The 144,179-nt window shown below is 32.8% G+C and overlaps 1 protein-coding gene across 1 annotated transcript; it reads right to left on the bottom strand.

Moving 5' to 3' along the window:
- Positions 1 to 60,197: 60,197 nt before the first annotated feature.
- LOC149539819 (ATP-dependent DNA helicase PIF1-like) lies at positions 60,198 to 63,029 on the bottom strand. The gene is made up of 2 exons (XM_089802618.1): positions 61,794 to 63,029; positions 60,198 to 60,230 (listed from the first exon to the last, which is right to left on the bottom strand). The coding sequence occupies exons 1-2, from the start codon at positions 63,027 to 63,029 to the stop codon at positions 60,198 to 60,200; spliced, it is 1,269 nt and encodes a 422-aa protein (XP_089658744.1).
- Positions 63,030 to 144,179: the final 81,150 nt, after the last annotated feature.

The following is a 144,179-nucleotide window of genomic DNA, read 5'->3' on the forward strand; positions in this document are numbered from 1 at the left end:
TGGGATTAGAATCTTCACTACTGCTGCTTTTTCGACCAGCTCGGTCTACACTATTACTTGGCACTGACACTCGATCATGCCTAGAGGAGCTTGGCAATGACAAAGGTTGCTTTCCTTTTCTTCTATCTACTTCTTCTTCTTGCTATTCATCAACATCTTCTTCACTCAAAATTGGAACTTTACTTGAAGTTCTTGGTGACTCATCAGTTGGACCATACCAAGACTGATTTTCAAGAAATTACACATCTCTTGAAAGATTCATCTTGTTGTTCAATGGGTCATACAATCTATATGCCTTTGATTCTGAGTTGTACCCTATGAAGATACACTTCACACCTTTTTTATCCAATTTTTGCCTTTGCTCTTTAGGCACATGTGTGTATGCAACACATCCAAACACTCTTAGGTTTTCAACTATCCATCTTCCTCATGACCATGCTTCCATTGGAATTCTATCAAGGACTGCCTTTGTAGGACACCTATTAATTAGGTAAACTACTGTTGCCACAGCCTCTCCCCAAAATTCAGTTGGGAGAGCTTTCTCTTTCATCATGCTCCTTGCTATTTCTACAATGGTCCTGTTCTTTCTTTCAGTCACTCCATTCTTCTGTGGTATATAGTTGGTTGTGAGCTCTTTCTTTATGCCATGTTTCCTGCAAAAATTTACAAAATAATTGGAGGTATACTCCCCTCCTCTATCCGATCTTAAGACTTTGATATAGTGTCCACATTCTCTTTCAGCCTAGGCTTTAAATTCTCAAAAAAATTCAAATGCTTCAAATTTATTCTTTAAAAAATACACCCATGTCCTACGATTGAAATCACCAATAAATGTCATAAAATAAGTACTCCTTCCAATGGAAGTAACTTGCATAGGACAGACTAGGTCAGTATGCACTAACTGTAATGGATATCTAGCCCTCCTAGAATTTCCAGAATTAAAGGGAAGCCTATGTTGCTTACCCAAAATACAAGCCTCACACTTGTCACATGAATTTCCTAAATGTGGCAAACCTTCTACCATTCTTTTATTTGACAACAAATTTAAATTGGCATAGCCAAGATGACCATACCTGAGGTGCCATAGCCGTGAGAGGTCTTTAATCACGCTCCTAAGAGCTGATTGTGTGGGAGGTGCAGCACCAACTTGAGATGAGAAAAATGTCTTTATCTTCAAGGGAAACATTCTATTCTTTGTCATTTGAACTGCTACAAGTAAGTTCTTGCTTCCATCCTTTTCATGAATGACACACGTGTCATTCTCCATCAGCACTTTGTATCCATTTTGAATGAGCTTACCAATGCTCATAAAATTGTGCTTCATACCAGGGACAAAATATACATTTTGTATTTCCTTCTTCTCACCTTTCTTGGTGCGAACCATAATAGATCCTTTGCCCACTACTAGTAGGGTTCCATTGTTACCCATTTTAATCTCAGATTTGAAACTCTTGTCAATGAATGAAAACAAGGTTTCATTACCACTCATGTGGTTTCTATATCCACTGTCAAAGTACCAAATCTCAAGGCTTCCTTCTTCACCAACATTACACATGATGAAGGCAGTGGCATTGTTTCCACTACCCATGTTCACATCAGCCACATTTTCTTGTCGTGACTGATCATTTTGCTTCTTCTAGCATTCACTTGCATAATGCCCATATTTATGATAGTAGTAGCATTCTACATTACTCTTATTTGAGTTGTAGTTTTTCTTACCTCCTCTTGAAGTAATTTGTGAGCTACTTGCTCCATCTGCTCTTCCTGAGCTTTCTACTGCAGCATTTCTTTGTCCTCCATTACCTCAACCTCTACCTCTGGAGTTTCTGCCTGAGCCATTTTTTCATCTCCCCCTTCCTCTTGGATTTGACTGAGCCTTGAATTCTTTCTCTTGGGAAGAAGAAGATGTAGATCTGTTGCTCCTATGCTCATGGGTTTGAAGAGTACCCATCAACTCATCCATTGTCAAAATAGTGAGGTCTTTTGCCTCTTCTATGGTCATGACCAAATTGTCATATTTATGAGGTAAACTCCTATATATCTTCTCCACTATCCTCTGCTCTTGATAGTCTTCTCCATTTGACTTCAGTTGGTTAATCACATTTCAGGTCCTTGAACTGAAATCTGCAATTGATTCATTTTCCTTCATCTGAAGGTTCTCAAACTCCCTCCTTATATTTTGTAGCTTTACTATACAGACTTTATCAGTCCCCTTGAAGTTTGTCTCAAGGATATCCCATGCTTCCTTTGCATAATTTTCTATTGCAATCTTTGGAAAAATTGTCTCTGTCATTGCTACTTCAATCAAACTTAATGTCTTAGCATCCTTCCTCCTTGACTCTTTCAAATGAGTTTTTTGTGCATTTGTGAGGGCAACATACTGAGTTGGGTTTGTCACATCATTGAACCCATTAACTAAAAACTCTCACAAATCATTTGCAACCATAATGGTTTTCATCTTCTTTGCCCATGTATCATAATTTTTTCCATTAAAGGGTGGTGGTTGCTGCCATATCTTTCCTGCATCTCCTGCCATGTCAAATATCCCGAGAAAACAAATGCCCTAACTCACTGTGGATGTGGGGCCTCAAAGCTCTGATACCATGTGAGAAATTAATCACAACTTTAAATAATCAACCCTAAACCTAAAAAAATTTCTCGGTACTCACTATTGTCAAGTGCTAGATTTACTCAGTAGCTTAAGGAACCGAGTGGCAGGAGAGTGCTGAGTGAGCTTGGAAAAGGAAGGGTAAGAGGGTGGAGCTCAGTAAAAGAAAGCACCGCATAAGCTCAGTAGCCACTGTAGGGTGGAGCTCAGAAGAAGAAAATGCTGAGTGAACTCGACAATGACTATAAAGTTAAAAACTCAAATAAAGAGCAAACTGAGTGACAAACTTTCAATGTGAGTATTACCACCATTAAAACCAGAGAACCCAAGGCTTAAAATATTCAACAATAAACTTCACAAATGCAATGAAAAAGAAGTAATGGATTCACGTATGCCTTCTTGCTTGCTATTTAACTTTGATTGAAACTATTACAAAATCTAGGAGCATATGGCTTCTACCAGTAAACCCTAAAATAACCCTAAAACTAGTAAAACTTCAAACTTCATAAACTTTAAACTTGTAGCTCTAATGGCTGCATACAATGGTACCTAGAGCAAACACTGCTTCATAGGACACACTCAACAAAATAATAAACTTACAGAATGACAAGTAGAAACATGTGCAACTACAGGCATGACAATGATTCCTTCTATCTCTGCAACGACTGATCTGCTAATCACTTCCTTTCCTATTCTTGTGCTCTGCAACTCTCTAATTTTCTCTTCTTCACCTTCACTCTGTCTACTAGTTGAATGGAAAAAGAACATTAATTTTTGTCTTCTGCCAAAAATGTTTTCCCCCTCATTTGCAAATTTGAAAACTCAGCTACCTATAATAAAAGTTTATGACTATTGTGTAGGTCGTCAGGGATGGTAGGTGGGTGTTTGGCTCCAAGGACAAACGTTAACTACATTTAATATTCCAACAATATAGTATTTAACTAGAATGGAGTGGAACTAGAAGATAGAAGGTTTTTTTGAAGGGAAAGGAAGTTATTTTTAGCTCCTGCTTTTCCATAGCAAAGTTTGTTTCACAATTATCATGACAGATGTTTTCAAAATTATATGCTGCCATTTTAAAATTGTCTTAGGGTTTTTGTCATTGGCCTCTAATAGTTTTTCTAGGACATGTATGGAAAGTTTCATTTTAACTCTAATTATGAAAATGGATCCCACAGATTGTAGATCGAGTAATTTACTAAACATGTGATTTGGAATTTAATTCTATTATCCAAATTATATTTTAATATTTATATGAACCACCCAACCCCCAATTTGAAAAATTCTTTCCTCATCTTTTTAGCTCTAAATTATTCTTCGACGTAGCAAGCTTTTAAATATATTACTAGTTACTTATATTTGGTTTTGGTATGTAAAAAACCTTTGTCCCTTCTCATCTCCATTTTCCAGTTCTATGCATTTAGTTTGTTCTTATTTTAGTTGTTCAATTGTGTATTTATCGAAAGAACAGGGTATATCAATTTATAGGTTGTGAAAGAATAAAAGGGCATGGGGTAGGACTCAAAAAGTTAGGCAAATTGAAGTAGACCTATAAGTGTTTTTTTAGCTATTAAAAGAGCATGGCATCCAAGTGAATTCTTCCTCAAACGTGTGCTTGTACAAATCACCCTTGTCTATCAGTATTTGTTCCTTGGTCAAATTATGTTGCATAAATCCTTTCAAACATAAGATATCCCTACTAATTTAATGGTTTTTCTTTAGTTATGGCACTAATGTCCTAGTGTCATATAGTATTTAACCATAATGGAGTGGAACTATAAGATAGAAGGTTTTTTTTTAAGGGAAACGAAGTTATTTTTAGCTCCTATTTTTCCATAGCAAAGTCTGTGTCACAATTATCATGATAGATGTGTTCAAAAATATATGCTACCATTTTAAAGTTGGCTTAGAGTTTCTGTCATTGGCCTCTAATAGTTTTTCTCAGACATGTATGAAAGTTTCATTTTCACTCTAACTATGAAAATGGATCCTATAGATTGCAGATCGAGTCATTTACTAAACATGTGATTAGGAATTTAATTATGTTATCCAAATTATATTTTCATATTTATATGAACCACCCAACCCCCAATTGGGCAAATTCTTTCCTAATCTTTTAGCTCTAAATTATTCTTTGACATATCAAGTTTTTAAATATATTGTTGGTTACTTATATTTGGTTCTGGTATGTAAATAACCTATGTCCCTTCTATCTTCAGACTAACAAGTTACCTATATTTGGGTTCAATACCAAAATTGAACCATTTAAATAAGCCAGTTTGAGAACTAAGTTGAAGATGAATTAACATCAACAACCTCAAATTAACCTCCTTTCCATACATTCTCCTAAATAGAGTAAGAAACAGAAGGGAGTTTTAACCCTATCCTAATATTTGATTTGTGGATTGAGCTTACAAATAATGCCATTTAAGTAAGAAAGATATCATGGGTCATTAAAATTTCCTTTCTTAAACTGAAATAGACTCGCATAAAATCTATTTTCAAAATAGTGACTAAAGATGTAAAGATCATAATTTACTTTCCTTACATTAGAATGTGGATATTGTTTTAATATTATTGTATGAATGTTGATATATCTGGACATAGAGAGGTTAATAACTTTAATAGTGTCAAATAGTTTTATCCCTTCAATGTTTACCATATGCTCCCTTTTATTCTAACTATTGAGATTTAGATATATGTTAGTGCGGGTAAAAAATTTAGAGTGTAAATGTTTCATACTAATATTAATTATAGTCTTCATTCTAGTTAACAAGCATTAATCTATAGCCATTGTTGAGAAACTAAAATTAACATTATAGTATTTAAAAGTAACTAAAATTGTGGCTTGTTCCATCCTTCCATATAAGAATAATCCATATATAAGATAAATATCATACAACTTATAGAATTCAGTCAACTTAGTTTTTGTATATACATGGATTTCAAATAATTCCCTATTCTCGAGTTTCTTTTTTTCATGGGTGAGTGAGGATCATCGTACCTTGGTTTGAATGGATCAAGATCTTGTCATAGCATGACTTTGTATAAGCCTAGGTCATTTCTAGTCCCTTCGATTATAGGCTCTAATATGTTTGATCAAAGGGAAAGGGGTTGCTAAAAGAAGAGCTATAGAGAAAGCCAAGGAAAGGGAATCAAATTATAATTTAAAGACATATAATGTAACCTACTTGAAGAGAATTAGGGCCATCATCATAATTCAATATGGATTTGAACTCTTAGTTAGATCTCGGGTACTTGATGTTTAATGTCCTTTCCATCCACTCCCTTATTTCCTAGATGATATGTTTTTGTATTCCCTTCTTCATAAATATGTAGGAACATAATTTCCTTCAACTTATCTATGAGGATTAGGATGGTCTCATCCTTTGAATTATTGATCCAATTTGGGATCTTCTATTTTCTTAACACATTCAAAATAAGCTCAATATCCCCTTCGATAACTACTTTATTTATGACCAATTTTAGACTTCCACTAAGCCCTTTCCTTAGACATTCTAATTCATCTCTATTGTTTTTTGTAATAACTAATGGCTTTGCTCTCTATACCATCTAATCTCTACTCTATGAGAAAATGATGCATCATATATTAGTTTTTGCTTCTTTCTCTTCCCTCTACATTTAATCATAATTACATCATAAAGCTAGACTTGGGTAACTAGTCCATCACAAAATTAAAAAGGCCTTTCTTGTTTCTATATTTATTCATAACCCTTGAGTTGGTTCCTATAACTTGAATCAAAATATTGAAATTTGTATGCTTCTAACTCCATATGTTTTCCTCTCTAAGTCAAGGATAAAGGGTATGTGGTACACTATGTTTGCCAAATAAGAGTCCAAATTTCTGGTCAAGAAGGTTCACCACAAAGATGTTCTATTTAAAAATCACCTCCCTTAGCTTGGTTTGTTTGTCAATGGTTCTTCTCCCATTCCCCCATCAAATATGAAGACTCAGTTTTGAGCCATACACACCATGTCAATTTGTACATGTACAATGTACATAGAGTTGAACAATTTATATACATTCTTTCTATTGCATTTCAAATCTTGGTCAAAAATTAATATTTGTATAGTTTTCAAAGTTGGCCCTTCTCATTCTACTATCTTAGAAGTTGGAGTTAGACATGTCACCACTCATCTTTTCCTTCTAAGGTTGTATAAATATTTTATTCCCTCTCAAATCTTCTTCTGTTGGTTGGACATAGGCTGGCAAGAATCATAGCTCGTACAAAGGCTTTGCAACTATCCCTGTATGGATAATGTTTCTTCATCTAAAGCTTGCATGCTATGTAAACTTGTAGATGAACAATATAGATATAGTCGACAGATTTATATACATGGTATCAAACACCTCTGCCCTTTTCTTCAACCTTTTCCATATGCAAATGATCTGCATACCATTTTTGATATATTTTGTTTCCATACTTCATCTAGAATCACACTAAGTTTTCTTTTCCTACTTTATATAACCAGGCATATACATGGGACCAAACACCTCTGCTCATTTTCTTCAACCTCTTCCATATGCAATTGGTATGCATACCATTTTTTCACATACTTCCTTTCCATACTATATCTAGAACTGTAGTCAATTTTCTTTCTTTACTTTATATGACCAGGCATATATCTATTTTTCCCCTTCATATAGTTGGATTATCAAACTTGAATTCGTCTTTCCTTACTAGTCAATGAAAAAATTTGTAAGAAATAAATATACACATAAGATAATCTTCTATAGCCTTCTATATTTCTATGCCTTCTCATTTGCTAGACTCAAAAAACTTGAACACACAATTACTGCTCTCAATGTTAGAGGTAAAGTCTTCTCTTCCCAAGTTTCAATATTAGACCTTTAAATTCCAAGTGGTTTACAATAGGTATCAATTTTCATCCCATGTTTGTATGTCTCAGATTGGCAATGGTAGATTTATATCAATTTTATATGCTGACTAAATTTACTTATTTATTTTTATTTCATAGCTATGTATGTTGGCATCAATAATTAGTTCTTAGATCAATACCTCCAATAGACACAAAAGAAGCGATAGATTATAGCTGCTATCAAAGAAGATGAAATGAATTCATGTCTCAATCATTCTGAAGATGATTTTTGTATTAAACATAGCTTGTTTCTTTAACTTCAGCCTAGTTATGACAGCCAAACAATAGTATCTATAATTTTTAAATAGCTATTGAATGTTTTTCTTTCTACTAAATTTCAATTCTTGGTCAAAAATAAATGTTTGTGCAGATTTCATAATAGGCCCTCCTCATTCTACTCTCTTAGAAGTTGTAGTTAGACATGCCAGCACTCATCTTTTCCTTTCTAAAGTTGTATAAATGTTTGATTCCTTCTAAAATCTTCTTTAATTGTTTGCCCATGGGCTAACAAGAATCATAGTTTGTAGAAAGCCTCTACAACTACCCGTGTGTGCATAAGCCTCTTTCATCTCAAGTTTGCAGAATATGTCAACTTGAACATGTACATATAGATATACTTGAACAATTTATATACATGGCACCATACACCTTGGATTCTTTTCTTCGACCTCCTTCATATGCAAGTGGTATGTATACCACTTTTTGACATATTTTCTTTCAATTCTATATCTAGAATCATACTTTGTTTTGTTTTCTTACTGTATATGACTAGGTATATATCTATTTTTCCCCTTCATATGCTTGGATTATTAAACTTGACTTGATCCTTGCTAACTTGTTGATAAGACAATTTGTAAGTAATACATATAGACATAAAATTATATTCTATGGGCTTATATATTTCTCTAACTCATCATTTGATAGAATCAACAAACTTCAACATAGAATTAGTCCTCTCAATATTAGAGGTAACATCTTTTCTTGCCAGGCTCCAACATTGGACCTCTAAATGGCATAGTGTTTTGCAAGAGGTATCAATTTTTGTCCAATGTTCATATGTCTGGCATTGGCAATGCTCACTTGATACCAATTTTATACAATCACTTAATTTAGTTATTTCTATTCCTTAAATAGCTATGTATGCTAACATTGGTTATTAGTTCTCTAATTGATAACCGTAGTACACATAAAAGAAGCCACAAATTTTAACATAGGATTTGTCCTATTATAAAAAAAAATGGGCACACCTAGGCTCTTATCACTGGTCGACTATATTTCATATTCCTTGCAACAAACATGTTGTCATCATTAAAATTTTCCAATATTACCAATTTAAGACACATTTTAATTGTTCATCTATCCCTACATTTTGCTAGAGAATAGTGTCAATGTGACAGGCCCCCATCTCGATGCTTGCTCCAGTTGTTCCTTCCTTGTAGATTCCTGTTACAAAATATTGACAGTCAAATAGGCAAGGATTCCAAAATCATTAACTAGTCAACAAAATTATGTTCAAAAATGATGTCAATGCATTGACAAAGGATTTCTAGAAGATTAGTCTTTGCTATAGAAATCATTTCATAATCTCTTATTTCTTTAATACTGAACAAAAGTATATTACATATATGACAAAGCCAATTGAGATACTTTTCTCTCCAATTGTTATTTGGTTTTCTAGTTTTTTCAATTAACTAGTCATTATTCTGCCACCCATAAAAGTATTGATTAATGAATCTAGAATTATGTAAAATATGAAGTCATTAGCAAGTCCAATAATACTAGACACATACAAATCAAGTAACATATTTCAAAATAGATCAATTGACGACACTCTTGACACCATCCATTGCTTTTGAATCAGCTCATTTAACTTCAACATTGGTGAGTGTTTATTTGATACAATATGACTGTTGCTTCATTCTCAATATACATGTTAAACTTCATTATGGACTTTTTGATCATTTCTTGCACTAGCTCCACCATGGTTCTAATATAGCTTCAACCTCTTTTTTGCATGAGCTCCACCCATCATTGCTTTATGATTTGCATAAAGTGACTGGAAAGGCCACATACTTGTGGAGAATGTGCCTCTCAGCCACTAAAACCAATTCGCTAGGTGAATCAAGCCTTGGGGTGACACATTTTGTATCCATTAGTTGTCTCTTTGGATGGGCATACCCATATTCATTTAGTCATTGACATGCAAAAAACCTACCTCCATTTCAAAAAAGATGCACCTCATCCTACAATATCAATTCTTTTCCATGATATCAATCCATTGGTCAGGCACTATGAACCTATCTTCTCAAGAATAAGTAAATACAACAAAATACAAACTTTGGAACAACAAATGTCACTTTTATTGTCCCCCATACTAAATATTCTAGACATAATTGGAGAAGAATTAGTTTGCATTGGTTTGAAACAATCTACTACATTTACTTCTCCATATGGTGAAAGCATGTTTGTAGCTATAGCCTTTTTGGTTGATAGCCAATTTGATGCAGTTGCCTTGTGATTGTTCATGGCCCAGTCATTGGCCAATGCATTCAAAGTAAATAGAAAATTCACATTGTGTTGCTTTCATATGGACAGTCAGTTTCCCATGTTAGATAATAAATTCCTCTTGCAAGCACACACACTAGTTGGGAAGGTTGGAATACAATTTTCCAAGAGCAACTTGGAAGGTTGTGCATCATGTTTGCTATGGTTGTCATACATCTTCAATATTGCCATAAACATATGGAAACCAAATCCGTTATCTAAAGTCCACATCTACTACAATTGGATTCAACCAAGAACATCCATTGACTTGATCTGTTTCAAGAATACCATAGGTCATTTCCATTATGAACCACTCCAACCAAAGGAAGAAATATTGAATCAAACAAAAACAACTAAACACACTCTCTCGCAAGATAAAGAAATTACAACAAAAATGAGAAAAAGAACATCGTCTCCTATTAACAGCTTAAGCACTCCAATTATTGCATCTATACCTGGAAAAATCATCAAGATTCATTGTTCACTTATATTTGAAGGCAACAATCCGCAATAGACAACAACCATCAAAAAACATGAGCAGCAATCAATCAACTAACACTAACAATCTGACAAAAGAAGAAGGGACAACTACAATTGTTAAGGGAAAATATGTGTTTCGCAAGCCATGCACAAGACACCAAGTTACAAGCTATCCATATTAAACTACACTAAACAAAACACAAGAGAAATCAATGATACCCCAACTTAAGCATGCACAATTTGCAAAATGTTGTGCTTCAACAAACTCATCCACAAAGTCACTAGTGCATTTTTCAATGTTTTTTGTTTTCTCTCTCTTCAACCAGCCACAAAGATAATTGCAACAAGCGATCTGATTTGCAAAGATTGTGTAGATGCCATTGTAGATAGTAGTATCCCTAATCATGCTGCACCCTAGAACATAAGTTAGAATAAATGAAACCCTGTAATACAAACTTTGACTAGCCTAGAAGAAAGGCTTGGCTCCTTGTGTATTGCTTTTGCACAAATAAGGCAATTGGATACAAAAGAGCACAATACAACTTGAATGGTACAATAATCAATGTTACTATTAATTTTGATAAAGTGCAACATGCATTGCCTAGAGACATTGATGAGACAAATACTATTGTAGTTAGACTAAAACACAAGTTACAATACAAAAATGCATATGCACAAGGAAATGTGAGACCTGCTCATGTCATGAATGCTTTAACAATCTTGTCGAAGACACCATTGTATAGAAAGAAAAAAAATCTCGATCAATAAAGACTGGTAACTTCTATTGGAAAATAAGAAGATGCAACAACAATCAAATAATGACATAGATGGCAAAATAGATGGACATGATACAGTACTTGAAGATGAAGAAGAAATCGAACTTGAATCACTTATACATTGGTTTAATGAATCACATTCAATCAATGATCTTGGTTCAACTATTATTGAAATTGCACCAACAGAAGGCTTCAAACCTCTAGGCATTTTCCAAGATACTTACTCAAAAGAAATGAACTTCCCAACATTGTTTTTTAGGATTTTCATAAGCAGAAGAAATCACCAAAAAGTTCACCTACCGAAAGATTGCTAAGTGGGAGCTTATGCATAAAGAAAATCACTTTTCAACACATATAACAAACATTTTTTTTTAAGGTTATTAGAATAATAATTCAACAGATATTGTCGATAGCATGGGTTTATATAAGGAAAGTTGAATTAAAAGGTAACAAACTATATGTAAGGGATGTGTAAAACCCTACAAACCTAGAAAACATTTTGAGATCTCCAATAGGTTTTAGATCGCTCAAAAGTATTCATATATCTCCTAAATATTTACACAATATGAGAAAAAATATTTTTGCGATAATCTGACAACTTGGCCCTCCAACCTTTTTCGTTACACTCACAAGTGTTAAACACTTTTGGCAGCCACTATGCAATGCATTGTAGCATATTTCTAACACCCAACAATGAAGCCAAAATGAATCTTTAGAGGATAAAGACTTGGACTTCAAAATAAGGAAAAACCTAGTTCTTTGCAGTTGTTATTTCAATCACAGGGTCAATGCATTTAGGAAAATGATTGTCAAAAATGATACCTTATTCGAAAAAGTGTCTGATTATTTTCTTGTAATTGAATTCCAAAACTGAGGTAATGAACATGTCCACTTCATGTTATGGATCAAAGATGTACCTGTCTTCAGACATTGCAAAAAAAATAGCATAGAGGACTTCATTGACAAGTACATTTCATGTAACTCTACACTATTAGATCCAAATCTTGTCATAATGCAAACTCACCACCACACAAAAATATGCAAAAAGTATAGAGCATCTAGCTATAGGTTTAGCTTTCCCTTTACTCCAATGAGACAAACAACAATATTGGAGTCGTTTTTAAACATTGATCCTACAATTAAAGATAGAGAAAAAGTTTTCTTCAAACAATTAGCAACCAAACATTACATAATGGAAGTTACATTTGATAATTTTCTCAATGAATTTCAATTTGAAGAAGTTGGTTACATTTCCATCTTGCAAGCATCATTGTCCCAAAATATTGTCTTCCTAACAAGGCAACCAGCTAATATATGGATAAATTTATTTGCTAGAAAAGTACATGCACTATGGTATGCAAATACAAACACACAATTTATCTTGGATGCATCTGTTGTTACATCATATTTTAGTTCATACATAATAAAATAAGATAAACTATTATTGCAAGCATTCAACCAAATATGAAAACAATGCACCTATGCTTACAATGAGAAGGCGCACTTCATATGCAAACTAGGAAATTCATTGCTAAATTACCAACAAATGTCTAGCCGTCAAACAGTTCATATTGCCTTGTCTTTACCATTACAAAGAAGCTTGAGAAGTATTGTATTCATCAATATCACTCCACTAGAAACCAAAATTGTTATGATTAAAAGTCCCAAGCAATTAGCAAAAGAGAAAGATGAATCTGAAAATATAATGTATGCATTTGTAATAGACAAGTATATACAATGGCCAGAACTCTTTGACCAAATGTCACTTGTAGAATATAAAAATTTTTACCCAAACAACCCACCAAAGCCCAAAAAAATAACAAGCCCACACATCATACATTATGTAAGATATAATCCACATACTGATCATAAAAAAAATTTATAGAGAAAAACTCATGCTTTATGTCCCTTTCAAAAATAGTGAAAACTCACTATTGACCGGGCACAAATCATGGAGTTTAGCATTTGAAACACACAAAGTGCAAATCACTAGGAATAGTAAAATGTTCACTTCACCAATAGACAACAAATGGGGTGACATCGGTGAAGCTGCAACAGAAGCTAGTGACAACAATCACCTGACAGGAGACCTTGACATTGACCATGCACAAAAAAAAGGCCAAAATGAAATTGAGAAATACAACATTATGTCTACATGAAACATATAAAAGTCTCACAAAACATGCATCCTAGTAGATACTCACTATTCTCAAAAATTCCCCACCCATTCATTCTTCCAAATGAAGAATAATTTAGCTTGCAAAGGCAGCTAAATGAAGAGAAATAATCAATAGTGGAAGATTTTCTCATGACAAGAAGACTAGCATTTGACAAACCACAATACTTGTTCTTGACAAGAGATGCTAGTAGTGGCAAAACACTTACAGCAAAAGTCCTCTTTCATGCAGTGATCCAAATCTATGATAAGCAAATAGAAAGTGACATGTACAAGCCCAAAGGCATTATTGTTGCTTCCACAAAAAAAGTTGCATTCAATCCAAGTGGCATAACTGCACATTCTATTTTCTAGCCGTCATATAAATCTTCAAAGATGTTTCCATTGGACTCAAACACTCTTGATAGCTGAAGCAAAAAATTTGATCAACTACACATCTTGCTCATTGATGAGGTGTCATTAATTGGCTCAAGAATGCTATATTATATTGATAGAAAACTTTCTCAAATCAAACATACACCAACAAAACCATTTGGCAATGTTAACATCATATTTTGTGGTGACTTATATCAAGCACAACCCATATGTGATAATTAGATATTTGAACTACCAATAATAAACAATAAAAAAATCCCATACACATTTTGGCTAAAAAATGTCTTATGCTTTGAATTAAACATTGTCGTGAGATAAACAAACAAACACCTCATATTCGTTCTTAATTGTGTAAGAACTAGTCAACAAAATGATGAAGACCTTAGCTACTTGAATATAACATGTTACAAGACACCTCCTAACGACCCTAAATTCTCATACTTGTTCCACAGAAAATCCACTATTTCTAAATATAATAGATGAATGTTGGACTTCTTGCCTAGTACACTTTATGTATTCGAAGCTCTTGATGAAATAGAATCACACATTGCCAATTTCCACTACCAAGTTTAGAAATCATCATTGCCTGCTATAATTTATCTAAAGTCAGGAATTCAGTTGAGCACCTAGATAGTAACCTTAACACACAAGATGGACTAGTCAATGGTGCTAATAGAGTCTTCCAACTATATACAAAAAATCATGAAGACATTCTATGGATTCAATTCAATGACACTACAATTGGCATATCACGAGGTAGGAAAATGCAAAGCTTATACCCCAATTCTATTTCACCTTCTTGGACCCCAATAATGAAAATAACCAAAAAAATGAAAATTGCTACTAAATTTATCACACAAAAATAGTTCCCTCTTCAACTAGCATCTGCAAGAACTATCTATAGGGCATAGGGTCTAACAATGGATGGGCTCACTTTTGATCATCAAAAAGTATACCAACATGGTCTAACCTAGACAGCCCTATCTTGTGTAAAAACAATTGAGACATTATATTTGATACATAAACTACAATAGAAAATTTTCAAAATTTCGCAAAAAGTTGACAAGAAAATGGAACAACTTCAAAATCAAGCAGAACAGAAACTTCAATATAGTCTCCCTCTCCTATCAATGCTATATATTATCATATGCTCACTAAATACTCGCAGCCTTCCATTACATATAGAGGAAATTGTTTGTGACCATGATTTGGTCAAAGCACATGTACTATACCTCCAAGAAACAAGATATAAGACCAATGCACACCTCCCATTACTACATGAACTATACAATTTCTATTCTTCATTTTCTATTCATGGTATATTGTCTTGTTGTACGAAAACAACTACAATACTCAATATAAATTATTTTGCAATAGACTATCTAGAATCAATCACCATTGATATATTACATATCGGTCATACCATATGAATTACTAATGTTTATATTAGACTGGGTGCACCTATCACTGACATTTTGAACCTAATACTAAGTACCTTTACCTTGTTGCCAACAAATTCAAAAGTAATCATTACAAGAGACTTTAACATTGACATGCTATATCCTAGTAAAAAATTAAAAATGCTTACAGAACTCATGCAAAAATACAACTTCTCTTTAATAGTTGACAAAGCAACAATATTTGTAGGTACTTTATTAGACCACTTTTGGATACGTAATATTAATCAAGAATCTAAAAAATTCATTCTCTTAGATACATATTGGTTAGATCATTTTGTAGTATTTCTACAACTCCATTTGTAAATTAAAAAGCCTTCATCTTAGAAAATTACCTTGACACAGCTAGCAACTTAGATTCTTTACTTATGCATTAAAAAACTAGTATCTAACATAGCTTTCTAATTTCCTTTACAAGCCTCCCTCATACCATATCTTTACACAAGTACATATAAGTTTTATACTCTCTTTTTGCATGAGAATATTGACCCATTTTATTCATATGACCTTTGTCAAATTCATTTTTGTATTGCTCTTACATCTGAACAATGTCATAGTTTAATTCATGAATAAATATTCGATGGAGCCATCCAAAATCAACAAACATTAATCTAACAGCAACCTTGATACAAACGAGCTATAAAAGTAGATTTTAACTCTCGCAAAAAGGTATTGCAATAATATACACAACATTCCATACCTTTACATATATCCATTTAATTTATATACATATTTAGTTATTCTACTAACTTTTTTTAATACATTTTTTAGAACTTTGTTCATATCCTCACATGGACAACAAAACATTGCAGAAGATAACAATAGAACTCATGATAGACATCTGACGAAAAGATATAAATGATTGTGTAGTTTCCAAACTATTTAGTTCATTTCCATATCATTAGAGACCCTAGAGTAATAATATCTTTACTTCACAAACTCAACACAAAAGAAGACAATGTATCCACCATTGCAGATATTTGTAAGACACAATCAGGTACTATTTTTGAAGGTGATGTCCTTATCACTTATGGTCTATCTTATGCCAAAATCTAACAAGCCCAACAAAGGCTCCTATAGTGCATGCTAATATTGTCACTAGTGATGGTCACATGACCATAATATTAAACATAACCAACCAATTAATCAACAGATTTATGACAAAGCTTTTGCCCAGCACAAGTGTCCACATAAAAGATTTCTCTCTCAAGAAAAAAAAATATAATATGAAAGAGGTGATGCAAACTATTGCATCTAGCTCACTACACAAACATCTATTGAAACAATTGACCAAGTCTGTAACCACCAAAAAATGATGCCTGACACAAGAATATGTTAACTTATTTAGTCAACTAACAACTATTCAATTGGCATGTTAGGTGTTACAGTGGAAACTCATAAACAAACACCAAAGGAGTACAAGCTCCACGTCAAAGATGGAGAATCTATATCAGACACATCCATTTTAATCTTCTTATTCCATTTCTACATCTACACTTCTTCTTTTTTCCCTCAATATACAGTTGTTTTCTCTTCTGACTAACACATTCATTTTATTACAAGTAACCATTCTTGAATTCCATGCTCAAGCTTACACAACACTCCAACAAATCTTGCATTCTACTACAACACTACTCCTCCTCCTCAAGAATGTTGTTCGTAGTGGGCCTAGAGGAACAAATAGCATTAAAACAACACCATCAACATATGTTGATAGACTCAATGATGAAAGTACAATCAAGGCTTTACAAAACATACTCTCCTATAGTATCCAGGTAACCAACAAAACCATACCACCTCTCCAATAATACTGGAATCATATTCTAGATAAAAGACATTTCGAACTGATATCAAAATCTTCTTTTATTTCCTAGGTCACTGGAACCCTTTGGCTAAAGAATGTTTATCTGCAACCATACTAGCTACTGTGTACAAAATGCAACCAGCCAACTTTGTTGGTGCCATCCTCAACCACCACAAATGTCCAATGTCTTGCATGTGGCCGAATCACAAACTTTGCTTATGGACCTTTCTTGCAATGCACCATAGAAACTAAGAATAAAATTGTTGAATGTATCGTGACTGGAAAAATGTTTCAAGAATGCTTTTCGTAGCTTGCAAACATACCTTTTGACACCTACAAAAAAAATATCTTAACAGTCATATACTTGCTACGAATATTTGAAATACAAGGGACTTTTTCTATTGCAATGAATTATAATATCATCTACATTATAGGAGAAACCACCAACATAAGATAGAACTAATTTGTCTTTTTTTTCCTTTTTCTTTGTCAAATATTTATTTCCCTTCCACGCCTTTGCACTTAACGAAGCCATTTTGGGATGTATTGTAGGTCAATTAAGGCTCATAGCCTACAGTCCATGTTTTTGGTCATTGGAAAGCTTCAATCTACACTGTCACATTGAATCTAGTGAAAATCTTGCAAATATGCTACGAACAATATTTTCAATAGAAATCACTTCTATGATAAAATTTTGGTCTATATAGAAAGGCTTTGATGAACAATACCTATGACTATATGAAGTATAATATTTTTGCTATCCACAAGTTCCAATACACAGATCTTGCAGATACTTTAAGAAAAATTATGTGGTATGACTAGAAATTTGTATCCTATGTTTAGGCATAGACAAATAACATTCAGTCCAAAGCATGCAGTCTAATATTTTGCTATCTATAGAAAAAAGTTGTTTTGACTCGAATTTTCTTTGCTTGTATACTGCCTTGTTTAATTTCATTTTCCTTGTATATATTTGCAGCACCTATAATCTATTACAATAGAAATTAACACTTGTTACAAACAAATTTGTGTTATTAGTTTGGTTTGATCATATATGTTGATGAATTCTCTTTTTGTTTGGATGTTGAAACTTTTCATCCTCTCTTAAATACTATCAACATTTTGTATTTTAAGTGGGTGTTTTTGCACTATTTGTCTTGGGCTTTCCAGTTTATTTTTTGTTGATAATTTTCTTATTTTTCAGATTATAGGTTTTTGTCTATATTGAAAATTTCTGCAATCATGCCAGGTTTGAAGAGTAGAATGTTATTCTACTTAAATGGAGTTCCTGCACACTCGAGTTTCCTCATATGTTTATTTGATTTCAAATTTTGTCCACACATACAGAAGATCTTTGTTATGAGAAACAATTTGGAAAGCTCGAATAGATTTTTGTTCTACTGTGCAGTTTCAAAAGGGAAAAAGGTTTGTAGAATTTAGGGAAACTCAGATTTTTGAATTGTGAAACAGAGGCAGAACATAGGTAAAATAAGAATAAAAGATAGAGAACAACCCACCTATGTCTTTGCTCTTTTCTTGGCACTATCAACGGTTTAAAATAGGCTCATTTTTAATAATTGGTTTCCGTCTTCAGCATCATGTAGACTTCAATTCTCTTTGCCCAATGCACAGGTTGAAGCACACAATTTTAGCATTTCATCATCTAGATTTTGGTTCAATATTTTGTAGGTTGCAGACAAAGTTTTTCAATGCCCGCTGGTTTACCTATGCCATCCTGCTCTTTTGGACTAGACTGTAATAGACTAAACTCTGTCTCTTCTTCATAATTCAATTTAAAGAATTTTTTCTTTTCATAGTTAGATCTTGTTATTAATTATATTGTGCACTCCATAACATAGAGAATTAAATTGCAGCAGTAATATAACTGAATAGGTATCTTTCTAGATGTCAATCATACTCTTCCACAAAAATTTTAACATTCCTAAATTCTCTGTTCCTATAATGTCTTTGTCTTTATCCTTCGTCTCCTATCATTCCCACATGCTTAACATTAACACAGAATCATATTCACCTCAGCAGCAACGACATTCAATCCATGATATCTGTCATAGACACAGAACATAATCTGAATATGAATGATGAAGATGTTGTCCATCACCGTCTTTGCCGGATAGTTCTTCCAGCCACTTAAACCGTAACATTCCCAGACTCTATGTTCGTATTCCGTCTTTGCCTTAATCCTCCATGCCTTCTCATTGTTCAGCACCAACATAGTTTACCTTACACACAATGACAATTATCTCCGCACAGGCAAGACTAAATCCATGATATCTGTCACAAACACACACCAGAATCTGAATATGAATGATGAAAATGTTGTCAAGATAATTGAATCGGCCGATGCTTCTGCTTAGCCAAGCACCTGCCACAATAATTTTATGCCTCTCATTGTGACAATGATGAAACGCAGGTTTTAGATATGGATTTAAAACGATTCTCTTTCTATACTTAAATCTAGCCATTAATTACATTCTACACTCCATAACATACAGAAGTTTAGATATGGATTTAAAACGATTCTCTTTCTATACTTAAATCTAACCATTAATTACATTCTACACTCCATAATATACAGAAGAAAACTGGATCAGTAATATAGATTAATAGGTGTATCTGTAAATGTCAATCATCCTCTTTTACAAGTAATTGTTACAGACACTAAAACTGTAACATGCCTAAACTCTCTGTTCGTATACCGTCTTTGCCTTTATACTTTGTTCCCTGTCGTTCTTCAACAGCAACATCGTTCACCTGAAGACACAATCACATCTATCTCGGCACACAGGAGATTAAGTCCATGGCAAATGTCGCAGACATAGACAATAATCTGTTTATGAATGATGAAGATGCTGTGGAGATCATTGAATCAGCCGGTGCTTCTGCTCGATCAGTCATCTGTTACAATTATTCTATAGCTCTCATAATGACAATGATGAATGGCTCCCACCAAATGACCTAAACTCTGCTTTTATCTTCGAACTATATGTCCTCTAGATCAATATAGCCAACATTGTTAAATATCAAACACAAGTTTTTGAAATGGGTTTTACACAAATTTGTTTCTTTCTATAGTTCGTGTTATTCCACCCATTTTATTTAACAGCCTTTTACCTATTGAGTCGCTCTACATAATAATTGGAAATAGAACAGTTTTGATTGCAGGACTTGTAGCCTGCAAAGACGAGTCAAAATGGCACAAATGATGGGTGTCAGATGCAAGTGTCTGCAGGAAACAGACTTGCAAGAATCGCCAGGAGAGCAATTGCAACGGACACTGACGATGTCATCAGCCTTTTCATCACATATAAAACCCTGTACTATATTGCATATGTCTTGAAAATGAAAGACAGATTGCTATAACTTGAATTGTTAATACATTACATCTGTCATCTTTTTTAATGAATAGTTCTTTTCTATTAATAAAAATATACTAAGAATAGAATTCATAAAAAGGCGTCGGAGAATACAATTTATTCTTTGAAAAAAATAGTAGACTTCGTATAAGACAACATACCATAAAATAATAAGATAATAATAATAGTATGATAATCGCCTGCAACTGAAAACAGTACTTCTCATCTTCTCTATTTCTCATTAGATTAAAATTAAATTCATATATTTACATAGAATTAAATAATCTGAAAGTAATTATACTCTTCTAATACATTGTTAGATTATTATTTTCTTATTATTATTTCAATCAAACACATGACAATAATATTAAAAAATAAGATACTAATATTATAAAAAAAACACTTATGGACACAAATTTAGCTTAGGCTAATCACAGATTAAAGAAATTTTCATCTTAATCCAAAGAAAAAATTAGCTTTAACAATTATTTTGAAAATTAACTTTAGTTACTTCTACTTTACATTTTTATCTTCTTTAGTTAATTTCAAATTTGCACAAATTATTACTAAATGTTAAACGTACAATATATTTCAGATCAGTTCTATTTATATTTAATTATATATGGACTAAAATAATTTATAGACCTTATTAAAATTCTACACCTTAATTAATAATATGTTATAAACTTAAAATAAGTACTCTTCCTTACAATAGACAGGGACTAATGCTCAAACAGAACTATTTGTTTAACTTGTTTTAAATTACTTTATAAACATCAGAAGACCAAATATAATGACATATTTTTTTACCTAACTTATAATTAAGATAAACGTATGAAAGAATTAAAGAGACATCAGCACACAAACAGGTTGGACAGATTTACTTAATGTCTATGATTCTTAAGAAAAATGACACCCCATTATTTTGTCACTCTTCTTCTTCTTTTCAGTACTTATATTTCTTCTTATAAATCTCATCCATTTGTTGTTATTGAACTCGGTGCATGTAAAACTCTTTATATTAACCTTTGAGCCACAGGCATATGCAATCATCCTAAAAATAAAACAGAGAAGATGAACACTAAGATTTACGAATTAGACAAAAGAATAACGGTAGAAAAATAGCAGCCAATACATATTATTAGCTCGCCAAGGGCCACAGTCATCAGTGACTGCAATGACTTGGTCAGTCTTTCTGCCCCGACTGCTGCTACCACGCGAGCATGATAAAAGCGTAACTAATGATGACTGACATTTAAATCCTAATGTCGTGGTTTCCAATACTCGATATATCAGTTGGTCTTGTTGTAGATGAAATTCCATGACAAAAATTATGCCCAGACTATCCAGCACACCATCCCGGAAAATTTAATTTCCAATATCCTCTCTTTTTATCAGCGTTCGACAATTCCGGATTGTCACAACAATCTGATGGAAAGTCTCATAGAAATAAGCCTATCGGCTTAATAAGATGATTAATTGAAGCAATAGTAAATTCTTGTAGGGAGCTTGCACTTCACAAATCTAGAAACAAATTAAATATGCGAATAGTGAATCATTTACTCTCAGCTTTTCGTATTTTGGTCATTTATTCAAATATGAGTTGACAATATACTTAACAAACACAATCTCTAATAATAGAGGACTACTTGTTTGGTAAACATAGCCATTAACACATTGATTGTTTTCGTGATATATTTTGATTCTTTGTTTAAAGAAATAAACTAGATAGTAGCAAAGCTTGAACTATCATTTATAAACCTTAGATTAGACCTATTGATGGGATATATTTACAGAAGTTGGACAATCCATTATATAAGATATATGATACAAATTGACAATCTCACTAAATATGTCCTATGTCCATATGAAGTTTCTATTAGGTTTACATTCTGAGATTTGGCTCATGCTATTACACCATAATCACTGCCAACCTCTCCAGCCTGTGTAGAATTAATAAAAATGTGGTGAAGTATCAAAGTTACACAAGGAAGGAGAATGGCGAATTTGAAAGCAATCTGTGGTTTGGAGCTCAGCTTTAATTATTTTGGCTACATCAAGTTCAGTCATCTATTAATTTGGAAGGCAGAGATTGTAGCTCTTTCAGAGCTCTTGTTTGTTTAGGTCTTATGTATTACAAAATGATATTTAAATTTAAATTAAATGAATACATGTTTAAAGATACATTAATATAATTGAATATATCTATGTTTTCATCTGTAAATCATATTCCAATATTGGACCACTTATGTGTAAGGATGGTATTATTTTGATAATTCTATTAATCTCCTAGTTACATATTTCAATATTGGACCACTTATGTGTAAGGATAGTATTATTTTGGTTACTCTATTAATCTCCTACTTTTGACAGTGTTATGTTCGGTTCATTATTATAGTTATTGGTTTTAGAGTTCTAGATAAGTATTTCTATTGAGTTATATGACGTCTTCTCTGGAATTGGCAAGTCGATCCGTGATATTATTACTTTCTATGTATTTATGTTTGAATTCCACATATGAGAAAGATTGTAGAAGATCAAAGCTACGTTCTAAAATGAAGTTAATTTTTGCTATCTCTTAAAGCATTTATGATAATCTGTGAATTTCCTTTTATTTCTAAAAACTTAATGTCTAAGTCTTTACAAATCTTCAATCCTTGGGATAAAGTGATAATTTCCACTCCATTGTTAGTTGGTTCATCCAAGAATTTAGCAAATTTTGTTATGGTTTTACCTTTCCAATCATGAATTACTCATCCAATTTTGAAAACACTAGGGTTCCTTCGAGAGGTCCCATCAAAGTTAAGTTTGTGCCAACCCTTCATAGGGGGTCACCATTTACAATTTAGTCTTGCGTACTTTCTTCTTATTTCTTTCCATAATGTATTGAGGAGGAATGATTAATTCAAACTAATTCTTCCTTCTTATGGATTGACCATTTACAATTTAGTCTTGCTTCTTAAGGGTTTACACAATACTTACCTTGATCTTGTTTCCTAATAATTGAGGTGTCATTTCTTTATTTTGGAATAATCATCTATTTAATTCTTTCCATAGCTCCCATACTACTATAGAGGGTGTTAGGATCTACAATTTGTGGTATAGACCTTTATAGATTTTTGTTGTCCACTGTTACAGGAAGTCTAAAAAGTTACAATGATGTGTTGAATACCAATTAAGCCTTTTACACATTACATCCCAACATTTTTTGGTAAATGGAAAATTAAAAAGAATATGATTATTGGTTTCCTCTACATTTTTACATAAAACACATCAAGAAATCCCTTCAAATCATAAATTCTTAAACCATTAAATAGTGAGGACCTTATTTTCCGTTGCAGCCCATAGAAATGCACCCACTTTAGGCTAGCAACCAATTTTTAGACTTAGTTAATTGGAGATATACTTCCTTTGAATTTTTATTTACCATCATTAGATCCAACCCCTACTATCTTATCTTGCATGTTTTTTATTTTTATTTTTTTAAGTATATGTTAGCTAGTGACTTAGAAAATTATTGCTTTTGATTATCTTGAAGAGGTGTATCATCTAAAGGTTTCTATTTACATCTTGATGAGGGGATCAAGTTGCCTTTGATAATGAGGTTAATTATCTTTTTTCCCCAGACCTGGATAAGGGTATTTTTAATATTGAGATCTAAGCCTAATAATTCAAGGGTTTAGTATCGAGCCCATAAATCTTCCCAAAAAAGTGCTTCTTTGACATTGTTTATATCCCATGTTATTTTTTCATTGATTAAAGAAATACATGATTTCATAAAATTTCTAATTTAAGAACCATTACAGCAGTTCCTTTCTCTAAAGATATTAATATATTAAAAATTTAGAATGTATTTGTTAAGGAAAATAAATGCCCATTTTCTCTCAGGGTCTTGAAGCATTTTCCAAACAAGTTTAGCCCCCAAGGCTAGGTTTTTCCATAAGAAATGTTTTATCCCTAGACCTTATTCTTCTTAAGATTTGCAAGTATACTCCCATTCAATTAATCATATCATTTTCTTGTTGTCTGAAGCTCCTTTCCAAATGAAGTTTCTAAGTTTTGAATCTAACTTATTTTTAACACTAAGTGTTAGTGAAAAAATATACATTTGGTATGTGCAAATTTCCTAGAGAATTGATTTAATTAGTTACTCGCTTAGAATTGGAAAGCTATTTCCCCTTCCAACCATCACTTTTCTTATGAATTTTAGACACTATTTGATCCCATTATTTTTTATTCCTAGAATCTTTTTCTAACAGAACACCTAAATATTTGCAGGGGAAGCTTCCTAACTTAAAGCCTAATATCCTACATTTTTCAGCTTCTATTTCAGGTTTTTAATTAAAGAAGAAGATTTCCTATTTAGTTTTTGACCTGAGATATCCATACATTTATTCAAAATAGTTTTGAATTGATATGCTTCTTCATTGGTACTCTATCATCAAAGAATTGTTGATGGGTGATGTTAAGAGAGTTATTTGCAATTTTAACACCTTCAATTTTCCTATCCTGATGGACTTTCTAAAAGGTTCTATAAAGAGCTTCAATCATGATTGCAAACAAGAATGGGGAATTATCATCTCCCTATCTAATTCCTTGTGAGATGTTAAAAAAGCCTTTCAGGTTCCTATTTACTAGGATTGAATTAGTTCATATTTTATTAGATCTTGCATGTTTATTAAGCACAATGAAATATTTTTCCTATGAAAATTTGCATGGAGAGTTATACTCCTTTCTTTTCTTTTCTTATTTCTATTGTGCTTAAGAAAGATAGTTTATGGAGGATAGGCTCTTGTAACACAACCTCTAGGAATTTTTCATTTCTTTATCAGTTGTCATTCATTTTTTAAAGGTATTGCATGCATATGTTTTCTTGATTATCATTTTATACTACCTAGTTTTTCTAGATTATCCTTTTATACCATCTACATTGGTCATTGAAGATGAATGATAATTTTAGATGTTTACTTCGTCAATCTCTTAGCATTAGGCAATTGAGAAGGTGGCCATAATTCAATATCAAATATCAATGATGGTCTTGCTCAAGTGATTTTTCTTCCTCTATCACATACACACACATGGTACTTTTGAGGAAACAATTCAGGGATAGTTGAAACCTCAATCCATAAGCATGGAGGATAGGAAGATCTTAGAAACATAATTTTCAACACATGATTTCATGTCTGTTATAGATTTCTATAGGTTTTTTAAGCTATAGAATGTGGTGGACATATAAAATTCAAGTTATATAGCTAAGGTAATTCCCTCAACAAGAAAGAAATTCAAAATATCTATGTGATACTTTGAGGAACTAACACAAAGGAGATCAAATGACACCTCTAGACTAGGCTATATTGAGAACCTATCATCTAAAAATGAAGGAGAATCATCAAAGGGTGGAGAACATAGGAATATAGCCAGAACAAGGATGTCACTAGGATTCACCCGCCCATCTAGAGCTAATAGTGTTGATGATTTGATGCCAAGATCAATAGTTTCAAAGTTACACTGTGATGCACCTATTAACTGAGGCACACTACAAGTTTTGGCATCGAGTGAGATCACTGTGCTAAATCCAAATGGAATGTGATCTCTCAAAAATGAGATTGGTTGTTTTAGGCCTCACATGACTATCTTGTAGCATTTGACATTTCATTGATATCCCTCATGAGCTTCGAGTTACGACCCTCAGAAGATCGACCTTGATACACACTTAGAGCACCTTGGAGACTCTTCAGTATGGGGTGGCCACGGATGATGGAGGTTCTCTACGGCCAAAACAAGGGATTTAATAGGGTGAACCCACCCATATGGAGCTAATGGCACTGACAATTCAATGTCAAGATCAACGGTTTCAAAATTACGTTGTGATGCACCTATGACCTGAGGCACACTATGAGTTTTAGCATCGAGCAAGATCATTGTGTTGAATCCAAATAGAACATGATATCTCAAAAATGAGATAGATTATTTTATGCCTTAGCATGACTGTCATATAGCATTTGACATTTCATTGATAGCCCTTACGAGCTCTGAGTTACTACCATCAGAAGATTGACCTCGATACACACTTAGAGAACCTTGGAGACTCTTCAGTACGGGGTGGCCGCAGATGATGGAGGCTCTCCATGTCTAGAACAAGGGTGTCACTAGGGTTCACCTACCCATTCAGAGATAATGGCACTGATTATTTGATGCTAAGATCAGTGATTTCAAAGTTACATTGTGATGCACCTATGAACTGAGGCACACTGCAAGTTTTGGCATCAAGTGAGATCGTTGTGCCAAATCCAAAAAAAATGTGATCTCTCAAAAATGAGATAGGTTATTTTAGGCCTCGGCATGACTATCATGTAACATTCAATGTTTCATCGATAGCCCTCATGAGCTCTGAGTTACGACCCTCGAAAGATTAACCTTGATACACACTTTAAGCACCTTGGAGACTCTTTAGTACAGGGTGGCCACAGACGAAAAAGGATCTCCATAGCCAAAAAAATGGTGTTACTAGGGTTTACCTACTCATCTAGAGCTAATAGAATTGATGATTTGATGCCAAGATCAGTGATTTCAAAGTTACACTGTGATGCACCTATGAACTGAGGCACACTGCAAGTTTTGGCATCAAGTGAGATCATTGTGCCAAATCTAAAAGGAATGTGATCTCTCAAAAATGAGATAGGTTATGTTGGGCCTCACCATGACCATCCTGTAGCATTTGATGTTTTATCAATAGCCCCCACTAGCACCGAGTTAAGACCCTTAGAAGATTGACCTTGATACGCACTTAGAGCACCTTGGAGACTCCTTGATACGGGGTCGTTGTGGATGATGGAGGCTCTCCATGGTGGAACAAGGATCTCACTAGGGTTAGTGTTAAGAAAAAATAATATGTTTTACCTCTCTCAAGTTTTTGGCATTGGGCAAAGTGCAAGTTTGGTGTTAGTATGTATTAAAATCATCATTTTTTAGGTCCCTCCACATAAATTGCATTAAGTAAAATCATCTTTGTTTCTTACATTAAATCAACAAGTTTACATTTACAAAATCTCAAGTGTTTTCATCATTATTACATCAATACACAACTACCAAAAGTCATAGTGTCAAAATAGTAGTGTTAAAAATCGTAGTGTCAATAAAAGTATTGTCAAAAATTGTACTGTCAAAAATAGAATAGATTTTTCTTCATTCTACTCCTTATTTAGCTTTTTATCTTCATGCATGGCTACTCTTCATGATGTACCTACATTCCAATATCATAAAAAATATTAGTAACTTATTCTATTAAAAAAGATAATCATAGGTTCATCGAATTATTATGAACAAAAATAATATAAGAAGTAAATATACCTAGTCGAGTGTTCCAGTAGGGTACTCTCTCTATTTTAGGGTCTCCAATAGGGCTTCATGATCAGCATTAGTAATAGTAAAAAGTTCTTTTACTTTTGTTCTTCCTTGATGCTTCAACAACTTTACATTTGTTGCTATAATAAGATGTGAATATACGAGAATTATTTTGTGCTTCTGATAATCTTCGAATATAGGAATTCCATTCCTTCTATGTATGTCCACATCCATGTTTCAGTGACAACCACTAAACTAGTAGGATATGTGAATCCATCATCATCTGTGATCAGTTGTGCAAGTTTTTGGTTACCTCTTACACAACGTGCAAATGGATAATCTAATTTCTCATCATTCCCCTATGGTGCAATAAATGCAAAGACATTTCCTAGCTGAAGAAAATCTGATAGATGGTTATGCTCAAGTGAACTTTCCACTTCATCATTTCTAATAGAGGGTATGTTAGAAAATGGAGTAGGATAATGTGGAGCCCATGTGTCCACCCACTCACTCGACTCATAGTGATCCCAATCACACTCAAAACATGGAAGTCTCCCACCAAAAGCCCATGTTTCATTTTGAAGAGGATCATCAATTATCTCTCGTCTACTAAGTGCTCTTCTCAAAGTAGTATGATTTAAGTTCAAGTCAATACAAGCTTGTCTCATATATCTACCCTTTCTCAAATGATGAGTTACCAAAGAGGTTGTAATAACCCTTCAAGCATCTCTCTTATCATTCTCCTTGCTATTTTTCCTAATGCTATTGAGAGCACTCAAAAGATTCTTCATAATAATGGAATTTCTTTCCAATTTTTTATTGACACAAATCTTCAATTTGGAAAGCATAGGTCTAATATTTTGCCACCATGGTCTTGCTATCAAAAAACATCTTATATAGTCTTGAAGCCCATAACCGAATGGTTCTTTCTAATTTTTTTCCTTCCAAATTGGTAATAATTGTTTCATCAATTTCAATTATCCATTTTGGTGTTCTAGAACCTTCATCTCAATTATAATTAGGAGATATGTAAGGTTCTTGTGTATTTTCATTTTCAACATGGTCAATCATGCAATATACATTATGACCTGGTAGCATTTCATTCTCCAAATTTTTATCCTCCAAATTTTAAATCCTAACATTATTGTTATCAATTGGTACATTTTCATTCTCCAATTGGACATATTCATTTTTTGACTCTATGATTTCACCTTCGACGAATACATCATCAACTTGAGTCACATTTAACATACCTTGTCTCTTCCTTCAGTGATTTAGCTTGTCTCTTTCCCTATATGCCACAATGTCTTCATTTGATACCTTCTTTTGCATTTAGCCTTTTGATGACTATTGCTCCCCATTCAGAAAACAATATTGGACACCTAATCATATATTATCGAACCTTTTTCAATCATATGAGCCCCAAAAAGTCAATTTCCTCCAAATCCATGAAAATGGCCCGCAAAAAGCATGATTTTCTGGTCTACAGTGACAAGGAATATGTTGGGAAAATCATTCCATTAATATTGGCTACCCAATCTCATATCGGGTATCTGATATCAAATCGAATACCCGATATGAGATCGAGTACCCAAAATGATTCCCAAATTTTGGAGGGAAGTGAACAAATTTTATGGGCAATGTAAACAACTTTGATTATTATATATGATTAATATATATATATATATATATATATATATATATATATGATTATTATATTATATTATCATGATTATTATATTATATTATTATTATTTTTTACTATTATTATTAAATATAATAACACAATATATGTTATTATTGTTATTATTATTATGACCTATAAATATAATATATTAGTATATAATATATATATATATATATACATAATTATATTATTAGATTTTTACTATAATTATCAAATATAGTATATATATATACATACATACATATATATATATATATATGTATGTATATATGTATATATATGTATGTATATATGTATATATATATATATATATATATATATATATATATATATATATATATATATATATATATGTATATATGTATATATATATATATGTCTATATATATATATATATATATATATATATATGTATATATATATGTATAGACATATATATATGTATTATTGTTATGACCTATGATCCATTTGGTTTTTTTGAATGTGTCAAAACCTATGACCCCTCTCGACACATTCGAACAAATCAAATACGTCCATAGGGGTCTCAGGGCCCCTAAGGACATACATTGTCATGAAATGCATCGAGAGGGACATACGTTGTCATGAAATGAGTTTGTTGATTCATTAGAGTACTACTTAAAAATATGATGGCTAGAAGGACTTTAGAGAAAATCTTACAACCACTCAACTATTTCTTGCAAAACCATACTAGGGAAATCTAATAAAAAATCAATTTATAGAGTGAGGACTACCACTAGAACTATAAACCCCATGTATTGTATCTAATTTAATCTGCACAAAACCCTAACAGAATTTTTTAATTAATTTTTACATAAAATATAAAAATAACATATAAATCAAATTCATCCTTGCATAAAAACTGTACTTTTGGGATTTTCTTATTGTTTCTTCTTTTTCTAAAGTTTTTAAAAGAAATATTTTTAAATGATTCGAAATAAAAATAAAAGAACCTTCAAATATTAGTAATGTGGAAACTACTTTAGAAACAAAATGTTGTTATTTTCAAACCAAAAAATATTGTATGAACTAATAATAAATATATAATAGAAAATTTCTTAATTAGCCTTTCACAAATTTTCCTTTCCTTATAATAGATGGTTTGAATTGTACAAGAATAAAAGATAATATTAATAATAACAATAAAACATATAACTTAATTAATCCAATAATCATTTACACCAATTATTTTTAAAATTTTAAATTAACATCATGAATTTTGTGGTAAATAACTATAAGAATGTCATAAAATATACATCATTTCAATAATAATTTCTCAGGCACAATTCTCATAGAAGACTTTATTACATTAATAGATTAGCTTAGAGAGAAGAAAGCCTAAAAATTACAATTCATTCTAAATGGGATAGGGGCACTTCATGTAACAAAACTTATTGCTCAAATGGTGAAAAGCTTCATGTCTTGTGGCAGTATTTTAGGAAGGACTTCTACAATGAAATTAACACAATATCATGCAAGTTGTGTTGTGATGCTTCAAATTAATCAAATGCCAGAGGGTAAGAGCATTCCTGATGATAAGATTGTATTGAAAAAAATTTTGTGTATGCTAGATATTGGGATTAAATGTTAGAGATTAATTATTAGTCATTTTTTAACATGTTCTTCAATACTATTTGAGAAAGACCACTTCATGGATATGCGAATATTATTGTCTAAACTAATTGTTTGAGGTAGTTTGCTATTTAAGGTTGGAGAAAGAAACAATGGCAATGTATAGTATGCATCAAAGTAGCCAAAATAGATTTGTAGAAATGGTAGAAAATGAAATTTGTGGCTACCAAGAGAGTCAGCATTTGGATTGCCTTCAATTATTGGGAGATGAGAAGATGGATGATCTTTCATAAGTGTTTAAGTTGTATGCTAGAATAAATAAATGTATTCAACTCATGACAAAGATATTCAAAAAGCATGTTACCCATATGGAGGCTATAAAGGAAAATATAATTAGAAACAAGTAAATAACACTGAAAACCATCAGTTTGTGAAGAGTGTTTCCAAATAGCATCAAAAATACTTTCAATTTGTTAAGGAGAAATAAAATAACTCTTCAATCTTTCTGCAATGAACAAGTTGTAGGATATTGTGTTTGGGAATAGCTTGTCACATCTTGTGACAATATTTTTGACAAATAGGAAGATGATATATGTAGATGTTGAAGATGCCCTTGATAAGGTTGCAAAATTATCTCCCTATGCCTATAAGGAACATGGCATTGATAACATTGCAGAGTTTTATTGGAAATAACTTGGAGATCCACCTTTGTGTCATAAAAATTCAATTGTTGATAATTAAAGAAACATGTTAGATAAATTAATGTGTAACCATGGAACACAATACACATTTAAAATGAAAAGCGTGATTAACTATTGGACATTTGTTACCTATTTTTGTTCAAATATTCCATTGGTAATGCATGTTCAGAGATTATGTTTCCAAGTTACCCATTTGGCTAGCTTGCAAACATAATCTTTGAATACAGATTATTGATGGACTATTCTAATGAGAGTGGGGAACTCTATAATTGGTAAGAATGTCCTCCATTTTATATGTAAATTATCTTCCATATTTATGCTTTAGCTTACCAAAGAGGCCTTTTTCATTATCAATATTTGAATTGTATAGCACATAGGCTTGTCTCCAAGCCTTCACCTATAAAACTCTACAATATTATAAATCAAATTTTCCTCATAGAAATGGGAAAATGATTTTGCAAACTTGTGAAGTGCATCCTCAATATCTACATATGGCATGTTCTTGTTTGTCAAAATCTAGTCACAAAATGTGACAAGCAATTGCCCCATGCTTGTCAAAATCTTGTCACAAAATTTTGGTCAAACTCATGGAATAACCTCCCTCCAGTCTTCCAGTCAGATCAATATGAAGATATCATTTCCATTACGACCAGTTGTTGGGGCTCTAGGTTGCTAGACTATGTACTAGTTGTGGAAATATTCTCCAAAAAACTATTTTGGAAGGACCCATCTACACTACCTCTCAATGATCTTTTGTCCTCCTTCCTCATAAATATTTTTCAACAATGGTCTATATTATTTTTGAACCTTGAGGAAAAGCTGATTTGGGTTCCATCTAAGGATGAAAAGTACTCAATTAAGGAAGGTTATAGGGCTCTTCAACAGATTGAAAACAATAACATTAAGAGCAGAGCATATTTTTTCTATTGGGACCTCATTGCCCTTCCTAAAGTAGGTTGCTTCTCTTGGTTAGCACTCAAGAAGAAGATTCTAAAAAGTCATAGACTTTCAAAGTTTGGCATTACAAATCCATTTTATTGTGTATTATGTAGGGAAGAGTTAGAATCAGTAGACCATCTATTTATCAACTCCATATTTGCTTACTCTTGTTGGCTATTTATTCTCAAAAAACTTACTGTGTACATGCCCCTACCAAACAAGATTTTGGATTTGTTTGAATCCTGTGCCCTAGTGTTCTCCGCCTCTACTTTCTCTTGCCTTTGGAAATGTATAACTTCTTCAAGAAAGATATCTCTTCTATTGATCAGGTTTGTGATAATTTGGAAGTCCCTATTTCAGAGATAGCTAACTCTAATTTATCCAATGTCAAATGCAATCATTATTTTTCTCGCTGGGACAATATGACTTTAAAAGGATGGAAATACATTCACCTACAAATTGGAACAGTTCCAAATTGGAAATCCATTCATGCCAAAGACAAGTTCATTATAAAATGACATCCCCCTTTCTGAGATGTTGTCAAAATCAATTTTGATGGAGCTTCAAGAGGTGATCCCAGTATCTCTAGGATTGGTGTTTGTATAAGAGAATGGTTAGGCAAGCCATTGGTAGTTAATGGTGCTCCCATCAATCCTAGCATAGACAACATGACAAAAGCACATGCACTTCTTCACAGTCTAGTTTTGGCAAACAAGATTGGTTTTTCTAAAGTCTAGATTATATTGGATTCTCTTGTTGTAATTAATGGATGCACGACCAAGAATATTCACAACTGGCAGATTTGATATATTATGAAGCAGATTTGGTAATTACTTCATTCATTTTAGTATATTTTCATATCACACATTTAGAGAAGGTCACAAGGTGGCTGAGTGCTTATCATATTTTGGTTGTGATGGAAAGTTTATTGAATCTTTTTCAGTAGACCAGATCTCAAATTTGATTGCAAAATTGGGGAATTTATTATCTTCTAAACTTGTTTATTCAAACTGTTAGTGTTGACCTCCTCTTTTAGCTCCTCTTCCTAACTCATTGATGGGTGTTCAGCTTCTTCATTTTTCTTTTCTTTCTCTTCATCTTGTATTTTGGCAAGAATAATGATTTTTCTTCTTGTTTCTTTCCCAAATGAGCCTTTGAATCGGCCTATTTCTCATTTATCTATATATTTTAGTGGGTCACCTACTTTTGTCTAAAATAAAACAAAATATTGTATAGAAGAGTTGAGTTATTGTTAGAAGAGATAAGCGAGACAGATTTCAAAAAATAATAAATAAGATAACAAAGTCATTGCCAATTACAACTGTGCTTAATAGCATGGTTGTACTTGTTAATTATTTATATGAAAAACTAACTTATGATATTCATCTCTATCATATTAGAGAAACTCTGCAAGAACTTCTAAGCATTCATTTAGACAGTAAATTTTCATTTCACATACCCTTCCAAGTGCGGTCATCCTAGACACAAGACTCCATGGTAAATTATATTTTATAATTAGTATACATAGTCAATTTGTTAATATAATAATTTTGTTTGGGCCAGTATTTTGCATATAGAAATATCACATTGATTGTACTCAACTACATCCTACTGATAGAAGACAAAACAAATCTAATTGTTTCTGTATTGGTCTGATAGAAGACAAATTAATGGAAGACAAATGTAGACCATGAAGATACAAATTGAATTGGGGCTACTCTAGATGGTTAGAGACTTGATTTTAATACATTGAATGTCCATTGAGTCATTAGAGTAATACTAGATAAATATGATGGCTGAAAGGACTTCGAAGAAAATATTACCACCACTGGAACTATTTCCTGCAAAACCATATTAGGGAAATCTAATAAAAAATCAATTTATAGAGTGATGAAAATATTACTGCCATTGGAACTATAAAAGCCATGTATTGTATCTGATTCAATCTGCACAAAACCATAACATATTTTTTTAATTGATTTTTACATAAAATATAAAAATAACATATAAATCAAATTTATCCTTGCATAGAAACTTTATTTTTGGGATTTTCTCATTCTTCCTTTTTCTCCTCTAAAGTTTGTAAAAGAATTTTTTTTAAATGATTCAAAATAAAAATAAAAGAACCTTCAAATATTAGTTATGTGGAAACTATTTTAGAAACAAAATTTTGTTATTTTCAACCAAAAAAACATAGTATGAACTAATAATAAATATATAATAGAAAATATCTTAATTAGCCTTTCACAAATTTTCCCTTCCTTATAATAAATGGTTTAGATTGTACAAGAATAAAAGACAATATTAATAATAATAATAGTACATATAACTTAACCAATCTAATAATCATTCATGCCAATTATTTTTTAAATTTTAAATTAAAGTGATGAATTTTGTGATAAATAACTACAAGAATATCATAAAATATACAACAATTGAATAAGAATTTCTCGAGCACAATTCTCAAAGAAGACTTTATTACATTAATAGAGTAGCTTAGAGAGAAGAAAGTCTAAAAATCACAATTCATTCTAAATGGAATAAAGGCCCTTCATGTAACAAAACTTATTGTTCAAATGGTGAAAAGCTTCATGTCTTGTGATAGGATTTCAGGAAGGACTTCTACAATGAAATTAACACAATATCGTGCAAGTTGTGTTGTGATGCTTCAAAATTAATAAAAATCCTGAGGGTAAGAGCGTACCCAACAATAAGATTGTATTGAACAAATTTATGTGTATGCTAGATTTGGGGATGTTAGAGATTAATCATTGGTCTTTTTTAAAATTTCCTTTCACAAATTTTCCTTTCCTTATAATAGATGGTTTGGATTGTACAAGAATAAAAGACAATATTAATAATAACAATAATACATATAACTTAATCAATCCAATAATCATTTATACCAATTATTTTTAAAAATTTAAATTAACATGATGAATTTTGTGATAAATAACTATAAGAATGTCATAAAATATACATCATATGAATAATAATTTCTCAGGCATCTCATAGAAGATTTTATTAGATTAATAGATTAGCATAGAGAGAAGAAAGTCTAAAAATTTCAATTCATTCTAAATGGGATAAAGGCGCTTCATGCAACAAAACTTATTGTTCAAATGGTGAAAAGCTTCATGTCTTGTGGTAAGATTTTAGGAAGGACTTCTACAATGAAATTAACACAATGTCATGCAAGTTGTGTTGTGATGCTTCAAATTAATAAAATATCAAAGGGTTAGAGCATTCTTGATGATAAGATTGTATTGAACAAATTTATGGGTATGCTAGATTTGGGGATTAAATGTTAGAGATTAATTACTAGTCATTTTTTTAAATGTCCTTGAATACTATTTGAGAAAGACCACTTCATGGATATGTGAATATTCTTGTCTAAACTACTTGTTGGATGCAGTTTGGTATTTAAGGTTGGAGAAAGAAATAATGGCAATGTATTGTATGCATTGAAGTAGCCAAAATAGGTTTATAGAAATGGTAGAAAATGAAATTTTTGGCTAACAGGAAAGTTAGCTTTTCGATTGCCTTCAATTATTGGGAGATGAGAAAATGGATGATCTTTCAGAAGTGTTTAAGTTGTATCCTAGAATAGATAAACATATTCATCTCATGACAACTATATTCAAAAAGCGTGTTACTCATATGGAGGCTATAAAGGAAAATATAATTAGAAAAATGTAACTAACACTGAAAACCATCAGTTTTTGAAGATTGTTTCCAAATAGCATCAAAAATACTTTCAATTTGTTAAGGAGAAATAATATTTAAAAAATTGCACTACAACAACTCTTTAATGTTTCTGCAATGAACAAGTTACAGGATAGAGTATTTGTGAATAGCTTGTCATGTCTTGTGACAACATTTTCACAAATAGGATAATGAAATATATAGATGTTGAAAATTCCCTTGATGAGGTTGCAAAATTATCTCCCTATGCCTATCAAGTACATGTCGTCAATAAGATTGTAGAGTTTTATTGCAAATAACTTGGAGATCCACTTTTGAACAAGAGTAGGGAACTCTATAATTGGTAAGAATGCCCTCCATTTTATATGTAAATTATCCTCCATGTTTATGCTTTATCTTACCAAAGAGGCTTTTTTTCATAATCAATATTTGAACTTTATAGCAAATAGGCTTGTCTCCAAGCCTTCACATATAAAACTCTACAATCTTATAAATGGAATTTTCCTCATAAACATGGAAAATAATTTTGCAACCTTTTGTAGTGCATCCTCAACATCTACATATGTCATGTTCCTATTTTTCAAAATCTTGTCACAAAATCTGACAAGCTATTGCCCCATGCTTGTTAAAATCTTGTCACAAAATTATGGTCTAGGTCATGGAATAGCTTCCGTCCAATCTTCCAATTGGATCAATATGAAGATATCATTTCCATTACGACTAGATACTGGGGCTCTAAGTTGCTAGACTATGTACTGGCTATGGAAATATTCTCCAGAAAACTATTTTGAAAGGACCCATCTACACTACCTCTCAATGATCTGCAATCCTCCTTTCTCATAAATATTTTTCAACAATGGCTTATATTCTTATTGAACCTTGAGGACAAGCTTATTTGGGTTCCATCTAAGGATGATAAGTACTCAATTAAGGAAGGTTATCCAGCTCTTCAACAAATTGAAAACAATAATAGTAAGAGTAGAGCATTTTTTTTTGTTGGAACCCCACTATCCTCCCTAAACAAGGTTGCTTCTCTTTGTTAGCACTCAAGAAGAAGATTCTAAAAAGTGATAGGCTTCCAAAGTTTGGCATTACAAATCCCTTTTATTGTGTCTTATGAAGGGAAGCATTAGAATCAATGGACCATCTATTTATTAATTGCAGATTTGCTTACTCCTGTTGGTTGTTTATTCTCAAGAAACTTAATGTGTCCATGCCCCTACCAAACAAGATATGGGATTTGTCTGAATCCTAGCCCCTGGTGTTCTCTTTCTCTACTTTCTCTTACCTTTGGAAATGTATACCTTCTTCAAGAAAGATGTCTCTTCTATTGACTAGGTATGTGATAAGCTAGAAGTCTCTATTTCGAAGATAGCTAACTCTAAGTTATCCAATGTCAAATGCAATCATTATTCTTCTCACTAGGACAATATGGCTTTAAAAGGATGGAAATACATTCTCCTACGAGTTGTTTTAGTTCCAAATTGGAAATACATTCATTCCAAAGACAATTCCATTATTAAATGACATCCCCCTTTTAGAGATTTTGTCAAAATCAATTTTGACAAAGCTTCAAGAGGTAATCCCAGTATCAACAAAGAAGTAGTTCTCAAGAGAAAAGTATAAATATTCAATACTTTCCCTTTGGAGGGGTTCAAGAGGGATATAAGAAGGTTATTTCTTGAAGAGGAGAAGTTTCTATGAGTTGAATAAGGTGTTCAAATGTTGAGGACAGTAGGAAGTGCTCAAAACCCCCAAAACCCTCATTTTATTGCATTATTGTTGTACGAATTTTTGGTGGCCTAAAAGCTCAAAAATATTTGAGTATGGATTGTGTGAAACAAATGTTCTTAAGGCTAGGTCTAATGAATCCCTAAGGGTAATAAGTTATTAGCCTTTTAAATCTAGGTGGAGGCCTAATTAGGTGCTCTTCTAGTAGCCTTTTTGTGAAGAAATACTTAGAATAATAACAAAGTTTATATCAAGTTCATAGAGGCCACTAAAAATATTTTTAAAAACCTAGAACAAGGGATGAACTCCTTGAGCTTCCTTTTAATTGCATCATATGTTAAGCATCACTATCACCTAATCCTTAGTGGCAAATTTGTAGAGCTCCTTGTATTTACCTTTGTCATTATTCTTCTTTTCAAGTGTGTTTTTCTTCAACTGGCATAAAGATTTGGTCAGGATGTGCATGAATTCCAATGCAAAATTGGAGTTATTCTACATCTTCTTGTCCAAGACAAAGTAATGCAGCAGTACCCAGTAGAAGTCTTCAAACAACAAGGAATGGTGGAAATGCTCAAATTCCCTCAACACCCAAGGTGAAGGGTCCTAGTGCCAAATACCTATCATAGGTATGGATGTGGTATTAATCGAAGGTTATCACAACCCCACAAGACAAGGTAACCTAATCACTAGGCCTACCCAAGTACCAAGCACCAAAAACTCAATATGCACTAGTAGATTCCCTCAGCCAAAAGAGGGATCAAACCCCAAAAACTAAATAAAAAGACTAGGGGTGTCCTACAATAACTATTATGGCTTATTTAGGTCCTAAAAAACATGAATCCATGATTCATTTCATCAAAGACGACTTATAGTATGAAGTTGCTTTGAAAAACCACTAAATTGGCTTATAGCCCTCCTAGAATGAGGAACATGTGTAAATTTGGAATCTTCCAAAGGAAATGGTGACTTGACTAGTGATTTGGATACCCTTTTTGATCTTATGAAAAATTCCAAAGCTCCCAAGCAATGATATGAATGGAGGTTGTTGTTGTTGCAACATTAGACCAGATTTGAAGGCCTAATTAGGACTCTGTTTGCACTGTAGGTACACTTTCTACAGATAGAAAATACAATCCAAAAATTAGTACATGTGTGGGCATGTAAATGAGACAAATTTCTATGACCTTAGCCTTTGGTGAACCCAAGAACTCAATCTAGAAGAATTGTTGTAAATGTTGATTTGGTGTACTCTTCATGAAGCACACCTAGGGATACGGTGGCAAACTCACCTCCTTGCATCTTCTAGAAAAAAAAATTGTAGAATATGAAAGTAAATTATTATACCTTGTATTCCACCAAATTTAATCAATTTCCCATGGTGGAATATGACAAAATAACCCAGCCCTAGCAAGTTGTTGATTTGTAGGCTGATTTCTGGGTTGTCGGCAATAAAAATTGAATAACTTTCAAACTATGAAGAGTTAAAACATGATACTTTTTGGAAAATGAAATAGATAAAATTTTCCAACTTTTAAATCCACTGAGACATCTCCAATAATCCGTACACATCGGTAACAAGGTTCGTAACATGTGTTTATGAAAGGAAAAAAACTGATTTTATTGCTTTCAATGCAAAAATTCCATATCTGTCCTATCACCTTCCTATAAGGGCTTATATAGGATGATTACAATGGTTATATGAGTGGTTTTAACCTAATATATTTTTGGGAGAGTATTTTACAAGTTTTAGCAACTTTTTAAGAAGTTGCTCAAAGTTGCTTTGACAACTTTTAGAGCAATTTTTGTATATTTTGCAATTTTGCATATCTAGTGACCAAAATTGGTCCTAACCTTATTTTTATGATCTTTAAAGTATTTTAACATGAAAAAAATATAAATACATATGCCTCATATCATTAATGACCAATAGTTAGACAATGGCTTATAAAATACCAATCTTGTAGGTATGGCCTTAAAATGAGATCCAATGTTAAATCTATTATTCCTAATGATGCAGAGCCCTCTATATTTACCTTCAAGGAATCCTAGTTCAACTCAAAGGCTTCACAATAGGCTGTAACACCCTCAAAGAACTAATTACATCTCAAAGACTTCAATAGAGAACCCTTACATTTAGGCGAGTAAGTCAATATCCCCATCCACACAGTCTAATTTCTATATCCAAATAAATTACTCATAAATTTCAAATATGAGATTTTCTTTCAAAACCCTTTGGAGGAATTTTCTAAAATTACTATTTCTCAAACATATTCCAAGATGAGTCAAATCCAATAAACAAATTAGAAGTTATGGTCTCTCTACCAAGACCCATATTTTTCGTCAAAAACTAGAAGTAAAACTAGTAACCCTACCTAGGGCATCAAATAACTTTTTCAAGAGAAGTCCAAATCATACCAAACCAGTTTTCACTCAATATTATATGAGTCTAGTTTTTGAAAATATAAGCCATCAATTTTTCCAATCCATAAATCATTCTATAATAATATATCTTTGACTGTAACTCCAATAAAGATCTATAAAAACTAGTCTTCACTCAAATACACATAACTTTTACAAGTATGAATCAAAAGGACCCAAAAAATTTTAAATGAAACATAATTCATATATCTTTCCAATGCATATAGATTTAGTTCCTGATTCATCATAATCTTCATGTACCAAACATTTCAATCTGACTATAGTCGGGCATCCTTAAATCTAAAAATAACAACTTTTGTCAAAACTTTCAAAACTTACTGAAATTAATTTATACCAAAAGCATGAGAAAGAGGATTCGTTACTATATATATCCATTACTAATTTATATAGTTTCTAGGCTGTGCATGGCTGTACAAGGCCTGGAAACAGAAACTAAATGCAAGAAACCAATCAAAATAACAAGTTTTGAATACTCAAATTTTCCAAATTGATATCCTCCTTCTCTCTCTCTCTCTCTCTCTCTCTCTCTCTCTCTCTCTCTCTCTCTCTCTCTCTCTCTCTCTCTTTCTTCTCTCTCTCTCTCTCTCTCTCTCTCTCTTTCTTCTCTCTCTCTCTCTCTGGAACGACCATTACAATTTTTTTATAGTAGTTTTGGTAGTTCACAACTTCCCAACCACTTTTTAAACCAACTTATTACATTCTTTTAGCCCTTTACAACATTATGCATTTGTTTTCACAACCTTTTGTGCACTTTATGCATTTTTCTATTACAATTTGTGTATAAGCCCAAACTAGATCACACCTATGACTCAAATGACTTTATATGGATACATATAGTTTCATTCACATATTAAATGACCATTTTGACATTATTGATCATATTAAGACCTGAGATTTGCTATCTGGATTTGATTGTGTGACCAATTTTTTACATCAACATTTCGGATCACACTCCATGATCCATCATCAGGATGCATACAAAAGAAGAGAAGGATCACAGAGTGTGATCCGAAATGTTGATGTAAAAAATTGGTCACACAATCAAATCCAGATAGCAAATCTCAGCATTGATGGATTGTGGAAATCTGATAGCTCTCATATTAAGACCTCCTTAGACAACTTTGACACCTTATTACAAATGGCTTTTCTAGCCTTTACATCTTGACTCAAAGGACTCAAATGAATTCAAATATCTCACATTAGAAATATTAGCCTCCTCATTTCTTGTATATTAGGTGCTTCTACACCACCTAAGCATGACTAAAGGCCATAAGGACCTTAGTTTGAAATATTTATGGTGTTGGTTGAAGGTAGAGTGGGTGCTCCTACACCACAAAGGAGCTATTGGCCCTAGAAATCTGGGTGGAGGCCTAATTAGGGGCTCTCCTTGTAGCTCTTTTTTGAAGAAATCTTGAAATCAGGTACAAATCCATTGTTGTTATCTATTCAAGCATAGTACAAGTGTTCCAATAACACCTTAGGATGTCATGAAAACCTTGGTTGGATTGGCGAGTGCTATGGTACCCTAGTAGACCTATAAAACCTTTGGAGGGATACTGTTCCTAGAAGAGTAATGGAGTGATGCTGCAAGTTTGGATTAGTTAACCTAGTGAGGAGGTTGGGCAAGGTCAAGGGATGTTCTAGGTAGCAAAAGATCCTATAGACCACATAGGTGTACAGAAAACACCAAATCCACATATAATATACAAGGTTGCATGGGGACGGGGGTACTTGGGGTACTTAGGGTACGGGTATGGGTACAACTATTTTTTATAATAGGGGACAAGGGTACTTGGGTATGTCAAACTTTATTTTTAATTATACTTTTATATTTATAGAAAACCTGAATTTATGAGTCATGACAATAATTTTTCAAATCAAGAACAGTGATAAAGTTTGCAAATATAATGTATTGATTTCAGTTTTAGATTTATTATATATTTGTAATAATAATTTATGATAAATGTTTACATGCATAAGATAGAAGGAAGGTTTAAATATGAACAAGAAGATCATAAATCATATCACAATGACATATTGCAAATGATAAATTTCTAGCTTTAACACTAATAAAGTTTATTGTTGATCAATATTGTATCAAAGTTTCAAATTGGTTAGGTATTGAATTAAGCTTGATAAACAAACAATAGAGAAGGAAAACTTTAAACATGAACAAGATCATAAATCATATGATGATGACATATTGGAAATGATAAACTTATGCTTAAGTAGTGACAAAGTTTATTGTTAATCAATATTCTATCAAAGTTTCGAATTGATTAGGTATTGAATTAAGCTTGATAAACAACGAGTTGATACACAAACAAAAAACCAAAAAAAAAAATCCAAAATCTCAATCAAGGTCCTTAGCTATGATGCTCTCCATCGAGTACCCGTTGCTTGGGATATATGTACCTGGTACTTGGGTACATGGGTACGAGTACTAGATGTGTCATACATAAAGGAACATATAATATATTATGATAACCAATAATGTCATACATGAACAAACATATAATATAAAATGATAACCAATAATTTCATACATTAACAAACACATAATATATTATGATAACCAATAATGTTGTACATGAACAAACATATCATATATTAACCAATAATGTCATAAGTCTAGTAATGTCATGCATCAAATAAATGTCATACATCAAATATAAAATGTCATATATAAATCAAATGTATATCAAATATGTCCACTGACATAAAATCCAACATATATGTATGTTGACGCCTATACATGTATGTTTATCAACTATATCTTGTCCTTCCCACAAGGGGAAGGAAATAAATCTCTAGAGGTCTTTGGTCATCGTGTGGAGGGAGATGATGGTGATGATGGAGTCTTCCTCACATGCTTGCTCGTCCTCTTGTTGAGGCTCTTCTCTAACTCAAGCTGATACAAAAAAAGTAGATATGAATCAATAATTATTATACATTGAAATCAAAAATATGTACACACAAAATTAATTATTTTCTTACCGCCATCATATAGTCACTCTACAAGTCCACCTCGAACGCTCATGGACAATCGAGTGTGACAAGACCCTACAACAATTCAATCAATATAATCACTTATAAATAACATTAGAAATTTTGATACTAACTATTATAAACAACAAGTAAAACTAAGAAAATTCTTTCATACCTCAATCAATGGCTGTGAACTAGCCATAGTTGCAGCCACTCCATGATCGACGGACTGTCGAAGATGAGGAGTCTCAGATGTCAAGAGTTGCATGTCATACAATACATGTTACATGTAACATGAAGCATGAAAAAAATATAATCAAATGAATTAATTTAAAATTAAACAAATGTACCTCTATGAAGCTCGTATCATGTCTAGGCTCGAAGTCTATAGTGAATGTTGATGGTTTTGTAGAGAATTGATGCACATGCATAAATTTTTTTGTCAATAATTTATATGATTACTTAATAAACATATGTATTAATTTAAATGATTAAATCAATACATACCTTTGGACTCGTTAACAGGACAAAAAAAGGGGCTGGGGGATCGCTACTAGGGCCACCAACACTCTAACCCTAAATTTTGAACAATGTCAATACATGCTACTTAATTAGTCATTCACTATACATATGAAATGTGACCAAATTAGTTTATTATAATTGTAATTTACCTGTGTGTCAATGCCAAATGTCTCATTCAGGAACTGATCAGTCACTAGCCCATCATCTGCACCATCTCCAGTATGACTGCCAAATGTGCATAAGGATCCACATGATGTGCACATGTGACCATGACGTGCAGAAGGCTCCTCCTCAACTAATGGACTCGTGCAATGAATGAGGGTCTGTGTCAAAGCACTAATAGTCCCTAGAGTGTTGGCCTCTACATGTTCCTTCACAATTGAAGGAATAGTCACATGCTCACCCTGTGGCTTGATCACAGGTGCCCTAATTACATTAGGGTCACGACATGCCCCCAACCTCTCAAATGATGACCCCCCACCTCTACTCTAAGATTCTAATATATCAAAATAATTGAGGATCTCACCAAGGACAAACTCACAATACAATTTCCTTAAGAAATACATTAGGACCTCATGATTATTGCAAGGAGGGGCATTAAAAACCATCCACCATCTATCCCAAATATTATTTCTAATACCATCATGTATGTACTAGTGGATGGGAAACTATTTAGTTACCTCTCTAACAGTATCTTATTCACCAAGCTTTCTAAATAATGCACAAATCCTCCCTTTTGGTATATCTTTTTTTTAACATCTTGATATGATAATTTATTTGCATAATATCTTTTTTGTTCATCCCTCTTAACCCACCAAATATCTAACTGACCACTAACAGAAGCTATGTGGGTCTTAATGGACTCGAGGGAGGATGCCAATGTCCACAAGCTTTCAACCTACCAATGAGTTCTTCTAATTCAGTTTTGCCTCTTTCTATTTCATTTATTATGTTTTCTTGTGTGCCAACAAGAGGTCTTTCAATTGGTGTAGGTTGCAGGATTTGTTGTTCTTGTTGTGGATGGTTTTGGTTTGGATCTTGTTGAGGGTTTTGGTTTTGATCTTCTTGGGGATTTTCTGGTTCATTATTCACATTTCCTAATAAGAAATCAATTGAGATCTAAATAAATAAATAAATTTTTTTTAAAAAATTTAAAAAATCTATAAAACAATACAAAAAACATATAAAACAATGCAAAAACAAGGTTAGACAACATACGACATGCTCATGATCTCAAACTTTGACGATGAGGAGGCATATTGACAAGGCGGGTATTGAAAACCTTAAATTTGTTGAAACGCATATGTGTTGTGAGGAGTAGTTGGAAAACAAAGTTAAAATGAATAGGTTGTAGGTTTGCAACCCATTTATAACAAATTGGGATTTTTAAAAGCATGTACGCGTTATGGCTTGGAATACCCAAGCCATAGCATGTGTGCGCTATTGAAAATTAGAAAAAAAAAAAAAAAAAAAGTGATGTCACCTTTCTAGTGCCACAACTTGGTGCACTTACCCCCCTCTTCAAGAAGATTTTTTTCCTTTACCAACTGGTCTTTTTTAGTTTCTTTTCTTTTCCACCTTATTACTTTTTGATACCAATTTTATCTTAAAATCATTACTAAGAGGTAAATCAAACTTTAAACTTAAATTGATTAGCCTATTCAGATTCCCATAATCCCAAAAAACATATTGATTTATATTGAAATCTACATCCTCTTGTAGTCTTGGGAGTAAATACGAAATTCGATGAAGTGATTAAAAGGTACAATAAAAAATTTCAAATGATAATTGATTCCATTCTCAATTTCAAATCATACTTTTCTTTGGAAAAATCTGCTCTATAATTCTAACTTTTTTAATCTAAATTATTTTCCAACCAATAAGAATAGCAACCAAATTACATTTCAATAATCAAAGTGAAAATTCTATCGAAATTGCATTTCAAAATAAATGAACAAGGCCACGACTATTAGATAGTCAGAGGATCACCAAATCTGATTTTATGATTTTTAAATGAATGTCATTTGCTGTCACATATTAAATCTGAAAATAGTTCTCCTACTCTTAAAATAGATCCATCAATTTGAACTCTTAAATCTGAAATTATTCCAAAAAAATCTGATTTTTCTCCCCCAAATCTGCTCTATTCTTTTTCTCACACAAACCAATGCCATGAAATATTAAACCATGGTAAATTTAATATCTACAATAATATTGGATATTGATCAACTAAAAATCTGCACTTAAATTAGATTTTTCGAAAAGGTTGTTCTAATGTTTGCAATCTAAATTGATATCTCACTTGCATAACCAGAATCTTTTATTGAATCCCAAGTTTAAAATAATTCTACAAACTATGGAAATCAAAGAGATTCACCACCAACTCTTCATACATAAGAAACATTAAAAATAATGGCTCATCCTGAATACCTGTAATGATCAAATGACCAATAACATATGAAATTACTTCGTAAATAGTACCTTTGAATGCCAAATCGATTCCAAAATCACAATATTTTTTGTTTATCTAACAAACTGTCGATAGGAGGAAAATTAACATTTTCATTTCTTGCACTTTCTTCTACCATCCAATTTCTTCTCTCAAAACCATCCTTCTACTACATCAGTTTTACCTGCTCTAATACCACTGTTAGGCACAAAAATCTGATATAATAAAAAATAATGGAAATCATTGTATTCTATTCAGCGAGATTCATTACATAAATAAAATAGCATAACTGCTATTTAATAACAATCAAAATAGAAATTTATAACCTAATTCTATAATCCTAATGATTAATACATTAACAAATGGTCCATAAGTTTTACCTTCACAAAGTGAAAGTATTTGTGATACAATTAGGCAACAATCTTAGCAAATTTATATTTTCACTTGTAATTACTTCTTTCTAATTAGTTGACTTTATAGCCACCATCTAAAGAATGTGTTTTTTCAATATCTTGACCATAAAATTAATACCTTTATCTATTCCAAAATATAACTTAGACACCTCTAAATGATCATCAATCTTTTCATCTCCCAACAATGAAAGGCTATTCAAAAGTGGAGTTTCAACCTTTCTAATAATTTCATTTTCTACTGCAACCTTAAATACCTTACTACCTTGAACAAGCAGTATTGATAAGAATACTCAAATATTGATTAGAGAATCCTGCACCATACACACAAAATTCCTTCATACAAAAACCTCTCAAATATTGATTAGAGAATCCTGCACCATACACACAAAATTCCTTCATACAAAAACCTCTCACCCTCTCGCATCTTATTAATTTGAATCATCATTATTGCCTAAAGATTCATTTGAAAAGATTGCCTATGATAGCATCAAAAAGAATCTAGATTTATCAACACTATCATGTTTGGAAAGGATTTCCAACAATTGAATTCAGGGAAATATATCGAAAGCTTTTCTTGTCTTGTAAAGACAAGAAAAGACGGAAGTATAAATTAAAATAAAATAAAATAATGATTTATTTACAAATCATAGACTTTTAATGCATTTTAGTCATATTAGCTAAAATGATGAAATTTCGCCATAGTAAGCAAAACATATATATTACTAAATAAATTTATACTACCAATATTGAAAATGGATATATATATATATATATATATATATATATGTATGTATGTATGTATGTATGTATGTATGTATGTATGTATGTATGTATGTATGTATGTATGTATGTATAATTTAAATAATTTTATATTTATTGCTAAAATATTCTTTTTATCATTTATATATGTATAAATATTGTGTATTAAATTAAGAAAGTTCTTTATTATAGGTAAAATAGGGTTTTGAGTTCCCACATTGTTTAGACATAGTGTCTAAGAAAATGAACAAACACGAATAAAAATAATTTTTAATACATTAGAATAAATATTTACATTTTCACATCTCTTTAAAATGTTTTGAAAAATAATAATAAGTATTTAATTTTGAGAAATCATTAAATATTTATTATTAATAAATTTTCTTATAAATCTCATATATCCAAATCCACTCCTATAAGACTCAAATTATATGGACCAATCAAGTGGAAGAGAATTAATTTTAGCAAAAAAAAATTTTAAATTACTCACATATAAACATTGCAAATTTTAAAACTTTAATAATAAAATAAAAATTAATTTTAGCAAAAAAAAATTTTTAATTACTCATATAAACATTGCAAATTTTAAAACTTTAATAATAAAATAAAAAAACTTGTATCTAATTGGTAGAAATTGAAATGATTAATCACTATTTAAACTTTTAGTATTTTACCCTACTGAAAATACAATAAAAGTACTTGTAAGCTTTATAAAGATTCATAAATATTGAAGAAAAAAATTACACTACAATTTATCTCAAAATTTAACTACAAATAAGCTACCTCACTATAAAAAATCTAAAATTTCTAATCAACAATAAATATCTTATTATTAGTTTTAATTTAAAAAAATCATAGTATTAGTTTTAATTTTAAAAAATCATAAGAAATAAACATTTAATAATAATAATCGCTTATTACCATACATAATTATTACGCTATAAGCGTTCCCTATTTGAATAGGAGCTCAATTTGACATCCAACGGTTCACAACCATGGAGAGCAAATAACTACCATTGGAACGCTTTGAACCGTAGATCTTTTTAATTTTTCACTGTTCACCAAAAAGAATACTTTTACAAAAGAATACTTTTACAAAAGAATGCTTGAGTAATAATAACTCATTCTTCTCGAAAACATAATCATGTCACTTTCTATAGAGCTGTGCCCCGGCCCACATAACAGGCCATTTCCGTTCAGAGTGTTTAGTTTTCGTCCCCAACATTTATTCACTGTTTGATTTGGTAAGCGAAGCATTGGAGTAATTGAGCATGTCTTTTCAAGCATTTAAGCGGTGATGAATATCGATTCAGGGTAAGAAGCCAAAAAAAATGAAAATGAAAACAAAGTCAATATTTCCCCCCAATTTTCTTATCATTATGACGGTGTTTCAACAATGAACAATAACAGCATTGATGGTAATCTCTACACTTATATATACACATTTTGGAATAGGGTATTGACATCCATCAAGGAATGGCAAAAGGCAACTACTATCAGATTTTATAATTGGCAATATTTTGATAAACATATATGCAAAATATGGAAACATAAACGCCGTACATGAACTGCATGACCAGACGCCTTAAAGAAATGTGGTTATTATATTGGAACGCTTTGAGTACAGGATACGCATAAGATGCATTTGTTAAAAGGGATTAAAAAAAAATTCAACCAACGTCCCAGCCCATATGAAAATGGGAGCTTTAGAGAACGCTATGGACATCCATCACATTAACTTCGTCCTATGTTGCATTTGAAACTGCCCTAGTAGACATGAATGCAAAATATGTTATCTTTGACAGGGCATGTAAAGTATTTGGGGGAATGTAAAGACAATTTTTTTGGCGCTGGAGTCAATATACGCGGCAGGACACAGCTCATACGAAGAGGTCATACCTCTTGTCAAGTCAGCTAGTGCCAACATTAATTTCAGCTCTACTTTTTAAAATGGATGAGAACTTTTCGCAGATTTCACCATTAGCCTACCATTTATTCCGAACGCTGCGCCTACTATTTCGGAAGCTTTTGGCTGCCTCAAAGTGAATGCTAGGTTTCTACGGCTCTAGGTACATCTACATTTTCTTATTCTAGTCAATGCACACAGCCGTATCACTAAGCCGGGTCACTCTAAATACTTTCCATAGCAGTGACACAATGTGGCTATGCTAATTGTCGCCACTAGAACATTCCTGTGGACTTGTGGCAAACCGATCGCCCATATCCTGATCGAAGTTATTGCTTCACCAATTTACAGTTATTGCAGTCTGACTGAGAGATATTACTGTATACCTGCAACGTCTTCCAGACCGCCTTTAAATAGAGCCGAGCACCCATACATTATTGCAGGACTATGCATTGGAAATACACACTACGCAGAGAACAAAGTCTACCACAACAGTAGGAGCGTTCTTCCAGGTTAGTGTCATTGTTCTCCATAGGCCCTTCAGGACCATTGATGCTTTCCAGTTAATTTAGATTAATCTAGTGGTTCTGTCAACCATCAGAGGATTTTGTTTACTTTTTTGAATAGAATTTTCCAAAGGGTGTTTTTGGTTTTCATCGTTTTGTTTAATTGAAGCAAATCAACCATTTGCTTGGCATAAGAAATCTTGTTGAAATTGTCCAGTCAATGTTGTGTTGGCGGATTTTCCAGCCATTCCCTTTTAATAGCATTTGAGCCGCGTCTTCATGTCCTCTGCCTGGTCTTTCTTCCACTCTTTTGATTTATATCTCAACTATTTCAGCGCCTGATTTTACTGTTGCACCGTATGTTGAACAACATCTTGCAATGTTTATATGATATAAACATCATATAATTAAAATACGTGGATCAATTTGGGGAAGCTGCAACGGTCAAGTTTGCTCTGATTCATTTATGAAGGTGCAGGTTGCGCTTCAGCAGAACCAACGTTGATTGTTTCAATATCAACGTTTCATTTGTGCCTCCCCTTCTATTGGCGGAACGCAATTGGTCGTTTGTCTACCATCGATAATTTAGCATTTCCTGGTGTTAGGGTTTCCTGACATTAGGGTCACTGAAAAATTATATGTAGGCTCAAATATTAGAGTACAATATGATATTTTATTTTTAAAAGCACAATTATGATATTTTATTTTTAAAAGCACAATTTTTCGGTTTAAAATTTTGAAATGCAATGTTGACTTTAGATTGATGATTTATTTTAAGCTATTATTTTTTATTATAAATTTTGATTCATTCTTTTAGTAGTTTATTTTGTTCTTCTTCACAATTGTTTTGTTATATGTCAAGATTATAATGGATTGGATTTAATGTAAATGTTAAATTAGTTGTAATTTATCTAAGATATTTTATAAACACGAAAGTAGTATTGGATAAATATTATAAATGTTATAGCTTAATGCTCAAATCTATGAATTAAAATTTTCATAAGTCAAATGGTATACTAAGATAAAATTAGGATAATTTATATGTATATTAAGGTAAATTTTAATCATTATTTACTTCAAATTTATTTTCCATAAATGTTTACATATAAACATAGTATTACTAGCTTACACTTTAATGTTCTTACTTAATTTATGATATAAATATTATTTGTGTTTTTTTTGTTATTTCTCAATTTCATAGTTATTTATTCATTATAGATATTCAAGAAAAATTATTCCCAAATAAATAGCCAATGAATAGGATGTACATAATGGGTAGTATAGTGATTAGAGTTAGTCTTTCACTATGGTTAGAGCTAATTTCATACTTGCTTGCTTTAATGAAGTAGTAGATGAGTTCTACAATGTTATTCAACCTAGTTGTCTATACAAAATCTCAGGTGGTCGCATCAAAGTAAGCAATACAAAATATAGTAGCTCACAAAATCCATATGAAATACACCTCGTATGCACATCGACAATATCTCCATCCACTTGTCTAGACTCTACAATATCACACCATAGTTTCCACTTTAGGAGCATAGATTCAATAGACACATTTCTTGTTAACTCTCTTGTAGATGACATTGGCGTACTTGTATCTTTCACGCCTGCAACAACCATACAAAAGAGAAATAATATTTTGACCAAGAACTATACAACCACAATCAAAGATATCTCAAATCATACCATAGAAGTAATGTTATGGGGTTGCCATTGTGAGGCCAAAGGGGAGAAAATATTTGATTTGTTCCTACAGCCAACCCCAACTGTTATTTTAATCAAATTTGCACGTTTAGATTCATGGAACAGAAAAAAAAACTTTATACTACCTTCTCAACATTCGTTAAAATCAATCCAAACCTTCTTGAAGCCTTTGCATTACAACTTTGGTATGCAAGTGAAGGAAATGACCACCCTTCAGTACCCTTGTGAAAAGGCCATATTCCCCAACACACCTTTCACAATCCAATAAAAATATGCTCTATTGAAAAACAAGGGATTCCAACCACACAACCTATTTTTGTAAAAGCTACTATTACCAAATTGCACTTGGATAACTTTTACTACCTTTCTTGTCCACTAGTAGTGGACAAAAAGAAATGTAAGAAAAAAATTGTTCATACTTCAACCAACAAATTTTGGTGCCCTAAGTGTTGCACAGAGTTATCTACCTTTGATTACAGCTATATGCTCAAGATGGACTTACAAGATGAGACAGGTGATTTGTTGAATACTACTACATTTGAAAGACCAATAAATGATTTGGTAAGGATACCAGTAGAAGACTTGCAACTTCTTCTAGCAGAACCTAATGCTGCAACAAACATATTGGAGAACATCATCAATAAATAGATTCTCTTCCAACTTAGCATCAACATGAATCACTTTAGAGGAGAAGAAACAAAGAGTGTTGTTGTTATAGCACTAAGGCATGCATAGTGTTTACAAATAGAGATCTCTAATTGTAGCAACAAATACTTCTTTTATTGTTTCTCCTATATTTCTATATTTAGTTGTTTTCCACAAGTGTATAAAAACACATGTAGTGAGGTTCCCTCTCATTTCGTGCTATTATGTATTTACTTTTCACTTCCCAATTAAAGTACAATTCTACCATACCCTTTTGTTCTATGATACACCTTCAATATTTTTTACTTATCTTTGTTCCAAACCAAGAATATCATTACTTGTCAATTTTCTCTTTCTATAGAATATAACGAATTAAAAGAAAACATTGAAAAATGGGCCTATTATGTTCATACCATAATAATGTCCATCCTATTTACTATTTTAATAGGAAAACGTGCACTCGATTTGAAGTGGAAACACATTGACCATTATTTTTTATTATTTCTACCTTCACACTATCAAACTTCCTAATTCTGATAATGCTAATCGCAGGAATACCTAATCTCTCTTTCTAGGTATACAATTAGAGATGGACATATGCAATGCTACAATTCAAGAGAAACATGCTCAAAGTAATCAAAAGAGACGAGCAAGGTACCAAGCAACAAAGGACACAATCAACAAGAAAAGACGAGAAAGTCGCAACAAGTTTATTGATGGAACACCCAGTTCCACCAAACCTACTTGCCCCATGTCATACCATGTACAAGAATGCAGTAATCAGTTATAAAATCCTACACAACTAAACCAACAAGAGAAAATAAAGTTATCGCATTTCTCTGAGAATTATTACAGAGCTAGAGCTAATTTTCATAACAAATTGGATAACCTTTCCAAAATTTCCACATGCTTGGTCTGCATGGAAAGATACCTAGGAATAAAAATAAAGAAATTGAATGGATTGACCGCTTGCTATAGATGCACATTAGAAAGGAATGGCAATTGATTCTCAGAATGGAATAATATAAACCCTAGTGAACAACCACATTGTTTACAAATACTCAGTCAAGTTGAGGAGATGTTGATAGCAAGAATAAGCCCTATCCTTCAAGTTACTTATGCAACAGGTGGGCAACTAAAATATAGTGGTCATACTATATGTTTTCCTCAAGATATTTCTACAATAGAAACACTTTTGCCAAGGACCATAGATGACTTGGACATAATTATTGTCAACAAAGAAAACATAGACCATAAAAATATAGTTTCATGGTAAGTAGAGATCATGTCTATGCAGCACTAAACTACAAAATATCCAATGATCCATATTACAGAGACGTACAGGTAGATGGTTCTACACTGGCATCCTTGCCCATACAGTCCACTGACATTTCAAACCTTCTATACTCAACAACACTAACTCCACTCCAGAATCAAAGCTTGATGACTGAAAGTGAAGCAATGATAGAAGATCCAATAGAGGAAATCATGCACAACAATTCATTTGTGCCAGACCTACCCAATGCATGTAGAGAAATGGAAGAAGTTAGATCTTTACTACAATTAGGAGAAGGACGACCAAGTCCAACCATACAATGGCCAAATGTTTCTACATCTCCCATCAATGAATACACAACTGGAGGATTGTTTGCAATGACATTTCCATGTCTATTTCCACAAGGGAAGGCGACATTCAAACAACATCATATAAAAGATGTCAAGCTACATGAATATGCTAGCCACCTTATCTGATACCATGATAACAGGTTTGGCTAGCACCCTCGATTTAGGTACTTCATTCTTAATATCATAATGTGACATCAAAGCCAGGCCACATCATCAGTATTTTTTCGTAAGCAACTTGATGGTTCCATGCTAGCATCAATTGAAGACCTGTGCCAAAGATTAAAGGACTTGCCTGATGAAAAGCTTGTCGACCAGCTCATGCGATTCAACTCATCAATTCGTGGCACGCACCCATTCTAGAGTCAACAAAGAGGAGATCTTATTGACATGGTTGTTCAAATAGGTTGTCCAACTTTCTTTTTCACTCTTAGTGTAGCAGACACCAAATGGCCAGACTTGCACATGACCATGCCATCCACTACGCTAGCAAACCCCAGTGCAGCAACTATGTGGAGGATACAAAACATTATTCAAAATCCACATCTTGCAACATTGTACATGCACCATAGATTTACAACATTTCGTGAGGAAGTCTTAGACAAGCTTCTCCATGCAACATATCACCAGTACAGGTAAAGCTCTACTACACTTCCAACTTGATTAATTTTGTTAGGCCCTTGTAGTTCTTAACAATGTTATATACTATCAGGTACGAATGGCAACACAAGGGATTTGCACATATCCACAGGTTCATCTAGCTACGGCAAGCACCAGAAATTAGCAACTTACAATGGGATGACAACCAGTCCATACAAAATGCACTTGATTTCATCGATAGATATGTATCTACATGGAACCCATGAAGTCTACATTTGTGCAACCAAAAAATACATCGATCTCTTCTTGATGACCCTACATGTTGATACAAAGCCCCTTAGAGTACACAAGAAATTTTAGAGCTTTCTTTGGCCACAAATGGTCACCCAACCACACCCCTGCTCGTAATGATGATCGTCTAAACCTTCACAATCTAGAAATTCTATCCATTTGGAGGGCCAATGTAGATTTCCAGCCCATCCTTTCAATTGACGCAATACTCGAATACATTGCAAACTATGCAGCAAAGGTTGAGAAGAAGTCAGAAACGTATCACTCCATGTTGACCTGCATCTCAACCAAACTAAACTCTAAAAAGCCAACCCCAATCGATTTTCAAAAAATTCTTATGGAAAATCTTGTTGATCGAGATATTGGTGCCGAAGAAACTAGCCATCTCTTGCTAAAATTACCACTCTCCATATGTAGTAGGACATTTGTATCTTTTAATGTCAATCAACAAAACCTCCAACATGTACCAATTGAACCCCTCAAAGAGCCAACATACCCAAACAAAATTGAGGCTTACATCTCATGGCCTATACATTTAGAGAATACTTCACTTATCGAAGTAACTCAAAAATGGACCTTCAAGAATAGTCGAAAATAAATGCAATGGAAACAATGTGCCACTAATGCAATTGTCTGTGTCAACCCACGCTACATAGCCATCCCTACAAAGGAAGACAAAAATTATGAATCCTTTTGTTGGACTAAATTACTTCTATACAAACCATTCTGCAACATTCTGACAGATATAGGTGCATCAACTGAGGAAATTTAACACAATTGGGAAACTTATGCAGGACAATACAAACCTTGGCATGTATGCAAAAATGGTCAAGAACCAATACAAGCAAATAAAGTTGCTAGCCCAGAAGATCATGAAAGTATGATACCAAATATTATTCCAAATGATTGGCAGGACTTTACCCAGGCTTGCCTATCCACTTAAATGACCTAAACATGCTAGGAAGTTGTGATTTTAATTTGAACAATAATTGGGAGGATCAAGAATTGAGCACTCTCCAAAGAAAAATAGCTACAACATTCATACAATCAAATTGCCTTACATTTCATGCCCCTCAAATACCTATTCCCCTACAACAAAATGTATTGTCAACAGCACAAAATAAGACACAGAATATTATTGTAGAGCATTTACATTCCACCACTCAACAATTACCTCTAAAGCTTATTGTTCAGGGAACAGAAGGCACAGGAAAGTCAAATCTCATAAAAAGTGTTAGATACACAATGGTCAACTCAATGCCACATGGGCAGTCACCAATGTTATTACTAGCACCTACAGGTGTAGCAGCATTCAACATTCAAGCATCAACAATTCATTTTGCTCTTCGAATGCCAATCAAGGAAATGGCACCTCTGCAAGGACAAGCACTTGCTAGCTTCCAAGAGAGCATGTACTTCATTCACTATATTCTAATAGATAAAATGAGTTTTATTGGACCAAAGTTACTAGAAAAAATTGACATGAGATTGCGACAACCATTCCCTACTCAGAACCACAGTCCCTTCAAGGGATGCTCTATTGTTCTATTTGGTGACCTGGGACAACTACCACTAGTCAAAGACATACCTATGTATGCCTCTAGCTCCTATGGTGGCGCACTATGGCATAGCTTCCAAACTATTGTTATATTAGATAAAATATTTCGACAAAGTGGAGACAGTATAGTTCAATTGTAGTTTCGTGAACTCCTATCAAATTTATGAAATGCAACACCAATATTTTTAGATTGGAGGCTTCTAATGTCAAGATTAGGCTCCACAATTAGCTTAGAAGAGAACACCCTCTTTTCGTCATCCATACATCTTTTCTCCACAAATCAACAGGTACTACTACATAACAAATGCATGCTACACTCTTTGGCAAAACCAGTTGCCCTTTTTGATGCTGAAAAACTTAAAGGTTTAGCATGTTCAAATCCATATGAAGAACAACTTCAATCAAGAATCCTCTTATGCACTAACCAAAAGGTCATGCTCTATGCAAACTTATGGGTCGAAACTGGACTTGTCAATGGCGCACTTGGACAAGTCAAAAAAATAGTCTATAATACTAGTGAAAAGCCACCTCAACTCCCTTTAGTTGTAATTATTGACTTTCCAAACTACATTGGGCCACCCTAGGACCATAACAACCCACAAAATATTCCAGTTCTACTAATAAGTCGTGGCATTCATAGACAAATACATTTAAAAATGGCATGGGCCCTAACAATACACAAGTCACAAGGACTTACACTACAAAGAGCGACAATCGACATTGGCAAAACTGACCGCCAAGGGCTAACATTCACAGCAATATCAAGAGTACGTGAACTTAAAAACCTCCGCATTCAACCCACATTCACATTTGAAAGATATGCACGGATGCAACAAAACCCATTTGTTGCACGAAGGAAAGAAGAGGAGATGCACCTTCAAACATTATCAAATACAAGTCCTCCAACAATATCAAATTTGAAACAACTACTACAGGTAAGCTTGAATTACTTTTTCGATACATATATTACAAATTAGAGTCTACAAAGTCAAAGCTGATAAAAATTTTGTAATCTATGCACGTGTAAATGACATTGCATACACACACACAAAAAGGACCAGACACAGGATGGACTAGGAAATCAAAGGTCACTGAAGAGTCTTGCACATTAATATTTGCTACTTTCCCTCTCCTGCCTAATTATCTAGGTGCTTGTTGATTATCAAACATATTGTATTAAATGTGAAGAACAAATAAAATGTCTCGTTTGTGTTAGTTAAGCAAAAAAATTTACACAAAAAATACCGCGTACCTATTGCACACTAAGGTGCGAATGCTAGTTTTAACAAGGACGCAAAGCGTCTAGTTCCTGCCGTCATGTATTTTGAATTGGAGGCTGTAGTGTTCAGGTGAAATAACTTGTTCATTTTGCTAGTTATTATTGTTTGATTTTCTTGTATTTGTTTTATTTGACTAAGTGAGTGAGGCAATAAGACTACAGACTTAACTTTTCCTACTACAAAATACAATAGTTGATTTGTCATATTTTTAGAATCAAATTTGCTGAGAACAATTTTGAAGGTCTTAATTCTAGATAACTTTGGACAACTTGAGAGTTGAATAAAAATTTATAAATCAATAGAACAATTCAGAAGATATTTTACAATAATGATTCATTGCTATTTGGAGGAGCGTTTGTTATCATAAAAGTGTTGAAGAAAATATAAGTATGCTAAATCTTGTTTCCATAATTTGAATACATAATCTTTTATGCATTATCTCAAAATAGAACTGATGATTAATTTTTATTTTCAATCACATTATTTACATTGAGACAATGATAACAACATTTTCTAAAGTTAAGAAAGAAGCATTTGCATTATATTCATTCATATGCATGACAACACTAAAATTTATGTTCACATATGACATATGACGATAGGAAGTAGTTGTTCCATTTTTTTAATTTACTTCATGGCATATAAAGTAATTTTATAGCTTCGATGCTATAGAGGGTGACAAAGAAGTGAAAGCTGACTAACAATTTAGAAATGTCTGAAAATAAGGTACATAGTTGTAGACATATTTGGTTTAGTATTCAACGTAAGCTATTGATAGAATATTGTCTGTAAGCATATGTACAACATAGCATTTTGGTTTATGATGGCTCAATGGACTTTGTAGCAAAGGTTCTTGTAATAAAGTATTCTGTAGTTTTTTTATTCCTCTTTTGCCTGCAATGTCAACAAAAGAATTACGTTAGATATTTGTTATTGATACATGAAACATTTGTGCAATAATTCATGTTGTTAGTGTTTTTTTTAAAGTATTTGTAAGCTCACCTTTTCACTTGTTTGAGTGGTTTGAAGCAAGTTGACATGTGTAATTGCATTGGCTTGGGTCAGTGTGAAAGTTGCTTGAATGCAAAGGTCTCTTAGCATGAATACAACTTTGGATTTTTGCTGCATATATTCATGATACTTGATGTTGCAGAGTGCTGGGATTAATTGGTCAACCATCATGTTGTCAATGAAGCACTGGATTGGTTGTTTATTTTCACTAAAAAGCAATGTCTTGAGGTGTAACTTGTGCACATAGTTGACATCTTGCTTGCATCCAATACAGTGTGCAGTTTCTTCTTCGAGGATTCCATATCCTTCAAATTTGTGCTGGTAGTGTGGACAAAATGCTCCAAATGGATTGGAGAATGGATTTGCAATCTTCAATTTCCCATTGACCTGTTTCAAAGTACAGTTTCTAAGTGTCAATTACATTTTATAGCAACAATTGTTTACATTTCAACAATGATTTTCTTTTACCTCTCTAGTTTTCTGCATTATGTCATGTAACATTTGCAATGTCATTTTGTCATTTAGCTTGCAAATAAATGTGGATAGGCCTGTTCGAAGTGTTTTTTTGCAGTCTGTCCTTCTTACAATGTTTCTAAAAAGCCATGTTGGTGTTTCATTTCGAGCAAGATGTTCTTCTCCTGAGATGTAGTGCTGAATAAAATTTGGATGGATTTCCAACTGCGTAGAATATACAGATAGACTTTAAAATATTGAATTGAATATTTCCATAATAAATAGTGCACTAATTTGAAAAAGTACAATTGGAGAAGTAATTTGTATTAATTGTTACCTGTGCCCTGTCTTCCTCAGAATGACCATCCTTTATTTCTAGAATGTTGAGGTTGCCTTGCTTTTGTGCTGCAATGACCAATGCACCTATTGTTCCAATAAGGTAGTTGCTTGTGCTATTTAACAGGTTCCTTATTGTAGTGTTGGGGATGAAATTGTAGTCATTGCATATGCGATTGATTGTTTCAACAATGCTTGTTTCATTTAGTACAAGAATGCAATCACAATCACCTCTATCATAGTCTGATTTTGATTGAATTTCAAATCCACTTATAGAGACACCCATGCCCGGGATTATTTTGTCCTCATATTGGTGGATTAAGTTTTTAGTAACAGTCACTGTTATTGTCATCTTTGCTTTAGGATCTGTTAGGTCTACCCGTAGCACTTCTCGTGTTTTGTTGACTTTGTCAAGGTTGACTTTGTAGACAACTAAGACATCTCCTTCAAATGTGTTGCCTCCTTTTCTTGCATTCAAGTCTTCTATAGAAATGCAGCCAGCTGTTTTCAGTTTTGTCCTACATTGGTACGTATGTTAGTGTATTTTTCGTCTGAATATGAAACTAAAAAATTGTTAAAAGAAAATATAGGTTACCTTTTTGTAGATTGTTCTTGTCTAATTTGTGTACCTTTCCTGCTCTTTTGTTTGCGTCCATTGATTTGTCTGCATAAATTGTGGGTAGAAAAAAATTGTTTAGTGCATCAAATTCTTTGATACTATGTAGATATTTTGTAATTTGTATAATGTGGTTATTGAATCTCAAAGTTTCATGTTAATACAGTAATTACTAAACTACTTTGTCTTAAATTGTTTACCATGGAATATTCTAACTTGTTTTCGTTTTAAACATTGCAATATTGCATATTTTGTTTGTTGTACTACATTGTTTTTTTGGCAACAAGAAATGAGAAAAGGAATTGTTATGTTGTCTAGTTATGTGAGTTTGATGTGATTATGTGGAGTAGATAGTTGTTGGTGATAAATGTATTTGGAGAAATGTAGGATGTTGTTGGGTGAATTTTCAGTAATTTTGGTCATGTTGGGAAAAGTTGTCATTTGTCGGATGGATTTTTAATATTGTTGATAGGTGATCAGTCCAGTATGCTTCTGATTTGTAAATATTGCATATATTTGTAGTTATGTTGGACCAAATATGATCAATAAGTGGAGTGTTCATATTGTTTGTATCTTGTAAGAGAAATTTAAGTTTGTGGTGTTGCATGTAATTGTTAAGAGTTTTAGCTCGGTTGTTTGTTGTTTGCATATTTATATTGAAATCTCCTAATATGTACAATATGTTATTTTGTTCTATGTTGTTTAGTACATAATTTAGAGCTCTTTGTATCTCATCTATATTGGAGTTTGGCCTTGCATATAAGTTGATTATATTAATTTTATTCTTGAAGCTTGTTATTATTATTCTTTGTATTTCTACATTTTCTGTAATGTGTTCACTGATCTTGGTTGCTAATAATCCTTTTCTTGTTAAAGTTAGTAAACCATGGATACCATGAATGGAAAAGTAGTTGTATGTGTCAGTAAAAGGTTTCGAGGCATCAATTTTTCTATTGGCTTCCTGTAGGCATAAGATGTCAGAAGAGACGATGTCATAGTCAGTTGAGAGGTCAAGTAAATGTGCATGGTATCCACGAGTGTTTAGTGAGCAAATGGTCAAATGCTGTAATGATTCCAAGCATATGTCATGATTTTGAAGTTTCCACTGTGCGATTGTACTTAGCCTTTCCATTTCTCTAATTATTTTTTGCTTGACTTTGAAATTTTTGGTTGTAAGAGGCTTCACGAAGTATAAGTGATCAATTGTTCTTGTTCGTGAAAGTGCTGTATATGTGAGCCCGTGATTTTTCACTCTTGTTGGGTCAAAAGCAAGCACGTCCATTGTTAGTCCTTGAGATCGATGGATAGTACGAGCACATGCGAGTTGAATTGAAAATTGTTTTTGTATGGTTATTTTTTTATTTGTAGTTGTTTTAAGGATTGGTCTTGAAATGCGTAGAATTGGTACCCAATCTTCTTCAATTTCATCATTGTAGTATGTAATATACTTTGTTTTTTGTTGGTGGCCTATGTTTGCATCATTAAATTTGATCCATACAATGTCGTGCTCATTATTTTTAGTGTATAATTTGAAAATTTCGTCAGAGCCATTGACAATACCATCTTGTGTGTTGTAGTTTCCTGAATAAATTTCTATGAGCACTCCTTCCTTCACATTTATTTCAGTAGGAAGGCATGTTGTATGAGCATAAAGTCGTAATGCATTGTAGTTTTCCTCAAAATCATCAATTGCTCTTAGTGTAATTATATTTCCAGGCATACTTGATAACATATTCTTGTTGTGTTTATCCACATCCGATCTCCTAAAGTATAGGAAAGGAAGAGTGGGGTCAGTTGGTATGGGTTTTATGCAGTGGTCATTAAGGTATTCTATGTCTTCTATTGTTTTTTCACCTATACGGATTCTGTTTAGAATGTGAACAAATGTGGTGTCTTTTTGACGCATTGTATTTCTCAAAGAGAAACACTTTATATTGTCGTTCCAGAAATTGTAAGGCATCAAGTCTTTTCCTGTTGGTTTGATTTCAAAGACATTTGAATCTAGAACTGGTAATGCCTGGTATAGGTCACCACAGAAGATTGTGTCTAATCCTCCAAAATAAATAGTAAGTTTTTGCATGATGTCACGCAAACGTAAGTCAATGTATCTCAAGAAAGAGGATCCCACTAAAGATATCTCATCTATGAGTAGGATTCGAAGCTGACAGTAATGCTTAGACATTTTGTCAAGTGTATCACTATTTAGAGGGATAAATTCGGACTTATTGAATGGTATGTGTAATGCAGAATGTATTGTAACACCGCCAATGTTGTAGGCAGCTTTTCCTATATATGCAGCTATCAATCCCTTTGGTTTGTCAGGGTCGTCATTGATGTCATTACTATATAGATGTAGCAGTGCATGGTAAATAGCTTTAGCTGTAAATGTTTTGCCAGTGCCAGCACCACCTGTGAGGAAAAGGTGTATTGGTGTGACCCTATCTTTTTGTTTCTTGGTTATGATGTCTTTAACTATCATTTGTTGCTCAATATTGAGTGTTCGACGCAAGTTGAAGTAGTCAATGTTATTCATTATCTGTGGGTGTTTGGCTATGTCAAATCCAACATTTGATGATGTATACAAGTTTTTATATGAATTTGTTGGAATGTCTGTTGATACGTCATAAGCTTCATGTATTATGTCATTTTTTCCTTTTTCTTTGTTTTGTTTACTGGAGTCTTTGAGCTGTAGTTCATTTTCCTCTTCTTCAATGTTTCCCCATTTGCTATTCATATTATAACAAAATTTTGCACGATTTCTTATAATTGTTTCTTCATGGTATGCATATGCTAATTGCCAAGAGCTAAAATTTTCAAAGATTGTTTGAATACTTATTATAAATGGAACATATAATAGGACTTGTTCTCTATAGTAGTTTTCTGGATCAATGTGGATGTTGCAATTCATAAAACGTATTATAGCAAAAAAAAATTTCTTTCTAGTAAAATGTTTAGTTCCATTATATTCTGAAACAAATTTGGCAAAGCATATGTGGTTTAGAGTTTCTGAACGGTTAACATAGTAATGTAGTGAAGATTTTGCCATTATATTCTCATATTCATCTGGCTCTTCTCTCAACTCTTTTGAAGATTTAGGAACAAAAATCTGCTCATCATCAAGTCTTGTGTCAATGAATATACATCTTCGGGAACTTTGATTGAGTGGCATTGAGAGGACTAAATGTGCAGCTTGTTGTGTTGACATCTGTTGCAAGTTTAGTAAAGCATTTCCTAGTTTTTTTATCATGTGAAGTGCATCTATATTATTTCTTTGGTGGTCTTTTTGAATCTATTTGAATGCATTTGTCATTGATTTGTCTACTTTTGCCATATATGAGCTGCAATACATAGCTACGGCATATGCATTTAGTACAAATTGTGCATCTGTATTTGCTCTCCATAACAATGGCATTTTCTTTGAGAAACTGTTATTCCATATTTGACAAGGTTTTCGTTTGAGAAATAGAGTAGGCCTATCTAATGTTGACCTGATTGAGTTGACATAGTCGTACTCTGTCAATTACAGTTCATCTAGAAACATATCATATGTGAATGAACTATCATAGTTTGCTTTTTCTAGTGTTGAGAATATGTTTGTTGCATTTGTTGATGTTGTATTAGAGCTTTCTGCTAAAGGTTCAAGTATCATTTTTTTTGGAAAAGGAGGGATGGGAAAGTTGTATCGGCATGTTCTTCTTCGTGATCTTTTACATCGTTTTGTATGGTTATGTATTTGCAATTTTGCTAAAGATTGTTGTAAGTGCTCTGTACTACAAGTTATGTAGTTATTGAGAAAATTAACTATGTCCATGTTGCTTTCTCTCCCATAGATTGGGGCATTATGTACCCAAATCAGAAGATGGTCATGTTCATTACCTCTATTTTGAAATTCTATTACAGAGAAAAAGTCAGAAACTTTACCAAAGAAGGAGACATCAGTCATTATTAGTTTTTGGATAGCTTTTGTTCAATGTCGATAATAACGTGCACATGTAACTGGGTCTTTGCGAATGAGGGTGTTTATGTCAGTATTACTTTTACAAGTTATTTCATTGTTCTCTGGTTTTGATTCATTTATTTTGTGCAAAGAGTGTAAAGTTTTTGTTAATGCTTCCCAATTTTGTTCTGCACTTGTAAAAGTAAGGAAAAAAGTTGGTGGTCCCAATTGACGTATCATAGCAAAGGCATTTTTTTTGAGTTGTTGGCAGTAGTCCGGAGATATTCGTATCCTTTTGAAGTCAACATAGCCAATGTCTGATTTCAATATCTTCTCTAAGTTTGGCTTGTTTTTGACGTCTTTTGCAATGATTTTCCTTCCTTTAAGTTGACCTTTTCTTATTCTGACCCACATTGTTGACAATACTTGATGTATTAGTATCTTGATTGCTTTGAAGAAAAGATTTGTTGTATGCAGTGCAAAATTACGGTGACTGTTTAAGACTTCCCATTGTGCTACTTTTTGATAACTTAATTTTTCTAAAACATGATTTTTCCGTGGTTCTCCAAAAAATAGTGTAGGAAAATTCATTTCCTCTGCATGTTTATCTTTGAATATTCCTATTGGATAAGATTCTTCAGCAGGTGCTATTTCAATAATTTTGTCATCCATGTTTCGTATGCTTCTTGAATCTGTAAATCCATGTATCAGTGTTTCTGATGGGTTAGCATTGTCACTATTACTTTCTGAATTAGAATCAGATGACATAGATTAACATAATATTTTATCTTGTTTCTCTTCCTCTAGTAATTGCAACCATGCATCATTGATTTGAACATTTTCTAATTTGTATAATGTTGTGTCTGCCAATTCATGAAGAGCTTGCATAATAAGATTAGGCCTTACCATTCCTTTTTGAAAGGCACTTTTATATTCAAGTCGTCGCTTAAGAGAGACTGCAACAGTTGATGTGTTATTGAATGATAGGGGCAAAGCATTTTGGACAATGTTCAAATTGACAGGCACATTTATGATAGAACCGATTAGACCAATTTGTGATCTTCTATGTCCTAGTTCCCATATTTGAGCAAAAGCAATTCTCAAGGACACTAGTCTTTCCTCTAGTTGACTCAGACATTTTACATGTTGTAAAGGATTATTTGTTCCAATGTTTTCTGGTGTTGCAAATTTTGGAAGCTTTGATTGTTTAAGAGATTTGTTACATATTTTGCATATGTTTGCATTATCATTTGGGTAATTATGTTGGGTCAACATTTTGTATATATCTTTTTCCTTTGCTCTTACATGTTTGATATTTTTTTTGAAATGCAAAGTCTGACAAATCGGGCAGGTATATTTCAGAGTGTCTTGTATTTCAAATTCATATATTTCTACTGGTGTCTTCTTTGATCTTGTTTTCTTTCTTTTTAAGCTATTAGTTATTGGTGATATAGTTTTTGATGATATAGGTGCAACATTAATATTGAATTTTTGTTTATGACTATTCAAACTAGGTTTATTGCAGAGTAGACTACTTTCATTGCTTATCATTTTAGATCTAATGAATTTTTTTGTGTTTCTGAGAGATTGTGAAATAATTTCCTTAGCAGAATGCATATTCTGTTGCTCTTTATTGTTTTTAGGACCTTTTTGCATTTTTTGTTCTCTAATATTGTGATTTTTTAACATGTCCATATTCTGACCAGACAATTCTTTAAACTTATGAAAATTGATTGTATGGTTTATGTGTTGGACTGGTTGCAATTGCAGCAAAGGTTCAAAATGGCCACTTTGAGGATTCGTATCATGAAATAGTATACGATATGGTTCTATGTTCAATGTTTTATTGAAGTCTAGGTATTGTTTTCCTGTTTTCAGTGAAAAGACACAAATACGAATATTTAACCACTTGGAAAGCCAGTGAATGCAAAATATGTCTCCCCATAAACCAGTTTCATTACTATTGTTTACTTCTTTTGCAGATAGATGCATTCGTCGCAAGTAAGTGTTCTGGTCGTTTACATTATGGAGGTCTTTGATGAGAAGAGGATGCAACTCATGATTGTATGCATGTAATGCTTCTGGATCTGCTTTTGCAAGGCACATTGAAAAATAGTCTATTGTACCATTTCGTAGCTCTTTGACAGTTTTTGTAAACTGAAGTAAGTATTTGATAGAGTCAAACAAGCAGTCGCCAACATTGTATTTGAATTTTTGTAGTCTACAAAGTCCTTGGTTTGCCAACTCTATATCAATGTTGCATGATTGATCTTCATTAGTCATCTTGACAATGTGAATATTTGATGATCAAAAGTTGCAATTGATGAGTATTTGTTGGCAATGCACACTTGTACTTAATGCATTTAAGACATAGTAACTTCTAACATATGATAATGATCTTCATAGGAAGTGGGTGGAATGCACTGTATGAAACTAGTCAACTTCTCTATGAATTTTGGATTCCTTGGTTAATTGTTAGCTATCGTGTCTTAGCCTGCGCATGCAAGACGGATACTTTGTTAGTTTTGTTTAATTACACTTTTCAACTTTGTGATGAATAATTTTGTTTAGACTCTTCCAACATATAGACACGAATATGTACATGATCATGTTGCAAGAGACATTAGACAAATTTGGAAGAAAATATTTCTTACTAATTAACAATACTTAGTAATTTATGTTTGCCACATTTGAATATGTACTATTCGTAATCTATCCTAGTATACAAGAAAAGAATGATTGTCTTAGAACAAATCATAGATACTATACTATTTATAATCACTAAGATATAAATATATATGCGCAAGAATTACAATATAGCTGTAAAAACTGACTATAGAGAATTCAATGAAATGTTTCAAGATTTTTGCTTATGTGTGCAAGCATCTTCAACATTAATCTCTAAGTGCAAAAACTTTTGTATATTCACAAAGATCTTATAGTGGATGCACAGATGCAGGTATATGTTTGAGGAGTGTGTTTTCCATATTATTTATCACACCCTCAATTTTAGATAACTTGCTTTTTAGAATACCAATCTCCAAAATTATCTTGTCATTAATTGACAAAACTTTCTTATCGACATTATTTGTCAAGAGAAGAGTTCCATATGCTCTGCAACCTGTATTATGTTCTGCTGCATCCACAAAATTGCTTTTGCAGTCCACTGTTTCATTCATACTATAGAGACTCATATCATAGGTGCTTGAATCTAGTTCTTTAGATCCACTTTTTGTGTTCCATGGGAGCATTGGTTTAAGCTTGTGGTTGTTCATGTTGTCGTACCCTACAATTTTTGAAAAAATATAATTAGATATCTTTCATGTTCAAATGTATTTGATTGACGTTTATTTGTGCAAATGATTCTAATTACTTGGCTACACTATCTAATATTTTTCATTGACTATGATTAGAAAATGCATCAAAAACGGTAAAAGGAAATACCATTTTGTTGTTGTACTCCTCTATATTGAAAGTGCTCAGATTTCAAAATTTCAATAGCATTTTGCAATAAATCTGAACCTGCAACAATGGAATCGTAGGTTGACGATGGTTTTCCTTGAAAGCTTGAATGCATGTTCGAAGTATTGTCCAATTTGTATGCATTGTTGATGCTATCATTTCCAACACAGTTATGGGCAACTATGTTTCCTAGTAATCCCGATGATGTATGTGTATATGGTGGGAGATAACTAGTTTGATATTGATTAGGAAAAATTGTTGATGATTGACAATCTTTAGTTTGTTGGACTGCATCAAAATTGTAATTTGTAGGTGTCATTACACAATGGACATCAGGTACTACTGTGCTATCAAATGGGATGTCATCTAAGGATGGTCTTTGTGATAGTGTACCATCATGTATATTAGACAATGGTGCACAGTGAAGCTTTATGTTTTCCTCTTGATGGGTTGTGGTCTGGTAGATCGAATTTTTGGTTATTAATGGGTTAATATGCACTAATGTGTCATTGGTTTCTATTGCACTTTTCTTATAGCAGTCTGCACAGTCTATCACTCCTCTCATAGAAAGTGTTGCTTCATCATATGCATTTGCAGCTTCTTCTAGCGATTCAAATGTTCCAAGCCATTGGCGTCGCTTAGTTTCTGGATCCCTTATCTCTGCAGCATATCGACCCCAAGGACGTCTCCTGATACCCTTGTATTTCCTATGCTTTGGACATTTTTTGGACCTGGAAGAAAAGTTTTTGCTTTCTTTAAAGGTGGACATGTCTTCATTCTCCAAATCTATAATTCTTTTTGCCTTGAAACAAGTCATCTATATTCTTGGTTCTGTAAAGATGGTGCACAATTTAGACAAAGTAGACCAATTGAATAGATGAAAGAAACAAAGATATCGATATAGTATCTTTTTACTAAAATGCTATGTAGAACAATTCAAAATGTTTACCATGATTTTGTTATTTTCAATATAGTAATTTAGATCTCATTAGAAGTAATGAGATCTAATTATCTAATTTTTTCAATTTGCAATCCTTTATTATTATTTTACCAAACAGTAAGAGTAGACAATGTTTAAATTCTAATAGTTCTTTTGACAGATTAATGTACATCATGTAAGGGTCCAGATCTAGTATAAAAATAAACTTACATAAGAATTCAGAAAATGGATGCAACAAAAGAAATAGGTAACATGAGTTGATCCTGTGAATCAGTAAGACTAGATGATGTTTAAGGTCTAACACTTCTTTAGATAAATTAATGCAGATCATGTAAGGGTCCAGATCCATTATGAAATAAAAGTTGCATAAGAATTCAAAAAGTGGGTCCAAGAAAACAAAGAGCTAACATGACTTGATGTTATGTTCTTGGTGCAGCAAGTATTTTGTAGCCAGACACTTCCTTTAAATTATATATGTTCACATTGATTAAATTACATGATTCTCAAAAATTGACACTCCAAATGTATACTTGTCTCTATGTTATGTCCTTCGAGCTCCTAAAGACTACATATATTTCTCCATTATGTACAAAGTGACATAAAAAACTATTACGTCAAATGCTAATAGGAATATGAACAAAGTTGTTTCCTTGACAGTAAAATATAGCATTAAGAGAATGCATATGTTAAGTACCGTGAACAATTCGGGTAAAGGCATGGTGCCTTCAGGAATCACCACAACAATTTGCTTTGGGGAACTTGTTTGTATATGGAACCTTGAACTTTATATACCACAATTATGTCTTCAAAGCTTGTCTACCCTGTCATATGAATATTGAAACCTTTTGTTACATGCCTATTGCTATCTGTCTAGTAGACCATGTAATTATAAATCATTTAACATTATCTTCAAATAGTATTATAATTAATAAATTGAAAGGCCTATTGATTGACATTGCTATTTTTTGTCTCCGATTAAAAGTCACATAAATTTGTCGCACATTTTCATGTGGAGTGAAATATTCGAAATTTGGTTTTTTCTTAGTGGAGACCCATGAATGTCCTTAGTTCTAATGTCTTTTTAATATGCAATGCTAATTCTAGCATTTTCTCAAAAAATTGTGTCAATGTTGTAATGCCAAATATTGAATAATATAACAACTTAAAATAATAAATACTAACTGTTTCTACTAACTAATGGATGGTTGGGTCTTCTATCATTATGCTATGTTCGTCCTCCAATGCAACTACATCTATAGCTATTAGTGGAATACTGTAAAAAATTACATTGAAGTGACATTGTAGTGTAAAAAGTTAGGTATTACGTACAGATGTCGTTGATGCTTTCGCGGATCGAAAAGCTATAATTTCCGTAATGAATTTTCAATTTCCATAAATTTTTCATGAAGAAATTGTAGTAATTATAGTTGAAGTATCCTATGATGCTTGAAAGCAAGCATAACAAATCATATGCAAATTTGATGTGCTTTGCAAACTTGGAATTTCAACAACAAAGAAACATGAATACAACTTTGTTCTCATGGAATCAAAATATTACATGAAATTGATTCTTTTATCATTGGTTGCCATTGTACAAATTATCGAATAATCTATTTCTATAGCACAATGGAGCATATACTTATACATTATAAGTATTTACTTTTGGCAACAACCATGTTGTAAAAATTAATTCATCCATAGAGGATGCGCCATCTTCCAATATCTGCTACAAGATGAATGCCAGGTGGCATCACGTTATTTGGAAATACAAACAAATAATGGTATGAGTAGTGGTGCTTTATGGTTTTAGTAGCTATAGCTCCTGTAGTACCATCATACCATTCTCCTAGAAGTTGTATACTGTCATATGTTATAATCCATTCAAGCGAGAGAGTTGGATATGATATGAGAAGGTTTATTATGCATACAAGTGTCTCACTTTCAACAGGGGTTTTAAATGGTGATAGCTGACAGAATAGTGTTTTGCATGTTGGATTAAAAACATTTATGAATTGTTCTATACTATGATTCTCATAAGGAAAATGGATTAGAATATCTTGACAGTGAACTATGATATGAGCTTCAATATATACTCGCACAAGATATTTCAAGTAAATCAATTCTCCATTTATCATGAATGGAGATAAGACATGAATTTGATTGGTCTCTGATATTGTTTGAATGTTTCCCCATCCATTGTATTGAAACATTGCATCATGGTTTTCATAAATATATTTTTCTAATATATTCCTTTGACATTCACTTGGAAGTTGTTGGATTCTTTCAAGGACCTCAGATTCTGGATTTTCATGATCTGTTGGGTAGTTTATTTTATTTGATGCATTTAGAGTGTTCATATTCATGCAATAGAAGTACAGGAAACCTGTCAACAATGGCCAATAATTCTTAGATTTTGCTAAGCATCAATGAATTCTAAGATATAGCTTAACTTCATTACATAGTACAAAATGATAATGAATTGATTTCTTCAAATAATTGAATATTTGTTTATCTAAAATTTCAATATCTCTAACCAGTTTATAATCTATGATTTTTTTTGGGTTTTAGTTAGTTTTCAGTTCATTTATTAATTATTAAAAGCTATTTTGTATCTTAAATATATATCGAATCTAAGTAAATAAACATTGTTTTATGGGTAGGATTTATATACATAATTTTTTTGACTACACATGATAGAAAATATGTTCAAACTATGCTTCATGGTATCTAAACAATGTGAATTTGAAACATCAATTCTTTTCTCTAAGTGACAATTGATACAAACATCCCTCAATCAATAATTTAGAAGAGAATATGGAAAACCAAGTAGATAAATTTGCCAAAATATCAATACTAATGAAATATTAGTGTTCTATAAATTATTGTCATAATTACGACTACTTGATGATTACAATTACAAATAAATTTTGGACTTTTAGTTTGAAAACTCTGAATTGAAACATACCGATTACTTGTAGCTGCCAATATCAACTGTCTGAACAAATTCCAAAACTCCTAGCACAGTTCAAACATCTGTGAAATCTACAAAATTCAAAAGTCACCAATATAAGACATATAATCCATAAATAATTTTTTTTCACCTTATCAGAATACATTTTTTACAATGAAGTATGACAATATGCAAAGGAAAACATAATTTATGAGGCAATTAGGCATTATTTATATGGCTACATACCCATTGTTTAATTGGTGTAATGATTTTCAATCTATGTTCAAATTTGTCCATTTCTACTAATACATGTAATACTTAATGTACAAACTACTTCAGTACAACAAGTCTTTGTAAAAAAAATCACACTTTGCAATATGGAAAACAAAAAGACATATTACTAACTATGGATACAACATTTACCACACAAGAAACATGTCAATTAATTTATCGACATCAAATGTTCAGAATTTAAAGAGCATTTTCAATACTATTCTTAATCAAATAATAATTTCCTATCTAATGTATATGCATTAAATTTGATCATCATTGGTTTTTATTTAAAAGATGACATAGTTAAAGACTAGTCCAAAATATAACAGTTTACTATTTATAGCAATGATTTTACAAAGCAGTAGAATTCATTTTTCTAGCAAGGTTAGAGGTGTATACAAATTATTGTATACAAATTACATATGCTATGGAATATGTACATAGAATCATGACATGTTATCTATGATAACAAGTCATGTATTCAAATTTTGGTGAGCTAAGAAGTAGTCATTTCTACCAAGGAGCAATTGTTTTGAGCATAAGTTCTGATTGGAGGAGGAGACATATGCATTTGGAGGAATATGAGTGCATTGCATACGGCTGAGATTCTCAAAGCACTCCGCTGCGAAAAATGCGAACAATGAGCATGCAAGGCATGATCAACAATTGCCTTATATTTACTACTAATCGCAATTTTTAGGGAATTGTACACACAAGTTGTGACAGCACATGAACTTAAAGATTCTAGTGAGAACAGTCCACCTATAAGGTCATTACTCATCTCTATAACATATGCAGCAATGTATGGATCATAGTCTTCTTCAGGCTTCAAGTAATGCTTCACATACGCATTTGCTAATTGCTTCACAATTTGTATATCTTCTAAAAGGTCCATGCAATTGGTCAAGAATTTAGAAACAATGTCTGCATAATGTGTTGAACTAGATTTATTCTGCAAGAATTCTTCACTGAGCACTATGCGCAAAGATTTCTCAACATTTGGGCATTCAATAATAAACACAGTCTCCAAATGTCTTGAGTCAATTGCACCAATAATTGGAGAAGTCCATTGTGCACTTGGGCATGGAATAAAAATTCGGTCACACATTCTGAAAGTCCAAATCTGCGAGAAGTGACTACGAAATTAGATTAAAAAAAAGAGTTATAGATAATAATTAATATGTTTTTAGACATGGAATAATGTATTCTTATTTGACCTATTTGCAATGCGAATCATAGTGTAATTTTGTTTGATTAGTCTATTGGCCTTGTTGAAATGGATTTGACTACTCACCCTTGAAAATGTTGTTTGTGTCTTCTATGATTGCTAAATTATTTCTTCACTTTCATGAACTTGAAGTTGAGAAATTTGTCTGTGGTATCCAATAGTCTGACTCATTATTTGTGAAATTATTAAAATCATTTGCTAGTTTTCTCACATGGAGGCAAATATAGAGAGAATAAGGTGATGTTGTGCTTTGCTTGAACATTAATCAAATGGGTATTTCGAATGCCAAGGAAAAAGAACTGATTAAATGCAAAATATGGGAAAACATGCATTGATTTACCAGATCTTTGACCCTAATGTGAAGCTATATGCAGAAATTATAAGTTGACAGATTCTAGTCAAACAATTTTATTGTGCCCATGAGAAGGCTCATAAGATTTCAATATTCAACACTATCAAAGTTTCAAATACTAGTCCCAAACACTTTTGGTAGCCTTTGATAGACGAGCAATTAAAATAAAATGGCAAGCTATTTGTGGGAGTTCGAAACTTTTTCAGTAGACAATGGTAATATGATCCCTTAGACTTTGAAAGAATTGATCTTTGACTATAACTAGCTTTTGTTCATCATTACAAACAAACTAAACCATTTTTCAACTTACAACATAAGCTATACTGAGCGTGTTCTTTATTTCAAAAAACTACGAATAGTATCATGACTTCTGAAACTACATTTTGGGCAAACTGATACTAGTTTCATGAATACTGGCACATTAGACCCATACAAATTTCAAAAGAATTACTACTAAAACATGTCAGTAAATAAATCAATGAAAGTTGAATATTCAATTTCATAGAAAATTTAAATCATTTACGTGTAATTTTTTGTTTTCTTTGTTCAGATTTCATCATTTTAACATAAATAGTTATTAAAATTGTTTAAAAATATTACTCATTGAAATAATTTGTACCAAAATATACTAACAATTATTTACAATAATAAAACAATAAAATCAATATATTTCATTTTTTAATTGAAACAAATATAGTTATTTCATATATTTATTAAACTATTCTTATAATCGATGATATTTATAACTGATGTTTCGAGGTAGAAAAATGCCTAGTTGTTATCAACTTATGTTAAATATGTTAACGATATGTGTTTTCCTACAAACAAATTCTGAGAACTTTAACTAGACTATAATCTTAATATTAACTAGCTTCAATTATGTTTCCTGATTTCTATTATAAACAAATATAGAATCTCTTCAAACCTACTCATAACAAAAAGTTAATTAAAATAAAATTAAGTATATAGGTATAAGGTATAAATCATAATAAAAGAAGAGTCGGTAGTGGTCCAATAATAGGCATAGTAGTTGGGCATACTTAGTCCTTTATTGGAGCACAAAAAGTGTCACATGAATACTTATTCCCAAAAAGAAATGACAAATCTAAAAAAACAATTATGTGATTTCATATTAGTGTACCAATAAGCACAATGACTTAGTGCACAACTATGATCTTGCATTTTTAAAACCATGTTGGATGCCTTAGACAAAAAAAAATGATGATGTGCCATTATATATGATAGGTGAGACTTGAAACCAATTTTTTCAAAATGAGACTTTCCAAGTAACGAGTTGTACAAGATTAAGAATGATACGAAATGTGCACATAGAATTTTGGATGTTCTACTATAAGACTCTCTCAACTAAACAAGGTTTTCATACAACCATACATGAGGCTATATTAAGGCAAGACAACAAATTAAAAAATTTTCATTAGGATATTAGAATAGATATAAATCATTACTACAAATACCCATAAACTAGGTTTTATACAACCAATAATGTGATTCCACATAAATGTACCAATAAGCACAACTGTGATCTTAGGATTTTTAGACCATTTTGGATGCCTTAGCAAAACAAAATGTTGATGTGTCATTACATATGATCGTGGGGTTCGAAACCAATTGTTTTGATAGAAGACTTGACAAGTAAGTAGATGTATAAGATTGAGAATGATATGAAATATCACATAAAATTTTGTGTGTTCCACTATAAGACCCTCTCTCCACTAAGCTAGGTTCTCATAGAACTACAAACGATGCCATATTAAGGCAGGACAACCAATTAAACTATTTCCTTGTAAGAAGAGAACATATATAAGTTATTACTACACATGCCCACAAACTAAGTGTTTATAAAACTATAAAATGAGAAATAACTATCTAACTAGCAAGATGCACCATGACATCAATTACTCGATGTTGCATAACTAAAATTTCCTACTTACTATGATCATCATTGATAAGAAGTCAAAACTTCCATACAACATTCAACCATTGATACTATAGTATATCCTAATGACTAAATAGTATAAAACAATTTAAAGAAATGCTTAAAATATTTCCTAGACTTTACCTTTTATTTTTCCTTAAAACACATAATTAACTATTTAAAGAAATGTCAACCAATTTAAAATATTTCCTAGACTTGACCTTTTAGTTTCCCTTAAAACACATAATTAACTATCTAAAGAAATGTGAGCGAGATGTTTCCTAGAAGACTTGGCCTTTTAATTCTCCAACACATACAGATTACTATTTTGTAGTGTAGGAGTGCAGTCTTGTTGAGTCACATGTCAAGCAAATACAAATAAGAAGAGCCTGTCCAACAAGTGTGATGACGACAAAAAAAAGTGTTAATTAGCATCCAATGAAAAAAAATGATAGCGGAGAATTGTTTGGGACCTACTCAATAAACCAGCCTGTGCGTTGTTGTTGCACCGACATATTAAGTCTAAAAAAAACTGCATGCTTTCAAATCTGTCCCCTTTGCTCATGTCACATGCATGAAAATGGCATTCACAAACATGCTCGGTAGAATTCGCGTGGACAGCCTTTTCCTTAACTCTCCATTCAAACCGATGTTATTTTGTTTAATGAGTTGTTAATATAAACTCAACTATTGTCAAATAAAACTTAGCCTTTCATAACACAAGCATTAATTCCAGATCAATATCAGATAAGGTGAAATTGCTTATGAATTGACATCCTTGGAGTACTTTTGGAACTAATTTATCTCCAGTAATTTTTGGACTGTCATTTAGAACTACTAACCAAACATGAGTAAGCTAGTGCATCTACAGTTGCAATGCCTCTTCTTCTTGTTCGTAGGTCTATCTCACCCTCTGTCTTCGCGCTAAATCCTTTGACATCGTGTCAGGAGGCATCATTCCTTTTAGGCGCTTGGCAGAGGGATTTTATTTTTACTTTGTCTAAACTTGACGGTTCAACCACTCTGCCAATGTGGAGACCAATGAATTAAAGGAGAACAAAAATTATCTCAGCCTAATTTAACTTGCAGATGCTTTTGGATGAAAAGATTTATGCGACCCTGCTACTTTACTAATAATAGTCTGACCAGCAATCAATATAGGTGGAGAAACTCTAGTACGCACTTTAAAAAGCTATTAAACCAAGACCCCCATCGAAGCAAGATTTGAAAAGATGCGTGCACCTTTGGGAAAAGAGCAAGAGGGCTAAAAATATTCACTGTTTTTCAGTCTTAACAGAATTCACTATTTTTCAGTCTTAAATACCTTTTGTAAGTTTCCGCTTACTCACAGTCACGCTCAAACAGAATTTCTTTCTATTCTACAAAAAATCATCCAAGCGCATGAAGCAATATTCGAGCTTATTCTACCACCAAAATTTGGATTCAATTATAAGAGAGAAAGAAATAGGTTTGTTGTTTTCGGAACAGTCCATTAAGCGCTCAAATTCCATAGGACCTGATCGGAAGCATATTGGGGTGATAACTGCTTTCCATAACAGTTTGTTGATTACTTGGAGGCATGGACTTTTTACTTTTAAATGTGATTTGGTAAGTGTTTGAGAAGAGAGCTCATGACATTTTTGGGTTCTTTGTGGGTATGCTCGAGTTTGATAAAAATGGCCAAAATGAGCTAACAATAAACTAAAGCTGTCATATTCTATGAAAAAATGCATCCTTTACCAAAATCATAGCAAGTGCAGTGTCAGAAGCAAACTGTGCAGATCTGTACAGCTACAGCTAGATGTATATGAACAAGAACAGCTAGAACAGGAGAAGGACGACAACGAAGAAGAACAATCTGAAAATAGACATCATGTATGGCAAGGAGTACAAACAAGAACCCATTTTCGCCTGTACCCATCCTGCTGCAATTAAATATACATGTAGATATATAACAGGTTTCAACTATAACACGCTGTGTAAACAAAGACAGCTCAAACACAAAGCAAAAGGAAAAACACAGAATCGAATGGCAAATGCAAAGCATGCTTACCTGAGACGGAACAAGCACTGTCTAATCTTTCCTCTCTGGTTTTCATGACCCCAGAATCTGCTCATTTCTCTATTTGTAACTCACGCACACCGACATCCACAGAGACCAATAAAAAAAATCAACCATGGATTCAGGGATATTGAAGATTCAGAAATTTAATAATGTCACTGTTTACTCAGAAGAATGAGCAAGGGTGCAAGGACAATGAAAGATTTAAAAATAATGATGATAGAGAATTGTAGGCAAATATTCAACACTGTCAATTCTCAGTGTAAAACCAAATGCATCGTGTCCTCATTTTATCCTAAAATGTGCTATCATATGCCAACACAACAGTTCATGATTTGTACTTAGGCCACAAAGGAAGAGATTTTGGTTAGATTTTCTGCACCCTCCCTGACACAGCCATTAAAACTGACAAGACAAAACAAAATCATGAAATTAAAGACTGCAAAATACCCATCAACGAGATGAAATGTCACCATTTCATCACAAGATGGTGGAAACCCTACTGTTTGCAGTACTCACCAATTAGAATGTGACAACAAAGCACTTCTGAAAAATAATTTAACTCTGAAAAAAAGCAAAACATAGCAAAATAGGTCGTTAGGAAAAAATAAAGTTCTCCCATTGATCAACATTAGTGGAGAAATAACAGCAACCCGGTTGCTATAGTATCTTGCCATTCGGCAGGAACTAAAAATTACAATACTTCAATGTTAATCGTAACTTTTAAAAATTAGAATACTTCAATGTTAAATTTATAAAAAGTAACAATAGGTGAGAGTATTCGAAACCACATCTGACATGACAGTACGGAAAAAATGGGAAGAAAATGAAAGTTTTGAAACCACATTTGACAGTACGAAAAAAAGGGAGAAGACGAAAGTTCTGTTAAACGACAGGCCCGGTGCAAATAAGTTGCCCCGTAGCTGGTGCCGTTCATGTAGTCCCCAGTTGGTACCTGATGACTTAACAGCAACTTCATGTTTATTGAACTAAATATACTGACGACCCAACAGCAAGTTCATTGAACTAAATATAATGACTCAGAAAGTCAAATGGATTGGCTTTTAAGTGTACGATGATGCCAGAGCATGAGCACGTAGTATGGCTGTGTTGATTGGCACCGGCTACGGTGCAACATATTTGCACCGGGCCGGGCCCACAAACGAGTTTACATATCCATGTCCTGCCATGTTAAGTATAACATGCATGGATAAATACTCTCTACGTCACCGTAACAAACGCGCTTATCAAAGCAGTTTGGCATATTTGCCTTCTGTTTAAAAGTGGTTAGTCTTGGTAAAAATTTTGCACTTATGTAAAATTAATTTTAATTTTTAGTTGTTAGTTTTATTTATTAATTAAGTTTACTAATATATAATACAATATTTATTGAGCAAATATATATATATATATATATATATATATAAGTAAACTTTTGAATTTATTTTGATAATTTGTAATGTTGTAATTTCTTTAATAAAAAATATTTTTAAAATATTTATTTTATTAGATTGATATCATTTAATATGTCAAGTTGTATAGTTAAAGTAAATGTATTGCATAATTCAATTTAATAATAGTTTTTAGTAGATACTTAACAATCTAATAAATACTTTCATCTACATCTCCTTTCCATTTCTTGTTATTATTTTAAATAAATATCAAAAGTCACCAGATTATAGTGTAAGTATATATTTTTTATTTTAAAAATATTTTCTTAAAATACTTTTAATATGATTATAGTATATGAATAATAGATAATAAATTATTTTAAATTTTTCCAATAAAATATTATTTAATATATAACTATTCAAGTAAAAATTTCAAAGGAATATATATTAAATAATATTTTATTGAACAAATTCAAACAAATATATTAAATAAGTTAAATTTTAAATTTATTTTGGTGTTTTGTGTTGTATTTGTGTTGTTTTAATCTTATAACAAGTATGTTTTAAACATTTATTTTACTACATTAATATCATTTAATATATTAAATTGTAGTAATCAAAATATTTTATTTCATTCAATTTAATACAATAATATTTTATTGAACAAATTCAAACTAATATATTAAATAAGTTAAATTTTGAATTTATTTTGGTGATTTGTGTTGTTTTAATCTTGATAACAAGTATATTTTAAACATTTATTTTACTACAATAATATCATTTAATATATTAAATTGTAGTAATAAAAATAAATTATTTCATTCAATTTAATAATAATTTTTAATAGATATACTTAATCATTTAATTTATATTTTAAAATATATTATTATCTTTTATGTTGCACCCTAGTCGTCATTGTTTATATGCGCATCCCATGTCATGACATTATGTACACCTTAATATTAGTTACTTCCCACTTCAATGAAAAATTACAATTAACCTAGTTACTTCCTCACATTATTCTCAATCTATTAATATTTTAATAATAGTTTTAATATTTACTTAACAATCTAATAAATACTTTCATCTACATCTCCTTTCCATTTTTTGTTATTATTTTAACTAAATATCAAAAGACACCATATGACAAAGATTATAGTATAAGTATTTTTTTATTTTAAAAATATTTTCTTAAAATACTTTTAATATGATTATAGTATATGAATAATAAATAAAAAATTATTTTGATTAAAAAAAAATATGTAGTTATAAATAAGTTTTGAATTAAAAGTAATTTTTATATGGTTGTCAAATAATTTATTTAAAGTATAATAATACATTAAGGTTATAATCTTAAGACAATGTGTAATATATTTTTAAAATTTTGAAAGGCTTTGTGAAATTAAATGAGAGACTAACATCATAAATTATAATTATAATTATAAATAATTCTATGTTAAATATATCTATTAAGACTTACTATTGTTAAATAATAATACCTATTACAATTAACCTTAGTGTTAGTTACTTCCCCACTTTAATGAAAAGTTACAATTAACCTAGTTACTTCCTCACATTCTAAAAAACTTATTCTCAATCTACCTATGTTCATTTATTTCAATATTTTATATTTCTTAGAAAAAAAAATTCTCTTTATTATTATTATTATTTAACAATATTATTTCACTTTTAAACTTTATTAAAATTAATTAAAAGAGTTTTTTGTTTTAAAATCAAAATAATTTATTATTTATTATTCATATACTATAATCTTATTAAAAGTATTTTAAGAAATTTTTTAAAAAATAAAAGATACTTATTAATCTGGTGTTTTTTTATATTTATTTAAAATAATAACAAGAAATGGAAAGGAGATGTAGATGAAAGTATTTATTAGATTGTTAGGTATTTACTAAAAACTATTATTAAATTGAATTATGCAATACATGTTTTGTTAACTACACAATTTGACATATTAAATATTATCAATCTAATAAAATAAATATTTTAAAAACACTTATTAACAAAATTACAACATCACAAATTATCAAAATAAATTCAAAATTTTACTTACTCTCTCTCTCTCTCTCTATATATATATATATATATATTTGTTCAATAAATATTATATTATATATTAGTAAACTAAATTAAAAAAATAAAACTAACTTCTAAAAATTAATTCTACGTAAGTATTATTTAAGTCCTCTTGCTCAGAACTTTTACTGTGCAAAATTTTTAAATTTTTATTAAGGCAAACCACTTTTAAGCAGAAGGCAAATATGTCACCAAACTGCTTTGATAATCGCGTTTGTTACGGTGAAGTACAACAAACGGTGAAGTACAGAGCATTTATTCATGCTGTTAGACTTAACATGGCATGACATGGATATGTAAACTCGTTAGTGGGCCCGGCCCGGTGCAAATATGTTGCACCGTAGCCGGTGCCGTGTTGATCATATAATTGTACTTTCTATTAGCAAAAGCTTACGGCCAACTATATTCAGTCATATCATATTCGCTTCAATCCAAAAACACTTTGTACCGACTTTCACCTCGATGACGTAGTTTGCTAGCTGGAAAGTTTGATGAGACGCTAAATTATTCTGCGAATGGGTCTGTAATAAATCTGTCCTTACTCATCAATTGTATTTAAAACCATTTTGTACTCCCGATGACGAAATTTTCCTTTGATTTCATTTCTTTTGAAGGATGATGGCTATTTGTTTACGCCTTGGGAAATTGACACAACATCCAAGTGTTGCTACAAAAAGAATGCACGCGACAGGCGAACTTTTAAATCAATATATTTTTGTTTGAATCCACTCGCACAATATTTCCAACGCCGGCAGTGGCGTCCGACAACGCCCAGAGGTCAGAACATTCCGGTTCCGGATATCATTTGCACCGGCTGCTATGTCCTTTTCCGGCGTTCGACAACATCGGAAACTCAGAAAATTCCGACGAAAGTCTCCTAGGCAATAAGCCTATCGGCTTAATTATTGAAATTTTATATATCTTATGAAATATAATTTTTCAATCAAATAAATTAAAAGACATTAATGCCATAAATGTACTTACCAATACAGAAGTAAAAATCTATTTATCACAAAAGAAATAATGAATATATAGTTTAAATCATAATTTATGCATATACAAATTAAATTGTAGATTTACTATGTATATCATCTATTCTTAAAATTTACATAAAAAATAAATAAACTTAGATCAATACATAAAATCAAACTCTATACAATAATATTTTTATCTATATAGAAAATCAAAAGATAAACAATAATATCATTACAAAGAACTCAAAGAGACTCCCTTGTTGCTTCAAATTTGCTTGGATGATTTTTTATGTTGTTTGCTCCTTGTTGTTTATAGGACTAGATATATAATATAATGGTTAAAGATATTATTTATACACTTCACATACATTTGATCAATGGTAGGAATTAAGAGACAAAAATCAATAGGAGATAAATTTTCATGGATTGAAAAACAAAATCAAGAATCTAGAAATTTCCATAGGATAAGATAAAAAATCAACCATTCAAAAAAAAAATTAAAGATTAGGAAACAAAATCAACTATCCAAAAAAAATTAGATATTAGAGGCAAAATCAAGATTGAAAAATCTCGAATCAACAATTGAAAAATGGGCACCACCTACATTGCAAATCTCTATATCATCTTAATATCTATTAAGATTCACATAAGATTAAAGTTTTTATATTGTTTATAGTTACTAATATAAATAAATACTAACTAATAAGATTTAAGACCACCTAATACATCAAAAAAATACTAATTATATTAGGTGATCTTAATAATCTTAATTACTTCATTAGTGTTATATATAATCTAAATAATATTTAAATTTGAATTTGAATTTGAATTAAAATTTATATATATAATACAATATAAATTAAATTATTTTGAAAGTAAGACCTAACATCATATAAACATAACTAGTATAGATATCTTAAATAAATGTATCTAAAAAAGTTTCATAGATAACAATTATAAAATACTTAAAATTTAATCTATTATGTCTTTAGTTTTTTTATGTATATTTATTAAATTATTTTTTAAATATATTATATTTATAATAAATATTAAAATTTTGATGGAACTGTCAAATTCAAGCTAAAAGATAATTGTTAACATTAGTCAAATACCTCTATTTGCACTTCTTGCAATTGAAAATTAAATTAGATAATCTAATACTTCCTTAAAGGATAGAAAGAGAAACATTAATTTAATAATCTTGAAACAATCCGTGGGAAAATCTTGGTTGTAGATGTGGCACAATTATTCCAAATATAATCGTAAAACACTGCTTTGCAAGAGATAGGTAGTGTGAAAATAAAACCATATTCATAGTTAACAGTAGTGTCATTGATTTTGGGTAAGTAACAAAAATTTCTTGTTTAAATATATGTCTCATTCACATGCTTAAAGGATTTCATATTGTAAGGTAAATTCACTTCTAACTTTATATTGCAAATTTTTTTATGGGAATTGAATGATCTAGTAATTATTTTTGATTTTATGCATATCTTACTTAGCTTTGATGTTTATTAATCAGCTAGCTTCTAATTTTATGGAGAGAGGAATTTTAAGCTCAGCTATTGTGATAAGCTAACTTTATATTCTAAAATAACTCTTAAAAATTGATGATTAAAATTGAAAGACAATGATAATCAGAGTAAACTGAAAAGATCTTTCCATAGATCACACCATGAATTACATCTAGAAAAGAGTTGCTATTGAGTCTTACAAATCCAAGTATCTAGATAGCCACCTAGCAATGGAGAAAATGCCATTTCAGATTCAGGGACATCATTCTAAGGATCACAATGATCAAGTATTTCTAGAGTGACATTGTCTTTATTCTCCCAAACACCAACCTGGTCTACTATAGTGAATTGATCAATCCAAACAATGGATGGAGAAAATCTAACATGAAGGAAGAAGAATCAAAACTCTAAATTTCTTCTTAGAGTAGGAACCCAATTCCTAAGTCTAGGAGGATTTGAAGTGGAAATAATGGGATATAAAGGAGCATTATGTTCACCAATCATAAATGCATCGCAATTATAGGGCCGAGGTATGGTGTGATCTTCACTAATATAATTTACAATTATTTTCTCCAAATCCCTAGAAAAGTACAACTTAAAAAGTGTCCTTTCATAATGTGCATATGCAATACTTATCAAGTTCTACCATGTTAACTAGGAAACGTCTAAAGACTAAACTAAAATGTAAAGGCTACCAAGGGAGACACTTAATTTCTTTCCCATGTCTCCCTTGGTAGCCTTTATGTTTTAGTTTAGGATTTATCCACTATCTATTAACTATTAACCATGGCAAGGAACATTGAAGGACTATTATTATTGACACAATTTTTATTGATATTAAGGATGAATTATTTTTCAAGAACACAGGAAACAACTTGGATTGATTATATCTACATGAATAGATGAAAATTCTTAGGCATTGTTTTCAAAGAGGGAGATAATATAGAGAGTTCAAAGAAGGAGATATAAGGTTAAGGGAGATATCAGCGAGCTTAGATCAAAAAAGGAAAAAGAAAGAAGCATGTATATTGATAGAGGGAGAGATTTCAATACAAGGTATTGAATTTCTTTTTGGTGTTGTTGCTGGTATTGGTTTGCCATTAATGCCAAATAGAGAGATTGTTGAAAAGAGATTGTTTGAAGTGTGGAACCTATCATGGAATAATCATTATTTTTTCAATGATGTGAAACCTGCTACTTGTTGGTAAGATAATTGCTTTTTGGTCTGAATGCGATCATTTTTTTTATTGATGAAGAGGATTTGAAAAGATAAGATAAAAAGAGTACATAGAGAAAGGTTGAGTTATTTGGTGTATAAAAGGAGCATTAAGACCAAGTAAGACATTGATGATATCATGTATTCTTGATCTACTTAAGGCTAAAGTAAATGGTTATTTAAGCTAAGCATAGAAGAAAAAATTTCATAAAAAGTGTGTGCCAAGCCTGAACAAGCAAACAGTGTAAGTCAAGCAAACTTAGTTCAAGCCGAGTAGAATTTAGTATGTGCCAAGCGTTAGAAAAATATAGTATGTGTCGAGCATCAGGGAAATAATAGTAGTGGCTAAGAAAGGAAGACTTAGTTGATGCCGAGCAACCCAATGTTGGTCGAGCATTAGAAGACTGTTATTGCCAAGTGATAGTAAAAATATTTGAATCAAAGATTTGATGAATCTGAGCCAACAAATTTGATTTCTTGAATTGTGTGAAGCATGTGGAAGATTTCTATGATGAGTTGGTGACATAGAATTCAAGATAAACCATTTTGAAGCGAATTCAAAGAGGACTGTAGAAGAAGTTTCTAGAAGGGACTAAAATGAAAAATGGGTAGATTCATTGAATCTTACTTAACCCTAAAATAGATGATTGTAGTTAAGCAGAAAAAGACTTAAATTCTCAATTTATAGAGATAGTAGGCCAGAAGTAAAGGTTGTCATGGGCAAGAACCTAAGAAAGATAAGAAGTCTAGGGTGTTGCTTCATATAGTGGCTGAATAGAAGATTTTGCAATTGTCATACAAAGCAATAAGGCTTAAGAGGATGAATACTTGAAGGGTGAACAAGTTGTCAGAGATGAAGAGTATGAATGTCAAGCAAAATGGAGGATTAGATGAGAGATTTGTAATCTACAACTGGGTTTTGTTTCATTATCAGATCAAGTCATGTTGTTACTTTCAAACAATTACATATCTATCTGGATAAATCCTTTGGATTAAGGTTGAACTAATAGTCATTTGTAAATCCTTTAACCATATGACATTTTAATGGAATGTTCTAAAGTCCTCTAACAAGGGTCACTCCTAATAGGGTGATTGAAATCCTTTAACCAGGTCACATTTAGCAGTGTGTATTGTAAGTTTAAACAAGGTTGACCTTTAACAAGGCATCACTTCAGAAGAGTGAAAATGGGTAGCATGTTACTGGTGGTTTTTTCCAAATTGGATTTGTACGTAAAATCCTTTTGTCAGATTATGTGAACATGTTTTTGGTATTTCATCCTTACATTTCTGCAAAATTATTTTGACCTATGACAATGACCTACTAAGTTAAGGTATTGAATGTTCTAATGGATGCATGCATGATATGGTTTTATGGATATGAATTTGTTAAGCACTAACAAAAATTATTTGTATATTTGGACCCTAGATAAATAATTCACCCCCCTCTTAGTTATTCTAAAGTATTCCAACAAAACCTTCATTAAATTGGAGTGCTTCCAATTTAAGTCAATATATTTAGCACCCACATTGGTGAGAGTATGGACTTGATCCAAACTCTTGGTGAAGTAGAGCACAAGACATGAGATAATCTTATTACAATCAAGGAGACCAAGGATCACCCAAGCCCCCAAGGGATTAATCCCTTGATAGCTCCAAAATCATGATAAGTCATAAATCATTGACTAAAAAGAAAAATAGAGAGAAGGGGAGTAATTATCTTGCCCAGTAGAGTGCCCACCCTACTATGAATCACTGAAATAGTTTTTGCAAAAGATGGCATTGAATAGTCTAATGGTGTGGTAACCCACTAGTAAACCCATCAAAAGGCCCATCCATAGATCAATATTCTCCATATCACCATGGCATGGTCCTATAAAACTGCATTACCCATTTATGGAACTTAGAAAATTGTTATGTGTTACCCACAAATTAGATTTAATATATTTGTGTGCAAAAAGGGGAGAGAGGGAGAGAGAGGTGGGGGGAGGGGGAGAGAGAGGGAGAGGGAGAGGGAGAGGGAGAGAGAGAGAGAGAGAGAGAGAGAGAGAGAGAGAGAGAGAGAGAGAGAGAGAGAGAGAGAGAGAGAGAGAGAGAGTATGTGTGTGTGTCAAAGACACTCTTCCCACAAAGAATTCGTGCTTTAGGATTATGCCTAATCGATAAAGGGAAAAGACATGTAAAAAGAAGGGATGAAGTAGCAATGCATAGATTTGAGGATAACCTAAGAAGCATACCAAGTCTACAGGGCTAAAGTACCCTAAGCCATACTCGAAATTCATATTTACTACTCCATGGGAATAATCTTAGAATGCCCAAGGATAGGTCAAATAGTCTAGCATGTGTGTGTATCATGCTAATCAACCAAATCCAAAACATATTGAAAGAAAGGGAATATGTATGCCCCACCCCCCCAAGATGGGAAAATAATTTCTTATTTTGGCATCTTAAGGAAGTGATGGAGAAGGATAAAGCAATTTCAGCATCAAGATAGTATCCACAAGTAACACCCAGTCCAAACTAAAGAGGTCACAGCTCCTATGAGGTCATGGAAGGGTAGAATACAATGAAAAATAATGCAAGAAGTGAAAAAGTAAATCCTTGAAAAGGATAACACACTATTATGAGTCTCCAAGCATGAAAACTCACTTACTAATAATATAAGATTGGATGTGACATTATAAACAAATAACACTTAACCAAAGGAAATAGTGGATCCTTGAAAGAATAAAAAATATGGATAAGGTTCCCTTACCCCCTAAGTGTAGGAACAATGAGAATAGAGGATCTATTATGCTACTCACAAAGCAACCCATTCATAACAATGAGCTCCCAAAAGAGAGGTTAACAATATTATATGGCATAGAGAAACATAATAGGGACCTAAATATTTTTAAAAGAAATGAGGATTAGCACAAATCTCATCATAAGGAGACATGGGAATAACCTTATTATCAAAAAAATTTTGAATCTTGTGATGTAAAGCTTGACAATCATTACTAGAATTATCATAAAAATGATCTGATACATGTAAAATGGAATATTTATAAGTTTTTTACTATATTTAGGTTGAGTAATCTCCTTAGCATGAAGAAGTGTAGCGAAGACAAGTTCTTGATTAGTAGAAGATGATAAAGGAGAGGATGTGTAAAAATAAGTAATGTGTTTCACACATCCTAATGTATGAGCGGCAATGGTGTTAAAAATATGTTTATGTGCACCATCACCTAAGGGCATACTAGGTTTGATAGGTTTCACATGATTAGAAGTAGAAACAAAGTTAGTAAAGAGAAGATAAACTTGATTGCTTGTGAATAAAATATCATTAACTCTATACTCTCCAATAAAATTTGGATTAAAATCTAATGTACCCCAATCATCTTTAGATAGAGAAGAAGAAGGGTATTCTTTAGGTTTAGGTTTCTTTGCTTCCTATGTAGGATGAAAACCCAAGTATAGTCTAAATTTAAACAAGGATTAGGTGCATCATTAGCATGAAGGGTATACATAAGATTCTTATAAAAAAATCTAACCTTGTGATGAAGAGTAGAAGGAACAACATGCATAGAATGCAGCCAAGGTCTCCCTAAGAGAATGTTATAATTAAGAGGTCCAAGCATAAAATGTATAGGAGTATCTAATATTACTAGACCAACTTTCACAGGAAATGTTATAATTCCCAAAGAACTCTTATCAATGTTATCAAATCTTTGAATACAAATGTCATCTAGATGAATAGTAGAAAGATCAGCATTCATAGCCTTTAGCATATCTATATTACAAATATTCAAACTAGAATTATCAATCAATTCCCATCATATAGTCATTTTATTAATAGTCATGACAACCCTAATAGGGTCATGATGATCTTGAATCTCTTTAGAAGGAAAATCCTCATGAGTAAACATGATCCCAGGTAGAATACAAGTAGTATACATGCATTGTAAAAGTGCATTGATGTTATCTTGATGAGAAAGAGGACCAGAGAGATTGGATATGTACCATCTTAAAATGGACACACTTTCCTTTTGAGATTTTTGAGCTCCCTCCTCTTGAAGATTCCCTCTTTAGACCATGGATATGCTCGTGCTCACTCTTCTTTTTCTCATTTTCCTCTTCTCTCTTCAATCTTTCCACCTTATCTCACTGGCATCTACCTTGGCTCTCTGTAGTACCTAGGACCTATCCTCCTAGACTAGGTCAACCTAATTCAACCTAGTCCTAGGCCGACATAGTCCTAGATTAGGTCAACCTAGGTCAACATAGTCCTGGATTATGTTAACCCAAGTCGACCTAGTCCTTGATAGTTTTTAATCTTAGGACCCAAAATTCCTTGGGGCTTCAATTAGTTAACGATCGTTATCCAATCATCATGTATTATTTTCCTACCTGAAAAATCTTATATAAGGAGACTTGGAGGCTTCATTTTATACCTAATTCATATCTAAACCATCTCATTCTCAAGCTCTAGTCTCTAGTGAATATTTTTAGCCTTTTTCATTCAAGGAGTTCAAGTATTCAAGCATTCAAGCAAGGAAATTTTATCTAGCATTGGAGAATCCTTTGTGAGCATTTCCTCTTCAAGATTTAACATATTATTGGTTGTTAAGGGAGGAGATCCACATTGAAGTATTCATCATCTTCATTTATGTGTATCCATATCCATGGCACCATGAAGGACTTATGGTAAATTCATTACAAAGCATGGAGATATCCTACATTCCTAGTTCAAGATCTACATTACAAACATGTTACATACACACAGGCAAGGTTGGAAGTGAAAAGAATTATAGATCTAGAACTTACAATTCACAAGCTTTCAGAAGTCATCAGTCTTGGAACTACAGACTATGTCAACTTGGTTGTAGGACATCCTTCCATGTTGACCTAGTCCTTCAATCTTGGATTCTAGGGAGATTTATGGGTTTTCTTCCTTTCATCGTTTCATTCTGAGACTTGCGGACAAAAGTTCAAAAAAGTTTCGGATCCGAAAGTTATTGAGCATAAATACACCTTCTTCTAGGCATTTCAAGGTGAGTCTATTATATTTCATTGCATTTCATTTCATATATTTACCCTATATTTGCATCTTAATTGGGTTGATCGTATTCACATATCATCTAGATTTACATTTCTTGTGAAATTAGTTCAATTTCACATTCACATTATCTATTAAGGGCCTAAGAGAGTGCATTTCTTTGTTTTGCATTCCTCTTTATCATCCAAATTTAACATTAGCACCCCTCTTCCTTTGGATCCTAGCTAATTTAATTTGGATCATAAGTGGAATCATACTTATAAATTCCCTTCTTTCCCTCACATATACATATTTTAATGGCTCAATGCCTCGTAAAGTGAAAATTTACATCCTAATAAAGTGCTTCCATTTTACCACTTAACAAGATTAAAAAAAAATTGAGGCTTCATGATATGTAGGGGATGTTTGAAGAAGTTCCCAAAGAGAAATCTTGGTAAGAGTATTATGTAGTGGTGACACCAAATCATAATCCAACCCAAGATTTTGAGGAAGTCAAGGTGGAGGAGGAAGAACGGTTGAGAAGGTGGAAGAAAAGTAGTAGTTTGAGAATTATTCCTTGTATGATAGGTACAAGACACTGCTTGATAATCCAAACGATCACTAGAGTTTTTCTTTACAATTATAGGAGGAAAACCTTTAACAGTGAGAAGAGGGTAGCCTTTAACACTAAGGAGAGGTTGAGCAACATTAACTTGATTCAAATCTTGCTTCTCCATAGATGCTTCACTAGAAGAGAAAATAGTAAGGAGATAACCATTATCCTCTTTTCCTATAGAATCTGTACAATAGGGATTGTGAATATCCATTAATGTTTCCTCTTTACTAGGAGTATCATTTGAAGGCAAGGTCACATTGAGAAAAATGTTTATAATGTCTTCTTCCTACTCTAGAATATCACTAGGATATGGGCTAAGAGAAAAAGAAATGTCCAATTTGTCATGTGGAAAAGAGAAGGCATCAATCATCCTGGTAGTGTTGTCGTGAGGAAGAGAATAATCAATATTATCATCAGGAGCGTCATCATTATCCAATGGTGGAAGAGAACACACATGTCAAGAGGAAGAAATATCTCTATAAAAGGTCCCATCCCAAATATTACTATTACCATGACTTAATAGAGTAGGATCATAATCATCGTTAACAAGACGAGCCTCAATGAAATAACACATTTTACTATCATCGTATTTATGAAATGGAAAATCTTGAAGAAAGATCCCCATTGAAAGAAAATGCAATGACTAAAAATGAAATAAAAATTATGTTTTCACAATGTAAATATATGAAATGCAATCTAAAGGATATCTAAATACCACAAATATGAATAAAGTATATGTAAATACACCAATAAAAGAGAAAGAAATCTAACTCCACAAAATAGAAAAATCTAACTCAAAAATTAAAAGAGGAAATTTGAAATGTTGGGTTCATCAAATATGTATGGGGGGGAATGTGAATCAAGGATATATAACCCTAAGTTCGTCACAAATTATGCTTACACAACTCAAAGAGGGAGTTATGGAGATTGATACTTTCAATCCCAACTCTAAGGTAACTAGACCTAGAAGATTAGTGCTAACCAATTGATAAAGTAGCACTAATACAAACAAAGATCTAATGGTTAAAGGGTTGGATAAAGAATGCAAAGAATCCTTAAAACTTTAATATAGCAAGATCTATGGAGAGAAATTAAGTAGATGTGCAACGTAGAGCTAAGATATATAAAGCAATGATAAAATATATTGAAATAAAAAGAGGGAAAATATGTACCTTGTGAAAAACCTAAAAATGGATTGTAAAACTACCTCTAAAAGGGTTTATTTATGTACAATGCATTGAAAATTGCAGTGCGAATGAAACCCTGAAATTATTCAGCAAGAAATCAAGGGTAACTTGGATAAATTAGGGGCACATTGTAACCTTGGTTAGCCCATCAGGAGGGAACTAGAATCTTCATGGGTACAATACGCCCTTGATGATGGTGTGTGATCTTGATTCTAATTTTGTATTTTTGACGAAAGCCAAAACGGGTACTCAGATTCGCAACCTATTTGTCAATCCAAGATTTGTGACCTACTATAAAAAAAGGTTTTTTTTTGTTGATTGGGAGTTTTCCTTGGTCAAGCCCTAGTTTAGGAATTAACCTTTAACTAAAATAATTGAAATTTTATGGAATGTAAAGTAAATGTACAAATTCACCTCACAATAGTAGGATCTCTAGAATCACATGTAGTGTGCTCACTTCACCAATTGAATGGATCAAGAGGATGAAGATAAATACATGTAGAAGATGCAACAAAGGATCTTGAATGGCTTAAAGGAGATATTGAAGATGACTCCCACAATGGCTTGATGCTTTGATCGTTGATCTTCAATTGAGGAATTACTTGAAGAATTCTTGAAGGTGTGAATGCTTGATTATAGAATCTTTGGATGTCTTCATGTGATGTAAAAATGAAATGATAGAGCTCCCTTTTATAAAGATCCCAAAGTGGCCAATGCCTCAACCTTTAAAATGAGGTAAGACTCAATCTTAAACTAGAGCAATAATTGAGATTTCTTAGAGTTTGAATTAATAAAGGTCTACCCAAAATTATAAAATAAGAGGAGACATAATATTAATTTATAGGGGAGATAAAATATTATTTAAGATAGGATAAATTTTAAATATTAATTTAAATTAATTAGTAAAAATCAAGACACAATATTTTAGAGAAATAAAGGTCCAACCCATTTATATTAATTCTAAATTAACAAAAAGGTCTACTAAGATGAAATTTAATCATTCAAATGGAGGAAAGTAGAAGATAAATGCAAATAAATGATAGAATTGCATTGACTGGGTACTAAACCTTCATTAAATTGGAGTGCTTCTAATTCAAGATGATACACCCCCCAATCAAGGAACAAGGAAAAGAAACCTATTGGGAGATTCATAATGCTCATTAGGTAAGATAGTTGGAAATCTACATCAATAGGTGAGAAGAAAGGCTAAGTGAAATTATGAAGAAATTGTAACACCTCCTGCATATAGGATTAATTCATAAAGAGACCTTCTCCTTTACATTCAAATGGAAAATTATATGATTAGAAAGCATATGAGAATCATCATAGTGAAAGGACATGAAATTTTGAAAAGATTATCTTCAAGAGGAATGTTATTTTTTTGGTTCAGTAACAACTACTTGAATATACACTTTTAAAACTACTTCTTGACTAGCATCTAGATAATCAACATCAGAAGTAGGTAATAGGAGATGAAGAGTTCATAGAGGAGAATGCACTACTTCCTTAGATAGAAAATATCCTATTCATCTTAATTATACCAAGTCCTAAGCCCTTATAATCTTGTTTTGTAATCATGTAATATCCTCTAGTATAGTTATTTCTCAAAACTTTAATAGGAGAAGATTTTTCACTAGAATCATGAGCAAAGGTAGTGTAAGGGATAATAATAGGAGGAGAAATAAAATTTTATTTTCATTTCCCCTTACTATCATCATGAGTAGGAAGAGGAGGAGAAGTTTCATCAAATAACTCTTTAACATCCTCATCATGAACTAAGGTTTGAGCTTGAACATGCATTTAAGAAGTGCTAGGAGATGAAGAAGAAGGAAGATGGTCATGAGGGTTAGCAAAATGATTATGAGGGTTAGGAGGATAATTAGGAGGATCATCAACTAAGGTTCTCATATAGTCCAAAGAAGAAATAATCCAACCACATAAAGACCTAACCATAAGCTTGAAAGAATTTTTAAAAGTATTTGTTAATCTCATAGTAGCATAAGAAAGAAAAGTATGAAGATTCATAAACACTATGAAATTCAAGAAAAGTCTCATATAAATCATAAGTGCTATGAAGAGATGCAAGAAAAATAATATTAAGAAGTATATCCATACAAGATGTAGGCTAACCAAGATCACACAAGGATCTAGCTCCAATATCAAAAGTGAAAATGTAATCTAAGTTGGGTCCACCAATAGTTTTTAGTGGGAAAATGGAAATCAACCACCTTAATAAATAATGAAGGGAGAAAACCAAGATCCACCTCTTGAGCTAGATTTGATTAACACAAGGGGAAGTGTCAATTCATGACCTAATGCAAAAGGGTGAATTACTTGGATTAACTTCCCTCTCACCTCCACCTTAAGAGGTTTTTAGACAAGTAGATATGCAATGTAAAGATTAAATATAAAGATGTGATAAAGCGTATTGAAATGGAAAAGGGAAGATGATATACCTCACAAGATACAAACTTGAAAATGGGCTATCAAATAACCTCCAAAAGGGTTGAATCTTGTCATCAACACTGAAAATGGCAAGATCTGAAAAAACCCAAAAATCATGAACAAGTAGTGAGTGCTACTTTTAGGTCATCATTTGAGTTTCTACTCATGGTAAATAATAACAAATTTGTGAGATAAATCACTTAATAGGGTTACTATTAACAAGGTAAGCAGCATCCTAACAAGTTTGAAGATTAAATCCTTTAAAAAGGGGAATCTCTAAAGGATTTTCTAAATCCCTTAATCGAGTAGCTCCTAATAGGGATTTTATAATAGCTATTAATAAAGCTATAGATACTCTTAACCAAATATGAACCTAATAGAGTGATGGAACATACCAAAGATGGAAGTCATCAATACAATTTGGAGTTAGGATGCTAAGGATCAATATTCTCAAAGAATAAAAAGATTTTTCAAGATGAATAATGGTAGCACTTCATATTATATTAATTTTTAACATGAGAAAATTAGAATAGGGTGAGGAGTTACTCTCACTAAAACTGCACATTCCAAGTAGAGAGGATCTTCCACCTTTGAAATGACATACAAATTGAACTTCCAACTGGAGTACAAATTAAATACCAAATTCACATTCTTAAAACAAAAATAAACTTGACCTTATATATGACTTTGAGGGAAATTCTAGAAGGATTTCAAAAGGTGTTGAATATTGAAAATAATTATTCAATTTTATATTGTCATTAATGTTACACAAATGTTACATTGTAATAGAGCACTGCTAGTAGATACCGAGCTTGAAAGACTCTAGTATCAGCTAAGAACAAGTTTAGAACAAGCCAAGTTTAGTGATCAAGTGTTAACCAAGCTAGGTTGTTCATTGAAGGATTTAAATGTTAACCAAATTAGGTTGGTTACCAAAAGGGTTGAGTGTAAACTGAGTTAGTTTGATTACCAAGGAACTTAGTGGTAACCGAGTGACCCAGTTTCAGTGTTAGTCAACCTTTAGTTGAACAGTTTTATTTATTATTTGGTTTATGCATGTAGACTTAGTGGATGTTAATTGTTTATTTGTAAATGTATTCAAGTTGACTTGGCATTGGGTTTCATATATATGAAAGGTCAAGTTGTTAATTGAAGCATGGAAGTTTTTGATTAAGGAAAATAGGCTTTAAAAGGGCCTTAAAACCCCATACAAATTTAAAACAGTCAACAATTTAAACGAAAAAGGCTGCCAAGAGCCAGAAATAAAAACAACTCCCATAAACAATAAACAAGAAAAAGCTAGGGAGAAGCACCAAAAAACCAAGATAGGATGCCAAATGCCAAGGTACATCAGACGATGTCTCTGAGCATCTTAGCAGCATTGATTTTGAGCTCGGACAACTTGCCCACCTCCTCCTTCATCTCTGAAGGCTCCAGCTCAAGGGTCGAATTTTTTTTTCCTGGTGTTAGATCTGGTTCATTTCCTTGCACCTTCATCTAGAGTCCTGTCCTTCGAGATAATGTCCTGATCCTGTTCCTTGTAGATATTCTGATCTTCCCCAAAGTGGATGAACCTTTTGATACTCTCATTTTCCTTGAGAATTTTGATATTTTTCTCGAAAATTCCTTGCAAGGTCTTGTCCATCTCAAGGGATCTAGTGTTGAAAGCATTCATCTTCTTATCCACACTAAGCTCATCCTCATTAACCTTATTCTTGTAGCTATAAGTATCTCTCTCCAGTGTGCTTAGTCTATGTTTGAGCTCAAGGATTTCATGGAAAAGCCATTTAGTGGTCCTGTAGCTATCCATAGCGCAATTCTTGGCATTATTCAGAACATCCATCTCTATATTCTCCCTAGCAATATCACTGAGGATAACCAAGGTAGGATCAATAAGTTCCTCAAGCTGGATCCTGCCTTCATCATTCTCTCTAACCTAGGTTCTAATGAGTTCTCTTTTGATCCCCAAATTGGTCTTGGAATGGTCAAAGTTTCTCCAAACCACCTTCTTGTCCTTCCCAGTTATCGAGCATCTATAGGTGGAAGTGCCAACCTCATCGTAACCCTAGTCAGGATCATGTTCAAGCTTTTCCATAGGTTTCTCCTCCATCTTCTTGCTTCACTCTCCCTATTTTTCCTTGTTGTCTTCCATGCTTTTCCTTTTTCGCTTTATAGTCCCTGTGACATCATTTTCTCTGCTGGAAGGCACTTTTATTATTATGTTTCTTTTACTCTTCCTTCATTCTTTTCCTTCCTTAGCCCTGATGTTCTCCTTAGCCTCGGTACTATCACCTCTCATTTATATCCCTTCATCTTTCTCATTATAACCCCTATTTGAGGAGGTATCATTGAGTTTCATGGGCTTGAGGGGCACAACCATCTCCTTGCTATCATGGGTTTTTTTTTAGGAGCCGCACTACAGGACCTCCAAGTCCTCAGAGTCCATATACATATCCATATTTTCCTCTATTTCCAAAGGGGAGTAAATTTATTTGGAATCATTAAAGTCCCTTTTCACTTTCTTGCCCTCTTTCTTGTCTTTGATATGCTTGCTAATTGTCCTAGCCTTAAAATATTCATAAATTAACAGAAGCAGCCCCCCATAGAGAGTAGGGTTCCTAGTTTTCTTATCTTGGAACTCATTAATATTCTCATTCAAGGAAGAGTAGAGGTAAAAGGGGATGGAGATTTTCACCCCGTACCTAAAATGGTTGAGAAGCACGAAGTGGTAGGTGCATATGCGGTCAAACCTAGTGTCGAGAGTGATGTATTTGATGATGGCCCTTAGCACAAATCTCCAAAGAGGCTTGATAGACCTCAGGAGCTAGTGGGTGCCCTGCTTCACCAATTGTTTTTTCTCCTCCTAGTTTTTGGTGAATTCTACAATTGCTTGCCCAAAGATTTTTCAATCTCTATAGAATTTTTTTCCAATAATGGGGATCTCAGTAAAATGGGAGATAATTTCTTCTATGACCAAGAACTTCGCCCCATCAATTTCAATCGTGCCCTCATTCTAGTTTTTGACCATGACTTTGGTAATTGAGGGCTTCCATCCATGAAGGTGTTCAATGTAGTTGGTAATTTCAGCTTTCTTCAGGATATTCCAAAATTTGGTTCTCCTCTTCCATTTCTGTGCCTCATCCTCCGGCTCTTATCTATGACGTTCTCCTCACCGTTGCCTCTGAAACCTGTATTCTCCAGAATCTGCAAGTCTTCGGCTCCCCTATTTTTCTTATCACTAGCAATGTTATTTTCCTTGTGAATTTGGTTTCTTTTAGCAGTACTCAGCATAAGATAAAAGATATTGTGAATATAGAAAGTACTGGAGAAATTGTACTTTCGCTTAATAGTTTTGCACCTTCCCAATAAAATATTAATTACCTTATTTAGATCACACATGTTGGCAGTGAACCTGGCTTGCAAACAACTAATTTTCATTATGATCATTAATAATTCCCAATCTGCCTAGGATACAATCATTTTTATGACTTCATTAACTTTTGACGAGATGTCAAATCCATCTGTCCATTTGGACACCTCGTTATGCTTAATCCCCTAATTCGCCAACCTATCTTCCACCATATTAGCCTCACGATACTCATCTTGCACGTATATTTTTTTGAAAGTCTGGAGGTCTTTGATACTTTCCCTAATTATATTAGTCATAGTCCAAGTTGGTTTATTTTTTCCCTTGAGGCAGTTTATGATATTTTTAGAGTCTCCCTCCAACCAGAGACAGTTAACTCCCATTTCCTTTTCTAACTTGATAGTTTGGTGAGCTGCCAAGGCCTTCGCAAATTGATTGGTTTGACTCCCAATGGGTGCAATGAAAGCTGCTATACCATTACCATGTTCATTTCTTATGATTCCCCCCACCCCAGCTTTTCGTGGGTTACCTTTAGCAGCACCATCAAAATTGGCTTTGAACCATCCCTCGGGAGGGCGAGACCAGCAACAACCTTCTCTTTTATTATTGACCCTAGGCATAAGGGTGGGGAAAGGGCCCTTAGCATTGGTATGGTTTTTCATCAAAGCATGAAAGCATTTATGGAAAATCACCTTCTCGTTCACCTCCTTGTCCCTGAAGATGCGGTTATTCCTTTCCTTCCACACCCCCTAGTAGACATGGGGTAAGGCCCATAGCCAAAAAGACTTGGAAAGATTAAACTCCAAACCATATTTGCAATGAACAAAGAGCTCCAAGACATTAGGAGGAAAACACCAGGACAGATTAAAAAAAGATAGGAGATAAGACTAGATGGACAAAGTGAAAGAGAAATGAAAGAACAAATGATCAACACTTTCACAATTCCTTTTACATAAAATACATCTATTAGGTATCATGATAACTCATTTGGTGACATTATCCACAGTGAGGATATGATTTTGTAGAAGGGTCCAGAAAAAAAAGTTGATCTTCGCAGTGAGTCCAGGGAACCAAGCTTTTGCCCATGTCGGAGCTTGGACCTAAGGCTTAAGAGACTCATAGCCAGAAGCCACTGAATAAAGGTCATTCGAGGTATCCCCCCAAACAATAACATCCCGATAATCAGATAAAGGAATGAGTCTCGCCAGGTCCATGAGTGGCTTCAGATCCACAGAAACCTCAGTAAGGTTGATCCACCTATTGTTGAATCTGTAGTCCCTCACCTTGTTGCCAAATCTTTAAATGCAAACATTAGCCCAAACATTGAAGTCCTCATTCTCCTAGAGAGGGCCTGAGCTAAGCCAATCATCCATCCAAAAAATTGATATCTTCTCCATTTCCCATAGACCATTTGGCTTTGCCAAAAGCTAAGTCCTTGGAATGCACCAGACCATTCCAAATGAAAGAGCCATTGGGGTGAGTCTCTTTGTTAATGAACTATTTGAGATTGAGGTTGTTAGCATATTTGGATAACATAATGTCTCTCCATTCACCAACATTATTGAAAATTCTCCAAATTCATTTGGCTTGGAGGGCAGAGTTGAACTGTTTCAGCTTTCTAATGCCCAACCCTCCATGCTTCTTGGGTTTATAAATAGATTCCCAGGCCACCAAAGGATACTTCTTGCTCTCATCAGGCCCAAACCACAAAAAGTTCCTTTGAATGCTTGAAACATGGAAGTTGTGGAAGAAGATAAGATGCGAATTAAAAAAAAATCTGATAAAGGGCAGAACATCCAAGAAGCTACAAAGAATATTCTAATCAGGTAGGATCCACAAGATAAGCTAGAATAGAGATCTAAGTCTGTAAGTTGGTTGCTTCATTAATTAGGTCAATCATTGTTACTCTCTAACAATTATAGCAGTGAAAAAATCTCTTAACAGAGTTGACTTAATAGTCATTTATTTTAAATCCTCTAACAAGGTGGCATGTCATTTCTTGTAAATCCTATAACAAGGTGAAATTTCTAAATTGAAGTGTTTGAAGACCTCTAATAAGGCCACTCCTAATAAGGTGATTTAAATCCTTTAAAAGGGTCACACCTAACATTGTATTTTGTAACCTTTAATAGGGTTGGCTTCTAATAGGGCTCACTTTAGAAGAGTGAAAAGTTGTAACTAATTGCATTGGTGGTTTTCCCAAATTGGGTTTCCACGTTAAATATTGGTGTCTCATGTGTTCATGTTATTTTCTTACTGCTCTATCTTTATACAACTAAGTTACTAAAGGCTAACACACATTAATATCTCAAAACTTCTTTGTTAGCTGAGTTATAGTAAATATCTAGTTTTAACTAAGCTTTGAAAGTATATGAGTTAATAAGAAGTTTTAATTGACATCTAAGGGATTTCAAATTTTTTTAGTGGTAACTAATTCACTCCTCCCCTCTCAGTTACTCCTCTTATATTTCCAACAATTGGTATCAAAGTTGTTGGTGCTTGTAGAAAAGGTTTCAAGAACCCAAGCTAAAGTTCAAGATGTCTTACAAAAGAGAGATTCCTAAGTTGAGCAGAGACAACTTCAAAGCATGACAAGTACTCATGAAGTTGTATTTGTGAACCATTGGAGATACAAGCCCACACTTCTAGGAGACTGTGGATCATATGGTAGATAAAAAGAATCACAACACAATTATGATTGGCATTGCTACCTCTCTCAACAATTCTGAATTAGATGAAGTCAAAGACTATTCTAATTTCTTTGATATGTGGAACAAACTACAAAATATCTATGGAAGAGATGACAATGCGAAAAGAGCTAAAGCAAAAAGTCTAAGAGGCCAATTTGATCAAATGAGAATTAGAGAAGATGAAAACATTTAATAGTACAGTGAAAGAATCAAAGAAAGTGTCAGTGTAATCAGAGCTACAAGAAGAATAATTGATGATGTGATAGTAGTCAAAAAGGAATTAAGAACTCTTCTTCCTATTTATGCAATTAGAGTTTCAACTATTCAAGAGATGAGATGTGATCTCAAAATTGATATAACTCTAGATGCACTAATGGGAAGGTTAATAGCTTTTGAGTTGGATAACTTTGATAACTATCTTCCTAGATCTTGGAACATAGTATCAGTATTCAAAGCCAAATTATCTCTTGGTAGAAAAGGAGGAGACTCAAAAGGCAAATAGTCTGACAGTGAAGAAGAAGAAGAATCAAATGATGACCTTGAAGATATTGAAGCCCTACTTGCAAGAAGGTTACCAAAAGGAAAAGGTAAATATAAAGGAAAAATTCCATTAATTTGTTTCTCTTGTGAAGAAGTTGGTCACATTGATGCAAGGTGTCCAAACAAAGAAAACAAAGACGACAAAAAATTCAGCAAGTTCAAAGGAAAGAAAGATTTCAGAAGCTATAAAGACTACAAAAATAAAGGTAAGAAATTTTATTATATTGCTAAAGATTTTGATAGTGATAATGAAGATGAAATGGTATATATTGCTATTAAAGATGAGACAAATGATGAGGATAATGAAAATATGGCACTTATTTCTCATGCTAGCAAGAATGACACATGGATAATAGATATTAGTTATTCTCATCACATGACTGGTGAAAAAACTAAGTTTGAATGCATGGAGCACTATGATGGTGGAAGTGTTAAATTTGGAAACAATGAACTATGTTATGTGAAGGGAAAAGGATGCATTGCATTGACTGATGAGCTCAAATATGACAATGCTTACTGGGTTGAAGGACTGAGACACAATATTCTAAGTGTGGCGCAACTGAACAACATTGGATGCAATATAGAATTCATGAATGGGAAGGCTAGGCTTCTGGATGGTAAAGGAAACCTAGTTGGAATTGGCAATCAAACAAAAGGTAATATATTCTATCTAGATCTCACTAAAAGTTCATGCTCTTTGGCACAAGTAGAGGAAAGTTGGCTATGGCATAAAAGAATGTGTCATGTAAACTTTGATAATCTAGTTACTATAAGTAAGAACATAAGAGTAAGAGGTATTCCAAATTTGAAGAAACCTTAAATGGCCATATGCAAACAATGTTAGATTGGAAAGATGAGTAAAACTAGCTTCAAAAGTAAAAATTACAATACTGAAGAAGTCTTGGAACTAGTTCATACAAATCTTTGTGGATCAATAGGCATAGAAAGCTATAGTGGACATAAATATTTCATTTTGTTTGTTGATCATTATTCTAGGATGATGATAGTAATGTGCTTGAACGATAAATCTAAAGCTTTTAAAAAATTCAAGTGGTATCTGGCTAGAGTTGAAAAAGAAATAGGGAAGAATTTAAAATGTCCAAGGTCATATAGAGGAGGAGAATTCATCTCTAATTAATTCAATGAATTTTGTAATGAAAGTGGAATCAAAAGACAATAATTTGCACCTAGTACACCTCGGCAGAATGGCATAGTAGAAAAAAGGAATAGATCCATCATGGTTTGTGCAAGAACACTGATGATAGAGAAAAATGTTGCATCCAAATAGTAGAAAGAAGTAATCAGCATAGTAGTTCATACCTTGAACTAAGTTCAATTGAAGAAAGGTAAAAATCAAACACCTTATGAATTATGATATGGCTACAAACCTAGTGTCTATTATTTCAAATTATTTGGAAGCAAATGTTATATCTTGAAAGAGACAAGGAAAGGAAAATTTGATGCAAAAAGTGATGAAGGCATATTTCTAGGCTATTCCAACAAGGGCAAAGTATACAAATATTTGAATCTTGCTACTCACAAGGTTATAGAAAGTGTATGTGTAAAAATTGATGAGTTTGTAGAAAAGAATGAAGAACAAAGCAAAAAGGAGCCTAAAGACTACATAAATTTTGTTTACTTTGAGCATGATACTTTACCAAAGGTATAAACAAATGTGATTAGGCAATAGGCAATAGTTGATAGCATCACTCTAGCAGTCAACACCACCCAAGTTGCCTAAGTCCATAGTTCAACCCAAGTTGCAGCCAGTGCAACCTAAGTTGTAACCAGAGCAACTTGAGTTTGAGACAATTCAAATCAAGTCCCAAAAAGAGGAACCTAAGTCACAAACTATGGAAACTGAGTCTTAGACAGTGGGACCTAAGTAGAGTTTAGAGTTTCACAAAACCTTTGAGCATGGTGTGTAGACACCTAAAAATCCTTTAGAAAATAATATTTTTATTTTCTGAAAAAAATCCCTGATGACATCATCATTTATTAATTAATTAATTTTTATGCCATTAAATCCCTTTATCTTAATTAAAAATATTTAATTAAGGAATCCCTCCCAAAAATGTTTAAATCTTATTTAAACATTATTTCCTTATTTATTAATTATTTAATTAATAAATTGACCAAAAAACCCAAAATAAATAAATAAATTTTTTTTTGCCCAAAACTTGGCCAATTTCCTTAAGACCACTAACCTCTTCCAAAATCTTTTAATCCTTCTTTAATTTTGATTAAAGGCTAATCCCATCATTTGCTACCCCTAATCCCAACTCAAAATATTTAATTAAGATTAAATATTAATCCTCATGTTTATTAAAAAAATTTTAATAAATATCTCCTCAACCCAATCCCTTGAAATAAATAAAACTTTATTTATTTCCTAAAAATCTAATTTATCCTCATCGTAAGAAGTTCTAGACTCTTCTAGAAAGTCTTCATCCTCATCCTAGGAAATTCTAGACTATTCTAGAAAGTCTTTATCCTCATCCAGAATCTAGACTCTTCTAGAAGATGTCTTTAAACCTAATCCCAATCCCCTCCTAACCTTGTCACATTCCCTAAACATGGGTTAAGACTTACTAACCCAAGCCAAAGTTAACAAATATCTCCTCCTTCACCCACCCTCATTAAATGCCATCCACTTGCCTATCCCTAAGCTAATCCTAAACCATCCTAATCCATCCTCTAATCATTTGCACAAGCCTAAACAAGCTTAAAACCTTCTTAATCAAGTCCAAGTCAAAATTGCTCTCATCACCCTCAAAATATCTCAACCATAAAACTTTATGAAGTCCACTAGGTCATAAATGACTCTTACAAGCCCTTTTATTGCTCTTACAAGTCATTATGAGGGTCTTTATGAAGATTTTATCCCTTGAGCCTCCTTTGTTGACTCATCCTTCCCCTTTTCTCCATCCTCTCACCATGTGACATGTGTCACTCCTTGATTGGCTATAAAGAAGCACAATCCATGTGCTCTCCTCTCATGCAATCTAAGCCCTCCATAAGCTTTTTCTCATCCTTGCATCTTAGCCCTCAATCCCTCAAGCCTCTTGCCTATAAATTGGATCCTTCCCCTTTGCAAAATAACACAATCCATAAAGTAAAGTCATAATGCCATTTTGAGAAGCCATTTTACATCAAAACCATACACTCACACCCAAATTCCAACTCCATTTGAAGCCATTTTTGAAGCATAAGCTTGAGCATACATCCTATCTATTTAGACAAAGCTACTCAACAAGAGAGCTTCTTATTGAGAGAGTCCATTAATGGCTCATATTCTCAATTGAGAGTTCATCTTAGTCTATCTTGAAGTTTATGAATTTTGTTTAGTTTGTAGAAGCTTTATTTAAATTTGGTTTCTATTAGCATACTAACATTGCTCATATACATGGTGAACCAAGTGAAACAAATAAAAAATCTAGAAGAAAGGAACTTGTACTTGCTAGATATTTCAAAAGGTATAATGCACCTGAACAAATCATTAGAGATCAAATAGAAGGCACAATGAAAAGGAACAAACTAACATGTTTTCTTACTAAATTTGAACCTAGAACTATAAAAGATGCTATGAATAATGAAAGTTGGATAGAGGCAATGAATGAAGAGATTGAGAACATTGACAAGAACAATACTTGGACTCTTGTTCCTAGACCTAAGGAAAAAAATGTAATTGGTAAAAAGTGGCTATTTAGAAATAAATTGAATAAAAATGGTGAAGTATCAACAAATAAGGCAAGGCTAGTTTATAAAGGATATGCTCAAGAAGAAGGTATAGATTATGTAGAAACATTTGCTCCTATTGCTGGTCTTGAAGGGTTTAGAACACTACTTGCATATGTTGCATTTAAAGGATTCAAAGTGTATCAAATGGATGTAAAATCAGATTTGATTGATAGAATTCTAGAGGAAGAAGTTTACATTGATAAACCTAAAGGTTTCATTGATCCAAATAAAAGAGACATGATCTATAAGTTACACAAAGCTTTGTATGGTTTGAAACAAGATCCTAGAGCATGGTATGAGAGGGGTAAAGATTGGTTTTTAGAGAACCAATGATAATAGTAGTTTGTATATTAAAGAAGGACCACAAAATAAGATATTGTTAGCAGAAATATTTGTGGATGATATATTATTTACAAGTCATGATAACTTATGTAAATCTTTCTCTGAAGAAATGAGGAAAGAATTTAAAATGTCAATGTTTGGAGAGATAAAATTCTTTGTTGGTTTGAAAGTTCATCAAATGAAGAATGTCATTTACCTCACTATGTCAAAATATATCAAGGAGATATTGAAGACCTTTGGAATGGAAGATTCCAAACTAGTTGGAACACCTATGTCTACTAGGCACAAATTGTCTAAGGGTGATGATTAAAAAGAGGTAAATCAAACTACCTACAAATCTATAATTGGAAAACTTCAATATGTAGTTCACACAAGGCTTGGCATTGCATTAGCAATTGGTATAGTTGCAAGGTTTTCTACAAATCCTAGGGAAAATCATATGATGGTAGTGAAAAGAATTATGAGATATCTAAAAGGTACTCAAGACTATGGTCAATGGCACAAGAAAGGAGGAAACCTTGAGTTGAAATTCTTTACTGATGAAAATTGGGCTAGAAGCATTGATGACAGAAAGAGCACTAGTGGAGGAGCATTCTTTCTTGGAAAGAGGCTAGTGTCATGGACCAACAAGAAGTAGAATTGCATCTCTCAGTCTACAACAAAGGCAAAATATGTTGTTGTAGTAGTTAATTGTTCCAACACAGTCTGTATCAAGCAACTATTGTCAAGAATAAAGGACTTGAAATGAAGGACCCAATGGTTATCTACTATGATAACACAAGTGCAATCAACATAACCAAAAATCTAGTGATGCACTCTAAGACAAATCAAGTATCATTTTCTGAGAGAATTAGTTCAAGATAAAGAGGTTAGAATGGAATACATAAACACAAAGGAGCAAATTTTTGACATATTTACCAAACCATTACCTAAGGATGCATTTTTGTATCTCAAAGGAAAGCTAGGGGCCATTTCCCTATCTAATGCTCACTAGAGTACAAATTAGTGATGCATCAACCTAACTACATTGAAGATCTATCAAGTTGATGCCAAGAAGTCTAAGTTGATTGCATATGAATCAGTACATCAAGTACATGATAAATTCATTGTGTGAATTCTTTAGCATTTGATGTCAAAGAGGGAGAGATTGAAAATGTCATGTTCATATCAAAAGAATAAAGAGAGATTGATTTCATGAATTAGAGGAAGAAATTTGTATATCAACAAGAGGGAGAACTTGATTAGATGGAGTCTGAAGTTAAGATATCAGAGGGAGAATCTCAGAGGGAGTTCTGATGGATGAAGAATCAAAATGAAACTAAGGATATTATAAAATCTTATAAATCATTTTGATTGCTTAGAAGTTTCATTTGCTTATGACATGTTGTATTTCTATCAATGCCAAAGAGGGAGATTGTCAAAAATAATTATTCAATTGTATATTTTCATTGATGTTACACAAATTTTACATTATAACAGAGCACTACTAGTAGTAACCAAGCTCAAAAGATTCTAGTATCAGCCGAGCAAAAGTCCAGAACAAGCCAAGTTAAGTGATTAAGTGTTAACCGAGCTAGGTTGGTCATTGAAGGATTCAAGTATAAATTGAGTAAAGTCAGTTACCAAAGGGGTTCAGTGTAAACTAAGTCAGGTCAATTACCAAGGAACTTAGTGATAACCGAGTGATCTAGTTTCAGTGTCAGATGACCTTCAGCATAACAATTTTGTTTATTATTTGGTTTATGCAAGCCGATTTAGTGGATGTTGATTGTTTATTTGTGAAGGTATTCAAGTTGACTTGAAATTGTATTTCATATATATGAAAGGTCAAGTTGTGATTTGAAACATGGAAGTTGTGGAAGAAGATAAGATGTGAATAAAGAAGGATATATGATAAAGGGTAAAACATCTAACGAGCTGCAAAGAATATTCTTATCAGGAAGGATCCAGAGCATAAGTTAGAACAATGATATGAATCTACAAGTCAGTTGCTTCATTAATGAGGTCAGTCGTTGTTCCTCTCTAACAATTGTAACAGTAAAGAAATCTCTTAACAAAATAGACTTAACAGTAATTTCTTGTAAATCCTCTAACAAGGTGGCATATCTAGATTGAAGTGTCTGAAGACCTCTAACAAGGCCACTTCTAATAGGGTGATTCAAATCCTTTAATAGAGTCACACCTAACAATGTTTCTTTTAACCTTTAATAGGGTTGGCTCTTAACAGGGCTTACTTTAGAAGAGTGGAAAGTTGTAACTAGTTGCATTAGTGGTTTTCCCAAATTAGGTTTCCACATTAAATATTGGTGTCTCATGTGCTCATGTTATTTTCTTATTGCTTTATCTTTTTGCAACTAAGTTACTAAAGGTTAACACACGTTAATATTTCAATATTTCTTTGTTAATCAAGTTATAGTAACTATCTAGTTATAACCAAGCTGTGCAAGGATTTGAGTTATACGAAGTTTGTATTGATATCTAAGGGAACTGGAATTGTCTAAGTGGCAACTGATTCACCCCTCCCCTCTTATTTACTACTCTTATATTTTAAATAGTTGACATGGACAAAAAGTTACAAACACTAAATAAAAAGGTTTAAGAATTTAATATTAGGGCCATACACACAAATATTACTATATTAAATTATTAAATAATACAGGGCCTTTACATATTTCTTTGTACATAATATGGAAAGTCTACAAAGAATGAAGTGGACTATATTTTCAAGACAAATGAAATTCAAGAGAAAACTTGATCAATAAAATTGGGCCTTTAACCATACAATCAAGGTTGACTCTACCTCCAAAAATAAGTCACAGAAAGATAACATATACTCACAAATTGTGATGATGAGATTAATAAGTTCTTTAAAGGGTTAAAGGCCCACTATCATTGGTAAAAATAAATTTAAGTGATCCAACAATTCACATACAAATATATAATAGGATCCTTTAGAGGTTGGTTGGTTCAAGATAAATTTTAGTAGTGCCTCTAATAGGAATCTAGAGCTAGTGGAATTGATTGTGTGACCAAAGATGCAAATAGAAGAATTATAGCATAAGGGTCATTATATATTTGGAAGACCAAAAATTATGTAGAAAAAATTAGTTTTGGCTATGTGGGGCTAGAACTAGGCAAGGTAATTGGAGAAAATACAATGCATTTGAAGGTGACTCCTTAATTACCACCAATGTTGTTCAATATAATCATATGTCAAACTGGAAAATAGGAAGATGGTATGACCCAATCAAACTACTTATAAAATATTTGAAGGAATAAAATCTCACCACGTATACAAGGAAGGTAATGACATTGTTGGGTGCCTCACTAAAAGGTGGTTAAAGTACAAGGGTGAGATGACAAAGCAAGACATTTGAAAATGTAAATTAATGAATTTCATATGTGGAAATCATACATAATCCTCCAAATCTCCATTCAAATATATATTGCATCAATCTCACTTACATGTGTTGTCTTTGATGTTACACAAATGTCATATCAATTGACAGTTAGTGCAGGCCGAGCTCACCTAGTCAGTGAAGATAATTTCCCTAGTCTACCGAGCATTCCTAAGTCTACTCTATACAGAAGGTAGTATCTACCGAGCTCACTTAGGTGTTGAAGAAAGTTATGCAGAAAAGAGTGTTAACAGAGCTCACTCAGTTATCGAAGGGAAAGTTGAATAGAGTCAGTATTAATCGAGTTCACTCGATTACCAAAGGGATTTTGTAAGTTTGCAGTGTTAACCAAGATTTCATTGATTAACACAAGAAATTGCTTCAGAATCAATTTCTACCAAGTTGGGTGAGCTACGAAAGGATTTTCTTATTTTGGCATGTAAAGCTTAACTATTTTACCTATTGATTCTAGCTGACTGAGGTGATGCATATTGATTATTCTAATTTGTATTTGAGTCGACTTGACAATCTGAAAGGTATAAGTAAAAGGCCAAGTTGTGATTTCAAAGTGTGTGATATGCAAGTTGAATGAGTTGAAAGAGATAAGAAGAGAGGAAGCAAACTTGAAGGATAAGCAAGTATCCTTGTGGAGTAGAAAAGTGTTATTCGATCAGGAAGGATCAAGTATGAACTAGAATAGAGACTTGTAATCAGCAATTTAGTTGCATCACAATAAGGTCATTTTATTGTTACTCTCTAACCATTGTAGCAGTGAACTAAAATCTCCTAACATAGTTGGTTTAATAGCCATTTGTAAATCCTCTAACAAGGTGGCAATTCCATTGAATTGTTTCAAGACCTTTTGCAAGGCCACTCCTAACAGGGTGATTAAATCCTTTAATAGGGTCACACCTAATAGTGTGTTTTGTAACCTTTAACAGGTTTGGCTCCTAACAGGGCTCACTTCAGAAGAGTGAAAAGCAGTAACTAGTTACATTTGATAGTTTTTCCCAAATTGGGTTTCCATGTCAAATCCTAGTGTCTTATGTGTTCATGTTATTTCTATCATGCTTGCAAGTAAATTACTTAACATCTTAAGATCTACTAAAGTAATACACACTCTACATTTACTAAGTTACAACAATTTATGTATGCTTACCGAGTATCAGCAGTAATCAGTTTTATCAGTCTGAATTTGATTTGACATCCAAGGGATCTAAGATTTATTTTAGTAGTAACTAATTCACCCCTCCCCTCACAATTACTCCTCTTATATTTCCAAAAACATGATGGTGTTATAAAGTATCTTATGTGTCCTCATGATGACATAGTACATTAGTAGGTACTAGAGGCTTATTGACACATAAGAGGTAGTGTTTTTTTTTCTCATGAGAGGTGGTGTTTTTTAAGTATTAGATAGTAGCCAAAAGAAAAGGGGGTTGACCCTAAAGTACAAAAAGGTTGAAGAATAGTCGGGAGTCACCTCTCACTTATATAACTGATACTAGATTTATACTTCAAAAACCAAATAAAGTCTAGCTCCAAAAAAGAGAAACCCTTATCAACAATCGTATCCCTACTAAGCATATAAAATGAAAACTTATACCAACAACCATAAAACTTATTGATGCTACTAGTCTAGTTCATGATCATATACAAAATAAAAGCCCCATAGGGCACCAAGTTCAACAAGATGAAAACCATAACAAAAAACCAAAGAATAAAGAACCAAGGGCTAATTGCCCACTTTCTCTCCTCATTCCTCCTTCTTTTCCTCAAGCTCCTCCCTTTTCAAATCCACCACCTCCTCTTTGATAGGTTTATCAAGTAGCATCTTCAGCCAATCCTCCATCAGGAAACCATAGATGGAGTGGGCAGTTTCACTCTTTTTACCAGTATCTTTCTTGTCCTTGTTTATCTTTACAAAATAGATGGTGGTGGTAGCAGAGTGCTTGACCTTCGTGGTGAATTTTGCCAAGGTTTCAATTTTTCAGAAAATGCCAATGTGGTTATCAGCAAGCTCCTTCATCGAATACTCTAGCCTCTCCACTCAAGCTTTTCTTTGGCTCTATCTGTGGCTATGTTTCTCTTTCTTCCCCCTGCCTTTGTGAGTTTCTTTCACGGGGGAGGTGATATCATCCTCCCTACTTCTATTTGAGGACGAGATAGCTTCCAGGGTGTCTGAGATATGTGAGGGGCTAGGCACTTCCTTCTTCCTGGTGTCTAGGTGTTGCCTCTTCCTTTTAGTGGGCTTTTTCTCACTCTTAGTGGACTCGAAACTAAAATCTTGTTTGGGGGGGTTGAATTTTTCCATTTGGAGTCATTTACTAGCTCTCCTAGTAGTTTTCTTGCTCCTCCTCGTCTCGATGTCAAACTCAATGACACTTATTTTCACCTCTAAACTGGGGGTTATTTTGGGTTTTTTATGGCCTAATCCAGGGCTAGGGTCTGTAGAGACTTAGTGAGTAATAGTAGCCAGTGGATTGACAAGAAGCAATGGGTTTATGGAAAGGTGGTATTTGTAAAATTTGTTCATGAAGCCCTGGTGGATAATATAGAAGGGTTTGCCTCCCTCTTTCTTTTTCCTAACCTTAAAAACACAGCCTTCCATGGAATTTAGAATAAGGTACGAAAAGGAAATCAAATCATGGTTCTTAAAGTGGTTGAGAATGGGGAAGTGGTAGTAGTACAGTATCTAGAACTAACCTTCAAGAGTAATATACTACAAAATGGCGTAACAAATCACATCTCAGGGCTTTGGTAGATCCTCTTTGCAGTACCCACCTCTCATGCAAGTCGACTCCTCTTTAGGTTGAAAGAAATTCCTCAGACTTATTTCATCAGACACCCCGGCCTTCTTGCACCAATTCTTTCCCTCCAAGGATAACTCTCCAACCCTAATGATGAGCTCCTCCATTATTTCAAATTCCTTCTCATTAATGTTTACCTTCCTATCAGTCCAAGAGTTGATGAATTGCATGGAGATGTGCTCATCATGCTCTTCCATGCCTTCCATGAATGGCAGCAAACCTCCTTCCTCTAGGTAAACCCATGCAACCTTTCTCTTTCTAATATAATCCTCAATCTTCATTGGTTCAGTGCATTCATTGGCACCCATTTCTTCACCAAGATCAACCACCAACTTCTCAAATTCTTCTAACATCCCCTTGTTGCAGATTGAAGTTTTGATATTAGATGTATTTCAAATTTTTGAGTGATGACTTAAATAATAAATACATATGATGGAGCAATAATAGCAACCTAGGTGTTCAAGTGATTTAAAGGATACATGAATTTGTAGGATGTGTATTTAATGATTTAAATGATACATGAATTGTTAGGATATAAATTTAATGATGAGGACAATGTTTATTTTTCTACTTATACTATCAAAGGTGACCATTAAGTCATTCTATAAAACTTACCTAAAACGTTGTCATATGATGGATATGTTGTGCTATTGGAGTCTATTAAATGTCAAATGGACTCTTCAAGGGAAATCACAAATAAATGCTTGGTAGGTGGCCTGAAATCAAGCTATTATTTGATATAGCACGTAGTTAAAGTCATTTTGTGAAATAAAATTGTGTTGGCATATTACTAATATAGTGTTAATACAAATATAATTGTGATGAGCTTGGTCATGGAACCATATTTAGGGGTCCCAAAGGCAACAACCAGTAAACTCTTCCAATTTGTGTTGAAGCATATTTTTTAGTGGGGCAAGATAGATGTGGTCCTTAGACAATGTGAACAATAATTTAATAATTCCTCTGCATAGAATAACTACTTGACCAAGACTATGGTTCGGAGGGGAAAAGACATCCAATTATTAGGACCTTAGAACTAAAATTGCAGGAATCTAGATGGGGTGATATGAAGTGGAGCATTCTCTTTTTGCAATGGTTGTCTCACATTTTTGTTATCTAAGAGGAGAAGTGATTGTTGAATTATAAGGATGAAAGACTACTCATAGACAATGAGGGAGATAATTGTGTTGCCAAAGTGATTGAGCTTCTATAGGATGGTGAAGAGTGGAAAGATAAGTATTATCGAGATATGGGGGAAATTGTTATAAGCTTGACTCATAATGTGTGTGGTGTGGAGTGTCTAGTAGAAAAGGCCATGGTTGTTGCAAAATCCAAGAGAAGAGAAGAAGAGTAGATATGAGTGTCTACCTATATTTCTACAGTATTCTTATAAGATCAACTAAGTAATAGAATAGGAATATGCATTGGTTTTTCCACATTTTTTCTAGTGGAGTTTTTGGCGTGCTATTCTATCTATGTTGGGCTATACATTAGCATCAACAACTTCATAGTTTTCAATGAGATTAATAGATTTATAATTATTGTAGTCAATATTTATTAGGGGAGAGGACCTAGTACTTGAACATCTCAACTTCGCGCTTATCAAAATTCTACATGAAATTTTCAAATCACTCCCAATTTTTTAGAGAAGCTTAGTTGGTGAGTTGTCTAGTTATAACTAAGATTTCAAGTCCACATCATCAATTATGATGCTACATCAGCATAGTTTTTGTCAAGATGTCCAAAACAACCCAAATAAAAAGTGAGACCAATGGTCGTACAAAAAGGGTACCAATACTTGCACAGCTGATGTAGCATCACATCATTGGTTACTTTTTACAATTAAAGGTACATTTCATTCAATTTTGGGTAATCATCATTGTATTAGCAACTTTAGAGTCACAAGTATTGGTGCAATGTCATCAAAAAAAAAATTGGACATTAAGTCAATAAGTGTAGGTATCAAATCAACAACTCCTATCACAACCATTGGAACCCGTTCAAGTATTGGGTCCTCTCCTCTATGCTCCATGTTTATAAGGAGCCTAAGAAGTCATGAGGGGCTAGTTTTCATAGGTAAAGAAGACAGTGCAATGCATTTTTTTATATCAATACACAGGGAGCTAGCCTATTCAAACTATTTAACTTGGGGAAAAAATCATAATATATGATTAAAGGGTTTTGTACATAAAATAAGAATATAATAATATGATAATATACCAATAATAACAATTAATCTTAGAAGTTTTGTAGTCTTAAAAAAAGGCTTAAGATAATATCAACCCTTTGTAAAACTTGGAGAAAACATAATTAGAATGAAAGGGATATAATATAGATATTTTTCCATTTTCATTATCTCACTATGTGTAAGTATTTTATTTCTATTTCTTCTAAATTATTTTAATATTAAAATATCTTATTTAATAATAATAAAATATCCTACATTTCATTGGTCACCAAATATTATCTTTTTATAAAATATTAAAAACATTAAAGAAAAAGATGAGAAGCAAACAAAATAAGTTTAAAAAGGAGGAAAAATTACTGTGTTCAATAAATGACTACAAAGGAGAGGTTATTATTATTAGTCTGTGCCTTCTTAGGTGGGGACTATAGTTTTCAAGTCACTATTTCACAATAGTTTCAACTTTGATTTTTGTGAAAGTAGTGCAACATTCGTTATATGGTATGGTTGTTAATTTGTGTCTATTAAAATGATTTTTCACTTACAAAATTCTTATTTTCTTATTGGCTTGCTTGCTTTTTACTAGTGATCTTTTTAATTTCTTCTTTCATGTGTAAAACTCGACAAGTGGCGATAATGATGGCAAGTGGTAGAAAGTGGTGGCAAGAGGGGAGTACTTTGCAAAGTGGCATGGTGTAAGCACTACATGTGTCATTCGTATGTGGCTCCTTCTAAAGCATCGACTTCTATTCCCTGGTCTTCTTTCATTTTTAGATTGCATGTGACTGATTTGTCTATGATATAAATAGAAAGAAATAGCAACAATGTAGATTTATATACTTGAAGAAAATATGGGAATGACTAGATTTTCTATTTGGAGAGCCCCCACTTCTGTCTGTCTGCCTCCTTCGCTATGCTTCAATCTCATATGTTTTTTTTAAGAGATTTATGAAATTTGGAACCGTGCTTCAATCTCAGGTGCTCTCTCTAAGAGAAATATGAAATTTGGGAAAATTACAAAACTTTGTGTTGTTATATTTCTCTACATAGTGTGATCAAAGATTAGTTTTCAATACTTTTATGTCTAAGATTTTCGCAAGAATTTCATCTTGATCAAAGAATATATATTAATTATTGTTTTCTAATATTTTTTCTACAATCAATCTCTGAATGGTTTTGACAACTTTCCCTCCAAGCTCTTGAACATCTAATTTTCTATAGTGACTATTTTTCATGAGCCAAAACCACCATCTCAAAAGTGGTGCTTCAAATAATAATCAGATTGTATTCCCATCTAGTAATAGCTTGCACATATTGAAGCTTGCTCAGGGAGGACAAATTTATCTTTCAAAAAATTACAATGTGTTGCCTAGATTGTTCCATATCTATTGTTTTGTTATCATTCCCCTATTCAAGCCTAAATTTCTTTCTTAGAATTGTTGGTTGGAAATTTTTTACATTTTTAGGTTATGAAAATTTTGTTGCTGTTGTTTTTAAACAATTTGGACAACTTCTATTTGTTTTTTAATGAGATGAGAAACCTTACAAACTGTAGTTAGGCCAAATAATAAAATTGTAAATATTGGAAAAGCATATATAAGATTTTCTATATATACTTGAACTATCATTTTTTGTGATTTCATTCTACTTCTACTAATAAAAGATGCAAATCAAATCCTAGGAATAATTAGTAATATGCCCAAATTGAAGCCCTATACATGGTACAATGGGTGTTATCGAAGTGGAAAATCACTTTGTCAATAAATATAGAAAAATAATAAAGTAGGGCTTTAAAATGTGTACTATCACACATTAAAGTATGAAATGAGGGGCACAATTATTGATCAAAGAATGCATGTTTGATGCCATTTGCAAGTTGAAACTGTGGCATGTTATCCGTGCATAAAAAAGACATGTCAAAAGTGATGGGAGGCTTCACAAAAGATCAATTGAAATGTGAGTTTCTTTGGAGTAAAAATACATACCAAAGCTACCAACAAATAAACTAGATGTCCAATTAAGAGAGAGTAGTAAATAGCAAAAATATTAGTCTATTAGAAATATTTTAGAAACTACTGTAATGAATACTAACATTTGGAGAAACTCATATCTCAAATTTTTGCTTTTATGAGATTCATGAGAAACTTCCTCAAAATATTGTACTCTTGTACAAGGGAGCCAATAATAATTAAATTAGGTTACTAAAAGACCTATTGAAAGATGTATAGATTTCAGAGAATAATTCTGTCCATAATTGATGCTACATCAGTGCCAATTGCTTTTTCATAGAATTTTTTTTCAATGCTAGTAAAGCATGTCTATATAGGTGTGTACAGTTAATTTGTTAAAGAATATCTTTATTTTTAAGTTTTGGTTTTTCCCCAAATCATGTGCATATTCATGCATAGAGTATTTTTATTAAACTATAAGTTTATTCTTTAAGTTTTTCTCCTTATTTTTTTAGATGAAAATTTTACGTAATTAATTTGTAAGAAGCAATATGATTTGTTTTCACAATTTTTATCTCATATAAAATATATTGTTGTAATTTTCTATTAAAAAAATTAAAAATTATTTTCTTGTATTTTTTCTATATAAAATAGATTGCCGTAATTTTTTGAATTTAATTTTTTAAAATTTTTTTCTTGTATTTTTTCTATATAGTTTAATGTCTACTATTGTTACTTATTTTCTTTATGTTTGGTTGAGTTTATCATCTCACTATAAGGATTCATTTTGAATCAATAGGTTTGATTTATCCATTTCAATTTAGTTTTTTCAATATATATTGTTTTATTTTAACTTTCTAAAAGAATTCATTTTGAATCAACAAATTTGGGTTTGATTCTATCCTTTTTTATTTAATTTTTTTCAATATATATTGTTTTATTTTAACTTTCTACCTTTGATTTGATCTTTAAAAGAGCTTTGATAGAAAAATTTCACTGAAATAGATAGACAAACAAAATTGGAGGATAAAAATGTTGATATGGTGAAGGCCAACAGTCACATAATCCTTCCCTCCAATAAGTGTGTCTCTTCTTTTCATGAGACCTTTCATATGTAATATTATTGGAGCCTATTTATATGTTGCTCTTGTTCATTTGTAATTATCTTTTATACATTAATCCAATACTCTGCAGTCTGGACGTGGCCACTATTGTGGTGAACTAGGATAAATCTAGTGTTGTGTATTTTGCATTGCGTCTACTTTTATTTCTCTTTTTTTAATCCTTTCAATTGGTATCAAAGCACGAGGTGTGTATATTGGAAATCGGTGTTGAATTTTAGAAAAAATGGAGGATACGAAAATAGAGAAATTCACAAGCAAGAACTACAGCCTGTGAAAAGTGCAGATGCAAGGAAAGTCTAAGAAACCAACTACAATGTTGAATGAAGATCAGCAAAAGATGGATGAGAAGGAAATGGCATTAATTTTTCTCTTCCTATCACAAAATGTCTTGTTCAATGTCTCAAATGAGAAGTCAACAAAAGAAGTTTGGGACAAACTTCAAAATATGTATCAAACGGCATCAGTTGCAAACAAAATCTTCATTATGAAGAAGCTCTACAAACTAAAAATGAAAAGGAAGGGACTGCAATGTCAAATCATATAAATTATAATTTGAACACTCTACTATGTCAAGCAACCTCAGTTGGTATGACTCAAGATGACGAAGCCAAAGCCATCATCTTGTTATGTTCTTTACCTGATAGTTGGGATTCTATAGTTACATTTGTAAGCACTTCGAACTCCACAAAGTCAAAACTGGCCTACAATGAAGTTGTTTCCACCTTACTAAGTGAAGACATGAGAAGAGGTAATAAAGACTCCTCATAGGTGATGCTCTCACCATGGTCAACACCAAGCGAAGGGGAAGAAGCCACCATAGAAGTAATAACGATTACAATCAAAGAAAATTTAGATCACCCAAGTATTCAAGGTCAAGAAGTAGGAATGGAGAATGTTGGTTTTGTGGTAAGCCTGGCCACACAAATAGAAATTGTCGGGCTTACAAGAAAGCACAAGAAAAAGTAAGAAACATTGAAGCAGATATAGCCTATGAGAAAGATGAAAACATTTTAATTCTTTCTACAAGTGACTCAAAATTAGATTCTTGGGTGATAGATTCTTGAGCTTCCTTCCATGCAACTTCATGTACAGATTGTTTCACAAATTACCATGAAGGTCAATTTGGAGAGGTATTTCTTAGAGACAACAAATCTTGTGAAATAGTTGGCAAAGGTGACATTTTGTTACAACTAGAAGACAGAGGACAATGGTTGTTAAAAGATGTTCGGCATGTTCCCAAATTAAGGAGAAATTTGATTTCTATCAGTCAGCTTTTTTCACAAGTATATTATCCATCCTTACATCCGGATACTTGGAAATTCAGCAAGGGTTTGAGGATCATTGCCAAAGGAAATAAAGTTGGTAATCTTTACCTTCTTGAAAATCCTACTAAAGTAGGGGCTATTATGATAGTCATGGGCAGCAATGCGACACTTTGGCATCAAAGTTTAGGCCACATGAGCAAAAAAAGCCTAGAAGTAATGCTCAAAAGGGATCAACTACCGGATCTCCAATCAGAAAACTTGGAATTTTATGAACATTGCATTTACGGAAAGCAAAAGTCAGTTAGCTTCATGAAAGATGGACATAATCTAAAGAAAAAAGAATTAGAACTTGTACACTCAAATGTCTTTGGTTCGGTTGAGGTAAGTTATTTAGGAGGTGCAAAGTTTTTTGTTACTTTCCCTATTGATTGTACTAGGAAAGTATGGATATATATGATGGCAAATAAATTTGAAATTTTTTATAAGTTTAAAGTTTTCAAAGCTCTTGTTGAAACCCAAAGAGGCCATAAGATCAAATGCTTGAAAATGGATAATCTAGGTGAGTTTTGTTCACTGGAGTTTGACAATTATTGTGTAGATAATGGTATTCATAGGGTGAAAGTTGTCCCCTACACCCCTCGAGAAAATGGGGCAGCAAAAAGACTCAACAGGACAATAATGGAGAAAGCTCGGTGTATGCTTTCAAATGTAGGTTTAGAAAAAGAATTATGGGTGAGGCATGTAATATAGCTATATATCTCATTAATTAGAGTCCTTCTTCAAGGTTGAACTTCAGAATTCTAAAAGAGGAATGGCAAGGCAGAACAGTTTCATACTCTTATCTTAGAGTATTCAATTGTCAGGCTTTCGTACATGTGGCCAAAGAGAAAAGAAGCAAGCTGGATCCTAAATCTGAGCCTTGCATATTCGTTGGATACGGGGAGGATCATTTTGGCTTTAGACTTTAGAATTTAGCTGATAAGAAAATTATTAGAAGCAGAGACATTGTCTTCAATGAGAAAACATTTCTAGCACTGCATTCTCAGGAAATGTCTGAAAAAGAATTTGTGCCAATCTTTGCACAAAGGAATGTTGGATTGAATCCACAAACAGCACCTAATTCTATCCCATACAATCCCATCTCTGTCCTAGCTCTAGTTCCCTCCTTATCTCAATCAGTTGAATCAGGGAATACTGACAGTAACAATGATACAAATCTCAGCATAAGACAGCAAGCCTTTCCTCACTATGAGGATGTCACACAAAGCAGCAATGTACAGCCTAAGATACTGCATCCATATGATTAGCATCATACAGCACTGGAAGAAGATATTCATCCTACAACCGCAGGTAATGCAAACACTGTTTCCAAGCATGATTGGCATCTCTTCAATGAAATCGAGCACTCCATCCACCGTAGCCCTGAAGACTCTGTTCATCTCCATGGCATTGAGGAAAGTCACAACTTTGTTAAGAACACTCAGCACATTGGTGCTCACGATGATGTCTAATGCCAAACAGAGGGAATACGACATTTCATGCAACTGGAGGTAAAAGGGAGGCCAGAATTTGTCTTTGATCATGCAACCTATTGTGGGAACACGAGACATAGTTTTGATGTCGATGGGCAGTGTCATTTTTCACAGGGAGAAACTAGACTAATGGGCAGTGTCGTTTTTCACAGGGAGAAACTAGACCACAACTTGGGCCATGTTACAGAGAAAAGCGGGCTTCCATTCAATGATTCCGCTCACCCTTATCATCGCAGGTCTAAAGGAAGTCACGGGAAACAATTTTTTACTAGCCTGCAAGATCAAAGGAATAATGGATTCAATAAATTGCCCCCCAAATCACTAGCGACCATGTTATTAATGACACCGCATGAGATATTCTTTCTCCATCTGTCGACTTTGGGTGTAATGAATCTTGCAGGCATTTAGACTCTGTCTCCCCAGCTAACAGTCTTAGCCAGACGTGTTTTGGGCATCAAGATATGGTTTCTCCATTTGGCCAGTCTGAGGATTATACACATAAAATGCCCAATCAAGAGTATAATAAAACAAAGAAGCAGAAGGTTACTTCGAATCATGAAAATACAAAGGATGTTCAGCCTTTGGAGTGGAAGAATTACAGTCACTGGTTCTCCTTTTTAATTAGTTCAAGCTCAAATAGAGAACTTAGAGCCACAATTGAGAAAGTCTACTAGAGAAAGGAAAATGCCAACCAAATATTCTAATTATGAATTATTGTACACTGAAGAAGCAGAGCCTTCAATTCTAGTTTCAGAATTTTCAGAACCGTCTACATTCAAAGCAGCTCTAAAAGATGTCAATAGTGATAAATGGCAAACAACGATGCATGAGGAAATGGATTCTTTACTCAAGAATCGAACTTCGGACTTGGTCACTCTTCCCCCTAATTGAAGACCACTTATGAACAAGTGGGTATACAAGTTAAAAGAAGAAGATGAAGGCAGAAAATGCTTCAAGGCCAAATTGGTGGTAAAGGGATTTGATCAAGAAAAAGGGATAGATTTCAATGAAATCTTCTCACTAGTTGTCAAAATGACAACTATGTGAACTGTTATGGGATCAGTAGTAGCTTGGGATCTTGAGTTAGAACAACTTGATGTGAAAACCGCATTCCTACATGGTGATGTAGAAGAGAAACTGTACATGGAGCAGCCTCAAGGGTTCGCAAAGAAGAGACATGAACATTTTTATTACAGATTAAATCAGAGCTTGTATGGCCTCAAATAAGCTCCAAGATAGTGGTATGTAAAATTTGATCGCTTCATCGCTGAACATAATTTCACAAGATGTGAATCAGACCCATGTGTCTACTTCAAGAAACTTCTGAGTGGTGAGTTTGTCATCTTTCTTCTTTATGTCGATGACATGTTAGTAGCTGGCACAAATAAAAGAATAGTTAATGAATTGAAGGAGAAATTGGCAAGAAAAATTGCAATGAAAGACTTAGGGGCGGCCAAAAAGATTCTTGGCATGACAATCACAAGGGATAGAAAAAAAAGAGAAATCACTTTGTCTCAAAAATAATACATTGACAAAGTTGTTGAAAGATTTGGCATGGCTGATGCAAAAGTAACTCATATTCCTCTTGTTGCTCATTTTTTATTAAGTTCTGAATTATGTCCAAAAACACAGAAAAAAAAAATTCATGGAGAAAATTTCTTACAAATCAGCAATTGGTAACATTATGTATGCTATGGTTTCTACTCACCCCGACATTGCTCATGCAGTGGGAGTTGTGAGCAGGCTCATGAGCAATCTAGGAAAAGCTCATTGGAAAGTCGTCAAATGGATACTAAGGTATCTAAAAGGCATTTTAGATTATGTCTTATGTTTTGGAGGAAATAAAGTTCAGCTACAGGATTACACTGATTCTAATCTTGTTGGAGACTTGAATAAATGAAGATCTACCACTAGTTATACCTTCATATTTGTCGGAGCAACAATCAATTGGGCTTCACGGTTGCAACATTGTATTGCTCTTTCTTCAACTGAGGCTAAATACTTAGCTCTTTCCGAAGGTGCAAGAGAAATGATTTGGCTTCAACGGTTGCTTGGTGACTTGAAAGTTCATCAAAGTGAATATAATTTTTTTTGTGACAGCCGTAGCACGATCTTTATGGCACATAATCACTCATCACAACATTGCTCCAAGCACATTGATGTACATGCTCACTTTGTTCGTCATGTAGTTGAAGAGGGCAAGCTGAACATAGTCAAGATTGACACCAAGATCAATCCGGCTGATATATTCATGAAGGTTGTCACCAAAGAGAAGTTTGAATGTGCTAGAACTTCTCTTGGGCTTGTGAAGAAAAGATAAATCATTCTTTAAGCAAGGTATTGGGTGCTTAGTTGCAGCATTGGTTGTCCTTCAGGTGGGAGTTTGTTGATATGGTGAAGGCAAACGGTCACATTATCCTTCCCTCCAATAAGTGTGTCTCTTCGTTTCATGAGACCTTTCATATGTAATATTATTGGAGCCTATTTATATGTTGCTCCTATTCATTTGTAATTATCTTTTATACATTAATCCAATACTTTGTAGTCTAGACGTAGCCACTATTGTGGTGAACCAGGATAAATCTAGTGTTGTATATTTTGTACTGCGTCTACTTTTATTTCTCTGTTTTTAATCCTTTCAAAAAATGTAGGAAGAATGTAGGGAATAAAAAGAAAGGTGAAAGGGAGGAAAAGAGAGAGAATTGATTGGTAGAAGATAGAAGCAATAGAAGAATGTTGGGATCAACAACATTTACATATGAATAAAAAAGAAAAGAGCCACAGAAATTTAGTTCTTGAATATTAATGCACTTGATTATATGATGATGCCAACTAAATATATTTTGATATTTGAGTAAACATTACAAATATTTACACAAATCGAATATGAGAAAAATAGGAGGGCAATGGAGGAAGCCAAGCACAGACACTGCTTACATAAGGATCTCAAACTCTCATTAGTGTATGCAAAGCACAAGGAAGAAATCAATATATGCTACAAAAAAAATATTTATTAATTTTCTCAATAATACCTTTAGGTTAACATTTTTTTAGGAGACTTATTTACTCTGAATAAATAATTTCTTCGTAATACCTTTAGGTTGACTTTTTTTAAGGAGACTTATTTACTCTGATATTGTTTATTAAACATTTTGTGGCACACGATTTTTTAGACTAGTAAGATGGTAAGAAGTCAAAACTGCTTGAATGTAAAATATTGTCTTATCATGCTCCAAGAAACGATGGAAATGAGGAGATTTTTTGTTTTGAGAGCCACCAGTTCCCTTTGTCTACCTCCTGCATTGTGCTTCAATTGTAGGTGCTTTGTCAGAAAGAAATATGTGATGTGGGAAAATGAACAAACTTTGTGCTATTATATTCCCCTGTACAACCTAATCAAGGATTAGTTTCTAATACAGCTAAGTCCAAGGTTCTTGTAAATGCCAATTACGTATTCATTTAAAAGGATTCACCAACTTCAACTTTTACTTGCAATGTATTCTTTTTCAGGTTTCTTATGGGGTCTCCTATTGTATACAGCATGCTTCGATCATGCACTTTTAACTCTTGAATATATCTAGTGCGAATGCTGAATAAATGAAAGCTTTTTACTCTATTGTAACAAAGGAGAAGAATTTCCAGACACCCAATGAGCTTGCGCAATCCGGGAGAATAAGATTGGAAAAACTACTTACTTTAAGTTAAGGTATGTTACCATACCATGCAGTCCAGACTAGTCCATACTACTTACTTTACGTTGTGGACTCACTAATACACCAGAAAGAAAGAATCTAGATATCATATGAGGTATACGAAAAGATTGGATTGGTAATTTCTTTCATAACCTATTATGGATTCAGTTACTTTTGGGTTTTCTGCGCAGTCAATAATATTTCAGAGAGCATAGTGGCTTCCCTGGCACATGACATCTTCATCAATTGCTGTCAATATAATTTTAAAATGGAAGGACCCAAAGATGTGAAAGTTGCAGAATCATTAAATCTTTTTAGTTTGAATAGAACTTAAATCATCATTATCAATCAGTAGACACTCATTATTTCAATTTCTAATTATTTTATTTACTTAACATTGAGTCATACTATATTGGTTTATTTTCTTTATGTATATATATTATTGACAAGAATAATATTTAAATGATGTTATTTGTGTTGGTTCTTTGCTAATGCTACAATATATAACTATTTTAATCAAATTTTGTTTTCATAAAAATATATGCAATATTTTTTAATTCTCTTTCCTTGCATAATTTAATTCTCTTTCCTTGCACAAGGCAGGGACTTGAGCTCTGCAGAGGCTTTGTTATTATTTTGTGTCATAGTTTTCAACGAACAAATTGATTGAACTGAGAGAACCGAATCTTGTTATAGCAAGACCAATAATACACAATTTTTATAACATTATAATTCCACTCTTGCGATTGTCTTAAGACTATATTACTACATTTTGTTGCTATCGTCTTTATAATAATTGTGAATCCCGTTAAAGCATATTCAACTTTTTTATAATGTAAAAGGGATTTCTGATTGAGTTCGATTGCAAATAAAACTCCACTCACGAGTTGGAAGGAAATTGAAAATCCACCGATTCCTGGGAAAGCGTGTAGACATATTTATCGCTGGAAGTCTGAGATTCCCAAAATCAGATCTGGAACGCATGTGAGCCCTCATTCCAAAGATAACTGTCTAGGCATCAAAGTTTGACATCATACTGAATTGACAAACGGCCATCAAATTTAGGTTGGAACGTGTTTTTGTTGAGTGATTGAAAGGAAGATTTTAATTGGGAATGTCAATGAGTGAAATTTTTCCTTAATGTTTTCATCATTGTCTATGACTTATTATTTTTTGTTTATTTTATTATGTTGACCTCTATGACATTATTATTATTACTATGAGGGTGAGTTAACAATTTTTTTTGGTGCATACTCATCTTGTTAATCCTTGTCATCTAAGGTGAGGACTAGTGTTTTCAGCCTCCTTTTCCCTTAGTTCTGGCCTCGAAAATCATAAAAATTTTATAAACATTCCCACTAAACTATGGTCCCACTAAACTATGGTCTTATGTTTAGTAAAATTATTTTTCCAGTTCAAAATTATGATGTTTTCATTGGCTCAACTTCTTTTCTTCAATGTTTTTTTAATTTTTCTCTTCAAAAAAATCAACAAAGCAAAGGAGCTTGGTGAGGCATGGTGCAACGGGCGTCTGTGGCATCATGCAAGGGCATGAACCTTCAACATATCTGCACTATTCATTGTGACATTTTGTGGAATAGCTTATATGCCATGTCGATGCTTCCACATTTTGTATGCATCCATTTAAATTGAGATGTTCAATCTATTCTTTGTATTTAATGCTTTGAGCCTACATGTGAGTAACTGCAAATGAAAAAGGGAGGCAATTCCTCCAAGCCATTCTAGCTAGAGAAGCTTACATTGCTTTTTTGTTTAGCATGTAATCTATGTCACTCTTGTTCTTTTTCAATCAAACCTTTTGCTACTTTTTAATTTAAATTGAAGAGATGTTTGAAGTGTAGGCATGGATACATAGATCTAAGGTTCCTTCCCTATGAGATCTTGGATATTATCGTAGGGCATTTTCCATTTATAGGTCTAATTAGGTAAAAGTAGTTTGCAAAAGACGACAATGCATGCCTTCACATTACCATGAATTCAATATTGGGGTAGTGCAGGAAAGATAGGGACCTTAGGCATTGGTTTCTTGATCTTGCATTCTATAAAGTTTTGCCATATTTTTTAAAACATTTGCTTTTTCATTTAATTATTTGTATAAATAGCGAGATGAAGAATTCTAGGGCATGCTTTCAAACATTTTTTAGACATGATTAATCATTCTCACTCTTCCCTCTCTTCTCTTACCTTCTTGGAATCGGTTAGATGAAATTTACAAAAAAAAATGATATTTACTTGCAAAACCCAATAGCAAAACTATAACAAACTTAAAGTATATCAAAATTCCCCATAAATAAGAAAAACTGTGATTCTTAGATTAAATTTCCCAATATTGGAAGCAAAACATTTTATACTATATATTAAAAGTAGAATATATGCATGTTTTTGTCCCCTAAAATGTCAAACAAAGACAATGATTTTTGTCCTATTAATAGGTTAAACAAAGTACTCAAAACTGAAAAAATGTATTTGGTACTATTAAGGACATTTTACAAACATGTGTAAAAAAATCTTTGGTTAAATATGGCTTGAATGATACCCCACTAATAGTGGTCATGATAAATTTTAATGCTCTCTTTAAGATCATTGGGAGTTTCTATTAACTAGAAACATATCACAATGGTTTTCTATCTATGTCATTGAACCAGGGATGTTGCAAGGACAAAAATAACTTGGGGACATTTCCTCAAGTTTGAAAATCCAAACAATAAATGCTTTGGGAAATTTATTGAAAGTTCAACGAAGGTATATAAACTAATTATTCACAAGAATGCATCTAGCATTTGGTAACATTAAGTTTTTGTTTTTTTAACAATTCTATGATATATATGTAAATATGACAAATGATTATGCAATATATATATATTGCAGTTGTCTGCTTTGTTGTTCCTTGTCATCCCCAAAATTGATCTAAAAAATATCATCCTTCAAGCATGTCTCTAAGTCCCAAGAACTTGGTGGAACATAGTTGGGAGGCAATTGATTTCTTGGAACCTATAAATCAAGTGAGTTTCTTTTGTGCAACCTTTTTCTAGATGTGATCTACCAATCCAAAAAGGTAGATTTATTTTTTGTTAAAAATAATAGACGAAAGTGTGATGAAAAAGAATTCAAATAGAGTCTCTGGTGTCAATCAAGAAGTACAAAGAAACTTGTGCCAATTGACCATGGAATCTTTATTCACAGATTAAGAGCTAAAAGCTTTGGTATTATTCTCTTATCTTCTTTGAGTGAAATCTCAACTTTGTATGATCGACACATATGATATTGTCTTTTGGTTTGTGTAGAGGATTTGGAACCTTTCATATCATTCTTTTTTTTCTTAGGTTGATTGATGTTGGCTAGTATTTTTAATAAATTTTATTAGCTTCCTCCAATTGAAATTAAATGCCTTTTTATGAAAATATTGGGACCCTTCCCCAAGTTATATCCAATAAAAAAATGGTCCTTAAAATCACAATGCTACATAATAAGTAGCATAAGAAACTCAAAAAAAGTGGAATCAACATATCACAAAAAATTATGTAGATTAGGAAGCACTAAATAATATGGCTTCACAACAGAAGTGAGTAAACATTTTAATACATGTGAAATTTACACCTAAATTTAAGAACAGAAAAACTATGTGAAACTATTAGGTTTTAATCAAGACACATTCAGAAGATAAACATTCATTTGGTATTGTTGAATCTACAACATAGATACCCATCAAGTGAATGATGAAATATTCAAGATTTGAAATTACAAATAAACTTCCACAAGAATTTTTTTTAATTCAGTAAGTAAATGTGATGCAAGTTCACCTCATGGGTAGAGAATATCACAAGCACTAAAAAAACCTTGGAGGCCATCAACAAATAATTAGAGACAATGATTTGTTAAAAATTTTGTAGTCAACATGGACACTTCATCCACAATCTTTGAATGGAGGCTAACAATTAAATCTAGGCCATTGTCTAGGATGAAAATCAATTATCTATCATGGCATTGACTTACAAGAAGAGAATTGGAGAATCATATGTCTAGTTGGAGAAAAAATTTAATGTATGTAGCAAAATTTTATCAACGTTAAAGCTAATAAGAAAAAGAATGAAATCGGTGTGCATTGAACAACACAGCCTGAAAGGGTGCACCCATCAATGCCACTAAAGGATTTTTCCCTCAATATTTCAACTTCCTTCCTAAAATTAACTACATTTAGTAAATCTTGATCTTCTTCTATCTCTACATCATCTAAGGAAAAAATTTATGGCTTTACAATTTGTTTGTAGATTCCTCTTTGAAGCTCATTTTACAACAAATTAAGTCGCATTTAATAATATAAACTCTAAAAATAAGGTAATTGTCATATATATATATATATATATATATATATATATATATATATATATATATATATATATACATATATACATATATATATATATATATACATATATACATACATATATATATATATACATATATACATACATATATATATATATATATATATATATATATCTATATATATATACATATATATATATGTATATATATATACATATATATATATGTATATATATATACATATATATATATGTATATATATATACATATATATATATATGTATATATATATACATATATATATATATGTATATATATATACATATATATATATATGTATATATATATACATATATATATATATGTATATATATATACATATATATATATATGTATATATATATATATATATATACATATATATATATATGTATATATATGTATATATGTATATATATATATATATATATATATATATATATATATATATATATATATATATATATATATATATATATATATATATATATATATATATATATATATATATATATAATGCATATCCTTCTATGAGGACATGTATGTCATGGCATATGTCTCCTTGGCATTGAAAACTTTATTTTTCTCCATTGTTTCATAATCTTAACTCATGTGGCAATGTATAATGCTTATGAATGGTCAAACAAATTGATTTTCATACCTACTTTTTGTCAGACATGGTCCATGCTAAAGAATCCTCATTAACAAGGCAAAGCATTTATAACATTTATTTGAAATAGTGTTTTTTGTATTATTTTTTAATCTCCAAAACAAACTAGTATTTAGCTAAGTTGAGGCAAGTTCATATTTCTCAAACAATGTTTGCATACTTTTTGTATTAGAATTAAAAACTTAAAACATATAAAAATGTTTTCATTTGACTCATTTCATGTTAGGGAAAAATGTTTTGATTTTCAACATTTCATTAAACATAGGGTTGTGTATGTATGCTTTTAAGGTCAGATAATCATGACATAAGCATTATAATAATACATTTGCATCCAACTTTAGAGTCTTTTTATTATATCATCTTAAAATGGAAGCACTTCCATGTTAAGAACATTTAGCCCTTCTTAGGGGGTGTTTTGGGCCTTCATCATGTTGTCCCCTATTTTTTGCCCCCTTCACATCTTCTATTCCTATTTAGGGCTCTATTTGGGCCTCCTTAGGCACTAGTTTTCCCTTGTGGCTCATTTTTTAGAGGTCCTAAGCCCCTGGGTCAAGGTTGACCTCGACCTAGGATGACCTTCACCCTAACCTAGGTCAAAGTTAACCTCGACCTTGACCCAAGTCCCCATTTTCATTAGAAATTTTGTTGAATGCAGGGAGAAGTTCAAAAGTTTGTCTTCCCACTTTTGGGTCAGCTTCTTTAGGCTTCAGAATGATAAACCCTCAAGTTTTATTTAATCTAGGTCTATTTCTAGGGGTTAAGGCTTAATTGGAATTTAATTCTCCTATTTTGGCCTCTCTAGAATTTTGTGCCCTAGACTAGTATAAAATGAAGCCTTCCTCTCTAATTTTCTCATCCACTTTTCATGATCAACTAATCAAGTTTTGAGATCAAATTTTTTACCAATAAAATTCAAGCAAGCAAATCAAGTGAGCAAGCAATCACCCATTCAAGAATTCAAGTTTTCCATTGAAGATCAAGGATTCAAGCATCAAGCCTTTCCAAAAATTTGGTTCAAGCATTCAAGATTCGTCATTCAAACCCTAGATCTATCCATCATGGTGGTATGATCTTCCTTAAAGATCCTTTGTTCATCATCAAGATCTATTCATTCTTCCCTTAAGGTGGATTTCAAGAATACAATCATGGAGGTTTTGATTTACATTATTAAGTCCAAGCTTTCATATTAATATACTTGTTTACATTTCAAATATAATTGCACATCTATTAAATATCATAGCTTCGTTGTTAGATCTACTTTTGCTACTTGCTAGCATTCTTTATTTCAATTTCATTTTGAAGGTTAATTCCAAATCAAGGTTTGACCAAGTCAAACCCCTCATCCAAACAACAAAACCCTTTTTCTTGCAAATTCAGGTGAGGGACTAAATATTAGTGCAGATCTAGGTACCCTTTTCACCAAACTTTAGAGATCCACCAATAGAATTTCCGTCAGAGAAGTGCAGGTCAAGATCTGAAATAAAGGGGTAAGGTCTTACCTCACATTTGGGTCAAGGTTGACCTGGCTCAAAAAAGAAGAATATTCCTGGGTTTTGTAGATCTCATAGTTTCAGTTGAGGATCGCAAAAATTAACAATTTTTGAGATTATTTGATAGGTTTTTCAGCAAGTTCTTTTCAGAGGTAAGTACTTTCATTTCTTCATTTCAATATTAGCATTTCTAGACCTACATTTCATCCCTTACAATTCATATGTATGTATAAAAATATGGGTTTAGGGTCTCTTTCGTGTGCATTATTCTAAACCCTATTCATCCATATTTTTATATCTTACATTTATATTCCACACTTCAAATCTGAATTTTTAATCACCTTTGCTTCCAACAATTGTTAATCATTGTAGAAATGACTAGGATACATTTTTATTTCATATTGCTCCTTGCAGGTTGTAGAAAAAACTATAAGTTTCACTTTCTTGACCCACATTATAGTTTGCATTCATTAGTGTTAGTATAAATTTTTCTTTATATAACTTAGTGCCTAATTTAATTATATGAATATCCTATTATCTTTATGTGTGTAAAATACTCTTCCTATTGTCTTATACTTACTTTTACAAACACAATGCTTTGAAACTTTTCAAATTGGTTTCATAATTAGCTAAAGAGGTTATTTGAATAAGATGTAGCTATTGATAATATGCATGCTCTACATGCTCTATATTCTATTAAATATATCAAGTTTTGATAGTAAATCCCCATCATATTCTATCTCTAAACCATATTTGAGATCATGTTTCTCTGTAATCATTGAATTTACCTTTTTGCTTGTTAATTTCTAACATGTTAAGCTTCTCTTCCCCAAATATATTATTCATTCTTTGTTGATTCTTACTCTCTTCAATGTGCTATTATAAATTTGGAGCTCAAACCTTTTTTCTAATGTATAATTTTCTTCCATTTAAATAGAGTTTTCTACTTTAGTTCCATCATCAATTTTAGTGTCTTTGTCTAGACTTTATAGCATTGATAGTAGGAGATGTTGATAGCTCAACATATTGTATTTCTTGTCAACTATAAATTCTCTACTTAAAACTATTTAGCATATCAACAAAATTATATTACTATGATATACAAACATTAGCACTACTATAACATTATTATGTAGCATTTGAGTAGTATAGTAGAATGGCAATAATAAAACATAAATATTTAAGTAGAATACACATAGTGATTGTGATATTAATTATTAATAGATCTACAAAATGATTGAAAGTAAATTTATTATTACTTTCTCTCTCTAATTTTTAATATAGAAACTTTTGGGGAATTAATAAATTAAATGAATATTTTTATCCTTTTTTTGGATGAGTAGCCACTATGGTTAAAATTTGTATTTGAGTCCTAATTTTTTTGTTAGATTTGTGTTCATAGTAATAATGTGAAAACCAAACTTTTTTAAATACCAAAAATGGCAAGGAGTAGAGTGGCAACATCAGGAGCACAATGATAATGACATAAGCAAAGCATGTGGTGGAAGGGACATACTGGAAGAAAGCATGGCTTCATTGACAACAAGTTTAGCAAAGATAGATCTATTAGTTTGTGGTGACTGATCAGGGAAGTACTATACATCATAAATTTTTTGGGGTTTGGGCTGCTATTTTCCAATGGCTAATATTCGCCAATTGGCTATTATTATCATTCACCAATTTATGGCCAATGTGTTGTAACTAATTTTAAACCTAAAGCAACAAAAATACTTGTATAAAAGGGATTAGTGTTAGGGATTGTTTCATAAGGTGTGATGTGAAATTGCTTCTTGCGACGATATTGAGCCATAAGGGATTACAGATTGTAATCAAGTTATAATCATTGGATAATAATAATATTGGACTTGTTATTTAGTGGACGTAGCCCAAGGATTGGGTGAACCACATTAAATATTGGTGTATTGGGTTCTTTTCTATGTAATCTATTATTTTCTAATATTGTTTATATTTGCATGTAATTGTTATTTATGTTTGTGGTTTAATCCTAACAAGATCTAGTCAGGGAAGGTAACTTCTATGGGATCCCTTGTGTCGCAAAGTTGTTTGCAAGCATGAGTGGAATAATAGAATTCCTTCCAACTTTCCCCAAAGCCCTAATCACAATTAGTGATGCTACTTAAGGATTGTGTCTAGAGCTAAGGGTGGATTCAAACATTTGGAAAAGAAGTTTTGGTGTTTGTGCACAGATGGTTAGGGTCAACCAATTGTGAAAGTCATCCTAGCCTTAAATAAAGATAAGGTGATCGATATCAAGATTGAGTATGAATTGTGGAGGGCTTTGATCCAAAACTTCAAGGAGAAAGATGTTTTTTTATGAAATAGGGAGGTGGGTGGCCAGTATTTCAAAAAATTGAAATTGGGTAGATTCAGAATAGGGATCGCGTGTTTCTATCAAAACCCTAACCAATGGTTTTTCTTGTAATCATGGAAACAACCCAAGAAAAGGATTAGATAGTGTATAATAGTCCATTTTAGATGAATGGGATTGGATTTTTCATCAAAGCTAGGGTCCCAAATTAACCCCAAATAAGTGATAGTGGAGGAGTTTATGATCTGGATTCACTTATAAGATCTCATGCATGAATATTGGACTGAAGCTACCCTAAAATCAATTAGCAACATATTGGGAAAATTTATCAAGTTTGATGAAGCTATTGGAAAGGAATATTTTAGCATGTATGCCCAGATTTGTATCCTCTAAAAACCACACCCTTTACTTCTAAAGGTTATTGATATTAGATCACCATAAGATATGTGGTGTCAAGAAGTGTAGGTGGAAGAAGTCTTGGTAAAATGTAAGGCCAGTAATGACTGGGGACACTCAAAATTGGTATGCAAAATTACAAATAAAGGCAAAGGTAAGGAAGTGAAGGCTTTAGAGGATAGATTAGTGTATCTTCTAGGAAAATAAAATCAAAATGAGGATTTTTCACATGAGGGTTTCAAAGATGGGGATTTGGATGTAGAGAGTCCTTCAATGGAGCTAGCATTTCTAGGTACCAAAGATCTTGGGGACCCAAGATGGGTCATTGTGGTTGGTGGATATTTAGGGCTCACCATCTATTGGTATAGGTGGATCTAATCACACCCCTAATCTTCAAGGGTACATAGTTATTGTGGCCTTAGTGGTGGTGTGTGCAGAGTGGAATTCATTGGACTTGGATAATTCAGGTCAGAAAGAGGCAAAGAAATCTAGAGCAATATAACTCATTGTGTATTTCAATTCCCTTATTTATAGTATGGGATGGTTCCCTGTACACTCATAAGTCTCCTATGAAGATCACAACATTGTTGGAAAGGGTGAAAATGTCAAAAGATGAGAGTGGCATTAGGGAAGATCATTTGAAAATATCATAGGAAGTTAGTATTGAATACTTTCATTTAATTAAAAAAATGGAGTTCAAGTCATCCAAAGTTAATTTGGGAAGTCAGAGGTTGTGAGATAGGTGGCCAATGTAGTAGTTGTTGGAAGATGTTGGTAATATGAAGGAGTAGAAAAACTAAGATCAAGGAGAGACATTTTCTCTTTCAGGCAACCCTAAATTTCCTTACCTGGAATTTCAGGGGTTACAATGCCCCTAATAAGAATTCTAATCGAAGGATTTTTTGATCAAGTGAAAGTAGATGTGGTATGTATACCAAAAAAACAAAGTACTAATGGAAGATGTAGCTAGGATCTTTGGCATGTGTCACGGTGCTCTAGCTTTTTTGTTGATGCATGTGGTGTGTCTAGGGATTTAGGTAGTCTCTGGAACCCAAGGATGTTAAAGGTAGAATTGGTTGCTAAAGAAAGATAGTAGTTGTTGGAAGTCTAATGAGAAATTTGGATACTGAGAGAGAGGGGGGATTTAGAAATTTTTACCCTTTCAAACAAATATCAAATATGATAACTTCACCTCTAATTCTTACCTCAACAATATCATAAATCACATAAACATTTACTACTATGATGTATTAGATCTAACAACTAATCATGTTTATGAACAATGTAAGTAAATGATCAACACATAACACAAAGATTTTGGTTACCCAAAAACCCTCCAAGGTGAAGGCAAAATTGGGGTGGGGATGACACCCACAAATCTTCACTACTATAGCAATAAAGTTTTCTTATTAGAGCTACAAATTTTGATCACTTTGATGATCTACTCTATGAGGGTTCTACCATGTTAAAATCTTACAAGATTTATATAGTTTACCTTGATTAAAGGATTTAAAACTTACAATTAAGTAAGCACTTTGTTAAGAGATTGAAAAATGTTTGTTAGGATGACTCTCTTAAGAGATTTACCCTGATAACACTTGCTAGAATGTATCAATACCCGATCCTTTAGTTTGCACTTCAAATGGTGATAACATATCTCTGATCTAATCTCTAATCTTATATATTTGTATTTTACCCTTCATTATTGTGCTCGGTCACTCTATCTGGTTCACCTTCAAACTTCACCTCTAGCATCCACACTTGTAAGCTCTCTCACATGCATATGAAATTAGGGTTTTGATCCTCTTCTTATAACTAGTTTTAGGAGTTTCTAGAAAAAAATCAATGATCTAGATCTATCTCTTTTGTCGCTTATTCCTTCTTCTTTTTATTGGCTAATCACCTTGTATAGGGATTAATGATTCTTAACCCAACATGTAATCACCTCCATGATTCACTCCTTGATCATTAAAACATGCATTTAATTCAAAAAAAAATGGTTTACCTCAGTGTTTGTGCCATTCCAAACAAATATATCAAAATTGGTTTACTCAACACTTGAACATTCTGATGCTTAGTCATGTCAAGTGTTTATGTTGTCACTCAGTCTCTATCTTCTTGGCTTATACTATGTGACTCAGCATCTATATGCTCATCATTAACTATCTTTTGGATTACTCAACATGTATTAGAGTACTTAGTGACCATAGACTTGCTCGAAAATAGTAACTGCTTAACTTCAACTAAATTACATACAACTCTTCTATCTGTTATTTGGCCTTAGTAGGATGGCTCGATCACAGTAATGACTGACCAACTCTACCTAATGAATGACTAAGTGTTTGACACTAATAGACAACATGACTTAGAGATTAACAAACTCCCCCTTTGACATTAGTGGCAAAAACACTTTTTCATGATCAAAATCTATTCAATACAAAATTATAATACAAGTACTCCCCCTTAGAGTATAATACATACCTTACTCGATATCCACTATTATATATAATTGACTTTTCCACTTGATATATACATGCAGAACTTCAAAATTTTGAAAAAAATTCAGTCTTCATCTTATCGTGTCCATTATCCCTCATTGTTTAATCATATCCACTATCCCCCTTATTTTTGTCACTCATGGATGTTGGAGTGGAGTAGTGGTAATGTCATACTTGTCCAAAAATGGCTTATGAATATGTACTATTATGGCTAAAGCATGATCCAACCTTATCTTTACAGACTCCAAAATTTGAATCTTTATTTCTAGCATAGCAGCTAGATCCACCAAACTATCAGGAGTAGAGAGATTTTGATCTTTTTGTACTACCTCCTTTGCTAATGTAAGCTCTGTTTGCATAACCTCTAGATGAGGTGTCAACTTTTTTTGCATAGAGATGAGCTTAGCTCTTATTCTTCAATAATTTTCTATCAACTCAACTAACCTAGCTTGGGCACTTATTAATATGTTAAAATGAAATAAACTTGAACTTGCATCCATGTTCAAAGAATGTCTTGTTGAACTTAAATATGAATTAGTCTATCTATGAGGTCTTGATTTTCTTGTGTAAAGAATGTAGCATTAGATAATACAAAGAATGAATATGCTTGATAACTTCCTCTTTATTATTTACAAGATTTAATAAATATACTTTCCTTATTGCAATTTCAGTGGAGATTTTTTCCACCACTTTCTTTGCAAACTTTTTGGTTGTCCACTTCATCAACTTCTCATTTGAATCAACATCAGTATAATTTACCTTCTCTACAATTTGAACTAGTTGAGAAATAATAGAGTCTTTCTCATCAAGGTTTTCAACATCAAATGCTTCTACAAAAATTCCCTTGATCTTATGCAATACTAAACTCTGATGTTGCTCCCTTTTTAGCTCTTCCTATCTAGTTTTCCTTGCCAACAAGTCTAGAAAGGTTACCATTTGTTCATAAGTTAAGTTATTCAGTGTCCCACTTTGGAATCACAATAACTTCATCCAATGTTACTAGCTTGCTAGGTGGATGACTCTTTTCTTTTGTACCTTCTTCTTCTTTGACTCAAGGGTGCTAGAGCTTGACAATGCTAATTGCAAAGTGTGTGGGGAGACATCCACACTTGGTCTCTTAGGCTCTTTAGCTCCGCTTGCATCTATGCTCACTAGAGATTACTCCTATTGAGTAGTAATCATGTGTTGCTCACGTGTGGCATCTTTCTTAGCTATAGTCTATGTAGGGAGCTCTACACTTGATAAATGAACTATCACTATAGTGACCTCTACCTCCTTCAGCTCATGTCTCTTCTCCTTGGTCCTTGTAGTTTCATTTGTTGGACTTAGTTACACAATTTTTTATTTCCCTCAATCTAAGGTCCTAAGATGATTAGCCTTTCATTGCATGTACTAGATTGCTCTACTTGTGCATAATGGTTGTCTAATTCCTTATTATCTTCTTGTGTTGCCTGCTCTACTACTAAGCAATTGCAACATGTGCCTCATCTGAAATTTGCACACTTGATTTAATGGTAATTTTAGATGTGTTTATTAAGCTCAGTGTTACCTACTGAGGTGGTTGTCGATCACCAATCTTTGGATATTCATTTATTGACATAATTATAGGATTGGTGCCCATCAAAGTGGCTTTGATATATTTAGGAGCTTTCTCCTCTTTTCTAGGTTTAATCAAAACTAACTTTTCACACTCTAAAATGACATTGGGAAATGTATTATCATAGGTTTCATCCTTAATGGTGACTGTCTCTACATGTTTTACACTCTCTTCTGCGATCTTTTGAACTTTTTCTACTGATTGCTTGACATTATTGTAGATATCTTATATATTGTCCAGTTCAACTCTTTGATCTTCCTTTTCTTCTTCCTCTACTATTGTAGGCATTAATCCAAAAAAAATCTTCCAAACTATCTGACTCTCCTGTACAACATGTTCAATTTTGTTTCTCAAAATTTTGTATGTTGTTGTCTTTGGCACAAATTTCTTTGCATAATTTTTCATTTCTATTTCCATATGATGCTCCCCTAAATCTAGCATGACTTGGGCTGATGTAGCCTCTTTCATTTTCTTTTAAGTAGTCAATGCCCATTTACATTTTCAATCAATTTATTGTACAATTCTTCTAAAAAATCTTTTCCTAACTCTATTGGTGTATACTTAAAATTCACCATCATATCTACAATAGTCTGCACAAGTTTCTCTTTATTAGCCTTCTCTAAAGTTTCATACTTAATACACTTAAAACCTATTAATCTAGGTGAACTCCTTATACTTTTACATACCTTTTCAATGACTTGAGATGCTCTCCTTCATATAATTTGAAACTGACTCAAATCATCAAAATTGTTCCTTTTAGTCTCATCATCTCCCTCATCAAGTTTGACAACCAATTTTCTCCTAAGCCTTTTCTTTTTCTAGCCTTTCTAAGTTGTTGATGGTCTCTTCTTTGGACTCTTTCCTTTAGACTAGTCTTGTAATCTTCACTAATCCCTTTCTTGTTGGATTGGTAGCTATAGGGCTTGCTACCTTGGATCATTGTCTAGTGACTCTTCTTGGTGTGGAAGTAGGTGGGGTTTCCACTTTCTCTAATTTATTTTATACCTTAGGATCATCTACTACAACATTTTTTTTTTAGTTTCCTAGGGCTCAGCAACAACAAGTTCTTTGCCCTTACCTTCATCTTCTTCTTCACTGCCAAGGTCTTCTCCTTTGCCTTATGTAATCTATTGTGATGACTCTCCAAGCTTTTCTTCCAAGTCTTAGATCATTTCCTTACTCTTTTTGTCCAACTTAGGGACTTTAATTTGCATCATCATTTTAATCTTGGCAGTCTCATATGTGTTGAATAGTTCAACATTCTTGTCAATTTTTTCTGCCAATAGTGTTGTAATAACTGTTGATACATCATGTACATTCACTTCATAGTGCATAGGCCTTAGCCATGCCACCCTTGGCATTACTACCTAAACAAATGTATAGTCAATATCGACTACAAAACATATGTAATCATAATACTGATCAACAACTAACTTAGGTGTCCTCAACCTATTCTTCATCTTTCTCTTGAAGTCTTTAAAATAACCATCCATAATGGTTTCAAAATTTTCACCTATCTTCTTAATAAAATCATTTATTTACTTGGTAATAGGCCTTAACATATCCCAAACTACATCTCCAACTGTGGGAAAGGAATTTTGTACCTAGAAAAACATACAAATGGTAAGAGAACTAAACTTACATGGTGTGTTTTTAGCTTTCCTAATTACTCCAAGGTTTTCTATATGATGAATCAATTGTAGCTTGGCCAAGTCATAGTTGTGGTCCTTCTTGAAAAGTTTATAACCCATTTCAATAGCTACACATGGCACACTATTCAGTTGGTTTGACTGATATAACTTGTGTGCAATCACACAAACTACAAACTCGATAGCTAGATCTTCAATTAAGTTTATTAACATACCTCAGCCATTCCACTTTGCCTTTGTAAGGTCTTTAATCACATTCCTCTCCTAACAATGAAAAATCTTCACTCAGTCTACAACAAAGTAACTAGTTACATGATGTATGGTGGACTTTGTAATCGTAACTAGCTCATTTTCCAGCCATAACTTCATAAAATGTATCTTACTTAAAACATTCTTGATCCATTCAACCTTAAACACTATGGAAAGAGTTAAGCCTTTCTCAACCATAATTTTTTTTTCATCCTTCAATACCCCATTCTCACACAACTTATCATATGCATTTCTCACTTCAATATCACCTGTCTCACTAATCTTCACATGTAGCATGACCTTACTGTTGTCACAAAAGTTTGCAAGCTTGTCCAAATTTTTACCTAAGGACAACCTTGTGAAACATGGAAACCACCTCCAAGTTGTGGGACTTGAGCTGTGAGGTTGAGTCTCCAGAGAAGGCTAGCTTCCTTTGCTATCAGGATGCACCTAACTACTCTTAGAGAGGAAAAAGTAGAAGGAATGCATAGAAGAAAACTGCCTAATATAATCTAAGGAGGCTATGCACCAAAAATAGAGTATTTGATCTTATCTTTTCCCATGAATGCATAGTTAACTAGTTATAACCTCAAAAAATATAGGTTCAAACTTTGCTTAATCCAACAATCACATGTAGATCAAACAACAAATGAATGTTATAGGAAGAAACTTCACTTAATATCCTTCAAATGCCAAAATAGATACAATCATGCAAATGGTAGAATATAGACAAGAACATTAATTAGAGGCAAAGAAATATTGCATAGTGTGTTAATAGCTAAAAGAGACTCAGCAGAGAATTACAATATCTTAGAGGCATGAGAAATTACAGTAGTATGCATGGAAACAATACTAGAGAATTAGAGAAAGATCAACCCCTTACAAAAAATACAAAATCTACCTTTATAGCTTAGGCATAACTGAGATGTTTGCCACCCTAAACCAAACTCAACCACTACACTCATTGATTGCTACAAATCTAGAAGAAATTTGATAATGGAGAAACCCCAGATGCAACATAATCATTAAAACCATAGCTGGAAGGACCCTAGAAATGATAGAAACAATCTCATTCAATGCAAAAAAAACACAAAATGAGCAATCAAATAGTGGGAGAAGTGTCCTTCGTGTCATTTTTGGCCTTGCATTTATTTGGAAGTGGTTGGGATCGATCAAGAAGATTAGATCACACAAGAAAACCCAATTCCCTTCGAATCTAGCTTATGAATCAATAGAGTCAGTAGGTCAACCCAGTCAAGCAACCAAAAACCTCCATGTGGACTAATCATATTATTTATTTTTGCCACCTTGTGGAGTCTTTACGTGTTTGACCACATCATTTAACTAATTGTGCCACCCTTTAAAATGTGATCACGACGGCTTGTAATATTATTAATTTTAACTGTGATGTGAACCTAACTATACCTGCCAAACTCGGCCCACTTGGATACATGGCAATTCCTTGCTATGTCACTATAACTAAATATCAATCATTTTCCTATAGCGACATAATGAGAGATGTTGAGTTGCCATCATCTGACGAAGAAAATAGAAACTAAGAACATGTGGCCCACCAAATTGACCATGTCAGAGACTCAGCCAATGAAATGCCCATCATGCACCAACTCAATCCAACTCATCACCTTGTCACATTGTGGCCCACCAAACAAACCTGGACCCACACATACATGTGGTGTGATGTTTCTTTGTTGAATGAAATAAAGAATGAGCACTTCTACAAAGCAACAAAGTGATGGTCATGGATCATGAAAGATTTCACGGTGGGTGAAATATGAGCCCAAAATAAAATTAAATCACGTAAACACTTAGGAAAAAAGGTGATAACCTAAGTTTAATATAAAGTATTTCCATGCACCATATTTGAATATTTGAATATTATGAACATTAATTGGGTTTGAATTCCAATATGGCAATTTTGGCAGGAAGGTGAAAATGACCAACAAATCTGGTGACTCAAGGGGGATGCAAGCTAGCTATGTATAGACCAATTGTCTATGCATCCATTGGGAAAAAAAGTCATAGAAATCATGAAGATCCACCCAGCGAAAACCCTAAAATATAGAAAACATGCCTAGGAACCTCAAAACTACCTCTCTACAACTGAAACTCAAAACTACCTTTGGCTCAATAGCTACCTCTTTTTCATCCTCGGTAGGCTACAACTCCTCCCATGGAAACTTTGTGGTCTTGTTCTCACTCTCCCAACACTCCTTGGCTAGAACATGAAGAGTCCATATAACTGGTCCACCCTCAAAGAGTGAAATGGTGATAGGTATGGAAGGCTCATGACCCAACCAGTTTTTTCACATAGGGAGTGGAGAAGTTACAATAGTAGGCTCTTGTGATGGGAGGGCCTTCATGAAGCTTTGGATGACAAATCTTGGAGAAGGGGCTACCTCTACTTCCTTGGTCTAAAAATGAGCCAACTGTGACCTCATTTCCTCATCTCTTGCTATAGCAACTTGCCTTGCAAGGTTCTCTGTAAGAACCCCAAATAGGCTCTACGCTGATCACTGTTTGTTTCCCTGGGTGTAATAATTGTTTTTGGTTTGTTTTTGAATGTTTTAAGTTGTTTTTGGGTTTTTGAGTTGATGAAAAGAAAATACAAATATTGAAAACTAATCTACCTCAAATTATAACTCAAATCTAATCAAATTCATTTATTCAGATGGCTCCTAATGTTTGTACAATACTTATTGCTGGAAGCATACATTAAAAACATCATCATTAATAGTTGAAAAAAACCTATTTTTTGTCTCCGATACACAACCACGCTACTGGTTGCTTCCTCCTTGGGCAACGCCTATAAAAAACCGCAATATTAAATCTTTGATTTTTAATTCACTGTAGCATTGTACTGTTCATAGCACTGTAGCTGCTATTATACCCCCTTCCAACCTGTAACAGATTCATCCAATTCTTTCCTACTAAACACAATATTGACTCTAGAATGAAGTCAACTCACAGGCAAAATTCAAGTGATATTTCACACCCTCAAATTGCATCAACTTTGAAGATACTACCTCCTCCACAATCTGAATTCTTCTCAAACTTGTAGAAATCCTTGTTGCCACAACTTCAAGAAATTTCACAAGGAAAATTTTTTAAGCACTTCTCATAACCTGCTCTTGAAGGAAGACAAGGTTTGTTTATAAGGACTCCTCGACTCCAGAATGAGTCTCCACGCTCAATGTGGGATAAAAGATATAATAATAACATAAAAAATGTTATTACATTAAAACTTAGAAAATCTCTTTTAATTTTTCCATAAGCTTGGACCCACAATTAATTGAAACAATGGCCCCTTTTATGATATCATGACCCTCACTTAAGTTATATATTATAACTTAACAATATAGGCTCAAAACCAATAATGTTTATTTTAACTAAATAAACATTAATATCTCCATTATTACTCAACATTTTTGAATGTCGTTTGGATTGGGAGCTAACATGATAGAACTGCATATGACCATACCCCTTTTCTAAAAATAGTAGGGGTCTATCTTTATAACTCCAAAACTGCTAAAAATAGCCTGACCAAGCCAAACTCAAAGGAAAACTCATCATAAACAAACTCTGGCAACCCAGAAGAGTACTCTGCTTTGGTCCTTGGAGGATCTCCACACCAAGGTGACCCTCTATCCAATCTTATTAGCCTACGAGGGTCTCTGATAGGCTAATCACCAGCTAAAGTGATGTCTCTAGCTAGAAGGGGACATCACATTCTCCTTCTCCTCAAAATGTATTTGTATCTCCCTCTCTTCCTCTTCTTGTTGTTGGAGATAGGCCCGGTATGCCATCTCCTCTTGTTGTCTCTCAAGTTCTTGTTGCCTTGCAACCTCCTCAATCTACCTATTAACCTACTCAACTTGCCTATCCTAGGCCAACAACTACTTATCTTATTTATGAACCTCCAATCCATCTTCCTTTGGAACTCCAACATCATATCTTCAAGCTCCTTATATGGGGATGTTGGGACTGATGGAGTACGGGTAGGAGAAGAGTAATAATTTTGAGCAGAAGGACTATAAACTGCTTGGGACTAAGATTGAAAATGGCAATATGAGGGCTGAGGAATATAATTTCCATGATATGGGGGGGAATAGTAGCTATTTCTATGAAATGGGTCCATGGTTAGAGCTTCATAAAAAGCTGCAATTTCATAGAAAACTTGAAAATCACAAAAGATCAAAGATGATCTTTACATACTAGCATTATTTCATCTTGAAACTAGTAGATTTGCACTAGAGTTGCCATGTTGTTAGATAAACGCCTCCAAAGGTTGATGACACTAAGAATAACATCCAAATTCAGGGTAAACTTTAAGAAAGTTGCCTCCAAAAAAAGATATAAAATATAGGTGAATCTTTCATTATTTAAAAAAAACAAAATTATTTCTATTAGCAAATCTCTCAAATTTTTATTCTAAAAATGATAAATATTGGCGATTATTTTTTAATCATATTTTTTATGTGTAAAATATTGACAAATCTCAATAGTAGTAGGAAGTTCATTAATCACCATGGAGTATTACAAATCAAAATTGAACAATTTTTTCAACCTCATGGAATATTATGAGGATCGTTACATATACTGTAAATCAATAGCGAAAACTAAATATTGGTGATATATCCTTAAAGTAACTAATAATTATGATAATTATTGGCCAATTCAATTTAATTTCTCCAATAATATATAATATTTAGGTGACTTAAATCTAATCATGTATCAAATATTGTGGCAAATATTTGAGTTTAAATATTTCAATAAAATAAATTATTGAGCAATTTTAAATATTTTAGAACTAAATTTTATAAAACTATGGCGATTTGGGTTGTATCAAATCTTAAATTATTAGCCAAAAATTTCTAAACTTAGTCAATTTGAAAATATTAGCCACTAAAAAATACCTTTCCCAAATTCTTAGTCAATAGGATTGCAACTATAACCAACAAACTTATGAGGCTAAAATCTATGTCCCACTGGGCATGCCAAAAACTATTGTCACAAAATTTTGCACCCTTGTCCAAAGTTTTACCTAAGGGAAACCTTGTGAAACATGGAAACAACCTCCAAGCTATGGGACTTGAATTGTGAGGTTGAGTCTCTGGAGAAGGTTGGCTTCCTTTGCTATCAAGATGCACCTAACTACTCTTGGGGAGGAAAAGGGAGAAGGAATGCATAGAAGCAAACTACCTAATCTAATCTAAGGAGGTGATGCACCAAAAATAGAGTATTTGATCTTATCTCTACCCATAAATGCACAATTAAATAGTTATAACTTCAAAGAATATAGGTTCATACTTTTCTTTATCCAACAATTGCATGTAGATCAAACAAAAAATGAATGCTATAGGAAGAAACTTCACTTAATATCATTCAAATGCCAAAATAGATACAATCATGCAAATTGTAGAATATAGACAAGAACATTAGCCAGAGGCAAATAAATCTTGTACAGTGTGTTAATGGATAAAAGAGACTCAGCAGAGAATTACAATAGCTCAAAGGCATGACAAATTACAATAGTATACATGGAAGAAATACTAGAGAATTAGAGAAAGATCAACCCCTTACAAAAATTACAAAATTTGCCTTTATAGCTCAGGCATAACTAAGATATTTTTTGCCCTAAACCAAACTCAACCACTACACTTAGCAATGACTGCAAATCCAAAAGAAATATGATCATGGAGCAACCCCAAATGTAATGTAATCATTAAAACCCTAGCTAGAAGGACCCTATAAATGATAGAAATGGTGCCATCCAATGCAAAAAACCCTAAAATGGGCAATCAGACAGTGGGAGAAGTGTCCTTTGTGTCATTTTTTGGCCTTTCATTTATTTGGAAATGGTTGGGATCAATCAAGAAGATCAGATCGCACAAGAAAATCCAATTCCCTTTGTTTATGGCTTATGAATCAACAAAGTTTGTAGGTCAACCTAGTCAAGCAACTAGAAACCTCCACATGGACCAACCATATTATTTCCTTTTGTCACCTTGTGGATTCTTCATGCATTTGACTACATCATTTAACTAAGTGTAACACCCTTTAAAACTTGAGTGTGATAACTTATAATGTTGTTAATTTTAACCACGATGTCAACCTAACTACACTTGCCAAATCGGGCCTGCTAGGACACGTGGCAATTTCTCGCTATGTCACTATAACTAAATATCGATCATTTTCCTATAGTGACATAATGAGAGACATTGATTTGCCATCATCTAATGGAGAAAGTAGAAACTAAGAACATGTAGCCCACCAAACTCACCATGTCAAAGACTTGGCCGATGAAATGCCCACCAGATGCCAGCTCAATCCAACTCATCACCTTGTCACATTGTGGCCTACCAAAGAAACT

Source organism: Cupressus sempervirens, chromosome 9 (genome assembly GCF_028749045.1).
Source record: "Cupressus sempervirens isolate cs-2001-9-10 chromosome 9, ASM2874904v1, whole genome shotgun sequence".
Lineage (NCBI taxonomy): Eukaryota > Viridiplantae > Streptophyta > Pinopsida > Cupressales > Cupressaceae > Cupressus > Cupressus sempervirens.

Excerpts from the sequence above, each read along its gene's own strand:
- LOC149539819 (XM_089802618.1), bottom strand. The coding sequence starts at position 63,029 with ATGAATAGCAAATGGGGAAACATTGAAGAAGAGGAAAATGAACTACAG. Across the intron at positions 60,231-61,793 it reads AAAATAATGAGCACGACATT|ACGAAAAATACACTAACATA; the intron begins GTATGGATCAAA and ends TTTCATATTCAG.